General features: G+C 44.9%; 2 protein-coding genes across 4 annotated transcripts in view; both read right to left on the reverse strand.

The window, feature by feature from the left end:
- Positions 1–23,465: 23,465 nt before the first annotated feature.
- Positions 23,466–98,423, reverse strand: rbm44 (RNA binding motif protein 44). 3 transcript variants are annotated; one of them, XM_067986891.1, is made up of 16 exons: positions 98,368–98,423; positions 91,733–91,863; positions 78,566–80,427; positions 71,813–71,892; positions 61,469–61,669; positions 59,595–59,775; positions 58,537–58,586; positions 55,777–55,864; positions 54,268–54,343; positions 43,867–43,971; positions 38,129–38,214; positions 37,749–37,822; positions 34,593–34,872; positions 29,149–29,294; positions 28,125–28,263; positions 23,466–23,769 (listed from the first exon to the last, which is right to left on the reverse strand). In XM_067986891.1, the coding sequence occupies exons 1-15, from the start codon at positions 98,409–98,411 to the stop codon at positions 28,128–28,130; spliced, it is 3,540 nt and encodes a 1,179-aa protein (XP_067842992.1). In that variant the 5' UTR covers positions 98,412–98,423; the 3' UTR covers positions 23,466–23,769; positions 28,125–28,127. The 3 variants fall into 3 exon arrangements, 2 of the variants coding, with proteins under 2 accessions (XP_067842992.1, XP_067842991.1); XM_067986890.1 differs by having other exon boundaries at positions 43,867–44,010; XR_010963371.1 differs by lacking the exons at positions 23,466–23,769; positions 28,125–28,263 and adding an exon at positions 31,404–31,698 and having other exon boundaries at positions 29,231–29,294; positions 43,867–44,010.
- Positions 98,424–131,098: 32,675 nt separating this feature from the next.
- The window catches only part of LOC137324065 (leucine-rich repeat flightless-interacting protein 2-like), a gene marked incomplete at its 5' end in the record, with an annotated part of 177,387 nt that continues 164,306 nt past the window's right edge, over positions 131,099–144,179 (reverse strand). Inside the window, one exon of the mRNA XM_067988233.1 lies at positions 131,099–134,337. Coding sequence (XP_067844334.1) covers positions 134,227–134,337 — 111 coding nt within the window. The remainder of the gene's footprint in view (positions 134,338–144,179) is intronic.

Below are 144,179 nucleotides of genomic sequence, written 5' to 3' on the forward strand. Positions count from 1 at the left end.
GTGATAGACAGTAACAGAGAGGGACAGAATGTGATAAACAGTAGCAGAGTGGGACAGAATGTGATAGACGGACAGAATGTGATAGACAGTAGCAGAGAGAGACAGAATGTGATAGACAGTAGCAGAGAGAGACAGAATGTGATAGACAGTAACAGAGAGGGACAGAATGCAATAGACGGTAGCAGAGAGGGACAGAATGTGATAGACGGTAGCAGAAAGAGACAGAATGTGATAGACAGTAGCAGAGAGAGACAGAATGTGATAGACAGTAGCAGAGAGAGACAGAATGTGATAGACACTAGCAGAGAGAGACAGAATGTGATAGACAGTAGCAGAAAGAGACAGAATGTGATAGAGGGACAGAATGTGATAGACAGTAGCAGAGAGGGACAGAATGTGATAGACAGTAACAGAGAGGGACAGAATGTGATAAACAGTAGCAGAGTGGGACAGAATGTGATAGACAGTAACAGAGAGGGACAGAATGTGATAAACAGTAGCAGAGTGGGACAGAATGTGATAGACGGACAGAATGTGATAGACAGTAACAGAGAGGGACAGAATGTGATAAACAGTAGCAGAGTGGGACAGAATGTGATAGACGGACAGAATGTGATAGACAGTAGCAGAGAGAGACAGAATGTGATAGACAGTAGCAGAGAGAGACAGAATGTGATAGACAGTAGCAGAGAGGGACAGAATGCAATAGACGGTAGCAGAGAGGGACAGAATGTGATAGACGGTAGCAGAAAGAGACAGAATGTGATAGACAGTAGCAGAGAGAGACAGAATGTGATAGACAGTAGCAGAGAGAGACAGAATGTGATAGACACTAGCAGAGAGAGACAGAATGTGATAGACAGTAGCAGAAAGAGACAGAATGTGATAGAGGGACAGAATGTGATAGACAGTAGCAGAGAGAGACAGAATGTGATAGACAGTAGCAGAAAGAGACAGAATGTGATAGAGGGACAGAATGTGATAGACGGTAGCAGAGAGAGACAGAATGTGATAGACAGTAGCAGAGAGAGACAGAATGTGATAGACAGTAGCAGAGAGAGACAGAATGTGATAGTAGCAGAGAGAGACAGAATGTGATAGACAGTAGCAGAGAGGGACAGAATGTGATAGACAGTGGCAGAGAGAGACGGAATGTGATAAACAGTAGTAGAGAGGGACAGAATGCAATAGAGGGACAGAATGTGATAGACAGTAGCAGCGAGAGACAGAATGGGATAGACAGTAGCAGAGAGAGACAGAATGTGATAAACAGTAGCAGAGAGGGACAGAATGCAATAGACGGTAGCAGAGAGTGACAGAATGTGATAGACAGTAGCAGAGAGAGACAGAATGTGATAGACAGTAGCAGAGAGAGACAGAATGTGATAGACAGTAGCAGAGGGAGACAGAATGTGATAGAGGGGGAGAATGTGATGGACAGTAGCAGAGAGAGACGGAATGTGATAGACGGACAGAATGTGACAGACAGTAGCAGAGAGGGACAGAATGTGATAGACAGTAACAGAGAGGGACAGAATGTGAAAGACAGTAGCAGAGAGACAGAGAGTGTGATAGAGAGATAGTAGCAGAGAGAGAGAATGTGATAGAGAGACAGTAGCAGAGAGAACAGAAGTGATAGTCAGTAGCAGACAGAATGTGATAGAGACAGTAGCAGAGACAGAATGTGATAGACGGACAGAATGTGATAGACAGTAGCAGAGACAGAATGTGATAGACAGTAACAGAGAGGGACAGAATGTGATAGACAGTAGCAGAGAGACAGAGAGTGTGATAGAGAGATAGTAGCAGAGAGAGAGAATGTGATAGAGAGACAGTAGCAGAGAGAACAGAAGTGATAGTCAGTAGCAGACAGAATGTGATAGAGACAGTAGCAGAGACAGAATGTGATAGACAGTAGCAGAGGCAGAATGCAATAGACAGTAGCAGAGGCAGAATGCGATAGAGAGACAGTAGCAGAGAGAACAGAATGCGATAGTAGCAGAGAGACAGAATGTGTTAGACAGTAGCAGAGAGAGACATAATGTGAGAGAGAGACAGTAGCAGAGAGACAGAATGTGTTAGACAGTAGCAGAGAGAGACATAATGTGAGAGAGAGACAGTAGCAGAGAGACAGAATTTGACAGACAGTAGCAGAAAAGCAGAGAGAAACAAAGAGTATGACGAGACAGAGACAAGGAGGGAGACCATGACAGAAAGGAGAGCATCAGAGAAAGAAATGGAGAAAATGAGAGAAATAAACAGACAGAAAGAGCGTGTGAGAGGGAAACAAAAAAAGCATGACAGAGTGGGAGGCTGAGGAAGAAATACCGAGAAAGAGAGAGATGGAGAAAGAAACCAGAGACAAAGATTAAAGAGACGGAAACTAGATGGAGAATGAGAAACAGAGACAGGGGGAAATGGAGCAGTATTTATTTGCATGGTGCGGTTCTGCAGTTAAAAATAAACTGACAGCATGGAAAAATACAAGAAGCTTGTCACACGCCTGGACAGTGCACCACCTAGTGCTCGTACAGTGGCACTTTCCAAATCCCAACAGTCGAGTCCGAGGCCCTCCATTCACCATGACACTTATGCATCTACCGATCTGCTCAATCACATCCTTACCTCGTCCCCAGTAAAACCCTCACTCTCTCCCATCCTGGTCGTTCCCCTGGGTACAGCCCCCATCTTCGTTCACTTGAACGCTGATGACACCCAACTCTGCCTCACCACCACCCCTCTCGACCCCTCCACTGCCTTTGATTTTCACGCTGCTTGTCTGACATCTAGTGCTGGTTGAGCCAAAATTTCCTCCAATTAAACGTAGGGAAGACCAAAATCATTGTCGTTGGTCCCAGTCACAAACTCTGTTCATTAGCCATCAATTCCATCACCCATCTTGGCCACTGTCTCAGGTTGAACCAGACTGTTCACAACCTTTCATAAATTTGAGCTCATCCCAAAACTCTGCTGCCCGTATCCTAACTCGTGCCAAGTCCTGTTCGCCCATCACCCCAGTGCTCGCTGACCTACATTGGCTCCCGGTCCAGCAACGCCTTGATTTTAAAATTCTCATCCTTATTTTCACGTCCCTCCATGGCCTCGCCCCTCCCTATCTCTGTCACCCCCTCCAGCCCTACAACCCTCCGAGATCTCTGTGCTCCTCCAATTCTGACCTCTTCTGCATCCCCCACGTCCTTCGCCTCACCATTGGAGGCTATGCTTTCAGCTATCTAGGCCCTAAGCTCTGGAATTCCCTCCCTAAATCTCTCTCCTCCTTTAAGACCCTCCTTAAAACCTACTTCTTTGACCAAGCTTTTGGTCACATGTCCTAATATTTCCTTATGTGGCTCGGTGTCAAATTTATTTTGATAATCGCTCCTGCAAAGCGCCTTGGGATGATTTACTAGGCTAAAGGTGCGATATAAATGCAAGTTGTTGTTGTAGTGGGTAAAATGTTCAATCACTGCTTTCTTTCCTCTTCTCTCAAAACATACTGCATAGCAGCAAATATTTTTACTTCAGCGTCATGTAGAATGGGAAGCTTGCCGTGTGTGATCGAGCTGTTAAAGCGGAGCAGGAAGCTGATTTTTTTCAATGTATACAGTGCCTTTTTAGTGGTGATTTTCTTCAAAATTTTAGAAATTTATATGAATATTTTTGTGAGCAAACTTTTGGGGGTCATTCTTTTTCCTTCTTAAAGTAAATGTGTTTCCAAAGTGCCTCAAATACAGAATTTCATGGTTGAGATTGTACAAGATAAAAAATGCTATGCCAGGGAGACCAGTGGACACCAGATTATAGGGGAGATTTTCCATCTCAGCGCACCTGGCAAACATTGGAGCATAGTGAGAAATTTCTAACTGATGGTTTCTCATCCATTAAAACTAATGAATGGAAAATCACAGGTGGGAGTTTGCATTTCTAAATAACCAGCATGCGACAGGAGCACCAGAGTGGAAAACCTCCCCACACATCTGCTGATCTCAGAATACCTACCTGCCAGTGATCAAGGGCAAATGCCTCAGCTTGATCAGGGAGTCAGGTGCTGACTTTGCTATTTGTAATAAGATCACCTGCAGCCAAATTGCAACTTAGCATCAACACCGCTCTCAACTGTTACACCCGTACCTCACGTCTAGCTAGCACTGTTAGCCTTGGCTCAGTGGTAGCACTCAGTCCTCTGAGTTGGAAGGTTGTGGGTTCAAGCCTCAATCAAGTGACTTGAGCATGTAATCTAGGTTACTTAGGGAGCGCTGTACTGTCAGAGGTGCTGCCTTTCGGATGAGACATTAAAATCCCGTAACTCCCTACCTAACAGCACTGTGGGAGAACCTTCAGCACACGGACTGCAGCGGTTCAAGAAGGCGGCTCACCACCACCTTCTCAAGGGCAATTAGGGATGGGCAATAAATGCCGGCCTTGCCAGCGATGCCCACATCCCATGAACAAATAAAAAAAAATAAACTGAGGCCCGGTCTGTCCTCTTGGGTGGATGCAAAAGATCCCATGGCACTATTTGAAGAAGTGCAGGGGAGTTCTCCCTGGTGTCTTGGCAATATTTATCCCTCAACCAACATCACTAAAAAAGATTATTTGGTCATTATCACATTGCTGTTTGTGGGATCTTGCTGTGCGGAAATTGGCTGCCACGTTTCCCTACATTACAACGGTGACTACACTTAAAAAAAGTACTTCATTAGCCATAAAGAGCTTTAGGATATCCTAAAGTTGTGAAAGGCGTGATATAAATGTAAGTTCTTTCTTTCATTGCATTATCAGCTAATGTGTTGTGCATACACATTAAAATGGTATTGATGTGTCAGTCAGCATGATCTACATTTGCATCTTCTTTCCTAATGAATAAAGTGAATCTGCTGCAGAATGCAATTCGCACAGCTGCATTTTTCAAAGTGAAAGGTCAGTGATAGTTCCCATATGACAAACCTGAAGTCCCCCCCCCACCCCCACCCCCCGAGTGTCAATAACTGACCACATTTGCATTACGATGGCATTGTGTGTGAAGCTCTTGGAAGATGTAATTGTAATTTGCAGCTTGAATATGTGCTCTGCTTCAGTATGGGCAGGCATGGCACACTTTGAGAGAGTTATATGAGGGTGTGATTTGAGTCAGAAGTACGTGTGGGATTGGTTGGCAGGCAATATTTTGTTACAATCTTGGGCCATCTGTCTTGGCCTTGGTGGGTAGCTAGTCTTAGCTTATCGAATTTCTTAAAGTGCGCTGTCTTGCACGCCTGTTGTTGGGTACTGCAGGTAGAGACAGCGTTGAGCCTGGCTCATATATCTCCTGCTCGCCCAGGTGCACTGCTGCTTTGTGGGGATGGTGCTTGCAGTGCCAAACAGGGCAAATCCCTCCTTCTCCATCGCTCTTGCAGTAGTACCGTCGTTTCGCCAGCCTTCAGAGGAAGTTGGAAGTTACACTGCTTACACCACTTATCGACAAACTCCTTTTTGTATCCCCACATTGGGTTTTCCCAAACTATGTTTTTGCCTGTATCTTATTCTCTCCGGCCTTATAAAGGCTACTAAATTAAACAATTATTTTTAGACCTAAAGGCTAGAGGATTTGATCCCCCTTTACATCACATTCCTTTACATTTTCTCAACACACTATTTCATGTCTCCTTAAATCTGGTTCCTGGTCTACCATGTCCACATAAGTTGACCATCTAACCTCTGACTGCCTCCTCCCTGAGCCCCCGATCTTCGACTGTCTCCTCCCTGAGCCCCTGATCTTCGACTGTCTCCTCCCTGAGCCCCCTGATCTTTGACCGTCTCCTCCCTGAGCCCCTGATCTTCGACCGTCTCCTCCCTGAGCCCCCGATCTTTGACCGTCTCCTCCCTGAGCCCCTGATCTTCGACCGTCTCCTCCCTGAGCCCCCGATCTTCGACTGTCTCCTCCCTGAGCCCCCGATCTTCGACCGTCTCCTCCCTGAGCCCCCCAATCTTTGACCGTCTCCTCCCTGAGCCCCTGATCTTCGACCGTCTCCTCCCTGAGCCCCCGATCTTCGACTGTCTCCTCCCTGAGCCCCCGATCTTCGACCGTCTCCTCCCTGAGCCCCCTGATCTTTGACCGTCTCCTCCCTGAGCCCCTGATCTTCGACCGTCTCCTCCCTGAGCCCCCGATCTTTGACCGTCTCCTCCCTGAGCCCCCGATCTTTGACCGTCTCCTCCCTGAGCCCCTGATCTTCGACCGTCTCCTCCCTGAGCCCCCGATCTTCGACTGTCTCCTCCCTGAGCCCCCGATCTTCGACCGTCTCCTCCCTGAGCCCCCCGATCTTTGACCGTCTCCTCCCTGAGCCCCCGATCTTCGACCGTCTCCTCCAAGCCCCCGATCTTCGACCATCTCCTCCCTGAACCCCTGATCTTCAATTACCTCCTCCCTGAGCTCTTGATCTTCAACTGTTTCCTCCAAGCCCCTGATTTTCGACAGCTTCCTCCCTAATCTTCACCTGCTTTCTTCCTGAGCTCCTGATCTTCGACTGTCTCCTCCCTGAGACTCTGATCTTCGACTGTCTCCTCCGAGCCTCTGATCTTCGACTGTCTCCTCCCTGAGACTCTGATCTTCGACCGTCTCCTCCGAGCCTCTGATCTTCGACTGTCTCCCTGAGCCTCTGACCTTCGACTGTCTTCTCCCTGAGCCTCTGATCTTCGACTGTTGCCACCCTGAGCCTCTGATCTGCGACTGTCTCCTCCCTGAGCCTCTGATCTTCAACTGTCTCCTCCCTGAGCCTCTGATCTTCAACTGTCTCCTCCCTGAGCCTCTGATCTTCAACTGTCTCCTCCCTTAGCCTCTGATCTTTGACTGTCTCTGAGCCGCTGATCTTCGACTGTCTCCTTCGAGCATCTGATCTTCGACTGTCTCCCTGAGCCTCTGACTTTCGACGGACTCCCTGAGCCTCTGATCTTCGACTGTTGCCACCCTGAGCCTCTGATCTGCGACTGTCTCCTCCCTGAGCCTCTGATCTTCAACTGTCTCCTCCCTGAGCCTCTGATCTTCAACTGTCTCCTTCCTGAGCCTCTGATCTTCAACTGTCTCCTCCCTGAGCCTCTGATCTTCAACTGTCTCCTTCCTGAGCCTCTGATCTTCAACTGTCTCCTCCCTGAGCCTCTGATCTGCGACTGTCTCCTCCCTGAGCCTCTGATCTCCAACTGTTTTCTCCCTGATCTTCTACAGCTTCCTCCCTGAGCTTCTGATCTTGGACTGATTATTCTAATCTTCTGCTACCTGCCCACTCAGTCCTCAATCCTCTGCTCCGTCCACCTGAGGCCCTTATCCTGTGCTACCCGCCCCCACCCCTGATCCTCAGCTACTTGCCCCCCAGTCACTGATCCTCTGATACTTAACCCCGCAGTCCATTATCCTCTGCTACCTGCCACTCCTCCATACCCCCCCCCCCCCACCCCCACCGAGTCCCTTGTCCTCTGATACCTGTCCCCCAGTCCCTCATCCTCTGCTAGTATGCAAGGAAAGATGTCAAGGGTTTTTTTTGAGGGAACGATGACAGCAGATTTGAAAGGGAGCAGGACAGTACCTGAGGAGAGGGAACGGCCAGGAAGGAAAGTTGAATCGGCTGGTAGAGAGTTTAATGGCATACTGAGTCATCCACTATGCTCATAGGTTGAGCAATACCCCACGGTATTTATCTTCTGTCCACAGGAAAGTATCCATGGAACTACAACCTACCAGTTGAATTGCTACACTGATGCTGAGTGCATGATACAATAATCAGAGAGGCATGGTCTGAAAAGGGTATTGCGGGTCTCTAACATAATGATAAGGATAGATGCTCAGATAGAGGCGTGGCCTGTCAGGGTCGATAAAATCTACATTCGACCATCTAGGTCAACCAGAAAAGTTGGTATGTCTGCGGGGGTAAAGGGAAGGGCAAAGCGTGCTAGTGTTGCTGCCAGTGAGGCAGCAACCATTATTCAAGAAGGGGAGTAGGGAAAAACCGGGGAACTACAGGCCAGTGAGCCTAACATCAGTGGTAGGAAAATTATTGGAAAAAATTCTGAAGGACAAAATTAGTCTCCACTTGGAGAAGCAAGGATTAATCAGGGATAGTCAACATGGCTTTGTCAAGGGAAGATCATGTCTGACTAATTTGATTGAATTTTTTGAGGGGGTGACTAGGCGTGTGGATGAGGGTAACGCAGTGGATGTGGTATACATGGATTTCAGTAAGGCCTTCGATAAAGTCCCCCACAGGAGACTGGTCAAGAAGGTACGAGCCCATGGAATCCAGGGTGCCTTGGCACTTTGGATACAAAACTGGCTTAGTGGCAGAAGGCAGAGGGTGATGGTCGAAGGTTGTTTTTGTGACTGGAAGCCTGTGGCCAGTGGGGTACCACAGGGATCGGTGCTGGGTCCCTTGCTGTTTGTGGTCTACATTAATGACTTGGATATGAATGTAAAAGGTATGATCAGTAAGTTCGCTGATGATACAAAGATTGGTAGGGTGGTAAATAGCGAGGAGGATAGCCTCAGTCTGCAGGACGATATAGATGGGTTGGTCAGATGGGCGGAACAGTGGCAAATGGAATTTAACCCGGAAAAGTGCGAGGTGATGCACTTTGGAGGGACTAACAAGGCAAGGGAATACACAATGAATGGGAGGACCCTAGGCAAGACAGAGGGTCAGAGGGATCTTGGTGTGCAAGTTCACAGATCCCTGAAGGCGGCGGAACAGGTAGATAAGGTGGTAAAGAAGGCATATGGGATACTTGCCTTTATTAGCCGAGGCATAGAATATAAGAGCAAGGAGGTTATGATGGAGCTGTATAAAACACTGGTTAGGCCACAGCTGGAGTACTGTGTGCAGTTCTGGTCGCCACACTACAGGAAAGATGTGATCGCTTTGGAGAGGGTGCAGAGGAGATTCACCAGGATGTTACCAGGGCTGGAGCGCTTCAGCTATGAAGAGAGACTGGGAAGATTGGGTTTGTTTTCCTTGGAGCAGAGGAGGCTGAGGGGGGACATGATTGAGGTGTACAAAATTATATGGGGCACAGATAGGATGGATACTAAGGAGCTTTTTCCCTTCGTTGAGGGTTCTATAACAAGGGGACATAGATTCAAGGTAAAAGGTGGGAGGTTTAGAGGGGATTTGAGAGAGAACTTTTTCACCCAGAGGGTGGTTGGAGTCTGGAACTCACTGCCTGAAAGGGTTGTGGAGGCAGGAACCCTCACAACATTCAAGAAGCATTTGGATGAGCACTTGAAATGCCATAGCATACAAGGCTACGGACCAAATGCTGGAATATGGGATTAGAGTAGACAGGGCTTGATGGCCGGCGCGGACACGATGGGCCGAAGGGCCTCTATCCGTGCTGTATAACTCTATGACTCTCTATGACTCTAAAGGTAACAGGCCCATACAGTGATGGAAAGGCATAGTGAGGTAATTATGGCACCAGTTGACCACATAAGAGCTGTGGATCTACCATGTGAACCATATATCACCCACAAGGAAGTGGCTCTGTGTCTTGTCACCGATGCAGAGAGAGCATGGTGAGATGATAGACCTCTGTGGGTTAAATGAGTTCCTTGGTCATTCTATCAGCTCAGTCATCTCCCACACACAAACAGCAGAATAGAAAGTTGTTGCTAGGTTCATGGCCAAACCAAGATAGGCAAAGCAGTTGGTTCAGGAGGTAAACGCAAGCAGCTCAATCCCAATGCACCAACACATATCACCCTTGTGTCTGTGTAAGGGGCCACATAGCTGGAGATGGGTAGATGTTGGATCTTGAAAGCAATTCAGTCTGTGGACATCACCAGTGGTACTAGGCCCTAAGACAGAAGCTGATGCCTACACAATGTCTCAGGCAGAGCACATCCTGAAGGAGCCTGTATCTGAAGATTATAAAAGTGAATATATTGGCAGCTACGCGAAACACAGGATGGTCCAGTCGCACCCTAAATTTGTTGCACCATCAGGGTTGTTTGGACTTGAGGAATGAAGACCATATCAGGCATCTTTCAGCATCTGATGGATTCTGTTCAGTGGATGAATATTGGAATTGCTGATTGGGCTATAGCGAGACTCAGTGACTATTTGCATACAATGTCACCACCAGTTAGGTGTGATAGCAGGTAAGTCAGCCGCCTTCTTTTTCATTATAAAAGCCCCAACAATCCATTACTGGATTGTTTTTCCTACCAACGAAAAAAGCATCCACCCCGATCAGACCTGCACTGTACCCGGCAGGAAGATCTCTGATAGCCTGGTGCTACTCAGGGATACGATCGCCTATGTGCAGGACAGGGGGGTGAGCATCTGCCTGGACCAGAAGGCCTTTGACAGAATATCTCACACGTACATATGAACATAAGAAATAGGAGCAGGAGTAGGCCAATCGGCCCCTTGAGCCTGCTCCGCCATTCAATAAGATCATGGCTGATCTGATCCTAATCTCAAATCTAAATTCATGTCCAATTTCCTGCCCGCTCCCCGTAACCCCTAATTCCCTTTACTTCTAGGAAACTGTCGATTTCTGTTTTAAATTTATTTAATGATGTAGCTTCCACAGCTTCCTGGGGCAGCAAATTCCACAGACCTACTACCCTCTGAGTGAAGAAGTTTCTCCTCATCTCAGTTTTGAAAGAGCAGCCCCTTATTCTAAGATTATGCCCCCTAGTTCTAGTTTCACCCATCCTTGGGAACATCCTTACCGCATCCACCCGATCAAGCCCCTTCACAATCTTATATGTTTCAATAAGATCGCCTCTCATTCTTCTGAACTCCAATGAGTAGAGTCCCAATCTACTCAACCTCTCCTCATATGTCCGCCCCCTCATCCCCGGGATTAACCGAGTGAACCTTCTTTGTACTGCCTCGAGAGCAAGTATGTCTTTTCTTAAGTATGGACACCAAAACTGTATGCAGTATTCCAGGTGCGGTCTCACCAATACCTTATATAACTGCAGCAATACCTCCCTGTTTTTATATTCTATCCCCCTAGCAATAAAAGCCAACATTCCGTTGGCCTTCTTGATCACCTGCTGCACCTGCATACTAACTTTTTGATCTTCTTGCACTAGGACCCCCAGATCCCTTTGTACTGCAGTACTTTCCAGTTTCTCGCCTTTAAGATAATTACTTGCTCTCTGATTTTTCCTGCCAAAGTGCATAACCTCACATTTTCCAATATTGTATTGCATCTGCCAAATCTCCGCCCACTCACCCAGCATGTCTATATCCCCCTGTAGGTTTTTTATGTCCTCCTCACTCTCCACTTTCCCTCCCATCTTTGTATCAACTGCAAACTTTGATACGTTACACTCGGTCCCTCCTCCAAATCGTTAATATAGATTGTAAAGAGTTGGGGACCCAGCACCGACCCCTGCAGAACACCACTGTCTACTGGTTGCCAGTCCAAGAATGAACCATTTATCCCAACTCTCTGCTTCCTGTTAGATAACCAATCCTCCACCCATGCCAGAATATTTTTTTTTTTATTCGTTCACGGGATGTGGGCGTCGCTGGCAAGGCCGGCATTTATTGCCCATCCCTAATTGCCCTCGAGAAGGTGGTGGTGAGCCGCCTTCTTGAACCGCTGCAGTCCGTGTGGTGACGGTTCTCCCACAGTGCTGTTAGGAAGGGAGTTCCAGGATTTTGACCCAGCGACAACGAAGGAACGGCGATATATTTCCAAGTCGGGATGGTGTGTGACTTGGAGGGGAATGTGCAGGTGGTGTTGTTCCCATGCGCCTGCTGCTCTTGTCCTTCTAGGTGGTAGAGGTCGCGGGTTTGGGAGGTGCTGTCGAAGAAGCCTTGGCGAGTTGCTGCAGTGCATCCTGTGGATGGTGCACACTGCAGCCACAGTGCGCCGGTGGTGAAGGGAGTGAATGTTTAGGGTGGTGGATGGGGTGCCAATCAAGCGGGCTGCTTTATCTTGGATGGTGTCGAGCTTCTTGAGTGTTGTTGGAGCTGCACTCATCCAGGCAAGTGGAGAGTATTCCATCACACTCCTGACTTGTGCCTTGTAGATGGTGGAAAGGCTTTGGGGAGTCAGGAGGTGAGTCACTCGCCGCAGAATACCCAGCCTCTGACCTGCTCTCGTAGCCACAGTATTTATATGGCTGGTCCAGTTAAGTTTCTGGTCAATGGTGACCCCCAGGATGTTGATGGTGGGGGATTCGGCGATGGTAATGCCGTTGAATGTCAAGGGGAGGTGGTTAGACTCTCTCTTGTTGGAGATGGTCATTGCCTGGCACTTATCTGGCGCGAATGTTACTTGCCACTTATGAGCCCAAGCCTGGATGTTGTCCAGGTCTTGCTGCATGCAGGCTCGGACTGCTTCATTATCTGAGGGGTTGCGAATGGAACTGAACACTGTGCAGTCATCAGCGAACATCCCCATTTCTGACCTTATGATGGAGGGAAGGTCATTGATGAAGCAGCTGAAGATGGTTGGGCCTAGGACACTGCCCTGAGGAACTCCTGCAGCAATGCCCTGGGGCTGAGATGATTGGCCTCCAACAACCACTACCATCTTCCTTTGTGCTAGGTATGACTCCCATATTACCCCCAATCCAGTGATTCTTTATCTTGAGCAATAATCTTTTATGTGGGACCTTGTCGAATGCCTTCTGGAAGTCTAAATACACTACGTCCACTGGTTCCCCTTTATCCACCCTGTACGTTATGTCCTCAAAGAACTCAAGCAAATTTGTCAGACATGACTTCCCCTTCGTACAGCCATGCTGACTTTGTCCCATTAAATTATGTTTATCCAAATGTTCCGCTACTGTCTCCTTAATAATAGATTCCAAAATTTTACCCACCACAGATGTTAGGCTAACTGGTCTATAATTTCCAGCCTTCTGCCTACTACCCTTTTTAAATAAGGGTGTTACATTAGCAGTTTTCCAATCTGCCGGGACCTTTGCCGAGTCCAGAGAATTTTGGAAAATTATTACCAAAGCATCCACAATCCCTACTGCCACTTCCCTCAAGACCCTCGGATGTAAGCCATCAGGTCCAGGGGATTTATCCGTCTTGAGTCCCATTATTTTACTGAGTACCAATTTCTTAGTGATTTTAATCATATTTAGCTCCTCCCCCCCAGAGCCCCCTGTTTGTCCAGTGTTGGGATATTCTTAGTGTCCTCTACCGTAAAGACTGAAACAAAATATTTGTTCAGCATTTTTGCCATTTCCATGTTTCCCACCATTAATTTCCCGGTCTCATCCTCTAAGGGACCTACGTTTGCCTTAGCCACCCTTTTTCTTTTTATATAACTGTAGAAACTCTTGCTATCTGTTTTTATATTTTTTGCTAATTTATTTTCATAATCTATCTTCCCTTTCTTAATCAATCCTTTTGTTACTTTTTGCTGTCTTTTGAAGACTTCCCAATCTTCTATCCTCCCACTAAGTTTGGCTACCTTATATGTCCTTGTTTTTAGTCGGATACTGTCCTTAATTTCTTTACTTAGCCACGGATGGCTGTCATTTCTTTTACACCCTTTCTTCCTCAGTGGAATATTTTTTTTTTGAAAGTTGTAAAATAACTCCTTAAATGAGCACCACTGCTCATGTACCGACTTACCCTTTAATCTATTTTCCCACTCCACTTTAATCAATTCCGCTCTCATACCATCATAGTCTCCTTTAATCAAGCTCAGTACGTTTGTTTGAGAACCAACCTTCTCACCCTCCAATTGGATATGGAATGTAACCATGTTATGGTCACTCATTCCAAGGGGATCCTTAACTAGAACATTATTAATTAATCCTGGCTCATTACACAGGACCAGGTCCAAGGTTGCCTGCCCCCTTGTAGGATCAGTTACATACTGCTCAAGAAATCCATCCCTAATACACTCAATAAACTCTTCCTCAAGGCTGCCCTGCCCAATTTGATTTGTCCAGTTAATATGATAGTTAAAATCCCCCATAATTATAGCTGTTCCCTTATTACATGCCCCGACTATTTCCTGATTAATACTTCTTCCAGCAGAGTTGCAACTATTAGGAGGCCTATATACTACGCCCACTAGTGTTTTTTTCCCCTTTTTATTCCTTATCTCTACCCAAACTGTTTCATTGTCCCAATATAATTTTTCTGTATTACAGTGATTCCTTCCTGATTGTTAAATACCCTGGCATATTTAATTCTCAGTCGTTGTCACCCTGCAGCCATGTTTCTGTAATGGCCACAAGATCATACCCATACGTAGTTATTTGTGCCGTTAACTCGTCCATTTTGTTACGAATGCTACGTGCATTCAGATAAAGAAGTTTCAAATATGTTTCGTGACACTTCGTTCCTGCTTTTTCCTTTTTTAACACTTTACCTTTTACTCCATACCTTCTGTCCCTTCCTGACACGCTTTCCTCTGTCTCCCTGCTCAGGTTCCCAACCCCCTGCCACAGCTTTGATGCTGGGTTAATCGCCTTACGCCTTCTAGTTTTTATTTTTTCTGTTGTGCCTAAAGTACACTTTCTTTCCGCTGCTCTACGCTTTTCCCTTTCACTTGTTCTTGAACAACTGTTTGTACTATTTGTATTGTAGATTTCCCCTGGGTCTTCCCCTCTCTTGCTGCTCTCAATTTTATTCCCTTCTGACTCCCCGCTCAGGTTCCCATCCCCCTGCCACTCTAGTTTAAACCTTCCCGAACAGCACTAGCAAACACCCCCGCAAGGACACTGGTCCCAGTCCTGCTCGGGTGTAACCCGTCCCGCTTGTACAGGTCCCACCTTCCCCAGAACCGGTCCCAATGTCTCAGGAATCTAAATCCCTCCCTCCTACACCATCCCTGCAGCCACGCATTCATCCTGTCTATTCTCCTGTTCCTATACTCACTAGCACGTGGCACCGGTAGTAATCCTGAGATCACTACCTTTGAAGTCCTGCTTTTTAATTTATCTCCTAACTCCTTAAATTCGCCTTGCAGGACCTCATCCCTTTTTTTACCTATGTCGTTGGTACCAATATGGACGACTACTGGCTGTTCACCCTCCCCCTCCAGAATGCCCTGCAGCCGCTCCGTGACATCCTTGACCCTAGCACCAGGGAGGCAACATACCATCCTGGAGTCACGTTTAAGGCCGCAGAAACGCCTATCTGTTCCCCTTACAATTGAATTCCCCATCACTATAGCCCTGCCACTCTTCTTCCTCCCCTCCTGTGCAGCAGAGCCACCCGTGGTGCCCCGAACCTGGCTCTTGCTGCATTCCCCTGATAAGCCATCTCCCCCAACAGTATCTAAAGCAGAATATCTGTTTGAGAGGGAGATGGTCCCAGGGGACTCCTGCTCTACCTGCCTAGTCCTTTTACTCTGCCTGGCGGTCACCCATTTCCTTTCTGCCTGCGTAATCTTTACCTGTGGCGTGACCACCTCACTGAACGTGCTATCCACAATAGTCTCAGCATCGCGGATGCTCCACAGTGAGTCCACCCGCAGCTCCAGCTCCGAAAGACGGTTAGCCAGTAGCTGCAGCTGGACACACTTCCTGCACACATGGTCGCCAGGGACACTGGTAGTGTCCATGACTTCCCACATAGTGCAGGAGGAGCATATCACGGGTGCGAGGTCTGCTGCCATGACTTGCCTTAGACTCTCAGACTCTCCTCCTGCTCTAGGTCTCTCCTTTTATACTGTGCTCACCTCTCGGACTCTCCTGCCTCACCTGTGACGTCACACAGTAGTTGTCTCTTGTTGCAGGTCTGCTGCTGCTTTTTATTCCCCAATCTCAGTCTTCTACTCTCAGGTTCACTGCCGCTCTGGGGAAAAAGTTAGGAAAAGCAAGGCAAAGCAGCACCTCCTTCCCCCACTTCACCGAACTCCCACACGTACCAAACTCTCAGTTCACACTGTGTATCTGCACACCGTGCTGTTCGCACTGACAGGCCCCTGTATTTCTACAGTTTGAGACTCAGATGAGTCAGGCCTGCCCCACCTTCAGGTACCAGTTTAATCTAGCTAACCAATTAACTTGCTACAGCAGCTCTCTCTGCTGAAGCCTGACAGAAACTTAAAAATTTAAACTTTCGTTCGTGTGTTGCATTGAACCCTTTGTCGAGTCCATCAGGAGGGTTGCGGGCATAAGAGGGGTGATGGTCCCAGGCAGCGGAGGCACTCAGGTCAAGGCCTCCCTGTACATGGACGCGTCGCCGTCTTTTGCTCGGATCAGCTGTCGGTCCGCAGATTGATGAGCATCTGCAACCAGTTTGAAGTGGCCTCGGGGGCCAGGGTAAATCGTACCAAGAGCGAGGCCATGTTCTTTGGGAACTGAACCAACCGATCCTTTGTCCCCTTCACCGTCAGGTCGGATTACCTGAAGGTGCTGGGGATCTGGTTCGGGTGAGCTGGGGCATACACCAAGAACTGGGAGGAGCGGATTGCCAAGGTGAAGCAGAAACTGGGACTGTAGGATCGATGATCCTTCTCGATCGTGGGCAAGAACCTGGTCATCAGGTGCGAGGTGCTCTCGGTGTTGCTGTACGTGGCGCAGGTCTGGCCCATACCTCGCTCCTACGCGCAACAGTCACGCGAGCCATCTTCCACTTTATCTGGAGATCAAAAATGGACTGTGTCCACAGGGACACGATGTACAAATCTCCAAAGAGGGGAAAGGTGTGCCCAACGTGGCCCTCATCCTGATGGCCACCTTTGTGTGCGGCTGCATCAAGCTGTGCGTAGACCCCTCTGTACGCAAACACAAAATGTCACTATGTGCTGAGGTTCTACCTGTCCCCGGTGTTGCAAAGGATGGGCCTGGCCACGCTGCCATGAAAAGCTCCATCCAGTTGGACCGTTCCAGTCCACCTGTCCTTTGTGGAAAAGTTGTGCAGAAAAACACCTTTGACCACAAGGCAATCAGCAAGTGGCCCACACATAACGTGCTCGAGACCCTGCAGAAAAAGGAGATGGTGGATCCTGTTGGTTGGTTCCCCGAGCAGAGCGTCAATGTCATTTAGCAGAACGCCTCATCGCCAGAGCTTTCAAACAGGTTCTTGCCCACGATCGAGAGGGATCGTCGATCCCACAGTCCCAGTTTCTGCTTCACCTTGGCAATCCGCTCCTCCCAGTTCTTGGTGCATGCCCCGGCTCACCTGAACCAGATCCCCAGCACCAAGACATAGCTTGGCTGGTGGTGAGAAGGGCCCTTCCCATCAGATCCTTCAAGCACTCCCCCCCCTCCCCCCGTGTAGATAAGGATAATATAATGAGAATACAGCTTCTTGAGAGGCTATGTAGCCTTGATTCTGACTTCAGCCTTACTGATTAACCAGCTTAGTGTTCTCTCATGCCTGTAAAGCCTACGTGCCAAAGCAAGAATGAGCTATGGATGTCAGAGGGGGGGTTCCCTATTTTTGATTGACTAACCACTTGACCACTGAGAGTGTACATATACGCCCATATTCAATGATAGACAGACATTACTGAATTAAGTGTATAAAAGATAACCGTTCCTTTGTTCGAATTGAAGGCGTAGTCTCAACCGTTGCTTGAGCTACTTTCCAACTTGTACAAGTTTCTTAATAAATTCTTACTTGTCTGAAAATAAGTGTTTGGAGTTAATGCATTGTGTATAGTAGGTAATTAAGTTTTCGACACTACAATCAGGGAAAAACCCCTTCGGGCAGAATGTAAAATTCAAATTGATGTAATGTACCTGTAATGAATCTGTAATCAATAATCTGTAATGAGTGTAATGCAATGAGGCACCCTAGAGTGTCATAACTGTAATTATGTACAATGTGTTCATTGAACTGTACTTGATCTAACCTGCAAATTGTATAATCTGTATTGTGTATGTTTGGAATGTGATATGACAACTGCATTGCATGTATTGCTGCAAATTTTATAAAGTATACTTTTTGGAAAAAAAGCAACAACCTTCAAGCGAGGGGCAGTAATGGTCAAAAAGGGAGTCAGTATTTATTCCTGTTATTATTGACCTGAGCTCTATAGTTGAGTTTTTGTAATAAGTAAATCTACAAACTGTGGGGAGTATTCAAAGAAATAGTTGGTACGATACAAAACTAGAACATATCCCTAAACAGCAAAGGCTCCACTTGTATAGTTAAGAAACCATGGTCAATATATGAGGCAAAGGACAGTATCAAGCTAAAAGAAAAGGCTTATACAAATGCAAGAAAAAGTAGAAATCCAGCAGACCGGGAGCTGTAAAAAGCAACAAAAAGGAAGGATACAAAGAAAGTAATAAGATGCAAAAAGGGAATATATAAAAAAAACTTGCAAGGGGTATCAAAGTCAACAGTAAAAGTTTTTGTAAATATATTGAGAAAATGAGTGGTAAATGGGGATGTGGGTCCATTAAAGCAGATGCAGGGGAGACTATAATGGACAATAAGGAAATGGTAGACTTGTTAAACGAGTACTTTGCATCCATTTTCACAGTGGAAGAGGACTGAATACCAGTGGTACAAGGGAACTTAAAAATAAGCCACGGCGAGGAGTTTATTAGATTTAATCTCTGTGGAAAGTGTGTATTGGTATCTTGCAGCCACTTGTTAAGATTTGCAGGCACTAGATCCCAGGGTGGCACATGGGCTCTCATTCCCTTCCACAACTTTCTTGTAGCAGTGGATCACTTTTCTGAATGTGTTTTTTTAAAATCACCATGAGTTGAGCCCAAACCCTGTTAGACAGAATTCCTAGTTTAAAGCTGGGCACTAACATATAAATCGTAATGTAGCTCAACACATTACATAATTATCAGAATTTACACAACCAACTGCAAATCCTATACGGTTTTAATAAGTTTCATAGAGTAGAATCACACTGGACAAACTTTGGTCGTTGAATGGCTGAATACCACTCTGGTGGGTATCGGGAAAGAGCAGATCACATTACTTGAATAAAATGTCTCAAAGACCTGTCCCTCAAAAAGCCCGTTCTGTAGCATTTCCTACCTCATTATAGTGACTGGTTTCTAAAAAAAGGGGTGTGAATAGGGCGGAGGTGATACTAGAACTTCACTACATTTCAGGAAATAAGAGGTTGCAGACTTGGTCAACCAGCCTCAGAGAAACTGCTTTTATATTGTCCTTTTAATTTGGATTCCTGGAACCCTGTCTGGCTTTACCCGAGTCTACCTGTTTAACCAAGTTTTTAATCAAGAAAAAGTAGAAATCCAGCAGACTGGGAGCTGTAAAATGTTGCTTTTTGCAGCAAGTGTCCTAATGACTACTTTAGCTCTGTGTCAACATGCCCGAGTAAGTTCCTGTGAACATTTTACTACATTAAAAGGCACTACATGAAGTTTCCCAGCAACCTACAGCAATCAGATTAAATATATTTGCCAAGAATCAGTTCACGACATACAAGCAGTTAAAAGAAGAAAAGGTTGGAGGTTAAACCCTTAGAAGGGGGAGCAGTTGAATCCATTGTGAAACATACAAGGCAGATAAGCTGCTGAAACTTTGTGAACTCACATTAAGGCCACCAAACTCCAGATTGGAGACATCAGCCACTGGGTTTCAGTGCTCAAAGAAAAACAAATTGAATTGGGAAAAATGATCCCAAAATATTAATAAAAATCCTAAAATCCAATGTAATAAAAAGGAATTCAACTTATTCAGTCGCCATGAAGTAGTGACCTTGGTCATTGGTGTTTATCCAGGGCTGTTGCTCAGCTATACATTGTTTTTTGAGCAGTCAACTTCTTTTGAGTCTGCCATCAGTGTTTCTTTTAAGCTGTTTGTCAGTTCTCTCCCAGTTTTGCAGGTTTGCCTGTACGAAATAGGACTGGTGTGTATATATACATTGAACAACAGTGGACAACCAACATTTGCATTATTCAGAGAAATGCAGCCTGCAAAATGCATAATTATGTTGGTACGAAGTTTGCAGCACACCTCCCCCAAAATGCTATTTGGCCACAATAATCATCATCCCTTCAGTAGTGACGTTCTGCAGGCTGGTGGGGTGAAGGAGAGAGAGAGTGAGTGGGAGGTTTGTTTCATTATTAGTATTTCTGACCAGTAGCCATTTTTCTTAAAATCATAGAACGGTTACAGCACGGAAGGAGGCCATTCGGCCCAGAGTCCGTACCGGCTCCACGCAAAAGCAATCCAGCTAGTCCCACTCCACTGCCCTTTCTCTGTAGCCCTGCAAGTTTTTTTCCTTTCAAGTACTTATCCAGTTCCCTTTTGAAAGCCACAACTAAATCTGCCTCAACCACATCCTCTGGCAGTGCATTCCAGATCCTAACTGTTCGCTGCATAAAAAAGTTTTTCCTCATGTCACCTTTGGTTCTTTTGCCAATCACCTTAAATCTATGTCCTCTGGTTCTTGTCTCTTCCACCAATGTGAACAGTTTCTCTCTATCTACTCTGTCTAGACCCTTCATAATTTTAAATATCTCTATCAAATCTCTCAATCGTCTCTGTTCCAAGGAGAACAATCCCAGCTTCTCCAGTCTACTCACTTAACAAAAGACCCTCATCCCTGGAATCATTCTAGTAAATCTCTTCTGTACCCTCTCTAAGGCCGCCTTCTTTCCTACAGTGCAGTGCCCAGAACTGGACACAATACTCCAGTCGTGGTCAAACCAGTGTTTTATAAAGGTTCATCATGACTCCATTACTTTTGTACTCTATGCCTCTATTTATAAAGCCCAATATCCCGTATGCTTTTTTAACCGCTTTTTCAACCTGCCCAGCCACGTTCAACGATTTGTGCACATATACCCCCAGATCTTTCTGTTCCTGCATACCCTTTTAGAATTCTGCCCTTTAGTTTATATTGCCTCTCCTCGTTCTTCCTACTGAATTGTACCACTTCACATTTTTCTGCGTTAAATTTCATCAGCCCGTTTCACCAGCCTGTCTATATCCTCCTGAAGTCTATCACTATCCTCCTCACTGTTCACTACACTTCCAAGTTTTGTGTCATCTGCAAATTTGGAAATTGTGCCCTGTACACCCAAGTCCAAGTCATTAATGTATATCAAGAAAAGCAGAGGTCCCAGTGCCAATCCCTGGGGAACACCAATGTATACCTTCCTCCACTCCGAAAAACAACCGTTCACCAGTACTCTCTGCTTCCTGTTACTTAGCCAATTTTGTATCCATGCTGCTACTGCTCCCTTTATTTCATGGGTTTCAATCTTGATGACAAGCCTATTATGCAGCACTTTATCAAAAAAGTCCATATACACCACATCAACTGCATTGTCCTCATCAAAAAACTCTATCCAGTTAGTTAAACACGATTTGCCTTTAACAAATATGTGCTGGCTTTCCCTAATCAATCCACACTCATCCAAGTAACTGTTAATACTGTCCCGGATTATCGTTTCTAAAAGTTTCCCCACCACCGAGGTTAAGCTGACCGGCCTGCAGTTGCTGGGTTGATCCTTACACCCTTTTTTGAACAAGGGTAACATTTGCAATTCTCCAGTCCTCTGGCACGACCCCCGTATCTAAGAATGTTTGGAAGATTATGGCCAGTACTTCCACAATTTCCACCCTTACTTCCCTCAGCAACCCAGGATGCATCCCATCCGGACCGGGTGACTTATCTTCCTTAAGTACAACTAGCCTTTCTAGTACCCCCTCTATCAACTATTAGCCCATCCAGTATCTCAACTACATCTTCCTTTACTGAGACTCTGGTAGCATCTCCTTCCTTGGTAAAGACAAATGCAAAGTACTCATTTAGTGCCTCGGCCATGCCCTCTGCTTCCATGAGTAGATCTCCTTTTTGGTCCCTGATCGGCCCCACCCCTCCTTTTACAACCCGTTTGCTGTTTACATGCCTATAGAAAACACTTGGATTCCCATTTATGTTTACCACCAGTCTATTCTCATACTCACTTTTTGCCCATCTTATTTCCTTTTTCACTTCCCCTCTGAACGTTCTAGATTCAGCCTGGTTCTCACTTGTGTTATTAACCTGACATCTCTCATATGCCCCTTTTTTCTGCTTCATCTTACTCTCTATCTCTTTTGTCATCCAGGGAGCTCTGGCTTTAATTGCCCTACCTTTCTCCCTCACGGGAACGTACCTAGGCTGCACCTGAACAATCTCCTCCTTAAAGGCCGCCCATTGTTCAATGACAGTTTTGCCTGCCAATCTTTGATTCCAATTCACCCGGACCAGGTCTGTTCTCATTCCACTCTGAAATTGGCCCTCCTCCAATTGAATATTTTTACTTTAGAGTGGTCCATGTCCTTTTCCAAAGCTATTCTAAACCTTATGATACTATGATCGCTGTTCCCTAAATTTTTCCCCACTGACACTTGCTCCACTTGGCCCGCCTCATTCCCCAGAACCAAGTCCGGCAATGCTTCCTTCCTCATTGGGCCAGAATCGTACTGGTCATGAAATTTCTCCTGAACACGAGTCAAAAATTCCTCCCCCTCTTTGCCCCTTACATTATTACTATCCGAGACTATATTAGGATAGTTGAAGTCCCCTGTTATCACTACTCTGGCTTTTGTATCTCTGATTTCCCTGCAAATTTGCTCCTCTATCTCCTTCCCACTAGTTGGTGACCTACAGAATACACCCAGTATTGTAATGGCACCTCTAATGTTTGTTAACTCTAACCAAATAGATTCTGTCCTTGACCCCTCCAGGACATCCTCTCTCTCCAGCACTGCAATATTCTCCTTAGTCAATATTGCCACCCTCCTCCTTCTTTCCTGAACACCTTGTATCCAGGGATATTTAGTACCCAATCCTGCCCTTTTTTGTCCGTTTGCGCCACAACATCATATTCCCATGTGGCTATTTGCGCCTGCAGCTCTCCAACCTTGTTTAACACGCTTCGTGCATTTACGCACATGCACTATAAACCAACCTTAGACTTTCTTGTACTCTCTCTTATTCTGGTCCCATCTACTACTGTCCTATTTCTTGCTCTGGTGCTATCTTTCTCTCCCAATCCATCTACTACTGTACTATTTCTTGCTCTGGTGCTATCTTTCTCTCCCAATCCTTTGTGCACCTTGTTTCTCCTTTCCAATGCTACATTCTGGTGCCCATCCCCCATGCCAAATTAGTTTAAACACCAATCCCCCCACCCACAGCACTAGCGAACCTCCCCGCAAGAACATCGGTCCCAGCTCCGTTGAGAATGTCAGCAATAGTAAGATGGCACTGTATACTGGTAATTGTATAATAACTGCACTGTTATAATTTCCTATTACAATTACCTATGATTTATATTAATGTACATTATTGAAGACTAACACTTACTGACTAAAGGCGTTTTGTCACACTCATTTCTCCCCCTCCCCCCATCTCTCCTGATGGGGCTGATTCTTGCTAGGCACCCTGAGGTACCTTACGCAAGCAACATTCATGTGGGAGCCATGGTGATACTGAGGGTCGATTGTACAATTTTAGATACTTGTTAACACATTTCAATTGAATGCAAGTTGAAGCACAAAATATCATGCAGAACACCAATTCAAAGCCCCACCCCCCACACACACTTCCGAAGACATATCTTAGAAAGGAACTGCTTCTTATCAATTTATTCAACTTTCTCACACAACAGAAGAGGAGTTCAAAAAAGTGTAACAAATGCAATAAATCAACAGAACTGGCACATCAGGATGAAAGAGCCTTATGTCATAAGCTCAGCATTGTACAAACTGAATCCTTGTCATTACTCAACAAGTCTGGACATTTGGTCCAAGTAACACTGGATCTGATGCAAATTGAAATGCAAAACAGCAAACATCTGATGTTGACAGAGGTCTGGAATGGGTTTTCAGTGGGATTTCTGCAGTTCTTCTATTTCTCCAAACACTGAAAAGAAATTAAAAGACATTCAACCACAATTAACTAACTTTTGTTCCAAACATTCAACTTTTCATAAAAATCAAGAAACACATTACTGAGCTTCCCTGGTGACCCACTGGGCTGTGGTAACTGGAAGGTACTTCGACCTATGCTAGCTCAGCCATCCAGGTCAATCCCTGGTCTATGCTGAGTTCGCTTACTTCAGCCAGAGCAGTGGTAGGGGTATTGCAATTGGCCTCAGCACCACTGGGCTAGGCAGGGGAAACATTCAGCCCGACTGTTAGAGTGGACATGATCAAGCACAGCTGGGATGCTCTCATCCAGGCTGACTCATCCAGTTGGCCAACTGGGCGAGGTGCTGGAAAGCACCTGTTGCCCATGGAACCTGTACTCTGAGGCAGCACCTTTGGGGTAGATGGGGAGAAAACTAGTGAAATTAGAAACATATGCATCAGAAGTACAATGAATTGTGTTATCAAGCTTACCTGAAAACTGTAACAGCAGCTGGTGTGTACATCATTCACAGCAGAGACATTTCTATTTTTTGTATTCATCCTCGGGATATGGGCATCACTAGCAAGGTCGGCATTTATTGCCTATCCCTAGTTGCCCTTGAGAAGGTGGCACTGAGCCTTCTTGAACCATTGCAGTCAATGTGGCGACAGTGCTCCCACAATACTGTTAGGTAGGGAGTCCCAGTGACTATGAAGGAACGACGCTAGATGTCGAAGTCGGAATGGTGTGTGATTTGGAGGGGAACTTAGAGGTGATGGTGTTCCCATGTGCCTGTTGCCCTTGTCCTTGTGGATGGTAAAGTCACTTGTTTGGGAAATGCTGCTGAAGCAGCCTTGGTGAGTTGCTGCATTACATCCTGTAGATAGTACACACTGCCGCCATGGTGTGCCGATGGTGGAGGGAGTGGATGTTTAAGCTTGTGGATGGCGGTCCAATGAAGCAGACTATTTCATCCTGGATGGTGTGGAGCTTCTTGAGTGCTGTTGCAGCTGCCCCCATCCAGGCAAGTAGAGTGTATTCCATCACACTCCTGACTTGTGCCTTGTAGGTGGTAGAGAGGCTATGGGAAGTCAGGAGGTGAACCACTCGCTGCAGAATACCCAGCCTCTGACCTGTTGTAGTAGCCACGGCATTTATATGGTTGGTCCAGTTGAGTCTCCAATCAATGGCGGCCCCCAGGACGTTGACTGGGAGTTTTGGGGGGGGGGGGGGGGGGGGGAAAACGGGTGTGTGGGAGATCAGCAGTGGTAATGACATAAATTTTCAAGGGGAGGTAGTTAGGCTCTCTCTTGTTGGAGCTAGTCATTGCTTGGCATTGTGGTGTCAATGTTACTTGGCACTCATCATCCCAAGCCTGAATGTTGTCCAGGTCTTGCTGTATGCGGGCATGGACTGCTGCATTACCTGAGGAATTGCAAATGGAGCTGAACACTGTGGAATCAGTGAACAGCCCCACTTCTGACATTAAGAGGAAAGGTCCTTGAGGAACTCCTCCCCCCTTGTCGGCCTCGCGTCAGTGCAGCCTCTCCCTCTCTTTGACCTCGAATTCGTGGCATTACAGCTCTTGAACCACTCTCTCTCTACTGATATTCTTGCTCATTTAGCTGAAATTCTCTCTCCACCGTTGCTAGTCTCACTGTCAATTTCTGCCTCTTTTGATCTAATCGACATTTTTAAAATTAAGTACACTTTTAAATTCTAAAAATTTTAAGTCGCTGTTATAACCAGAGTAAATTAGTAACACCTCACTGCCGCCAATTTTTACAAATCTAGTCCTGCCATAGATCCTTTCTGGAGTAGTGGTGTCAGTTGCTCTTGTAAGCGGATCACAAGGTTAACTCAATAATTGCATTTTAACTTCTATTACACCAACGTCCCCAATCAGCCTACTTAGAAATCCCAAAACGCGCAAGGGTTTACCCAAACTGAATGCTGCCTGCACCATCATACAGATAGTATCATAGTATGTCACAGCACAAAAGGCGGCCATTTGGCCCATCGCGCCCGTGCCAACTTTGAAAGAGCTATCCAATTAGTCCCACTCCCCTGTTCTTTCCCCATAGCCCTCTGAACTTTTTCCATTCACTTATTTCTCCAATTCCACTTTGAAAGTTATTATTGAATCTGCTTCCACCACTCTTTCAGGCAGTGCATTCTAGATCACAACAATTAGCTGCGTAAAACAATGTTTCCTCATGTCATCTCTGGTTCTTTTGCCAATCACCTTAAATCTGTCTCCCACTGGGAAGTTGACAGGCATTGGCTTGGTGCCTTTCCTCAGTAATTGCTGACTGGAACATACCACTCCAATGCAGTCAGTATCCAGAGCCAGGCATGCTGGTCTTAGTTCTCCAGGTGATGGCCTGGATACGAGGCCATGTGGATCTCATGCCTGGATTGTGGCCATCCTGAGAATCCTGGGTACAGGTTACCAATGGTCCTCCTGAAGTGATGAGGATTTCAACAGTAGCCTTGTAGAGTATATTGAAGCTGACCAATTAGTGCTCAAAAAAGCTCAGATTCTTTGCTAATTAAGTACTGTACCATAACCAATGGGCAGTCCCCAAGCAGTTGCTTAAGTGTCCAGGGCTTCCATATTGCTGATGTCAGGGAGTGGCCATTGAATTCTGTCCCATACTTGTAGGTATGGGTTGAGTGTTCATTTTCCCTGTTGCTATTGATGGAGCTCTCAAGCTTCTGGCTAAGCTGCACAGCCATCTTTGTGGCTCCATAATCCCTGTGTCAAATAGGGTACAGTCTTGGATGCCCTTATTGCTTCTACATGGGCGCTGTCTCTCAATACACTGCAGATCTTAGGACATGGAGCCGTTCCCACTGTTATTTTGGGGTCATGTGACAGATGTTTCTGCATCCTCCTTACCACTAGTTCCAAGTAAGTACCACCTGGGTATGGGTTTGAATGCCTTGCCCTTCTGCAGAGTGCAAACCCATTTGTCTGTGGACTTAGTGGACAGCTGTTGGTGTTCTCCTGACTGTCTCCCTTGAAGAGTTTTACACTGACCGGTGCGGTTACAAGGGCAACGACTGTGGGGAATTTAGTTTAAAGCAGTGTGTCGGTCCTTCCCAGGACTAGTCAAGTCCAGTTTGTGTGTGCTTTGTCTAGTCTGTTGGGCAAACTGGGCACCCAGACAGTTTGTCTTCTGGAGTCCTTGATGCATAGGAGTGTTGTCAGCCCAGAAATCCTCAGTGGATGGGAATCAAAAATTGGTAGGCAAAACAGAATTTGAACAATGGGAGGCCTTCAAGGCGGAGGTGGCTCAGGTACAGAGTAGACAAATTCCCACAATGGGGAAAGGAAGGATATCCAAAGCTACAGCTCCCTGTATGACTAAATATACATAGAGATACAATAGAGAACCAAGCTAAATACAGATACTACAGAGATTTTAAAAAAGGAAATAAGAGGGGCAAAGAGAGTATGAGAATAGAGTAGCGGCTAACATGAAAGGGAACCTGAAAGTCTTTTATAAACATATAAATAGTAAAAGGGTAGTCAAAGGAAGGGTGAGGCCGATTAGGGAGAAAAAGATCTTCTTGTGGAGGCAGAGGGCATGGCTGAGATATTAAATGAGTCCTTCACATCCGTCTTCATTAAAGAGGATGCTGCCATTGTAGCAGTAAAAGAGGAGGTAGTAGCGATATTGGATAGGATGAAAATAGATTAACAGGAGGTACTTAAAAGAATGGCAGTACTCAAAGTAGAAAAGTCACCCAGTCCAGATGGGATGCATGCTAGGTTACTGAGGGAAGTAAGGGTAGAAATTGCAGAGGCTCTGGCCACAATCTTCCAATCCTTCTTCGATATAGGGGCAGTACTAGAGGATTGCAAATGTTACACCGCTGTCCAAAAAAGGGAGAGGGATAAGCCCTGCAATTACAGTCCAGTCAGCCTAATGTCAATGGTGGGGAAACTTTGAGACAATAATCTGGGACAAAATGAATTGGCACTTGGAAAAGTATGGGTTCAAACGAAAACAAGCAGCCCGAAATCAGCTCATGGCAAATTGGTAGCCAGTTTTACACTGCGCCTGATTTTCTTTTCCACTGAAGTCCTCCACTGAGCCCGTTTCACGCATCTGACGTAGACCGATTTCATCCCCAGCCTCACGTTTTAAAAGGCTTGATACGTTTGACAGCTGTGTTTCTTTGTCTCAGTCTGTGCCTCATCTTATCGCGATCTGATGCAACCCAGTCTGAGGAAAAAGCCTGCACCACACATCTGGATATATATTTAAAAATCCACTTGAAACACAGCCCAGTTACGAGACACTATTTCAGTTTAACATCGGTAGCAAGATAGAATGATGGACACTGTAAACACATACCCTTTATTCTTTGCCATTTGTAGTCAAGTGCCTTTTCAAGATATCAGATGCCAGTTGTACAATCGTGTTTAGAGCCAAGCCACTCAGAAAACCCTTGTTATTTGCTTTCACTTCCTTCAATGCTTGAATGATATCATCCCTAAAAATAATTATAAGCACAAATTACATCATCAATGGAGTAATGTGGGAATATTGATAGAAAGTTAAAGTATATCCTCATAAGGATGCACTGCTGAAAACATGCATTATGTTCCATCCTGTAAAGCATGCCGTAGCCTAATCTCCCTTAAATGCTCAGTTGGTAAGGCAAATGTGTAAGTGAGCTAGACGAATCAGAAAGTCACTGGTCAATCCCCAAGCTTGGGTCTAGTTAGCTGACCTCGGCTGCAACAGTAGTAGTGTTGCAATTGGCCTCAGTACCCTCAAGCTAGGGAGGGGAGAATAAGCCAGGGTTCCCACCTCTGGCCACTATCTTGTGATTCTTTTGGAAAGTCTGCATGTGGACATCAGTCAAGAACAGGACTGGGTTTGGCTGTGATGCCCCCATGGTTAAATAGCCTGCCAAGACTCTCTTTCTAGGTTCGCGTGTGAAGAATGGCGAGATACTGGCATACTGCCAGCACTGTGGAACCATAACATATGGAAGTCGGTACCATCAAGGGAGGAGGAGGGGGAAAAAATTGGAAGGAGAAGTCATGTTTACCTTGTAAAAGTGCTGTTGAGCACTCATTTTGTCTGCTAATACTAATTACAAGATAGGATACCAACTGGTATCTGAAAGTCCAGACTGATAAAAGTACCATCATTTACCTATACAGATTAAATATACTTTAATAATTCAATGACAAGTTAAAAGTACTAATTAAAAGTAGCAATATTAAATAAACACTTAAAAAAAAAAATTAAGAGCTTTGCAGAGGAAATGCATTTTCAGAACAGCAGGTTTTGAAATGTTAAAGAATGTACTGGAGACAGTTTATTCTAGATTAGGTATGTACTGTAAAAACTCGACTCATTTTCTGACCTGTTTGCTTCAGGATGCATTTCCATGAGAGTCTTCATTAGTTTGTTGAAACTACTTAAATTAGCAGAGTTTGGGGGAATGAACGTCCCTGTTGCTGTGGGGGTGTCCTGTAGGCACTGCATCTGTTTATATTTCCTTCTGTTCATCTGGTAACATATATGAAAACCAGTTTAGGAAATTCAAGGATTTTCTGTGATGGCTACATATGTTATTACCACCGAATTACACACCACGAGGCAGTTTTTAAAAGGTAACTTGGCACGCCTAATATTGAACACACTAAGGGACACTCGATCTTGAAATACCAAGGGACGCAATCTCAATACACCAAGGGACACAATATCCGATACATTAAGGGACACTCGATATGCCCAGACAATCTCAATGTACTGATAATACAGTGGTACATAGATAGGCCAAAGCCTGCTCTATAGACCAAGATATAATTAATTGAGCACGGGGTGCTTGATGGATCAAGCCGTTTCTGATGTACTGAAGTGTCATGGACGGACAAAGGAATAATCAATGTACCAAGAGATATACAACTCACCACATAATAGCTGAACAAGATATAATAAATTGAACAAGGATGCCTAATGTAACAAGGTGTAATTGCAATTACCAAAGGGCACTGGGTTGACCAAGTTCCAATCAAACGAATAAGATATAATTGATGGACCAAGGGATAATCAATGGACCACAGTATAATTGATGCACCGAGGGGTACTCAATATACGAAATATTCATGTAACAAGAGGTTCTTTGTGGACCCAGGCATTTAATGATTAAAAACAGAGATATCAAGTATCAAGAGAGAAAAAAATACTATATATTTTTTTAAATATGGCTTTAGATCCACAGGATGAATGTGTTTTAGAAATTATTAGACTTAAGATGGAACTTACTTTATTAAACTAGAAGATGGAACCTGCAGCCTACCTGTCTGCAAGCCAGATCCAATCTTATAAACCAGTGTTATCCAACAGAAATTGCTGACTAGCCATAAGTGCGGCTACAGCAACACTATTTTAGTCACATGCATTAATTTTAGTAGAAAACTCCTTACATTTACCTGTATTGTGTGAGCGTATGTATTTCACGTGTATATTTACTGAAAATCTACCACCATTCAGTAACCAAGTAAAGCACTCTCAGCAATCAAAAAACACACTACCTTTTGTCTTACTATGTTAACAAACACACAAAAAGATTAAATGCACATGTGTACACCATGTGAATGAGCATAGATATCAAACGGTGTCGATTATTCATTTTTATTTACAAATCAGAAATGCAATTAGCCACATCTGGATTCCTAATTAGCCACCTGTGGCTAGTGGCGAACATATTGGACAACAGTATTATCATAAAGTCGGGATGTGGAAAACTATCCTCTGTGCTCATTTCATAATATTTGTTCAAAGCATCAATAAATATGTATGGTAATGTATGGAGTTGCGATCAGAGAGCACATACTGGGAAATCACAGGCACTATTACGTGTGTGATTTCCATACATGTGAATGGAAAATCATGAGAACTCATTGCTATTAACCAATAGGCACTCCTAGTAGATGTGGTTCAAATTTAGAAAATTAGCTCTCAGGTGTGAACTGTTACTGCACAGTGACTTTGTCTTTGAACTTGATTGAGTAAAAGCTCTTAATCCAGAGTTGCAGACTGCTCAGTATTTTTTAGTTTAAGGGGAAGTTAGAAGAAATTTTTCACAACGGAGGGTTATTAGAACATGGAATGCTTTACTCTTGAGGCATTATATAAAAGGATCTGGGGAAAAGCATTGGAGTGGTCAGCTCCAGTTGAAGAGCTAGCGTCACTCGTTATGCAAGGTTCACGTGATATATGCAATCACTCAATATACCATGGTAAATCAATTAGTCTGAGAATCAAAAATAGATAATTATAGGCACACGTCCGTTGATGAGACTCCTGAGACAGAACCATGTGACTGCCATTTTACAAGCGAATCATACTTCCAGAAAGTCATGTTCACTTCCTCTTTACACTTCTAATTGCTAGGCATTGTTTTGAAGATTTATGCTCAGTTCCAGGATGATCACTGGTAAGCAGCATTGGCCAATCAACCCCACTACACATTACCTGGTACGGTCTGTTCCAGCATATGTAGAGGTGTTACACTTTTCTTCAGTTAAGGTAACTCTGGTGACCTGTTACTTTTTTTGGGCGGGCGAAGAAGGCAGAGAAGAGATCAAGACAATATTGATTTTGGACACTCACCCCCTGGGCAGTACTCTTGACGAGTTCAACGATCAAAAATCTCCTGTTTTAAATATGTTCTTGCTGGCCATCCATGAAGCATTGTCTCCTGACTTAATCATTGGTATTTCCTGGATTTCTCCTTTCATTTCCTTTATGGTCTTACCACAGATTAGGTTTGGGGGATCCAAATCATCAACTCTACCCAGGATGGATAAACTTAGTGGAAGTCACAGTGACTGATAAAACTCTTTTTTCACTTTAGCTAGAGTCTGGACTGCTCAGTGATATTCCAAATATAAAGATGTGAAGTCCTCTATAAAAGAAAAGAACCCAGCACATGCTTCGAAGAAATCCAAGAAACTCTGCGCTTGGAGCACAAGCATATAATTCCAGGGCACTTAAATAAGAGCAGATTTATCAGTTGAACAGGGTAAAACTTGTCCAAATTTCAGACTGGTGCCAAAACACACAACACACTTTCACCCATGGTTAATGTGATTTAGACTGCAAAGAATCCTACTGATACTTTTGCTGCCCAGGGCACCCTGTTCTGTTAACATGCCTGGATCACATCCACGTCGTCCTGGAAGTGAAGCAATTGGAAATCCGAATAAGGAGCTGTCTGAGGTAATAGCACCAGAAAAGGCAATCCCAGAAATGACCCCAAAGGGTGGCCAGATCCAGAAGTGGCTTTAATCTATCTGCTAAGGACATTTCTTCGGGGGGGCTTTCAGGACCGACTCTTTAATGCATCTCTTCGTGCAGTACGGGTTTGTGAAGTAGGAGCCCTATACACTGACTTAATATTCAAGTTTAAAATTCTTCCCCTAGATGTGTATCTCCTCTTAGTTTAAGCAAGATAACCTTAAGTTTCCTTGTCTGCAAGATCTGCTCCAACTTTCACAAGATCACTGGAACTTTTGCAGTCAACATTTGAAACTCAAAGCATTTTACATAAGTCTACCAAAATCTAAACACAAGAGAAGCAAATCTAAGGGTGTTATGAAATCATGGAACTGAAATTCTTCTTCAATGGAACAACAGGAGAATGGCTGTTTTTCTCTAAGACTAACAAGGCACCAGTAAAATCAGTCAGAAACTGCATGTCCATCAACAAGAGTGGCTCAGTAGTACCACCACCGACCAAGCTCATTGAGTCCTGAAGGACATAGCTGCCAGACTGGGCTTGCGGCAAATGGTGAGAGAACCGACACGATGGAATAACGTATCAAGCGGCACGTAATCACCAATAACCTGCTCACCGATGCTCAGTTTGCGTTCTGCCAGGACTACCCGGCTCCAGATCTCATTACAGCCTTGGTCCAAACATGGACAAAATAGATGAATTCCAGAGTGGAAGCGAGAGCGATGACCCTCAACATTGAAGCAGCATTCGTCAGAGTGTGGCACAAAGAAGCCCTAATGAAACTGAAGTCAATGGGGATCAGGGGAAAACTCAAGCGGCTGGAGTCATACCGAGAACAAAGGAAGATAGTTGTGGTTGTTGAAGGCCCCAGGACATCGCCGCAGGAGTTCCTCCGGGCAGTGTCCGAGGCCCAACTGTCTTCAGCTGTTTCATCAACCGCCCTCCCCCCATTATACGGTCAGAAGTGGAGCTGTTCAGTTACATTTTTTAATCCCTCAGATAATGAAGCAGTCCGTATCTGCACGCAAGACCTGGACAACATTCAGGCTTGGGCTGCTAAGTGGCAGTTAACATTCACATCATACAAATGCCAGGCAATGACCTTTCAACAAGAGTGTAACCACATTCCCTTAACATACAACAGCATTACCATCACCGAACCCTCCACCATCATCATCATCCTGGGGGTCACCATTGACCAGAAACTGAACTGGACCAGCCACATAAATGCCGTGGCTACTAGAGCAGGTCAGAGGCTAGGTATTCTGTGGCCAGTGGCTCACCTCCTGACGCCCCAAAGCCTCTCCATACCTGCAAGTCACAATTCAGGAGTGTGATGGAATACTCTCCACTTGCCTGAATGGCAGCAGCTGCAACAACACTCAAGAAGCCAGGCACCATCCAGGACAAAGCAGCCCGCTTGATCGGCAGCCCATCCACCACCTTAAATATCCACTCCCTCCATCACCGGCGCACTGTGGGTGCAGTGTGTGCTGTCCACAGGATCCATTACTGCAACTCGCCAAGGCTTCTTCGACAGCACCTCCCAAACCCATAACCTCCACCACCTGGAGGACAAGGGCAGCAGGTGTATGGGAACAACACCACCTGCATGTAACATATAATTCCGACTTGGACATATATCATGGTCGCTGGGTCAAAACCCTTGAACTTCGTACCCAACGGCACTGTGGGAGTACCATCACCACACGGTCTGCAGCAATTCAAGAAGGTGGCTCAGCACCACCTTCTCAAGGGGCAACTAGGAATGGGCAATAAATGCTGGCCTTGCTAGCGATGCCCCATCCCCAGAATTATTTTTTTAAAATTCCATACCCCTTAATCTTCTCCAATAGTCTTCTCTGTGGTACCTTGTCAAAGGCATTTATTGCCCATCCCCAGTTGCTCTGAGAAGATAGTGGGCCTTCTATTTAACTCAGTGCAGTCCTTGTACTGTCTGTGCTCCCTTGTATTGTTAGGAAGAAAATTCCATGATACTGACCCAGTGAAGATGAAGGAATGGTGACACAAGTCCAAGTCCTGATAGTGGTAAAATCATGGGAAGAGAGGTGCTGTTGAAGTAACCTTGGTGAGTTGCTGCAGTATGTCCTGTTTTGAATTTGCTGATACAATCAGCCCCCATGCCTCCCTGGACAATCTATTCCATACGTTCACCACCCTCGGTGTAAAGTAGTTAAATCTTTTTATCCTCTCTCTTCCAAGAGATTACGCCCTCTTGTTGTAGAATCTGTGACTATGTTAAGCATTTTGACATTTACCTCATCAATAGCCTTTAGAATTTGAATCCTTTTATAAGATCACTCCTGAGCTTTCTCTTCTCTTGTAAACATACCCAGCTTCCACAGCCGGTTCTTAATCCCAGATATAAGTTTACTTGCCCTGTGGCACCCTTTCTAATGCCTAGAGGTCTTTCTCTATACAACAATGTACATACATACAAATAAAATGATTGCCTCTAATCTTAAACAAAATTTCCCTCACCCAACAGACATACATAGCAGCAAATAATGCAACATTTTAGTTCTTTCTGCCTTCAATACCTTATGAGAAGCTGCATTAAGAACTCTTGTTGTCAGTGGTACAGAACAAGACTCCCACTGACTGTCCGCTTTGGAGTTAGTGTCCTTGGCAGCATGGTCCTGCATCAGACGGTGCACCTTTAGTGGAGGCTGTGAATTATTTTTAAGCACAGATAACATGTGATCTCCTGAGATTTTTGCCAGATGGACTTTAATAGGCTTCCCATGATATTCTCTTCCATTCATTTCCTCCATTGCCAACTTGGCAAAATTGGGAGAGGCAACTCTTAGAACGCCACACCTGGCAGAGCAGAAACAAAACTTTTACACTGGGAAATGGTTTGAATAAGATGTTTAAGTTTAGGCACAAAAGAACTTCAACCTGGCTTACAACTCGACACCAATAAAATAATGGAACCTATTCTAAAGGATAGATTGCAGCAAGCTATTAAACAAGCAGCATGGATTTAAAATGGGAAGATCCTCCATGAGACAGCTCCTTTGCTTGTTTAAGGATGTTACAGATAAAAAAATACATTGGGCCATATTTTGCTGTAGCAGGGCATCGAACAGCATCTGCTGTTAGATTTGCCCCTGCATCCTTCAGCTCAAAAAATTTTTGTCCTCTAAGTTGCTGGAAGTGTGAGCTGATAACGGCACAGCAAGGGAAACAGGGCATCTGGGACCTGAATGAACAGAGCAAGCAGCTGGGTATCTCCTTAACCAATCAGATTTAAGTTTGGGAAATAAACAGCGGAAGGACTGAGGGTGAATTAAAGGGGGTGAATTCAACGTCAAATCACATACAGAAAGGGAAATAAAGAGGGAAAGAAAGATTGGATTGAGAAAAAAAAAAGAAATTTTTTTCTTTTTAACTCTAACATTTTTAAAATCTCCTAAGACAATTCATAACCTGAAGGAATGAGACTTCACACTTACAATAGTTAATTTTAGATGCCAGAGGTCATTAACACTTATCATTTAGCCCTAAATATCTGTAATGAGTTTAGTTCATGTCTAACACCCAAATACAGCAACTTCACGACATTCAATGCATGTCAATGGTGAGGCAGACAGCGAAATGCCATTTTCCCGCAACTAATGGTGGAGTGGCGCAACTCGGACAGCAACTTTTGGATATTCGCATTTAACCGTGTATCTATGCCTCGCCTAAAGTTGTTTTGCCATTTATACATAAATAATTAGCCTCACCATTATTTTGGCATCAAAATCTGGCCAAATTCTCTACCATATAGTTTATGAGGGCTTTCAGAAGGTTTTGACAAATAAAATGCTAGAATAGCCAGAACAGCAGAGAGCAAATTTAGAGATTTTGCTGAGGCTCTACAATGTGTTGCTTGGACCAGTTAGAATACTGAATTCAATTCTCCACAAAAAGATACAAACATAAAGAGGGTGCAGAGAGAGAGCAACAAGACTGTTAGAGTGTAAAAGGAATGAACTATGAGGAAGAATTAGAGAATCAAAAGCTCTATAATTTAAAGAGATGGTGCTAATATCTCCTTCTTTGGCTTAGTATCAACTTTTGTCTGATTACACTCCTGTGAAGCTCACTAGGACGTTTTTCTCTGTTAAAAGGCGCTATAAGCAGGCAAGTTGTTGTTAAGGTGGGACCTCACTGATGTTTTGAAAAAATTTAGTACAGATAAGGTAAACTCAGGATATTACTTCAAAAATAAGCTAAGTAGGACCACAGGAAATACATGTGAAACCAGTGAAAAGTAAAATTAAAACAGAATTAGAAATAAATTCTTTACTCAAATGGTTATTTGGAATAATCTGCCAGGCAGGGTAATAGGAACAAAAACATCAGGGATGATCAAAATACAGCTGGATGATAAAATGGGAGATGTAAGTACCAAAGGGGAGAGCTTTGATGGGCTGAATGGCCTTTTCTCATCCTTATCTTTAAAATGGAAAAAGGCCATTAAGGCACAAACAAGCCCCTCACTTTTTGATAGATTAGCCCCACCTTTACACCATATCCCTCAATCATTACTCCCTCCAGAAATATAAGTAATTGAAGGGTACAGTACAAATAGGCTCCTTCCCTGGTTATTTCACAACCTTTGGTGGAAAAAGTTCCCTCCTAGCTCTCATTTTAATTCACTCTCCAAGTATAACAAAAAACTGTTTTCAAATTCCAATTTTAGTTGAGATTGTGTGTTTTTGAATTCAAATTCCTGCTCAGCTGAATCTCTTAACTGCTAGAAATGAGCTAAATTACTAATGCATGCAACAGCTCCCAATTTAATAATGCAGACAAAACTAATATGGACTGGCTCCAAAAGGAGGATACAGACACGTTTCCAGGGTGATCCTGTAAGGAAGACAAGAAACTGAATATTGCAACAAACTGTTTACTGGTAGGTGTTGCTGCTTAAAAGAAAAGAACGGCATTTATATAGCAGCTTTCATGGTCAAACATCTCGAAGCACTTCACAGCAACGAAGTACTTTTGAAGTGTAGTCACTGTTATAATGTAGGCAAATGCAGCAGCCAGTATGCACACAGCAAGGTGCCAATCAGCAATGAGGTGAATTAACAGATAATGTGTTTTTGATGTTGTTGGTTCTTTATCGTAGTGTCATTAACAGATATCACTGACCAGCCCAAAACATGCACTGACCATCTGCAGAGTTAATGTATAGTAATGGTCACAAAGCTCTAGTATGGTTGGAGGGAACTAGAATAGCTTCCCATATCTGACTTGTTTATTGTCAAGATTAAATATGGAAAGAGCAAGGATAAAATTTGAGACTGAAACCACAAGCAACTTGAAATAGTAATCTGGGGTAAGGACAAACCAACTCGAGGAAACAGAAGAAACCTGAAGCATTCAGCGTCAAGTTGGAGTGTGGGTTGGAAGCATTATAGGGAAAATTTTGAAAATGGCGACGGAGTTCTTAGTTTACAGTATTATACAAAGTAAACAGGCCAATGTCAAGTGAAGACCTTCCCAAGTGATCCAGACAGACAAGTGCCCTGTATTTGGGGAATCCCAACTTGAAATGTAGTTCTACTGTGGCAACCCCCAACCTAAGTAAAGGTCCTGACAGAACTTCACAGAGCGGGCAACCACTTTGTCATCCCCCAATCTGATCCAACAACAAACAACAGTGATGCGTCCAGAAGCAAATCTTTCAGATAGATTACCTGTATTCACTATGCAAACTGCAAAGCCAAATTCCAGATACCTGGTACTTCTGAAAAAGCCTTCTTAATTCCGTCTAGGAAAAGCAGAAGAGAAATTCTTACTGTTACATGAATACTGTGATCACCCACAGGACAGAAATGGTCACTGGCGATGCTCTCATGCCAGCATTGAACATATGCCAGATTCCTCTCTACACTGTTTTTAATATGAGTACTTAATTTATTTTAAATGGGTCACTACCTATGCTAAAACAATGCAGAAGAATTTGGTATTAGTGCGTTAAACTCGAGAACAAGATCATAATTTCCAGCCTTACATCTTTACAGAGGAAATGAGATTAAGCTGCATTTACAATTAAAGCCATTATAGCATCCATTACCTCTGTTACTGTTCTGGGTAACCCATCTATGTAAATGTAACATGTTTGAGCAGTCTCCTTTTCCACAGATTTATTGATAGGAACAGCTGTGAAAAAAATATTTTTTAAAAAACAATCCATTAAAACATTTAACAAATGAACAGACATGGCTTGCATCTTACACAAATCACTGCAGCATTACAAAAAGTGGTGTGGTCTTGTGGTCAATCAGAACTGAGCTCAACTGTGATACTCCCCAGGAACCAAATAGCCATCCAAGTTCACAAGTGAAGAATGACCACCTGACTGACATACAACCAACACCTGTGGAAAAGGATCCCAGAATTAGTACTTACAGGAGAGGGGAGAAACTGGCAGTGGGGGAGAAAGTAAAGTGCTGAAATTTCAAGTCCTGCGATCCATCACCCAAATTGCAGGGCGTGGGAGTCCAGCCCGCGCAACCGGCCCAACTCTGACTTGGCCCTTTCCTAAATTCCCAGGAGGTCTGGGAAATTCTAGGCGGGTGGCGTGGGAAGAACAGTGGAGGAAGTGGAAGTGCTGCACTTAAAGCTATACCAGCATTTAGCAATTTCAATCCATGAATCAAAAAGGAAGCAGGAAGAGAGCCTGGAACTTCTGAGAATTATTTAAGTATGATTCTGCCTGCGATCGTTGGGGTGGGGGTGGATAGAATAGGGCGAGTGGATGGAGAGAGACCTGCCAACATAGCAGATAAAATATCAAGTTACATGGAAACTACAGCACAGAAACAGGCCATTCGGCCCAACTAGTCTACGCCACCGGTGATGTTCCACACGAGCCTCCTCCCACCCCTCTTCACCTAACCCTATCAGCATACCCTTCCATTCCTGTCTCCCTCATGATTATCTAGTTTGTCCTTAAATGCATCAATGCTATTTGCCTCAACTACTCCTTATGGTAGGTAGCACGTTCCCCACTCTTAGGGTAAAAAAGTTTCCCCTGAATTTCCGACTGGATTTATTAGCAACCATTTTATATTTATGACCTCCCCACAAGTGGAAACATTTTCTCTACGTCTACCCTATCAAACCCTTTCATGATCTTAAAGACCTCTATCAGGTCACCCCTCAGCCTTCTCTTTTCTAGAGAACAGCCCCAGCCTGTTCAGCCTTTTCTGATAAGTATATCCTCTCAGTTCTGGTATCATCCTTGTGAATCTTTTTTACACCCTCACCAATGCCTCTATATCCTTTCTATAAAATGGAGACCAGAACTGTGCACAATACTCCAAGTGTGGTCTAACCAAGGTTCTGCACAAGTTGAACATAACTTCTCTCCTTTTCAATTCTATCCCTCTAGAAATGAACCCAGTGCTTGATTTGCCTTTTTTTATGGCCTTATTAACCTGTATTGTTACTTTTAGTGATTAATGTATCTGTACCTCTAGATCCCTTTGCTCCTCTATCCCATTTAGACTCTTATTTTCCAAGAGTACATGGCCTCCTTATTCTTCCTAACAAAATGCACCACCTCACACTCATTTATTGAAATTCACTTGCCAATTACACACCTATGGGGAAGGGAGTGGTAACTCCCGAACCCCCAGGGCCCCTGTCCAATGCAGGACGAGGTTTAATGACCTCAAGGTCAGCAAAAGTCCGTGTGAAATCTGCAAGCTGCTGTTAATGTATATTTCAGGCAGAAGATCTATATTTAGCCTTAAAGTGCATTCACAAATCTAAGGATATCAGGCTGTGCACTAAATGATCTATAGTGACACCTGCACATGGAAGATTTCAGTTAAATGGATACAGCATCCTGCAACGCACGCAATGGCCATTGAAGCCTGGAGTTGCCAACCACCCCCCATTGCTGACTGTCCTGGAATTAAACAATCACCCAGACACAGCTGCTCGAAGAATATCCTCACTCTGTCCCTATAATGCCTCTGATTCTACTCCCAAGTTGAGGATATTCTTCGAGCAGCACGAGTTAGAAGCCATGACCGCCTCCACTCCTCTCCCCCAATCTGATTGATAGCCACATCCTTCAATCACACCCTTCTGCCTGGCTCCACGCTCATCAACAGCCAATCAGATTGTGGAGTGGGGTCTGAGTGACAGGTGGGGGCGGAGAGAGGTGAACCTCAACCAGATGTTGTGGAGACAGGATTATCATGGACACTGGAAGTGAAGCAAAATGAGGCTGCTGCCCGACTGGATAACGGTAGCCGCATCTAATCAGTCAACGTACCTACTTTGGTTAACTAACCGATCAGGCAGGAGCGGGAGGCAGGGCAGTTGGAGGCTGGAGGTCATTTGATGAAACCTCCTGGAATACGTCCAACTTGAGTTGGCAACCTTACTGAAACCTCAATATCTCTGTGGGAATTCCATAGGAGAACTGATGAGAATTCTAAAATAGTTGTCAAGTTCAACTATCTGTGACTGACAATAACTAGCATTCTTTTGTCCTGCAGGAAAAGATTGCGCACAATTCCTGAGAAGGAAGGATAGGCTACAGGAGGACGAGGCAATGCAAATCCTAGGATCTCTCTCAGTTAAACGCTGTGGAGACAGAGCCGTGCGGGGTCATACACCCAGATAGTTTCTGCTAATGGTGAACGATCAGAAATTGTTTCTCCTTTTCAAGGCTCGTACTCAGAGAACCCTTACATGAAACTGACAGGAAAGAAAAACTGGAAGCACAAAACTTAATACATCTCATTTGTACAGAAGGGGGGGGGGGGATAGCAGCAGCTCCAGAGCGAGCGGAGGGGGGGGGGGGAGGGGGAAAGAGAGAAAGACAGAGAAAACAAACCAATGCCAGGATCTTCACTATCTGGCACTGCCAGCAGACAATGGCCCACTCTGTCACGAACCCTGTCACTTGTATTCATCAGCCCAGAAAGGTTAACTTGGGGTGAAAGAAAATCTAGATGACGAATTGACATAAGATGATTCACAACTCACAAGGAATCCAGAGGATGAGGTATTGGAGCATATCTGAGTAGAGACTTAGGAGATGTCAAACGCTGGTTGTTGAGCACTCGGGCGATGACCTCAGGGGTCTTGCCATGAAAAGCCAAATGCTTGTAGTTTCTGAACCATATGAAGGTAAGGACTCTGAAGATATGCGACATATGGCAGGAATGATGGTAGAGTCCAGTGGCATTTATTGCAGCACTATCACAGAGGACTTCTTTACAAGGCAGAGCATCGTGGAACAAGGGGCAGCTTCAGAACTTCTGCACCCGTTCCACAGAACAGAGATCTCTGACACATAACACCATGGATATACTGAGGAATTCTGGATTTATACACCCTGGTGGTTAGGTATCGGCAAGAGGCTCTGGTTCCACACGTGCTGCTCATTAAGCCCAGTTTCCTGGATAGCCTGCTGTATTGGATAGAACCATAGAATCATAGAAGGTTACAGCTCGGAAGGAGGCCATTTAAATTCGAGTCCACGCTAGCTCTATGCATGAGCAATCCAGCTAGCCCCACTGCCCTGCCCTATCCCCGTAGCCCTGCACATTTTTTCGTTTCAAGTACCTATCCAGTTCCCTTTCAAAGGCCATGATTGAATCTGCCTCCACCACCCCCTCGGGCAGTGCGCTCCAGATCCTAACTACTCGCTGTGTAAAAATGTTTTTCCTCATATCACCTTTGGTTCTTTAGCTAATCATCTTAAATCGATGCCATCTGGTTCTTAACCCTTCCGCCAATGGGAACAGTTTCTCTCTATCCACTGTGTCTAGACCCTGCATGATTTTGAACACCTCTATCAAATCTTCTCTCAAACTTCTCTGTTCCAAGGATGAGCAAAAATTTCCTCCAACTAAATATTGGGAAGACCGAAGCCATTATCTTCGGTCCCTGCCACAAACTCTGCTCCCTAGTCAACGACCCAATCCCCCTCCCTGGCCACTGTGAGGCTGAATCAGACCATTCGCAATCTTGGCGTCCTATTTGACCCTGAGCTAAGCTTCCGATCCCATACCCTCTCCATCACCAAGATCGCCAACTTCAACCTACGTAATATCGCCTGTCTCTGCCCCTGCTTCAGCTCACCAGCTGCTGAAATCCTCATCCATGCCTTTGTTACCTCTAGACTCGATTATTCCAATAGTCTCCTTGCCGGTCTCCCGCCGGCCTCCCATGTTCCACCCTCCGTAAACTTGAGCTCATCCAAAGCTCTGCTGCCCATATACTAACTCGCAGCAAGTCCCGTTCACCCATCACCCGTGTTCGCTGACCTACATTGGCTCCCAGATCGGGCAGCCTTGATTTTAAAATGCTCATCGTTGTTTCAAACCCCTCCATGGCCTCGCCCCTCCCTAACTCTGAATCTCCTCCAACCTTACAACCCTCTAAGATCTCTACGTTCCTCCAATTCTAGCCTCTTGCACATCCCCGATGTTCAGTGCTCCACCAATGGCGGCTGTGCCTTCAGCTGCCTAGGCCCTAAGCTCTGGAATTCCCCCCCTAAACCTCTCCGTCTCGCTTACTCCTTAAAATCTCCCTCTTTGAACAAGCTTTTAGTCACCTGTCCTAATATCTCTATGTGGCTTGGTGTCAAATTTTGTTTGATAACCTGTGCAGCACCTTGGGACGTTTTACTAATTAAAGTTGCTATATAAATGCAAATTGTTGCTGTTCCTCTTTCTCCAAATAAGAGGGGAATCCCTATGGGGAAGATGTTTTGCAGCCTTCCCTTTCATTTTAGAGAAACTCCCCAAAGAAAGTCTCAAGGGGGACATCCAAACGAAGCCAGAAGCCGCCAAAATAAAGTGCAAAAAAATGTGACATTGGATCAATCCAATATAAAGTATGAGCATCTATCTACAGCACAATGAAACACAGCAATTCATCTTTTAAGATCCTTCCTCGACTGCTGTTTTAAGTTTCAAGGCTTACTGTGGCTTAAGTTAGAATAGCAGATCCTAGTGCGCAAATGTCAGAGTTTAGAACTGATAATGTCACCCAGATCTCACTCCATCATTTCCATAGCTGCACCTATTCTCCAGCAGCAGAATGCTCCTTCACAAGGCGGCAATCAGGCCCCTTCAGTGCCAACCTGTCCTAAGCTGGTCTAGGGAAATACTGCACAAGTGGCATGAGTCTGGCTTCCTCCCAGCCCAATTCTCTCACATGGTCAACTTTCTTGGTAAATGGCTGGTATGCAAAGTGATCCAGTTCAGCACCAGGTGCCATGGTATGAATGACCTCCACACCTTGGACTTTCCATTGCTGAAAAAGAACACAAATTTTTTGCAACTTCCTCCCATCTTTAAACCAGTCATTAAGTTCCAGTGAGGAAACATGGCAAATATTTTAACATTGCATTTGGTTATGTTGGGGTGGGGGGGCGGGGAAGAAAAGAAAATTAAAAATAAAAATGTTTATATTAGAACACATTATCTTGCTTACAGCTACATTCAAACATTCATCACACTTTACCCAAGTTTCAAGCCATGCCAGAGCTACGTGCAATTCTCCCCAGTTTTGCTAGTTGAGCTTTATCCAGCCCTTAACCAAGTCAATAGGTAGCGTGCCCTACCGAGAAGAACCTAGACTAATACCACCAACAATTTGTTCTACCAGCTGGAGGAGTAGTGAGGAGCAGCTTATTAGGGGCAGCTGTAACTTCTTAAAAGTTAAGTAACACTATGTACTCAATAGACAATAATGTCTTGTTTGAACAGTTTACAGGGCTAAATCTACTGGCAATTTGCTCCCTATTGAGGTATTTTGGTTATGATCCTTTTCTCTTACATGCATCACTTCTTGTCCCATCTTCTTCTGCGGTCATGGTTCCATCTTTATTGTTCACCTTCCCTTGCAGAGAGTTGGAGCCACTAGAAGCAGTGAAATTCTCTTCTGCATCAAACCAATCATCAGTTACTTCAGGATCCTTGGCTACATATACAGAATAGAGAGCAAAACTCAGAGATTAAACATATAAAAGAAATTCAAAGCAATTCAAAATTTAAATACTTCACGAGAGCTGTACAGTGATTTTGTCTAAATTACCAAAATACCAAACATTTATTAGCAGAAAGAGTTCAATGTAAAAGGTTACTCCACAAATTAAAATAAAACCTTAATATATCAAAATATGTCAAAGCTAGTTGGATTTTCAGAAGGCGTTCGATAAAGGATTTTGAGAAAAGTTCAGGTGTTGGTAGAAGAGGAACAGTAGCAGGATAGCAAGTTGGTTAACAGACAGAAAATAAAGAGTTAGGATCAACAGTTGTTGCTGAGTCGACTTGTAGGAACAGTGCACTGTAAATTGCCTGAAGAATGCCTTTGAAGGGAAAATGACCTAAAGTATGCCTAAAATGGAGTTTTGGCTTGAAAGCTAACCACACAAATGGAGTTCAGCTATTGAATTTAATGCTGCGAAAAGGTTTTTGGTATAAAAAGGGAAGCTAACCATCACCCAGGCTTTTAGCCATGGAGTTTCCCAGATAATTTGGCCATAAAATCTAAGCTAAAGACCATAAAACAATTAAAACCATAAGAGGTCCTAATAATGACTCCAGAAAGGACCATGTTTATACTAGAGGCATCCTTTACTAGTATGAGAAGCCATTACCCCTAACTCAAACCACTTAAGTAACACCTAATGGAACAAAGATTCACCTCTCCCCATTTGTGTGAAAAAAATTCAAGAAATACAAGATCAGTAGAGGGGGGTGGTAAAAACTGTAGATATAAAGTCTGTGGTGCTGGGGGGAAATTTATGTTCTAGCGAGTCAATGACAGCCACAGGACTCCACATTTATCAGGTTTGATTGCCAGAAGACCTTCTGGCACCATCATCTTGATTGGTTACATATCTTTAAAGGGAAGTCCTCCCTTTAAAGATATCAAAATAGAGTGTTCTGCACCCCTCAGGTTTGTCAGTGTTAGATAATCAATAGTAGGAGCAGTAGTATACAGTATATAGTAATCTTCTTCTAAAGAGAGCAAGCTGACTCATTCTGTCTTTGTAGAAGTAGCAGTATCTACCCCTCTCTGTTATTTCACTTAGTTTCTTTGTTCTGTAAGAATCTTTACCTAGCAGACACAAAGGTGCCTTTACTGGGACTGCATACTAGGACAAGGGAGTAAAATAGCAGCCAATTACAAGTGAAAAAAATGTCACTTAACTTTACCAGTGCCTGAGGTCAGAGAAAGGAAAGAGTGAAGCCAGCTCGGATATCGCCGCTCTTGCATAAGGTGGATTCAGTCGTAACTGAAGATCCAAGTGAAACAGATAACCCCATTGCCGAAAGGGGGTTCAGCGGCTCAATGCTCCAGAAGCCAATGTCTGCATCGAGGAAGGACGGACATTAACCCAACTATGTCGCTCGTGAGGATGGGGCCGTGTGAGCTCTGAACGTTGTTAATCACGTAGCCTTCAGCTATTTCATAGACTGGCTATTCAAAGCTGTTAACTTGTCAGCTATCCAAGGAATTACAAAGTAAACTCACCAATATAAATGATGCCCAGCATCCAATAATGCTGACTTAGTGATACACTGAATTGCCTGTGTAATCTTTGGTACTCGTTTTGTTAAGTAACACTGTCCATTAACGGTTTGCTACTTAACATTACATTGATGCACGTCTATTAAGCATTCATTTATCCAACTTTTAAGTTGTGATTTGTGCATGACTTGTGGTCTGACTTCTTCCTTGATGGTTCACTTACTCAGCAGCTTACGGGTAACCTCATCGAGGGTTAGTAAATTAAACTGGGTTAAATGCAAGACAGTTCAGGAGAAAAGTCAGGCATCGTTCATCCCTAGACCTACATTAGCACGTAAAACGCCAGACGGTTCTTTGGTGAGGAGTTAAAAGAAAAATATTATGGACTTGTCTGGTTCTTCAGTATATATTCATCAGATGACAGCTGTAGAGAAGGTTCTAACGATGTTGGTTCTCAGGACATCTTTGATGTTCAACAACCTGGTTCTCAAAACAAAGGAGCTCGTAAATGCACCTGGATTCACACGCAGAAGATACAGTGGATTCACATGGTTCGAGTGGTCCAATCAACCATCCACCATTAATGCAACGATGAGTGAGTGGCCAAACTGGGCCTTCTCATAACTTTGAGCATACAGTCAGCTAAAAACCATATAAAGATAGGATATCATAGAAGCTTCAATGGTCAACATTACAGGAGCAACAGTTGCACAACTTCGGCAATGAGTTCCTCCAACAATGAGCACTTCGATACTTTGCTTCTAAACTGACAAAAAGACATGGTTTTTGCACTTTGATGAGAAGACAAACCTTGATGAGAAGAACCTCAACACATCATTCAACGCATTCCTCAATGACGCACCTGTTACTGCAGCCACTGACACCCTACTTCTAGGCCTAGTGTGGGTATCTCAGCCAAACGCGGTCCTTCACCCGAGGCTCAATGGTTAGTGTAGAAGGGCATGCCTAAAGCAGCACCAGCCATACTTTGGAATGACACCCCAACCTTTTGAAGCTACTACACAAGACTATGTGCATGCTAAACACTGAAAGCAGCAGGCTACAGATACAGTGAAGTGGTTCTGCAATCAATGGATCAGAGGAAAGCTCTATTTTTTTTTATTCGTTCACGGGATGTGGGCATCGCTGGCGAGGCCAGCATTTATTGCCCATCCCTAATTGCCCTCGAGAAGGTGGTGGTGAGCCGCCTTCTTGAACCGCTGCAGTCCGTGTGGTGACGGTTCTCCCACAGTGCTGTTAGGAAGGGAGTTCCAGGATTTTGACCCAGCGACAATGAAGGAACGGCGATATATTTCCAAGTCGGGGTGGTGTGTGACTTGGAGGGGAACGTGCAGGTGGTGTTGTTCCCATGCGCCTGCTGCTCTTGTCCTTCTAGGTGGTAGAGATCGCTGGTTTGGGAGGTGCTGTCGAAGAAGCCTTGGCGAGTTGCTGCAGTGCAGCCTGTGGATGGTACACACTGCAGCCACAGTGGCCCTATCACAACCAGTCAAGAATGATGGACAATCAGGCAGCTAACAGAATGCCACTTCATGAATAGCCCATCCTCAGCCATGGTGGAGCCCAGCATGTGAGTGAAAAAGACAAGGCTGAAGTGTCTTCAGTCAAAAGTGCTGAGTGGATGATCCTACTTGGCCTTACCCCAGTGTTCACAAATTTGGGTTACTCTACGTGACATTAATATGTGGCTAAATGCACTGGACACAGCAAAAACTACAGAAGCTATGGCCCTGACGCTATGCCAGCTGTAGTGTGATTATCTGTGCAGCAGAGCTAGCCACTCCTAACCAAGCTATTCCAGTACAGCAGTGACACTGGTATTTACCAGACAGACAATATGGAAGACTGTCCAGGTATGTCCTATTCACAAAAGTTGGATAAATATAACATGATCAATTGCACCCCATCAACCACCTCCCACATGCCAGTGAAGTGGTGGCACTATTTATGACTACTTCCATCATGCAACACCTACTCACACACTCAGTTCCAGACCTCATACAAATCTGACACAGCCATGGACACTAGAGTTGAATGCCAGTGGAGAGGCGAGAGTATCTGCCTAGACGTCATGGAAGCAATCCACCAAGTAGGTACCAAGGCACCCTAGCAAAATTGAGGCCAGTGGGGTTAAAGGGAAAACCTTCTAGTGGCTAGAGTCATACCTGACACAAGGGAAGATTGTTGTTGGAGGCTAATCATCAAAGCCCAAGATATCTAAGTGGATAGAATAATGGTAGATGAAATTTAACAGAGGACTGTAAAGTACTACACATAGCGAAAAACAAAAATGGTCCACATAAGTACTCCCTAAATGGTGTCAAAATTGCAAGGGGCAAGATTGAAAAAGATTTAGGTAGAGTATTTTTGACTTTAATACCTGTTTTTAAGGAAAACAAAGTCTGAACAGCAAATGGTGGATAATTCATGTGCAGTTAATCACAATCGAGGCAAAATTACAGGCAGGCTGGTTTGGGATCAACAGCCTACCGAGGAACGGATCGTTTGTATCGAAACACCACTAGAGCAAAGAACTATGGAACTTAACCAAAGTCAGACAGCATGCTGGGAAACGATCAAGTTCAAACGGTATCATGCATGTTATTGTTGCTTCAGAGAAAAAGATATGCTGTACTTTCGAAGGACACTGGCTTCTAACAATTTAGAGATAAGACAGCTGTCTGGCTGGACCTTGGAAACTGAGAAACCGTCCAACACCAGCAAGCTGTTCTGCCAGCTGCAGAAGGGTAAAGAAACAGCCATTTTATAGTGATTTCTAGGATACAGAAGCAATTCAAAGAAGAATGAACCCCTCAGTCTCCCAAGGAAGATTTGATCAACCTTGCTTCTGAGTTGTACTCCCAGATAAGGTTATAAGCATCTTTCTATAAAACTATCATGTCTTAATGTCAATTAAACCAAATATTTAAAAGTATTTCAGTCTTAGTTGATTCTTACCTCTTGTACCCTAAAGAGTTATAAAACCCTACATGGGGATTTTAGTGGACTTGGCACTAAACACGCTCAGTCATTACAAACAATCAAAAACTGAATACTTAACTATACAGCCAAAGCAGTGTATAAGACACAGGAAGTCATGCTCAACCACGGTACTCTGGTTAGATCACACCTTGAGTGCAGTGATCTATTCTGGTCACAGAGACACAAGAGAGACATCCAGCCCTGGAGGAAATGCAGAGAAGAACTGAGGGGCTAATCCCTAGTGTCAAACAACTGAGCTCCAGCAGAGGCTTTTGATCCTTGAAAAGGAAGTAACTGAGAGAACCTTATACAAATAATGTTGTAAATGACATGCAAAAGACCTAGAAAATTATTTAAAACTAAATCATACAAGTAGGACAAGGGGACATGGGTTCATACCAGCAAAAGGTAAATTTTGGACTGTTACCAGGAAATTTTTCACACAAGATTTATCAACACATGAAATGGACTTGCATCTATGATAGTAGGTGCAAAAAGCCTGGAAATATCTACAAAACAATGGTTACGATGGGAGGGCTGTAGGGCTTTTCTAGATGGATCAGGTAAGATGGGCTGAATGGTCTTCCTCATTCATATTTATCTTGTGATTGTGAAATATCAATTTCAGGAGTTTTCCTCCAACTCAAACTCCTTACTGTGGACTAACAACTTGCACTTATACAGTATCTTTAAAGTAGTAAAATGTCCCAAGGCGCTTAATACAAGCATTATCAAACAAATTTTGACACCGAGTCACATAAGGAGATATTAGGACAGGTGACCAAAAGCTTGGTCAAAGAGGTAGGTTTTAAGGAGTGTCTTAAAGGAGGAGAGAGGTGTAGAGAGGCAGAGAGGTTTAGGGAAGGAATTCCAGAGATTAAGGCCTAAGCAACTGAAGGCACAGCCGCCAATGATGGAGCGATTAAAATCGGGGACGTGCAAGAGGCTAGAATTGTAGGAGCGCAGAGATCTCGGAGGTTTGTAGGGCTGGAGAAGGTTACAGAGATAAGGAGGGGTGAGGCCATGGATGAATTTGAATACAAGGATGAGAATTTTAAAAATGGAGGCACTGCCAGACTGGGAGCCAATGCAGGTCAGCAAGCACAGGGGTGATGGGTGAACAGGACTTGGTGCGAGTTTTGGATGAGCTCAAGTCTACAGGAGGTCGGGAGGGTGCAAGGAGGGCGCCTCAGACAGTGGGCCAGGGAGAGGGATAGAGTCACAGGCTAGGAACGGAATTAGTAGCGGGGACTGAAGACGATAGCTTCAGTCTTCTTAATTGGAGGAAATTTTGGTGGTGGTGGTGAGGTCGAGCTGGATGGCATCAGCATACATGTGGAACCTGACATTGTGTTTTTGGGTGATGTCGCTGAGGGACAGCATGTAGATGAGAAATAGAAGGGGGCCAAAGTCAGATCCTTGGGGAATTCCAGAGGTAACGGTGTGAGAGCAGGAAGAGAAGCCATTGCAGGTGATTCTCTGGCTACAACTGGATTCAGAAATGGATCCAGGCGAGGGCAGTCCCACCCAGCTGGACAAGAGAAGTGGCGTTGGAGAAGGATGGTGTGGTTAACCATGTCAAAGGCTGAAGATAGGTCGAGAAGGATGAGGAGGAAGAGAAGGATAAGCCAAAAGAGATAGTAGGAGTGACCAAATGCTTGGTCAGAGGCAGGTTTTAAGGAAGGTGGAGAGGCAGAGGGTTTAGGAAGGCAATTCCAGAGTGTAGGCCCTAGGTGGCTCAAGGCAATGCCACCAATCGTGGGGTGAAGGAGTGGAGAAAGCACAAGAGGCTATTGACAGAGGAAGGGAGAGTTATTGGAGGTTTAGAAACAGGGAGTGGTGATGAATGAGAATTTTAAATTTGAGGCAACAGAGGACCAGGTCCTGTAGGTCAGCGAGATCAGATGGGTGAACTGGACTTGGTACAGGACAAGAAATGGGCAGCAGAGTTTTGGATGAACTGCAGTTTACAGAGGGTGGAGGATGGGAGGCCCAGGAGTGTATTAGAATAGTTGAGTCTGGAGGCGACAAAGGCGTGGACCAAGGTTTCAGCAGCAGATTGACTGTCACGGAGGCAGAAATGGGCAAGGTTATAGAGATGGAAATAGGCAGTCTTTGCTACGGAGTCAATATGGGGTCATAAGCTTAGCTCAGGGTTGAATAGGATGCCGAGGTTCATCAAATTGAACAACCACATTGTATCAGTATAGGAAGCAAGTTACAATCACAGATCTTTAGAACATACATTTCCTTAGCTAAAACTGCTTAGCATTTTCAAATTTTCTGTTATAACCAATAGGACAGGATAGACCAATAACAGCCCAAGTCAGTTGCTGGCACCTACACCCGAGTCAGAAGGTTGTGGCTTCAACCCACACGCCAGGACTTGAGCAGATAATCTGGGCTGACAATTCAATGCAGTACTGAGGGAGTGCTATAGTGTCAGAGGTGTCATCTTTTACATAAAATTTAGACCCATCTAACTGTTCCTGTGGTTCAGGGGGATATTAAAGATCCCGGGTCACTATTTGAAGAGCTACTATCACCACCAAAAGCAGATTAACTAAGGTCATTCATCTCATTACTATTTGCAGGACCTTGCTCCATGCAGAATGGCTGCTACGTTTGCCATCTTAACAATGGGAACTGCACAATGTAATTTAACTGTGTGAAGCATTGTCAAGGGACCAGGAGCTGGCCATTCAGCCCCTCGAGCTGGTTCTACCATTCAATTAAATCATGGCTGATCTGTCTCTTAACTCCATTTATCATCTTGGTACCATATCCCTTACCTAACAAAAATTGATCAATCTCAGTTTTGAAATTTTCAATTGAGCGAGCCTCAACAACCTTTTGGGGAAAGTATTCCAGATTTCCATTGAAAATTGGTCCCACTGGAGAAGTGCTTTGTGACATCACCCCTCAACAGCCTAGCTCTAATTTTCATATTATGCCCCTTTGTTCTAGATTCTTCCACCAGAGGAAATAGTTTCTCTCTATCTACCCTATCAAATCTTTTAATCATCTTAAACACTTGAATTATATCACCCCTTAATCTTCTATAGTCAAAGGAATACAATTGTAATAAGATACTATATAACTGCAAGTCTTTCTTTCACCAAATAGAATAATTTGTAGTCGCCCTTTCAGGAGAAAAGTGGAGTGTTTTTTTTTAACGTTCCACTGTAGGTATGTGCTGGAGCCCAGTCTACATTAGATATTTTGCCACAGTGGTGAGCTGCTGAGAGTTAGATGAAAAGCAGCAAGTCAGGCATTTCTATTCTGCTGCAGCACTAGTGTACAATCCTATAATTCCCCCAATGTGTACAATCTATTAATCGCACAATGTGATGTGTACAATCCTATAATCCACCAATGTAAAGCTATGGGCCCGATGTTAGCAGGGCTGTGGGTTCTCGGCGGGGGGGGGCTATCGGGTGCGTGGGTAACGCGCCCAGTGAAATTAGTCAGTTTCCCGCGCGATTGTAGCATCCAATCCACTAATTGGATCCACTTACCTGCTCCTCCGGGTTCCCCACTGCTGATCTGCGCATGCGCAGTACGATCTGTCAGCTGGAGGCGCTCTATTTAAAGGGGCAGTCCTCCACTGACAGATGCTGCAACAAATAGCAAAAATTACAGCATGAAGCAGCCCAGGGGGAAGGCTGCTCCCAGTTTAATGATGCCTCACTCCAGGTAGCAATACATGGGGTGAGGAGGAGGGGGAGGACAGAGATCTTCCTCCCGGTGTGCGGGAGGAAGCGGCCTGCCTCTGCCACCAGGAAGGCCTGGCTCGAGGTGGCAGAGGAGGTCACCAGCACAACCAACATATCGCCCACCTGCATACAGTGCAGGAGGCGCTCCAATGACCTCAGTAGGTCAGCCCTCATACCCACTCAAACCTCATCCTCATCTTACCTGCACCTACTCACCTCGCCAGTACTCATCCCGCCACTACCACTCAACCCAATCCTCATACAATCTCATGGCTCTCTCTCATACTCACCCTCTCGTGCATCTCTTTCACGGCCAGCCTCACTCAACCTGCCACTACCTGTGCTGCAGCCACAGGGCATGCATCACATATGTGCAGTAGGCAGCGTAAGGCAAACGTGTCATGAGCATGAAGGGGATGCACAAGGGTGTTTGAGGGTTTGTCATGGGTGTTACTTATATTGAATTTCTGACCAACTCACATTACATATTATATTGGCACCACTACTGCCATGTCTTCGCGAATCCTGTCTGGTTTGTGCAATAATGCACTCTCCTGAGGATCACTATGAGGACCCACAACTGATGCCACCCATTGTGTCACTGCAGAGTGGGTGTAGGTGTATTTGCAGGGCTCTTTTGCGCAGACGACTGAGAGACATCGGCGATGTCCCCGGTTGCACCCTGGAAGGATGCGGAGAAGTTGTTGAGGGCAGTGGTGACTTTGACAGTGATGGGTAAGAAGATTGTGCTGGGCCAGCCGGGAGCAGCTCGGCATGAAAGAGGCTGCAGATGTCCACGACTACATGTCGAGTGACTCAGAGCCTCCGTGTGCACTGCTGCTCAGAGAGGTCCAGGAGGCTGAGCCTCGGTCTGTGGACCCTGTGGCGAGGGTAGTGCCCTCTGCGACGCATCTCTCTGCGGCAGCCCTCCCTCCTGTTGTACAGGTGGATGCGTCACAGCACACTGTTGTGGAGGTCCACGTGTCAGAGGTGGACGGTGTGGATGGCGAGGCTGGTGAGGCTGTTCGCCCTCCGAGGAGGTCATGACTGCAGCTACGGCGGCCCCCATCCGCAAGATGTACATCTGAGGGGGTCCGCAAGGTGGGTACATGTCTCTGGACCCTGGGGTAAGTGTGCAGGTTGGTGACTTTGACTGTCAGGAGGAGGGTGGTGGAGGCCAAACTTTGTCCCAAGTGACAAGAGTGGCCTCCTGCAATGGGTGAGGGTCTCTTCCCCCACCCCCCACCACCTGTCAAATGGACCTTTGCAGCTGGCTCAGGCTGACAGCTGCAACACATCCATTTGACCTGGGAGTGTTTCCCCCAGTGTGGGAAACAGTCCCAGTTTGCTCTAAAATCCCACATCATCCCTTAATCAGGTCAGTTAATAACCTGAAATACCTAAATAAATACCTTCAAGTGGAACCCCGCTGGCTTTAATTGCCTGCGGGATTCCCACCAGCGGGGGCTGCGCGTGCACGCCGGCGCGTCAGCTGGGAACCCGGAAGTGCACGGGCTCCGGTCCCGCGCCAGGATTCTCCGATTTTCGGAGCCCCCCCCCCGCCAGGAACGCACCCGATAGCAGGTGCTAAAATGACGCCCTATGTACCTAGAGAGGAATTAGGATCACTTGAGGGAACAATGATAGTTTCCCTCCATTTCCTGCCAATTTTCCTCCCACCTCTTCTCATGAAGGCACTTAAGTCTGATACCTCCACTACCTCATCAAGTAGCCACTCTTCATGTGTGACAAATGAAGCCTTTAATCAGGGTTTAAGCAGTGGAATAATGTAGAAACACAGGTATTAGAGTTTTGCTTGGTTACTTCTGGGAATCAGATAACGCTACACAGAACTTTCCACTAAAAGGGCAGTTCACAGGGGGAACAGGTTTGATTGAAAAAGCTCTTTCAGGTTTCATGCTTCTGGGTTAAACATTTTTTCCCACACATGCTTTATGCAAATTAAAAAATTCTCACGACTTACCTTGTTTTTCAATATTTACACAATCACTCTCTGCTTTAACTTTATCGGCTCCATGCCGATTATAATCGCTCTGTGACTGTAACACAAAACAAGTTTATAAAAAAATACTTCTTTCAAAGTTAATGTCGTGTTTTCAAACATGGAGCACCGCTAGGGTAAAAAAAAATGGACTTTTGCCTGTACTGAATTTTTACTTGTATATTTCTTATTACTGAAAGCAGCACACGAGACTTTCCGAACATGTCTCATAGGGTTACGGTCGGTTGTGGCTAGCTATTTTCTGCAAGATAGGGGAAATCTACATTACAGTGCGGCATACAAATGGTTTCCTTCAGACGCATTGTTTTTAAGAAGCTTGTGACACCTTGCCACCTAAGTGTCATTCTATTCAATATTTTTAAGACACTGGTTACAGTCAGGTTATGAGATGTCTCCACACTTTACTGGAAATTAAAATTACATTTGAGTAAACAAACAATCCAATTAATTGATAACCTGTGAATGGCTGTTGTTGCAATGCAATTATATGAAACAAGTTGTTTATTATCTTTTGTTTCAGTAAAACTTCAAAAGGATGTAGAATGTTGTATCTGGACTGACTGTCAGAAAACAGTTAGTTTGTTTCAGCTTTCCAATCAGCAGAAACATTCTGAGTTTAAGATTGGATCAGCCAGCAGAGAAACTGGGCTAGTTTGAAACACAGCATGTTTCACAGCTGAAGGTGTAAGCTTCTGTTTTAAAGTCTAAGTTTAGGGAGAAAGTGAGTGGCATTTTATTATTTTATGTTTGAGGAGACTAGTGACCTGTTTGATTCATTGTTTTATAACCAAATCTTGGTCATATTCAATCCACCTTTTAAAGAGAGGACAATCACATGGTGGCATAATACATTCCAGTAGCTGGTGTACAGAACAAGGGTTCTCTGGCTCTCACTAATCGCTCCCTGGATATTGGGCAGGTTAAGGCACGCCTGGGATTGCAAAGGATGTGAGGTCCACTTATGGAAGTGGCCAGTGATGCTGAATCGAGGAAAAATCTAACACAAAAACCTAAAAACTTATTTTCCAATTTTCTCACCTCCTCTCCTGAAAGTGTCAATTTGCTGGGATATGGTTATACAGGCACCAGAATCCAAGTGATTACCTCACTCAAGTGGACAAAATTCACAAGAGCCTAGAAAGGGTTGGCAGGATATTCTGTCGTGTAAAGCATCACAGCCAGGCCATATCCTGCTCTCCCCCAGTGCTCAGAAACACAATTTCCAGCAGGGGTCAAAGGAAACAATCAGAAGCAGGAACCCTGGCTATTTTTTCCCCTCCCTAGCCCAAGTTCACTGAGGCTAGTCGTAGCATACCAAATGCTGCTCCTGAGATCAGCTCAGGGATCCTACTGTCTGTACGTCTCAGTGCTGCACCAGATCATGCCTTTACAGACTCGGCCATCAAGGAAGCTACAAAATTCTGCTTTATAATCACTATCAATAAAACATTATATAATTGTAATATTTACCTCTTCAGATGGTGCTTTATCTTCATCTTCAAGATGTTTTCTAGCAGGAACTTCCCAAGATGGTACCTCTATAACAGCAATCTCAGCTCTATATAGAACAAGAAAATCCAGCTGAATTCCTGTGACAAGTCAAAGGTTCAAACTTCACTTCTGTAAAACTCAAGTATTTCAGATTTCTGGAAAAAAAGTCTGTTTCAGCATTTGGTTTAAAATAAGTTAAAATTTGCACATAGCAAAATAGAGCAAGGGGTAACTTTCCTAAATCTGTTTCTCAACTTTAAAAGTCAAACCTTTTTTTTTGGAAAAAGAGCCAACACTGAAAATGTGAGAAAATTGGAAAATAAATGCCTGGGTTTTTAGATTAGATTCTCAGGTTCTGCATCACCGGCCACTTCCATAAGTGGACCTCACATCCCCTATAATCCATGGTGTACCTTAATCTGCCCAACATTAAGTAGAATCCAGCTAAACAGTATATTCCAATGTATTCTGCAATCCTCCCCGAGCCATCTTTTCCTCTTTGCTAATTTTAGCAAAAGAAGTAGACATGAATAAACAGTAACATGATCCAGGTTTTGGTTTGAGTTCATTTCTAGAATAGATAGTGTGATGGTTTGGTTTGAGTTTAATTTCTAGAGTAGCTACTGTGATGGTTTTAGTTTGAGTTAATTTCTAAAGAAAATACTGTGAAGGTTTAGCTTGATAATTTATTATGGAACATAGGAACAGGAGTAGGCCATTCAGCCCCTTGAGCCTGTTCTGCCATTCAATTAGATCCTGGCTGATCTGTACCTCAACTCTATTTACCTACCTTTAATCCATGTCTCTGGATTGCTGTACCTAATAAAAATGTCCCCCATAGAGTCAGTGTCTTCTACAGATCTCAGTCTTGAAAATTTCAATTGACCCAGCATCCAGTCTTTTCAAAAGGAGAGAATTCCACATTTCCACTACCCTTTGTGTAAAAAAGTACTTCCTGGATTTCATTCCTAAATGGCCTAGCTCTAATTTGATTATATCCCCTTGTTCCGATTCCCACCAGAGGGAATAGTTTTTCTGTGACGACTTTTCGAATCCTTTTATCATTTTAAACACCTCACTTAGACCACCCCTCAACCTTCTAACCGCAAGGATATGCAACCCAAGTTATGTAACGTGCCCTCGTAATTTAACCCTTTAAGGTCTGGTATCATTTCGGTAAATCTGCACTGTACCACCTTCAAGGCTAATATATCCTTCCTGATGTGCGGTGCCCGGAACTAAACACAGTACTCCAGATGGGGTCTGACCAAGGCTCTGTACAATTGAAGCATAACTTCCTCCCCTTTGTATTCCAACCCTCTTACGATAAAGGTCAACATTCCATTGGCCTTTTTGATTCCTTTTTGAACCTGTACATTAGCTTTTAGTGATTTATGTACCTAGACACCCAAATCCCTTTGCTCTTCCACAGTTTTTAATCTCTCGCTATTAAGAAAATATTCTGATTTGTCTTTCTTGGATCCAAAGTGGATTATCTTACACTTCTTCACATTGAACTACATTTATCATTGTTTTGCCCAATCATTTAACCTGTGTTTGTCCATTTGTAACATTCTGCTCTCATCTACACAACTTACTGTTCCTCCTAACGTAGTGTCATCTGCAAAATTGGATACACAACTCCTTTGTCCAAGTCACGGATATATGAAAACATGGAAAGCTGAGACCCCCAGTACAGATCCCTGGGGATCACCACTTGTCATTCTGCCAGAGAACATTGCCTTGATCCCTACGCTGGTTGGGAGGTAGGAAACAATTATCAACCATGTCCTAAGCTTACCTCCAATTCCATGCGCTCTCATTTTTGCCAATAATCTCTTGTGTGTAACCTTATCGAATGCCTTCTGAAAGTACATATAGACAACATCCATAGACACCCCTCTGTCCATCATGTTAGTGACCTCCTCAACTAGATTAGTCAAATGCGATTTTTCCTTCACAAATCCACGCTGACTATCAGCTGATACTTGTCCAACCGCTCAGTCACTCTGTCCCCAATGGTAGTAATTTTCCTATAACTGACCTTAAACTGACAGATCTGTAGTTTCCTGGTTTTTCTCTCCCTTCAGTCTTAAATAATGAAGTGACATTTGCAATTTTCCAATCTAAGGGCATAATTCCCAAATCTAGAGAGTTTTGAAAAATTATGACAAACGCATCTGCAATTTGTCCATCCATTTCTTTTAATACCCTAGGGTGGACACCATCAGGTGCTGGAGATTTGGCTATCTTAAGTCCCATTATTTTCTCCATTACCATTTTTAAAAAAAACTTCTATTAAATTTACTATTTTCCTCCCCTTGACTTATTTATAGGTTCCCTTCTATCCCTGGCATTTTGTCCTCTTCCTCTACTATGAAAACGGATACGGAGTACTCATTTACAGGTCTGCTATTTCCTTATTACCCATTATATTCTCACCTGTCTAACCCATTAGTACTAAACCCGTACTAATTGGTTTCCCAAACTCAATTTGACCTGCCTGCCCCCTTCCCAGCTCTGTTTTAAAATCACCCCCTCAATGTCTAGGATGACACATGAAGAATGGCTGCTTGGGCAAAGTACCAGAGGGCAGCAGGTGCCTCTGGGATTGTCCCCCATAGAGTCAGTGTCTTCTACAGAAAATTTTTAAAAATATATAAAATTAGAAAGTTAAAATTCAACTAAGGAGAGTTTAGGCCTTGAACTAGCCAGAATGGAAGTTAAGTGCTTGTTTACCTATCATTTGAATTTTTCGGATATTGAGGCTTCAGCGGTTGCTCTCCCAACTGGAACAGAAAAAAGGGGGAAAAAAAGTTACAGAAACTATCCAAAATAATGAAAAGGGCTCACTTGTTCCACTTAAATCTTTCACAATTTAAATGGTCCTGCTGCCTCCATTGCAGCTTTGTCCACATTGCTAAGCTCAGTTAAATGGCTGATATTCCTCTTCCTTGTTCAGGACTGTAGAAACTATCATTACCTCAGCTAAGATCAGCTAACTCAGCAAAGCCTAGGGATTGAACCTGGAATCTTTTTGGCCTGTGGGGATCAGTGGTTCACTACCGTAACCAGCTGGGCTACCATTCACATTTTATGGTGAATGTGTCTCTCACTGTGCTACTTGTGAGGTGATCCTGGTTCATGCTGTTGGCTGAGGACTCTTATACTTTGATCTAGTGACTATTCGCCTTGGGGTGCAGGAACTAAGCAGTGTCTTTGGGTTAAGGTTAAGGTCAATAATGACTTATCTACTAATGGAAGTTCAGATCCAAGTCAGCCCGCTGCAGCAGATTCAGTAAATCTGATACTTCAGCCGGGTAGATCCGCAGTACTCCTGGGCACAGAACTTGGAGGTATAGATTGGTCACTGGGGGTTGAGATCCTACCCGCTCAGCTCTAGATAACCCTGTATACCAATGCCCAGCAGCTAGGGTGGCCCTGGCTAGGCAAGCAGCAAGAAGCTTACCAACGCTCCATAACTTTAAGCTGGTTAAATTCAGAGTAACTTTGCGCATACTTGGGGATCACTAAGCCTGGCCCCTGCCAGCCTGCACCTAAGCTCTCTGAACTTAAGTGCAATGCAACTCTAAGGGAAGGGGTGTGCATTCCAGATCAAGCAAACAGAAATGTGGGGATTTCACAGTAACCTGGTCTGGAGATTTTTAAAGATGGTTATGGGTTTCCAGTCAAATTAGACATCTGGCCGACAAAAAAAAAGGGAGAATTATACATATTTTTACTTATGGTCTAGGCTGGTATCAAGTATACAAACAATTGTTTATGTTGAGTCATACCGTAGCAGGAACAAATGCAGCACATGAAAGTCCTTTTAACTCAACAGACAACAGAGGGAGACGGTCCAAAGACATTCCTTCCAGCACTTTCTGCCTTATACTCTGGTAGTTAGTTTTAAGCTCTTGCAAAGCAGATGATACAGCTGCGCCATACTCGGTGCCAACCTCCAAAAACGGCCACCTTTTCAATTTAAAAAAAGATTAAATCTGGGCCAAAACAGGGTTTGTCACAAATAGAATGAAAAATAGCGAATGCTGAGAACTTGAAATATAACAGGAAATACTGAAAACACAAAGCAGTTTAGTCAGCGCCTGAATGAGAAGCATAACATTTTGGACAAGAACCTTCATCAGAGGGAATTTGGCAGCAAGTGACAGTGGGATGTCCTACTGAGAACTAATGCTCCTTAATGAATACCTCTGCACTGACCCACTGGTATAAAAACAGAGCCAAAATGCCCCACCTGATTAGTTGAGACAACTACTCTTGAATCTGTTGAGCCAGGGAGATCATCGAGGCATGGAGGCAGTCAGCCAATGTCTGGACAATTGCCGCTTCCACCCAAGGCAGTGAAGAAACAATATTCAAAAAAAAACATATGCAATTGTGATTATCTCAATATTGTGTTTTTCATTTCTTTTTGGCGAGTCCTTGAATATTTTGTGAATTTCTGATGACATGTTTGAGGGAATACAGCATGAGATGAGATATCATGGTGTTTCAGACAAGCCGATGGGCCTACATGTTGAAAACGTGGAGTCTGAGCTTTACTTATGCAGTAGTTTTACAGAATCGGCAGAGAGTTTCTGCTGCACAGACACAGCTGCTTCCCTCTATGCATGCAGGAACGTATGCAAGAGACTGTAGGCAATTGAGTTGCTCCATTTTTCATTTCCCCACTCCCACAATTCAATAACACTGCTTTAGATAATACAGCCCAAAGACACAATGAAGGTTGGTATAATTGAATAGATCTGGATAGAAGCGAAAAAGGAGGACGGGTTAACAGAAACAAAGCAAAAGATGTTAAAGATCAAACTAGGGGACTTCTTTGCAGGTTTCTGTTCCTGATCACCATCCCGTGACTCCTCCTGGAAAGTGCGTGTGCATGGATTGAGATTGCCAATGTTCCACACTGGAAGAGCTTGCCAATACACACAAAAAAAGGCCAGTTAGGCCGGATACTAGAGAGCTGCTGGTGTCTGTGCAATCATTCCCCAGTAAGAAGCAGTGCCTTCAGGAGGAGAAAGTGGACTAAGTTAATTTTACTGTTAACGAACGTTTAGATAGTACGTTCAGTATGAATCTGTCATTTTAATCTGTTACTTGTACATCTTCCATAGTGTTGCCAAAACACTCCATTTACATAGATGGTTTCCATTATAAATGTAGATATAGGAATTTGTAATGGAAAATTTGACATAAAAGTGACAAACATGATAAGCGCACACAGACTTAAGATTTTTAAAAATATGGATAATGTTACTCAGGAGTTCAATGTACGGCTCTGTGAACCTATGTGGTGAGTGCAGAACCCATCCGTTGCTACAATCAGAACAGTCTGAAGCCTCCCCCTTCCCTTCTTTTTTGGGTGGAGGTTGTGTAGCAATAGACCAAATAAAACTACTTCTCTTCTGTCTGCTCCCCGTGCTGCAAATTTTGGTATATGGACTCAGCTGTCAATATCAAGAAAATATTAAGTGAGACTGATTATCAAAAAGAGACAAGTTGTAAAGCTATGGAGCTTCATTTACTTTTAAAAGTGAGCTCCATTAGATAGAAAGTAATTTTAAACCAAATTGATTAAGACTAGACATATGTACACTTGCAATGAAAAGTACACAATTCCACATTGTTAGCATAAAACACTTACTCCAGGTCTCCAAAACCACTCTCCTCGATAGCCATGCTGTAAACTCTCCAGCAATGCTGCTGACACATCCAATATTGCATTTTCAATAGTTGTAACTCTGCTTTTATTGCTCTCTGCTTCATACTACCGCAGCAATCTGATGAATGACTTCCATCCTCGGTGACAGATAAGTAAAGAGAACTCTGCTGCTGCAACTCTGTACTTTAAATACATTGTAAAAGATGATTAGACAGGAAGAGATGGCATTTATAAACTCATTTCATGTCTTCAGAATACCAAGGGCTTCATAGCCAATTGATTTACTTTTGAAGTGTAGTTACTGTTATTATGTAGGGATTAAAGCCATAATCTCCTGCCTCAGATGTAAGAGCTATCAACTGAGCCAAACAGATTCCCCCCTCACTTTTAAAGCAGTCTTTTCTTCTTGCTTTCCTTCCTCCCCCACCCTCCTCTAAAACATATAGTTATGTAAAATGCATACCAAGAGAATGTAAGTAGCTCATGAGCCGACATTCTCTTGGTATGCATTTTACATAACGATGCTGATCAACATACTATTTCCTCATCTCATTGTGGGAAAGTTTCACTCACTCCCATTAGGTGGCTCCTGAAGCTGAATCTAAGCTCACAACATGGGATCAAAATGGCAGTTTGCTTCACTTTAGAGATATAATAATCAGTATGCATGGTTAAGATACATGCTGCATATCAGTAAAACTGATTAAGCAGAAGCAATTACAGGAATGGTTATCTATTTAGAAAAACTTCCACATAGAAACTAAATGTGGCCCTTGCTGCACTATTGGTTACTTCCAATCACCTCCCTCAGTTTATCTTCAACTGCTCATGCTGAATACCATTTAATACCGGGGGAACGGTAGCATAGTGGTTATGTTACTGGACCAATAATCCAGAGTCATGAGTTCAAATCCCGCCACGGCAGCTGGGGAATTTAAATTGAATTAATTAAATGTAATTAAATAAAATCTGGAATTAAAATACTAGAATCAGTAATGGTAGTCATGAAACTACCGGATTGTCGTAAAAACCCATCTGGTTCACTAGTGTCCTTCAGGGAAGGAAACCTGCCGTCCTTACCCGGTCTGGCCGAAATGTGACTCCAGACCCACAGCAGTGTGGTTGATTCTTAATTGCCCTCTGAAATGGCCGAGCAAGCCACTCAGTTGTAAAATCTCGCTAAAAAAAGTCACAATAAGAATAAAACCGGACGGACCACCTGGCATCGGACACGACAAAGGCAAACCAAGCCCAGTCGACCCTGCAAAGTCCTCCTCACTAACATCTGGGGACTTGTGCCAAAATTGGGAGAGCTGTCCCACAGACTAGTCAAGCAACAGCCTGACATAGCCATACACTCAGAATCGTACCTTTCAGCCAACGTCCCAGACTCTTCCATCACCATCGCTGGGTATGTCCTGTCCCACCGGCAGGACAGACCGACCGTACAGTGATATACGGTCAGGAGGGAGTGGCCCTGGGAGTCCTCAACATTAACTCCGGACCCCATGGCATCAGTCAAACATGGGCAAGGAAACCTGCTGCTGATTACCACCTACCGCCTTCCCTCAGCTAATGAATCAGGCCTCCTCCATATTGAACATCACTTGGAGGAAGCACTGAGGGTAGCAAGGGCACAGAATATACTCTGGGTGGGGGACTTCAATGTCCATCACCAAGACTGACTCGGTAGCACCACTGCTGGCCGAGTCCTGAAGGACATAGCTGCCAGACTGGGCTTGCGGCAGGTGGTGAGCGAACCAACACGCGGGAAAAACTTACTTGACCTCGTCCTCACCAATCTACCACGACAGTATTGGTAGGAGTGACCACTGCACGGTCCTCGTGGAGATGAAGTACCGTCTTCGCACTGAGGACACCATCCAACGTGTTGTGTGGTACTATCACCGTGCTAAATGGGATAGATTCAGAACAGATCTGGCAGCTCAAAACTGGGCATCCATGAGGCGCTGTGGGCCATCAGCAGCAGCAGAATTGTATTCCAGCACAATCTGTAACCTCATGGCCCGGCATATTCCTCACTCTACCATTACCAACAAGTCAGGGGATCAACCCTGGTTCAATGAGGAGTGTAGAAGAGCATACCAGGAGCAGCACCAGGTATACCTAAAAATGAGGTGCCAACCTGATGAAGCTACAACTCAGGACTACATGCATGCTAAACAGCAGAAGCAACATGCTATCAACAGAGCTAAGCGATTCCACAACAAACGGATCAGATCAAAGCTCTGCAGTCCTGCCACATCCAGTCGTGAATGGTGGTGGACAATTAAACAACTAACGGGAGGAGGAGGCTCTGCAAACATCCCCATCCTCAATGATGGCGGAGTCCAGCATGTGAGCGCAAAAGACAAGGCTGAAGCGTTCGCAACCATCTTCAGTCAGAAATGCCGAGTGGACGATCCATCTCGGCCTCCTCCCGATATCCCCACCGTCACAGAAGCCAGTCTTCAGCCAATTCGATTCACTCCATGTGATATCAAGAAACGGCTGAGTGCACTGGATACAGCAATGGCTATGGGCCCAGACAATATCCCGGCTGTAGTGCTGAAGGCTTGTGCTCCAGAACTAGCTGCGCCTCTAGCCAAGCTGTTCCAGTGCAGCTACAACACTGGCATCTACCCGACAATGTGGAAAATTGCCCAGGTATGTCCTGTCCACAAAAAGCAGGACAAATCCAATCCAGCCAATTACCGCCCCATCAGTCTACTCTCAATCATCAAAGTGATGGAAGGTGTCGTCGACAGCGCTATCAAGCGGCACTTACTCACCAATAACCTGCTCACCGATGCTCAGTTTGGGTTCTGCCAGGACCACTCAGCTCCAGAACTCATTACAGCCTTGGTCCAAACATGGACAAAGAGCTGAATTCAGAGGTGAGGGGAGAGTGACTGCCCTTGACAACAAGGCAGCATTTGACCGAGTGTAGCACCAAGGAGCCCTAGTAAAATTGAAGTCAATGGGAATCAGGGGGAAAACTCTCCAGTGGCTGGAGTCATACCTAGCACAAAGAAAGATGGTAGTGGTTGTTGGAGGCCAACCATCTCAGTCCCAGGGCACTGCTGCAGGAGTTCCTCAGGGCAGTGTCGTAGGCCCAACCATTTCAGCTGCTTCATCAATGACCTTCCCTCCATCATAAGGTCAGAAATGGGGATGTTCGCTGATGATTGCACAGTGTTCAGTTCCATTCGCAACCCCTTAAATAATGAAGCAGTCCGAGCCCGCATGCAACAAGACCTGGACAACATCCAGGCTTGGGCTGATAAGTGGCAAGTAACATTCGCGCCAGACAAGTGCCAGGCAATGACCATCTCCAACAAGAGAGTGTCTAAACACCTCCCCTTGACATTCAACGGCATTACCATCGCCGAATCCCCCACCATCAACATCCTGGGGGTCACCATTGACCAGAAACTTAACTGGACCAGCCATATAAATACTGTGGCTGTAAGAGCAGGTCAGAGGCTGGGTATTCTGCGGCAAGTGACTCACCACCTGACTCCCTAAAGCCTTTCCGCCATCTACAAAGCACAAGTCAGGAGCGTGATGGAATACTCTCCACTTGCCTCAATGAGTGCAGCTCCAACAACACTCAAGAAGCTCAACACCATCCAGGACAAAGCAGCCCGCTTGATTGGCACCCCATCCACCACCATGAACATTCACTCCCTTCACCACCGGCTCACTGTGGCTGCAGTGTGTACCATCCACAGGATGCACTGCAGCAACTCGCCAAGGCTTCTTCGACAGCACCTCCCAAACCCGCGACCTCTACCACCTAGAAGGACAAGAGCAGCAGGTACATGGGAACACCACCACCTGCACGTTCCCCTCCAAACACATATCATCCCGACTTGGAAATAAATCGCCGTTCCTTCATCGTCACTGGGTCAAAATCCTGGAACTCCCTTCCTAACAGCACTGTGGGAGAACCTTCACCACACGGACTGCAGCGGTTCAAGAAGGCGGCTCACCACCACCTTCTCCAGGGCAATTAGGGATGGGCAATAAATGCTGGCCTCGCCGGCGACGCCCACATCCCATGAACGAATAAAAAAAGAGCAACATGAATTAACGTGGTCAATTATCTAAGTTATTTCCTTATCAAAGTAGGGGTGATTACTGAATTGTTTGCATTAATTGGTATGATAATATGTAATTAGTCCAATGTTTACATAAAATATAGTCCAAGCAACACTACCTTAGGATGCCGTTAAACACGCAGATATAAATGGTAAATGAAGTTTAATACTGACAAATGTATAGTGCATTCCAGAAGCAACATAGGAATATAATGAGGGGAAGAATTAACGCAGGAGACTTTGAAAGGGATGCTGCAGTGAAAGCAGACCCATTACCATCAATGTCAAGAGAATGCGGAGCAGTTAAAAAGTAAATACAACGGCCCCGAAATTTGCTGAAAACTTGCGCCGTAGCAATGGCACATCTGTGGCATACGCCATTACTACGGCACAGATTTTCCAGGAAATTATGGCGCGCGTGATTCAGGCCATTATTTACTCCACACCAATATGTCCTGGGACACACTACGCTGACCTGCCGTGAAGCCCACCAAGACAGCGAGAATTCCATTTTCATAGCTCCGCCACCCCCCCCACCCCCGAAAATCAATGGCAATGTCCAATTTGCTGGATTAAAACTGCTTTGATCACTGCTGCCATTTCATAGAATCATAGAATCATAGAAGTTACAACATGGAAACAGGCCCTTCGGCCCAACATGTCCATGTCGCCCAGTTTATACCACTAAGCTAGTCCCAATTGCCTGCACTTGGCCCATATCCCTCGATACCCATCTTCCCCATGTAACTGTCCAAATGCTTTTTAAAAGACAAAATTGTACCCGCCTCCACTACTGCCTCTGGCAGCTCGTTCCAGACACTCACCACCCTTTGAGTGAAAAAATTGCCCCTCTGGATCCTTTTGTATCTCTCCCCTCTCACCTTAAATCTGTGCCCCCTCGTTATAGACTCCCCTACCTTTGGGAAAAGATTTTGACTATCGACCTTATCTATGCCCCTCATTATTTTATAGACTTCTATAAGATCACCCCTTAACCTCCTACTCTCCAGGGAATAAAGTCCCAGTCTGTCTAACCTCTCCCTGTAAGTCAAACCATCAAGTCCCGGTAGCATCCTAGTAAATCTTTTCTGCACTCTTTCTAGTTTAATAATATCCTTTCTATAATAGGGTGACCAGAACTGTACACAGTACTCCAAGTGTGGCCTCACCAATGCCCTGTACAACTTCAACAAGACATCCCAACTCCTGCATTCAATGTTCTGACCAATGAAACCAAGCATGCTGAATGCCTTCTTCACCACCCTATCCACCTGTGACTCCACTTTCAAGGAGCTATGAATCTGTACTCCTAGATCTCTTTGTTCGATAACTCTCCCCAACGCCCTACCATTAACGGAGTAGGTCCTGGCCCGATTCGATCTACCAAAATGCATCACCTCACATTTATCTAAATTAAACTCCATCTGCCATTCATCGGCCCACTGGCCCAATTTATCAAGATCCCGTTGCAATCCTAGATAACCTTCTTCACTGTCCACAATGCCACCAATCTTGGTGTCATCTGCAAACTTACTAACCATGCCTCCTAAATTCTCATCCAAATCATTAATATAAATAACAAATAACAGCGGACCCAGCACCGATCCCTGAGGCACACCGCTGGACACAGGCATCCAGTTTGAAAAACAACCCTCGACAACCACCCTCTGTCTTCTGTCGTCAAGCCAATTTTGTATCCAATTGGCTACCTCACCTTGGATCCCATGAGATTTAACCTTATGTAACAACCTACCATGCGGTACCTTGTCAAATGCTTTGCTGAAGTCCATGTAGACCACGTCTACTGCACAGCCCTCATCTATCTTCTTGGTTACCCCTTCAAAAAACTCAATCAAATTCGTGAGACATGATTTTCCTCTCACAAAACCATGCTGACTGTTCCTAATTAGTCCCTGCCTCTCCAAATGCCTGTAGATCCTGTCCCTCAGAATACCCTCTAACAACTTACCCACTACAGATGTCAGGCTCACTGGTCTGTAGTTCCCAGGCTTTTCCCTGCCGCCCTTCTTAAACAAAGGCACAACATTTGCTACCCTCCAATCTTCAGGCACCTCACCTGTAGCGGTGGATGATTCAAATTAGACTGAACCAGAACAGCACTGGTGACCTGGCAGCGGCACGATTTATTGCTCCAAGATCACTTTCCCTTAAACGTACTTGTCTTTTTTATTGAGCTTTGCCTATTTATTTAGCTAATGCAAACATAATTGGCTGTGGATTAGGATTACAAAATTGCCAATGCCCTTCATTATTTAAGGGTAGGAGAGATAAACTAGGAAATTAGTCGAATGTTTGTTGTGGGGAAGTTACTAGAATCTGTTACTCGGGACAGAGTGACTAAGCACTCGGACAAATGTAAACTGATCAGAGAGCCAACATGGATTTGTAATAGGTAAATCATGTCTAACCATAGGACCATAGAAAAGATACAGCACAGAAAGGGGCCATTTGGCCCATCGTATCCGCACCGGCTCAAACAACCAGCACCCGTAGCCCTGCAGCTCACAGCACTTTAGGTGCAGGTCCAGGTACTTTTTAAAAAAAGAGTTGAGGGTCCCTGCCTCTACCACCAATTCGAGCAGCGAATTCCATACACCCACCACCCTCCAGGTAAAAAAGCTTTTCCTCATGTCCCCTCTAATCCTTCTGCCAATCAGCTTAAATCTATGTCCTCCAGTTCTTGAACTCTCCGCTAGGGGAAACAGATACTTCCTGTCTTCTCTATCTAGGCCCCTCATAATTTTGTACACCTCAATCAAGTCACCCCTCAGCCTCCTCTGATCCAAGGAAAACAACCCCAGCCTATCCAATCTCTCCTCATAGCTGCAATTTTCAAGCCCTGGCAACATTCTTGTAAATCTTCTCTGCACTCTCTCCAGAGCACTCCTTCCTGTAATGCGGTGACCAGAACTGCGCACAATACTCCACCTGTGGCCTTACCAGCGTTTTATACAGTTTCATCATTACATCCCTGATTTTGTATTCTATACCTCGGCTAACGAACTTAGATGAATTTTTTGAGGAGGTAACTAAAGTGGTAAATAAGGGAGTGACAATGGATGTTATTTATATGGACTTCCAGAAGGCATTCGATAAGGTTCCACGTAAGAGATTGTTAACAAAAATGAGAGCGCATGGAATTGAAGGTAACCTATTGACGTAGTTAGGAAGTTGGTTAAGAGGTAGGAGACAGAGAGTGGGGATAATCAGTATGTACTGAATTTGATGCGACCAGTGGTACCCCCCAGGGATCTGTACTGGGACCTCAGCTTTTCACTATATTTATAAATGACTTAGACGAAGGGAGAGCCGTATATCCAAGTTTGTTGACGATACTCGAATTAGGTGGCACAGTAAAAGGTGTAGAGGGGAGCAGAAAATTGCAAAGGGACATTGATAGATTAAGTGAGTGGGCAAAACTGTGGTAAATGGAGTTTAATGTGAGAAAATGAGGGGTCATCCACTTTGGACCTAAAAGATAGATCAGAGTATTTTCTAAATGGTAAGGAGGAGAGAGATTTAGTGGTCCACATACAGAAATCACCAAAAGCATAGTGGATAGGTACAAAAAAAATAAAAAGGCTAATGGAATGATGGCCTTTATCTCAAGGAGGCTGGAATACAAAGGGGTAGAAGTTATGCGACAGTTATATAAAGGTCTGGTTAGACCCCATCTGGAGTACTGTGTGCAGTTCTGGGCATCGCACCTCAGGAAGGAGGGGATGCAGCACAGATTCACCAGAATGATACCGAGGCTAAAAGGATTACATTGTGAGGACAGGTTGCATAGACTGGGCTTGTATTCCCTTGAATATTGAAGATTAAGAGGTGATCTAAATCGAGGTGTTTAAGATGATTAAAGGAATTGATAGGGTAGATAGAGAGAAACTATTTCCTCCGGTGGGGGAGTCCTGAACAAGGGGGCACAACCTTAAAATTAGAGCTAGGCCGTTCCAGGGTGATGTCAGGAAGCTCTTTTTCACACAAAAGATAGTGGAAATCTGGAACTCTCTTCCCCCAAAAAGCTGTTGAAGCTAGATCAATTGAAAATTTCAAAATTGAGATTGATAGGTTTTTGTTAGGCAAGGGTATTAAGGGTTACGGATCCAAGGCAGGTAGATAAGAGTTAAGATACAGATGAGTCATGATCTAATTGAATGGCGGAACAGGCTCGAGGTGCTGAATGACCTATTCCTGTTCCTATGGACATACTAGCTGGCTGAAATGTTTCCTGTTGAATGGAACTGAACTTTTTACAGCCATTTATTGTTTGTATCCATTCACGGATCTTTAGTTGCTTAACAATGTCAATCAGTAACAAGAGTTGAGACAACTATTAGAGGCCATGCAGCTGCAGCGGCTCTGAATTTAAAGGCAGTGATATCTGAGAAATGAATTATTGAATAACTACTTCCTATAGATCTTGCATTGAGTTCTTAATATATTTCCCCTGCAAAACACAGAACACATGCTTTGAAATGAATTTGCCCACCATCATCTGAAAACAATTACAAGTTAGAAGCCTTCAATTAGCTCAGATACCTGCAGCCACTCGTGCTGTCCATATTACACCCAGGAATTATATTTTCACAACTTTAGAAAACAAAATAAATAACATGACCAACAGATTTATGGTAAACTAGACTCAGGTCAAACACGCGTTTTTATAAACCGGAAATAGAAGTGGGTGAATACTGTGGTACCACTCGTGATCAAAATTCATAATTGGCAAACATTTCTCAATGGTACAGGTTTTGAATCGCCACTATTCTCGCTGTGGCTTATCCTAATGCATTCTTCAGCAAATTTTAGCATAAATTTGCAACTGGAAGATCAGGGCACTCAACGATCTAATTAACACCGTTCAAGGCTAAAGGCACCATTCCAGTAATTCTGGGCCTCTTGTTGAGAGTATAAATCTAGAGTTTACGCTGAGTCTATATGGTGTACCGGTCAGATCTCACTTGGAATATTTAGTGTCGAAAGGAACATACAAATGTTAGAAAGGACTCAGGAACAAGAATATAAATGGGATAAGTTACAGAAAGATTAGAGAAATTTATGGTCTATAGAGGAGGGGTAGAAAGAGTCAAATAGAGTACTAAATGGATTGATTTGGTGGAACTAGAACATTATTGTACGGTTCGAAGAGGATATTTGTAAAAATTTGTAAAAAAAAATAAATTTAGAATAGATCTTAGAACAGTTAGGGTTAGGGTTAGGGAAAGGGTATTAAATGGTTGGAATGTTCTACCAGGATTAAAGACATTTTGTGGAATCAAAGACATTGGGGAAGTTCAAGATGCCAGTGATTGCTGGGCTGGGAGAGCTAAAATACTTTAGGGACGAGCGCGATGAGTGAATGGGCCTATTCTGATCTTTGACTTTTTTCCCCCCTTGTTCTTTTTAAAGCGGTGGAGGGAGAATATATGCAAAGGATTAGGGCAGTGTCCATTCAAAACGTTATTTATTTTACTTAAAATGTGTTTTTTTCACTCACGGTAAGACAGTCTGTAATATTTCATTCTTTCTATACAGCATTACCATCAAGCACTCCTGGGTCAGATGAATGTTAAAGGTCTTTTCTATACTCCAAATAAAGTGCCTCAACCCTAATGTCCACTGCCAAAAAGTACCAATGTGACATTTCTATTTCCCACACCACCATCCCTAACATCACAGCAAAACTGATGATTTAATGCCAAATCATTTGGGAAATGCCCGTCAACTGGGAAAATGACAGATTCTCACTCATTTTACTTACAAGTCTTTGGGCCAGCAGAAAAGAGATATTTCCCCCACTTTCATCTTTGTTCGATTTGAATGCAGGTTCCCAGAGGTGTATCGGCAGCGCCCTGTGCCTTTGCACCATCCAGTCCCCGAAGAGCCACTGGATGAAATATTCTTCCCATAAGATTTAATGTAAATACAACCTGTATCTTTCCTGGATTCAAGGCATCTCAGCATGAGCTTGGGAGTTCAATAACCCTTCTAGTCTTAACACATTGCTTGTAAGTTAGCTGAAGTGGGAAATACGATAGGAGATGGTCTACTAACAGTGTTAACACAAATATTTCTGTTGTTCAATATGTCTGAATTTGCTAAATTTGTTGTTCATTTGCACTTCAAAACATGTTATGTAGTGAAGCACATTTAAATTTTGGCTTCATTTACAGCTTTCTAATTACAGATTTAATTATACCTTTTACACTTTCTCTTCAGCTCTTCAAGTTCACCAAGAACTTTCCTCAATTTGGTTTTGCATCGGTTAGTACCCAATTCCTGCAAAAAAAGGGTATAGTTAATTACCTTTAGCAATAGTGAGCATTCTTCAAATATTGGGATACTGCAATGACAAGAGTCAGGTACTACTTAATGTAGATAATTGCAAGGTGGTGAGATTGAGGAAGGGGAATAAGCAATGGGAATATAAACTGAATTGTGGGAGACACAGGGAAGGGATCTGGGGTACTGGTGAATAGCTCGTTAATTGCACAGTGCGTGACAGCAGTGAGAATGGCAAACATCTTCGGATGTATCATCAAAGGGATGGAAGAGAGTCCCAGGGGTAATGGTAAGCTTGTATGGCCCCACTGCTCTAGCCTCACCCAGGGTACTGTGTGCAATACCGGCCTGGACTAGATAGACTGGGAACATCCTGACTTTTGTGGTGGGGGGGGGGGGGGGGGGGGGGGGAGGGAGATAGAAACTGATAGCTGCGATTAGGCACCTGAGTTATGAGGACAGACTAAGGAAGCTGGGAATGATTATGCCGGAGAATAGGCGGCTCAGGAGATCTCATCAAGGGCTACAGATAAACTGAGCCCTTTTTTAAAAAAAAACATTACCAGATTCTCTAACCAGGGAACATGGTCTCAAGATGCATATAAATGCAAGCAGGTGATTCCATTTGGGCTGAGAGTACAGAGTAGAGGACAGGAATATAAAATTAGTAAGCATTTAACAGAATATAAGTTAGGAGGATTTCTCCCTTAATAATAGTGGATATGTTAAATAGACTTCCAGATAAAGCAGTTAATGCTGCACCAAGTAATACCTTAAAAACAGAAAAATGTCTAGTTAGAATGGAACTGACTGTTATGAGAATAATTACGGATCTTTGAGATAGTTGAACAATGTGTCAAACATGATGGTTCCTACTTTGTGAGATCATGGATATATGCTATGGAAGCCAATGGCTCAAGAATGAATGACTTCAAAAGACCAACAGATTTTGTGGAAATACAAGTGATTTGCCAGGAAGGAAGAGAAAATCTGGAGAACCTTGCCATGGAGATTTGGGTAGGTAAAAGAATGGATTGTATATAGTACGAAGGCTTGATGGACCAAATGGCCTATCTCATTCTGTATTTCTTAAACAGTCAAAGAATAAAATATGATTCCCCATGAAGAAACTCTGGAAAGTCCCATGCCTCTTAGGAAAGGGAATAAGGAATGTGTACAAGCACAAGTGAATAATATTCTGGATAAAAATCATGAGCCTGCACAAGCTCAATGGGCCAAATGGCCTCCTTTTGTGCTGTAATCATTCTATGATTCTATGACAGCAGCCACTGATAACAGAAGCTCTGGGGATGGTGAACACCATGTGATTCGATTTAACATTATCTGACAATCAGCACTAGGAAGAACCAGGACAGAAGGCAAAGTTCAAAGGAACGAGAGAAGAACTGAACTGGGAATAATACTGATAGGCAACAATCAGAATCATAGAAAGGTTTCAGCACGGAAGGAGGCCATTCGGCCCATCGAATCCACACCGGCTCTATGCAAGAGCAATCGGCTAGTCCCACTCCCCCGCCTTTTCAATGTAGTCTTACATTTTTTTTCCTTTCAAGTACTTATCCAGTTCCCTTTTCATGATCAAATTGGCCTCCACCACCCCCTTGGACAGTACATTCCAGATCATAACCACTCGCTGTGTAAAAAAGATTTTCCTCATGTCACCTTTGGTTCTTTTGCCAATCACCTTAAATCTATGTCCTCTGGTCCTTGACCCTTATCTACTCTGTCTAGACCAGTCATGATTTTGAATACCTCTATCAAATCTCCTCACAACCGTCTATGTTCCAAGGAGAACAACCCCAGCTTCTCCAGTCTATCCACGTAACTAAAGTCCCTCATCCCTGGAATCATTCTGGTAAATCTCTTCTGCACCGTCTAAGGCCTTTCAGATCTTTCCTGAAGTGCGGTGCCCAGAACTGGACACAATACTCCAGTTGCGGCCGAACCAGTGTTTTATAAAGGTTCCTCGTGACTTTAATACTTTTGTACTCTATGCCTCTATTTATAAAGCCCAGGACCCCGTATGCTTTTTTTAAACACTTTCGCAACATGCCCTGCCACCTTCAACGATTTCTGCACCTGTACACCTTTTACAGTTGTGCCCTTTAGTTTATATTGCCTCTCCTCATTCTTCCTATTGAAATGTATCACTTTGCATTCTTCTGCATTAAATTTCATCTGCCACGTGTCTGCCCATGCCACCAGCCTGTCTATATCCTCTTGAAGTCTATCACTATCCTCCTCACTGTTCACTACACTTCCAAGTTTTGTGTCATCTGCAAATTTTGAAATTGTGCCCTGTACACCCAAGTCCAAGTCATTAATATATATCAAGAAAAGCAGTGGTCCCAGCATCGACGCCTGGGGACCACTATACACCTCCCTCCAGTCCGAAAAACAACCCTTCACCGCTCTGTTTCCTGTCACTTAGCCAATTCTGTATCCATGTTGCTTCTGCCCCCTTTATTCCATGGGCCGCAATCTTGATAAGCCTTCCCTGCGGCACTTTATCAAACGCCTTTTGAAAGTCCATATACACATCGACTGCATTGCCTTCATCTACCCTCTCTGTTACCTCATCAAAAAACTCTATCCAGTGAGTTAAACACGATTTGCCTTTAATAAATCCGTGCTGGCTTTCCCTAATCAATCCACCTTCGTCAAAGTGACTTCATTCTGTCCCAGATTATTGTTTCTAAACATTTCCCCACCACTGAGGTTAAACTGACTGGCCTATAGTTGCTGGGTTTATCCTTACACTTTTTTGAACAAGGGTGTAACATTTGCAATTCTCAAGTCCTCTGGCAACGCCCCTGCATCTACGGATGTTTGGAAGATTATGGACAGTACCTCCACAATTTCCACCCTTACTTCCCTCAGCAACCTTTAAGTACAGCTAGCCTTTCTAGTACCTCTTCCTTATCAATTTTTAGCCCATCCAGTATCTCAACTATATCTTCCTTTACTGAGACTCTGGCAGCATCTTCTTCCTTGGTAAAAACAGTTTCAAAGTACTCATTTAGTACCTCAGCCATCCCCTTTGGCTCCATGAGTAGATCTCCTTTATGGTCGCTAATCGGCCCCACCCCTCCTCTTACTACCCGTTTACGTTTACATGCCCGTAGAAGACTTTTGGATTCCCTTTTATGTTGGCCACCAGTCTATTCTCATACTCTCTCTTTGCCCCTCTTACTTCCTTTTTCACTTCTCCTCTGAACTTTCTATATTCTGCCTGGTTCTCACTTGTGTTATCAACCTGACATCTGCCATACGTGGAAAATCAATGTTAGTTTGAAACCATAACGTTGAAAAATATATGACCAAGGAAAATAGATAGATCAATAAGAAAATTAAAATAATTTTTAAAAAAGCCTAGAAGGAAAAAATAGGGGGTAAAACACAAGGGAAATAGAGCAAAATGCTGGAGCCGCTTCAAAGTTCTTCCAATATCATAATAGTGATTAAAAGATTAAGTTATGATTCCAAAAGATAGACATGATAGTGAAATTAAAGATAAAAGAGTCATGTATTTTCTAGCAGCATTCACTAGAGAGGATAATACAAACTTCCTTCTGATTTCTGTAATATCCAATATCCCAGGGGATATTGAAGCCAGCATTGCAGAGCTACCCATCTTTCTCCGCCACAATCCTGGGCCACGGGAGCCTTCTCCCCTTAGCCAGATTTTCCATGCTTTCCTCCCCCTTCTGCTATTCTGCAGTAACCATTTAAACCTCCTTGGGACCCATCTTTTATTTCTTTACTTGTCCCATTACCATCCCCTTTTGCCTTGCACCATCATCCCTTGTCATTTAATTATTCCTGACCTCCACCCCATCACAGACCTTTCCGTTGCTCCATACTATCTAACATCTTTCAGTTCTGATGAAGCTCATCGATCTGAAACATTAACTCTTTCTTTCTCCACAGATGCTGCCCGACTTTTTTTTAAAAATTCGTTCATGGGATGTGGGCATCGCTGGCGAGGCCGGCATTTATTGCCCATCCCTAATTGCCCTGGAGAAGATGGTGGTGAGCCGCCTTCTTGAACCGCTGCAGTCCGTGTGGTGAAGGTTCTCCCACAGTGCTGTTAGGAAGGGAGTTCCAGGATTTTGACCCAGCGACGATGAAGGAACGGCGATATATTTCCAAGTCGGGATGGTGTGTGACTTGGAGGGGAACGTGCAGGTGGTGTTGTTCCCATGTGTCTGCTGCTTTTGTCCTTCTAGGTGGTAGAGGTCGTGGGTTTGGGAGGTGCTGTCGAAGAAGCCTTGGCGAGTTGCTGCAGTGCATCCTGTGGATGGTACACACTGCAGCCACTATGCGCCGGTGAAGGGAGTGAATGTTTATGGTGGTGGATGGGGTGCCAATCAAGCGGGCTGCTTTGTCCTGGATGGTGTCGAGCTTCTTGAGTGTTGTTGGAGCTGTACTCATCCAGGCAAGCGGACAGTATTCCATCACACTACTGACTTTTGCCTTGTAGATGGTGGAAAGGCTTTGGGGAGTCAGGAGGTGAGTCACTGACCTCCTGAGGTGAGACCTGCTGAGCGTGTTCCAGCATTTTCTGTTTTTGTTGCAGAGGTACTACATAAGTTAGGAGGACAAGAAAAATATAACCCCTTGGTCCCAAGTTTTGAGGGAAGATGGAGCACTGGTTATCACGAAAGAATTTCTAAGAACTGGGGAGGTTCCAAAGGACAGTAATTGTAGTGGCCAGAAAGGTTCTAGAAGGGCATAACACATTCTGCCAAAGAACTGATAGGATAGCTGGCCATTTATGTAGCATCCCACACAGTTCGTAGTCTCCAATGAGCTATGCTCCTCCAGGGAGGGAAGCAAAAATCAAAGGTATTTCGGACTACTTTCACACAGTACAGACAGAGGCCTGGAAGCACGTAGCTCACCCTTGAAGCTTGAAATGCTGTGTGGCATGATCTGGCAGACAAAGGACAAGAAAAATATAAATACCATGTCCAGGAGAACATGCCTTCAAATAAAATAACGTCTAAAATGTGAGCACTTATTTTTCTTCATAATATTTCACTCTATAGGTGGTTGCGCCTCAGAAATGCCTTCCAAGTGAAAGATCCAGTTTACCCAGCAATGAACGTGAAATAAAACTGCCATGTTGAACGGGTCTTTCCTGGCAACATTTTCAAGGCGATAATGCTTGAAAAGATAGTTTTTGGATTGCGCCATTTGGTTAAGCAGCAAGCATGAACCCACGATAACAAGTAACCCAGAAGAATGTGAAAACTTTTCATTCCTGGAAAATCAGACTACATTCCCATCTCGTTCCGGATCCCTTCCCACCACCTCAGATTTTGAGTACTTCTGCCATTACTAGCCATTTCCTTACCAATTGGTCCACAGACAGATTAATCCATGCTCTAGTCCATTACATGCCAGGCACTATGGGGCTCAATGATAATAAAGATAATCCGCCCAACTCGGAGAATGTTTTGGTTATGAAGGCACAATCTGCAAAAACTAAATCCACCCATCACCGTCTGGTGCAAAGGATAGTGCCTGGGAAGTTCTAGCAGCAGGGGTTACAGGAATGGCACCTCCTTACAAAGATGCCACTTACCATCATCCAGAATGCTGAGAGATACATTCTGCCTGCGACACTGATAACCAGTTGATTATACATATTCTGGAATCCTTCTTCTGATAAAAACAGCCTTCCAGGCCCAAACATGGGAGTGGCTCCAGTTCCAGCCTCTCAAGATAAGCTGCACCAAAGCACTGCCTTGTGGTTCACAAGGGTCTGGATTTTCCTCCACACTTCCACCCAAAATTGGGCAGAATAGTGGCAAAGGATTAAAAATTGTGTATCGAGGCCCATCACTCCCTCCTTACAGTCCCAGGTCCTATCATTTCTAGGGACCACGTGAAAGGTGGCAGTATGCCCAGGGTAGTAGCCCAGTGGTCAGGCAACAGAACCCTCCCTCTCAACTAGGCTCCCCATCACTGCGCCAGCTCTCCATCACTGCTGAACCACAGAATAAATTGACTGAAGTACTGGGTTTTTTTCATTACTTTGCCAGCCTTCACCTGGTTTCCAAGGGTGACTTTAGCCATTTAAAATTGGATGTTACTGCATCTTTGTCGAGACTGCAGAAGGGCAAAATGAAAAAAAAAGTTTAAATTTTGAAAGCTACAAATTCACAGATTAGTTGGTAGCAGATCTCAGTACAGGATGCAAGTGTTTAGCTTCACACTAATGCTACAGTTATAGCGTAAATTCAGCCTAAATCACTGTTTCTGAAGAGGAACATTGATGCTCCCTGTACGGAATCTAGACCCACTTTACTTGAGTCACATCAGGCCTCAATGTCAGATTTACACTGTACAAGTTTAGGAAATCACTTCACACTGAGACTAATTGCACCCTTAGAAAAACAAGAAATTAGATTACACAGAAAACATTGCAACAATGACTAAATTTCAAAAGTTTCTCATTGGCTGTGAAGTGCTTGGGGACATGTAAGGCACTATAAAAATGCAAATTTGTTCTCTTTCTTACATGGCTTCCAGCTGAAGGCTCTCAAAAGGAGCACGCATTTCAATTTCACCAGTTACATCTTGAACTTTACTTATGCAGCATAACCCAAATGCAAACATCTAGTTGATTAAAACACCGTACCTTTGTATGTGAAGTAAAATCAGTTGTCTGCAAGATAGTATTGATGCATTTCTCCTCTGTGCTGACCATAGCTGTCTGGGTGCTTTGTTGTTTCACAGTAGATCCAACAATGGACCACTTAGTATTACAAGCAACATTTCCATATGTTCTACTTTGACCTAGAGTTGGTCTATTTTTGCTCATCAAAGTTATATCCGTGTTGTCAGCTCGGTCAATGACAGGGATCACAGCTGTAGTGGCTTTGTCTATGGTGAAATCAGCCCTGAAATCAGTACAAGCATCAACACTCTGGTCCACCTTCATAATGAAACCATTAGTGCCTTCGTTGAAACAGCAGTCACGTTTCACCTGGGTATCAATGCAAGTTCCTCCAATCAAAGTACCACCTCCAGAAGCTGTCAAGTCTGATGTCTGGTACACACAGCTGATAGATTTATTATTGCCTTCAGTTTTATTATTGCCCTCAGTTATCTTTAATGGTCCAAAGGCATCATTCACTTGGTCAGTTACATCACAGTAACGTTCTGCCACTGTCACACTTGCAATGATGCTATCACCAGCAGCTGACACAAATGAATCATCATAGAACTTCAGCTGATCTGAATCTTCCGAAAGTTCACAGCTAACTGCAGTTAGCTCACAGGACATCCCCATTCCCGGGCGATCTGGACTTTCACACGCGGACACTGCACTGTTGTTTTGCTTACAGTCACCTTGGATGTGTGATGAGTCCTCAGCTTTTGAAACTGTATTAGCAGGAATTATAGTCCCCATCAAATGAAGTGGTACTTGATTTTCATTTTCAATGTCTGTTGATGTACTACAGGCAGATTGGTCATTAGCAAATTCTTCTATTTGACAAGGGAAGCAGTGTTCACTTAGATCAGTCTGAAGGTCACTGTTATGTGCACCATCTACTTGTTCTAACTTGTTCCCATTAGGACCTATAGTGTTGCTGTCATTGAATACTCTCTCAACACTATCCTCTGGGCTCCCAATAAATTTACATTCTACAGGGTGTGCTCCAGCTAGTCTTTCTGCACGTTCGCAAACAGATATCCCATCACCCTCATGTACAAACGACCTCTGTGTTGAAGTGACAGCAGAAACAAATGAGGCCTCATCTATTTCTTCAGCTGGAGCAGAGCAGTGTGAAAAGTGATCTGATTCTGCAGGATTCTGAGTGCTTGGATATGCTGCTGGAGTCTGCGTTTCAGGGCAAATCGCTCCACAGACCAAATAATCAGCAAAGTCAGCAAAACTGTGGCTTTCAGTGCTGTTCATGCTGTAATAATCAGGAAACGGTTCCCGATCCAAAGTCCCAGAATCCTTATATTCAGGAATGTACTGATGTAAAGTTTCCCTTTTACTCTCCTGAAAACAGTCACCAGCAGCTTGCTGTAAGGACATTTCATTCAATTTTCTGTACATCTCAAACTCTGTGTCCAAGGACAGATTCGCTTCATTTCCATACTCTTTCACCAACGCCATTTTGTGCCTGTATTTTTCTTGCTCAAGGGCTGACAGTATACAATTTGCCTCTGTCAGATCAGCAGACAGATCCTTAATACCTGAACTTCCACGAGGGGACCTGGTTTCATATACTGACTCCAAAGTATTTGAAAGCTGACATTTTGCCTCAATGATTTCTTCACCACACTGAGTCCTTAATCCACTATCAAGGGTGTGAGGTTTCATTCCAGAGTCAAATAGTTGTTTAACAGTTTTATCATGAGTATCGTCTCCATTTGTTTTCCCGCTTACAGGATTAGGACTTTCAGCAGCTCTGGAGCTCGGATACCCTTTTCTAGCACTTGAAAATGCAAGGATTCTCTGGTTGTGCGCAAGAAGCATATTCTTATCTATAAAATTTGTAACAATTAGTGTAATCAATACTAAATAACACCATAAAATGCTCCCTCAGTGGTCTACTGGGCAATGGTAGTACTCAGTACCTGTACAGACCATAAGGTCCCCGCATTAATCCCCAGTCTATACTAAGTGAGTTGATCTGAACCGGGATAGCAGTTGAAGCACTACAATGGGTCCCAGTGTCCAAGGCTTGGGCAGGGGAAAAAAAATTCCCAGGATTGTAGCTCCTTATCATTGCTGGAAAGTGCACGTGTGGATGTGCAGCGAGGACAGGTGCAGGCTTGGCTGTGATACCTCACTCTCTGCCAGTCGAACAGCCTGTTTACACTGTCTAGATTCACACAATAAGAATAGCAACTTTGGTGAGATACCAAAGCACCTGTGGAACTGTAGCCCAGGATGAATCAGCACCTTTAGGTGAGCAGGGAAGAAAAAATGAACTAAAGACTCAACAGGGTCAATGCTGTTGGCTGATTCCCATTTGTAAAGTTACTCTTCCTAGGTTCAAAAAGATGCAAAAACTCTATCGGCCTCATTATCTTTCCACTGTACCAGAAACCTAACTCCTGGATACTTTTATTACATTCAGCAGTTTCAGGGGGCAAAGATAAAAATCAAATCAGAGAAAAACTGACGAGAGAAAATAAAGCTTAAAATATTCAAACATCTTTATTAGCTGAGGAGAGGAGACCAGCAAATTAGATTATTAGTGGTTCACCTGACTGAAGTTCAAGGAATCTGCCCATCACGCTCATTAAAAAGTTACTAATTACAAAAATTTGAGATTTTACTTCCTGCTTGTTTTGGTTAATGTTTTGGGTATTTGTTAGGTCACTGGGAACAAACTATATGGAAGGAGTTATCAATCCCCAACGGGTGAGAACAAATAAGCTAAGCTGAATTAATAAGTCACTCAAACACAGCCGGTTAATGATTAGCAACAAATCATTTAAGAGTTAAAAGAAAACTATAATTAGCTTTTAAACTGTTTTAAAAGCGTCCCAATGGTGAGACTCTCAATCACCGAGCTTCAGCCAAGGCAAAGCTCTTTAGAGAAAAAACAGGGCTTGAGAGTCTGCAGCCAGCAACATTTAACAGTTACCTAATCCCGCTAAAATCATAATCTAGCATCAGAATATTTAAAGAACCCGCATCCTATCATCTGACGTACAGTTAAACAGAGCACTCATGATAATTGTGGTCAACAACAATTTGCATTTATATAGCATGTACAATGTAGTAAATGTCAAAGTGCTTTACACAGGAGAAATGGGCATCATGCAGTAATGGGAGAGGTACGGAAAAGTGAACAATGGTTTAAGGAGACATTTGAAGGCAGAGAGTTAGCAAGGTGCAGCAGTTTAGGGAAAGAGTTCGAGGGTAGAGACAAGAGGGCTGATGCCTTTGCCACTAATGGTGGAGTGAAGGGACTGAGTGAAGAAGCTGGTGTCAGGACAGGTGGGCACAGGCTGGGATACACAGCTGGAGGATACTGCAGCAGGATTCGTAAACAAGGATGAGGATACTAAATTCAAACAAAATTAGTAAACTGGAGGCCCTGTCTGTAAATTCAGTGATCATATATTAGCCCAGGACACTACCTGACCAGCAGGGAGTTCTGGCCCAACATTGGTCCCTCAACAAACACCGCCACTAAAAACAGATTAACTGGTCATTCGTCTGATTTGCTGTTTGTGGGACCTTGTTGTGAGTTGCTCCTGAGGGTGTAATAAGGCACTATATAAATGCAAGCTCTGAATATTTCTTCATGAAAGCTGAAAAAATCTTTACACATCATTAGAAGTAGGTCTGGCATTTTTGTATCTCACACTGCGTGCAGGCGACATGCAGACTTCACAATTTGCAATCATTCAAACTCTTTGCAATGTTTTCATTGTTTGAGCAAATAAACGATGAATAACTGAAGTTTTAAAAATTACACCATCTTTATATTGTCTTAAAATTATAAGATTTTAAACAGTCTGTGTCAAAGGCCATTTTAAGAACCATAGTTTGCAGCATTTCTAAAAATGCCTAAAGTACAGATCATATAAATCACCTGAGTTCTAATATGTTAAATGTAAAATAACTGGGTCAGTGATGCTACTTTTGGTCAAGGGTCACAATCTCAAGCAGTGGATTACTTACAGTTCGCCAGTGAAATAAAACAAAAAGAAAACCATGACAGCAGCACATGCACCAGTAGCAGGTAAGCTGAGAAGAAAATTAGAAAGGGAAGAGAGAACCAGGAGTGAAAAAGTAAAAACATGCCAAAGCCATGATATACCGACACAGTGCAGGTAGGCAGGTCGCATTATCTCTCAGGAGAGCGAGTTGGCCATCATGTGGGGCTGGATTCTATCTAGAGGCTCACAATGGCTGTAGTTTACCCGAGGATTGTGTATGAGAATCTCGGCCTTCGGGTGATTGTCCAGTTCTGGTGGTAGTTACCCAATAATGATGAGGAAGGAAAAACAGTGAAGGTCTATTTTTTTTTTTTTTGAGGTCACGTGCTGTGTTAGTGGGTTTATTTCACATTTGTGCATGTACAACTGGACTTACTTTGAACATGCACACAGCCTTTCAGGTTATAAAAGCTCTGTTCTCATTCATCCAGTTTAATACTGGGTAAAAATGGCCACTGAGTGGACTTAGAACAGATTTCATTCACAGCCATCATTTCAAAAGATAAGACTTCCTAACTGGTAGCACCTTCATTACTCATACGATAACAGTCCTCTACACACAAGGGGAGTGGATCATAGCTTGACATCGCAGAGAAGCAATGCTGCATATGGTCTGCCACACATGGGCCCTGATACTAACGAGGACCCGGGACCGGAGCGGGGCCGATAGCAGGCAACAAACGTGCGACATCATGGGAATGTCTGATTTCAAAGGGGATGCCTCATTTTCGTTTTATTTCTGGGTTTCCCGTCTCCAATGCGCATGAGCAGCCGTGATGCGGACCCCAATGACGCAATTTCATCCCGACTATTTAAAGGCCCAGTTCACAGATGAAACTGAGGAGGTAGTTTTCAGGGTCTGGCATTTAGAGAGCAAAGAGGAATTTGGAGATGACTACTAGAAGAGGCAAGGGCTGCACCCAGATTTTCAAATGTGTCTCTTGATGTGTTGCTGGGTGCCTTAAGGAGCAGGAGGGAGGTACTGCTCCCAGCGTGTGATAAAAAGCCTACTGTCATCACCAAGGAGGCCTGATTGGATAGGTGAGCAGGAGTGTAATCTCAAGGACATGGATTCAGTGCTGCAAGCACTGACCTGACCTGATCAGGAAACATGACACAGGCTATATTCTTCCATGTCCTGCACTGTACACCCTCTCACTTTCTTGTCAGACCTACTCCATTCATACCAATCCTCAGCCCCACATAGCTCTCATCACAACCAATCCACCAGAGTAAATGCACCTGTCACCCTCACTCTCTTGGCCTGCTCAGATCCCATTTTCTCCCTCCACCACTGCCAGTGACCGCAATCCTCATATCATCTCGTACGACCTCACTCACCTCCAACCATTCATCACACATCCTTAAATGGCATTATTAGCACAATCCTCAAAGGCATGTCACTCATGCATATACCTGATTCTCACCGTCACCATTTGCACTGCATCCATCCGATGTGAACATTCCTCAGAGCCACTTATAGGTATGTCGAGCCGCACTTGCAGGAGAGAATGCAAAATGCCTGGGAGACTGAGGGGACTGGTGGGAGAACCCAAGAGATTAGAGAGATTTCATTCGCCGAGGAGGCTCAAGATCAGCGGAATAGCAAGCTGCCTCATTGCCAGCAAGGCTGGAGGTCCAACGGAGAAGGGTGACAGCATTAATGCTTCATACCCGCATCTGCCACAAAGCAACTTCACTTTCAGTGGATCACAGAACATTGACAACTCTTAAGAGTTTAATTTGCAGATCAAAACTCTCAAAGTGCCATTACTTAATAATATCCCTTCCTTCTCTCCTCCAGTGCCAAGATTTTAAGCCAATGCTCGGAGAGGACGATGACTCCTCAAAGGACCTGATACCCTCTGCGGGTGCACCGTCACATGACAAGTGTAGCAGGCACCAGCATAGATACCAGCACCTCAGTTGGTCCACCTAGACAGGCAGATAGGACTGCACTTGGTGACTCACATACACAAGTGAGCAAGAACAGAAAATGGTGGAAGGGACTGCTGATGAGATGTGCTGGAGGGTGGCGTTATCTCCGAGCTCTGTTGATCAGGACAGAGATGCAGAACCCCTGGGGCCAGTACTGAAAAGGAGAATACTGGAGGCATAGCAGCAACTCCCTGGAGGTATTGACAGGCCTGCCAGGCACACCGCCCGCAGTGGCAGCTGGGATGGTGGCATCCAACTCTGTGGAGCGATGACGCAGGGCTTTTCAACTCTGCAATCTACCATTAAGCGTATGGCAAGTTCCATGGAAATTGTAGCCAGCTGTTCACAAGTCAATGCTGCAGCCGTCGCGTCCTGCATGCAGGCTCTGACGGCGGCTATGCAGACTCTGGCCACAAGCATCTCCGCCAGTTCTGACAAGATCGAAGAGAGACTAGATCAGGACTTCCAAGGCATCATTGATTTCCTCCACACTGCTCTCCCGCAGATAGGAGTAGCTGATGAGTTGCTGCCTTGGGGAGAGAGGATGGCGGAACAGGTAAGGCAAGTACAGACATTTCTCAGAACATCTGCATGTCTCATCAGTTTCCACCCTCTCAAACAATCTCCAAGATGGTGCCTCCACTCCAGCTGGCCCACACTGCCCCTGCACAAGTGCAGGAGGAGCAGTCAGTGGCAAGGCCCTCATGGGCTCAAAAATCTAGAGGTTGTCGGCCAAGAGCAACTTAGGACAATGTGAAAGACGAATAGCAGTCTTCCACCATCTCTGCTAAAGCCACAGGGGCAGCACTACGTAGAAATGGTAGGCACAGGAAGAGAAAGAATATATAGGGTTAACACATGGGTGACACATCTATTTGTGAAGCCATTTATTTTGATCACAATTAAATATTTGCCAGGGTGAGGGACATCTCGAACCAGGTGAAAGGATATTGGAGAGGGGGAGGAGCCAGTCGTTGTGGTCCATGTTGGGACCAACAACACAGGGAAGATTAGGCAAGAGGTCCTGTTCAGAGAGTACCAGGAGCTTGGAGCTCAAGAGTTATAATCGCTGGATTATTACCCAAGCCATGTGCAAATTGGCGTAGGGATAAGCAGATTAGGGAGGTGAACTTGTAGCTGAAGGAGCGGTGTGGGAAAGAGGGGGTTCCATTTCATGGGACAATGGCGTCATTACTGGGACAGGAAGGAACTGTACCGTTCAGACAGGCTCCACCTGAACTGGGCTGGGCCAAGGTCATAGCAGAAAGGATAAACAGGGAGGTCACAAGGACTTTAAACCAGTAAATTGTGGTGGGGGGGGCACAATTGGAAAAGATAGTATAAATAATAATTCTAAAACAAAAAGGAAGAGAGTAGAATAATAGTCAGAAATTATGCTTTAGGCACTACAGGTAAAGTGAAAACTATAAAGATATAAAGTAATTAAATCAAGAGAGATAAATAAGAAACGTAAGAGGAAAAACATTAGAGCAGGACAGGTTAGGTGTGTGGCCCAAATATGCGTTCTTTATACAAAAGCAGAGAGTATAAGGAACAAATTGAATGAATTGTAGGCGCAAATTCAACTTACGGCATAGTAGCCATTACTGAGTCATGGTTGCAAGACAGTCAGGACTGGGAACTGAATATACCAGGTTATAAGGTCCACAAGAAGGATAGGGAAACTGGTAGAGGGGGAGGAGTAGCCTTAGTGATTAAGGATGCAATTACTTCATAGAATGGTTACAGCACAGGAGGAGGCCATTCGCCCATCAAGCCTATACCAGCTCTTTGTAAGAGCAATCCAGTTAGTCCCATTCCTCTACTCTTTCCCAGAGCCCTGCAATCTTTTTTCCTTCAAGTATTTATCCAATTCCTTTTTCAAAGCCACGACTGAATCTGCTTCCACCACCCTTTCAAGCAGCAAACTTTAATGATGAGAGGACATAACAAGAGATAAGCAGGTGGTAGAGACTCTGAGTAGAATTAAGAAATAGAAGAGGATTTAAGACAGTAGTAGGAGTCAGCTATAGGCCCCCAGTAGCAGCTATGAAGTGGCAGTATGTATAAATTCAGAGATTAGACAAGCATTAGCAAAGGCTGAGTAGTTTTAATGGGGAATTTTAACTTTCATATAGATTGGGATAAGGAAATGAGCTCATGTCAGAAAGAGTGTGAATTTCTTGAGTGTGTTCAGGACAGCTTTTTGCAACAATATGTTCTAGAACCAAGGGGGCAGGCCATATTAGATTTAATAATGAGTAATGAGCCAGATTTAGTTAACAGCCTAACGATGCGTGAACATTTAGGTACTAGCAATCATAATATGATCAAATTTAACGTTGTGTTTGAAAGAGAGAAACCCTACTGCTACCAGCTACTAAGAGTCTAAATTTAGGTAAGGCCGACTTCAACGGGATTTAACAGAGATTGTCCACAGTAAACTGAGCAAATCGGGTAAAACGACAGAAGATCAACGGGAGGTGTTCAAAAAAGAATTTAAACGCGATACAGAACCAATTTATACCCCTAAGGGGCAAGAGCTCAAAAAAAAAGCCATGTTTTATAAAGGAGGTAAGGGACAACATAAAACTAAAAAGAAAAAGCATACAAAAATGCAAAAAACAGCAGAGATCCCAGTGACAGGGAGATACACAAAGAACAGCAAAGGGTGACAAAACAGATAGTAAGAGCTACAAAAACAGAATATGAAAGGAAACTTGCAAGGGATATCAAGGTTTACACAAAAAATTTGGGTTGTCAAGAACAAGAGCAATGTGGGTCCCTTAGAATCTGATAATGGTGGTATTGTAAATGAAAATAAGGAAATGGCAGACATGTTAAATAATTATTTTGCATCAGTATTTACAGTAGAGAAAGAGGATAGCGTGCCAGACACTCCAAGGAAACTAACTTTGAATCGGGGATGGGGACTCACCATAATTAACATAAGCAAATTAAAGTAATGAAGAAGAAAATGGCACTGAAGAGTGACAAATCCCCAGGACCAGGTGATTTCCCTCCCAGAGTTTTAAAGGAAGTAGGTGAGAACATTGCAGAAGCCCTAACGATAATCTTCCAGAGTTCTCTCTATTCAGGGACCATTCCTTTAGATTGGAAAGTTGCACATCACTCTGCTATTTAAGAAAGGTGAGAGGGAAAACCGGGGAATTATAGACTAGTCAGCCTAACATCTGCTGTCAGGAAATTACTAGTCTATAATTAAGGATAGAGTGACTGAACACCTTGAAAATTTTCAGCTGATCAGAGAGAACCAGCATGGATTTGTAAAGGGTAGATCATGCCTGACAAACCTGATTGAATTTTTTTTTAAAGAGGTGACTAAAGTAGTGGACAGGGGAATGTCTTTGGATGTTGTTTATATGGACTTCCAGAAGGCATTCAATAAGTCCCTCATAAGAGACTGTTAGCTTAAGATGAAGCTCATGGAATTGAGGGCAAATTATTGACCTGGTTAAGAAATGGCTGAGTGGCAGGAGACAGAGAGTAGGGATAAAGGGCAGGTACTCAATTGGTAGGATGTGATTAGTGGTGTCCCACAGGGATGTGTTGGGGCCTCAACTATTTACTGTATTTATTAACGACTTGGATGACTGGATAGAGTCACATGTCCAAGTGCCAATGACACAAAGATAGGCAGCATTATAAACAGTGCAGATGGAATTAGAGGGATATTAATAGATTAAGTGAAAAGGCAAAACTGTGGCAAATGGATTTCAATGTAGGCAAGTGTGAGGTCATCCACTTTGGACCTAAAAAGGATAGATCAGAGTACTTTCTGAATGGTGAAAAGCTCGGAAATGGAGGTACAAAGAGACTTTGGGGGTCCATGCACATAAATCATTAAAATGTCATGTACAGAAAAATAATCAAAAAGGCTAATGGAATACTGGCCTTTATATCTAGAGAGCTAGAATACAAGGGGTTAGAAGTTATGCTACAACTATACAAAGCCCTGGTTAAACCACACCTGGAGTACTGTGTTCAGTTCTGGGCACCACACCTTAGGAAAGATATATTTGCCTTGAAGAGAGTGCAGCGTAGATTTACTAGAATGATACCTAGGACTCCAAGGGTTAAATTACACGTAGAGATTACACAAACTAGGGTTGTATTCCCTGGAATTTAGATGATCAAGGGTGATTTGATCGAAGCTTTCAAGATATTAAGGGGAAGTGATAGGATAGAGAGAAACTATTTCTGCTGGTTGGGGACTCCAGGTTTAGGGAACATAGCCTAAAAATTAGAGCCAGAACTTTCAGGAGTGAAGTTAGGAAACACTTTTACATGCAAAGGGTGGTAGAAGTTTGGAACTCTTTTCTGCAAATGGCAGCTGATGCTAGCTCAATTGTTATTTTAAATCTGAGATTGATACATTTTTGCTAACCAAAAAGTATTAAGGGATATGGGGGTATGGCGGGTATATGGAGTTAGGTCACAGATCAGCCATGATCTTATTGAATGGTGGTATAGGCCCAATGGGCGAAGTGGCCAATTCCTGTTCCTATTTGTCACTCTCACCATTCCACTGTTTGATTATTGAATGCAGATTGGAACATGGGATTTTAATGTAATGGGTGTGGAGGGTAAGAGATTATTTGAATCTCACATGTTGGGGGATGATGAACGAGTGCATTGAGGGTTACATGACTGCTTGTGCGAGGGGGTTATGGTGGATGGGGCAACAATGGTGCAGTTGACATTGGTCTAACTGAACCTACATGCTATTGAAGCATTCCTTGCGTCACGGGCAGCACTGTTCGGTCGGCCATGCGTCCGGGTCCCCATACGATGAAGAGTCACGAGCATCTTCTTCACCCTGAACCTCCAGACCTCTTTGCTGCCATATGTTGTATAGGACGCAGCAGGCAACAAAGATCCACAACACCCTGGCTGGCGAATACTGTAGTGAACCTCCAGACACATCAAGGCACCTGGACCTTAACTTCAGCATTCCTATGGCTTGCTCGATAATGCACCATGTAGTGATGTGTCTGGCGTTGTATCTCTCCTGCGGTTGAATGGAGGGGTTCCTCAGAGATGTCATTAGTCACGGCTGAAGGGGGTATTCCCTTGTCTTCAAGCAACCATCCTGTCAGGTTGGTCCCAGGTAGAAACATTGTAAGGTTATTCGACTGCTACAGTATAAAGGCATCATGGCAGGTCCCAAGGAATCGTGCGCAGACGTGCAGGAACCTCTTCTTATCGTTGCAGACGAGCTGAACATTGATTGAGTGGGAGCCCATGCGGTTCAGAAATGATCCTGGCAGGTCGGGGGGGGGGGGGGGGGGGGGGTTTCTCTGATTGTCATGTGTGCGCAATCTATGGCACCTTGCACCTGTGGGAAGCCTGCCAGAGATGCAAACCCCATTGCTCGCTCTGTCTGACAGTCTTCATCACACAGAAACGTTATATATCTGTTGGCTCTGGCAAATAATCCATCTGTCACCTGCCTGATGCATTTGTGTGTTGCCGACTGCGACACCCTCTATATATCTCCAGTCGCATCCTGGAAGGAGTCGGAAGCAAAGAAATTCAGTGTGGTGGTTACAATTCTAGAGTCTCCAAATGACCATCTGAAGCCATGGACTGTAACTCCACAATGAACTGAGGAAGCATCTGTGAGTGCAGCAGCTTTCTCATGGAGAGTTAAGGATCTAAATAACCATCCTGCCAACCCCGCCTCCGTTGCCCTGGTGACCTGCGGCAAATCCAGTAGTTAAATTCAATTCGGGGTCCTTACGGTGTCCCACCTCTCCAGAACGGGACACTCATCAGACCTGCTGTGAAAATTGCAGCAGCAGTGTTGGCACCAAGTTGGGAGTGGGCCAGCCAATTTTAAATATTAACTGCCTGCCCGTCGCCGGGGGTGGGGGGTGGGGAAGAGAGGAGATGTTGATATCGAGGCCATGGTCTCCCAACTCCGGTGGGATATGAAACCCTAACATCTGCATCACACCACTTCATTTTGACTTAAAGCTAAACTCGAACTGACTAATAGCTCACTCATTGTACCTAAATAACTAAACCTATACAGGCCCTCTGTGAATGGAGACATGGGCAGGCTGAAGGGATATTCCAATAATATCTATACAATAATTAACATGGGTTTAGAAGGGGAAAATCCTGCCAGACCAACCTCGACTTCAAGGAAGTGACAACTCAAGCGGACAATGCAAAATATTACAATGTGTACCTAGACTGTTGAACGTTCAACGTTCCACACAAAAGGCCATTAATCGTACTTAAAGCTGTGGGGATTCAGGATAAATCTTGGGAATGGGTAGGAAATTGGCTAAGAATAGAAAACAGCAGGTACTTGTTAAAGGATGTGTGTCATGATGGGGAAGAGAGCACTAAATGGGTGTCCAAGGGCTCAGTTTTGGGACAGATTCAGAAACTCTATTGGTCAAATTTTCAGATCACCAAACTAGGAGGTGCAGTGGAATCAGAGGAGGCAGCTCAGAAATTACAGAATCAGTTGGACAAAATATATATGGGCAAAACAATGGCCGATGAAATTCAATGCAGACAAGTGTACTGTACATTGGAAAGAAAAGTAGCCAACACTAATACTCCCTTCTATGCAATCAAAACTAGTCCAGGAGATCACAACAACCAAGACTTATATTATTTCATACCTGCCTCTTGTATGATGCAATCTCTGCCTCAGGCAGGAATTGGTTCAGCTTGCTCTTGAAAGCACTCACTGCACAAGTCTGCAACTTGTTCCAAACATCTACTATTCACTGGGAAAAGAAGAATCGACTAACATCTAACCTATTGTGTAATTTATACACATGACTCCCGATCCTCCCCAGCCTATCTAATTGAAATAATGTCAGTGTGCACACAATCTAGACCCTTCATTACTTTACAAACCGCAATCAAATCACCAAGTCTGCCCTTCTCTAGAGTATATAGACCCAGCCTATCTAGGTAGCTAAGGTGTTTTAAACCAGGAATCAATCTTGAGGCTCTCCTCTGAACATTTTCCAAAGCCTCAATATCACCCACTATGTGAGGGGACCAAAACTGGACACAGCATTCTAATTGAGGCCTAATCAAGGTCTTGTAATCAAGTCGTGTGAATGCAGGTCAGTATCCTATTTGCTTTAACTATAAGCTTTGGAGAATCCAACACACATACCTTCCAAATACAGAGGCTGCTCTGCATCTCTCATTGGTTCACTGCAGTTCCTGCATTTTCGTGCACCTAAGGTATTGCAGTAACTGCACTTTTCACAAGGCCAAATGCAGTAAAACGTAGGCATTCTTGATCTAGATAGAAAGTTGATATGCAATTAACTAAAAGCAGCTGACATTCTCAGTCATGGAAACAGTGAAAAATAAACAAACACTCACATCTCTTGCTCTTGAAAGGTCCTAAATACATTTTAAACACCTGCACAGAGCACTTTCAAACAAAGATTTGCACTTATATAGTGCCTTATTATCATGTCTCAGAAACACCCAAAGTGCTTCTCAATGAATTACATTGAAATGCAGGCTGTTGTGGAGGCAAACAATTTCAGAATACAGTGGTCCAGTAGTTATCCCCATCTGTTGAATGTCTTTAGTTAGGTTTATTATTCCCTGGAAAGAACTATTGGAACAGTAATCGTCTAAATACTCGCAGAAGTCATGCACCATTCTCATACTGCACAGAAGGCCCATCCATTGATCAGACTTCAGTTCCTTGACAGAAGCAGCCTGCAGTGTAAGTTATTCATGCACAATAAAAAGCTGTGCCAAAATTAAAGGCTCCTTGGGTGGGGGAGGAGACACCAAAATTAGGGGCCAGAAATATAAGATAGTCACTAATAAATTTAATATGGAATTCTGGAGAAACTTCTTTACCCAGAGAGTAGTTAGAATGTGGAAATCACTACCACAAGGAGTAGATGAGGCGAACAGCATAGATGCATTTAAGGGGAAGCTAGATAAACACATGAGGGAGAAAGGAATTGAAGGTGGGAGGAGACGTACCTGGAGCATAAACACCAGCATGAACCAGTTGGGCAGAATGGCATGTTTCTGTATTCTACATTCTAGTAAATAATGTCCAAAGCACTCCAATATCAAAATATGTGTTGGATTGGACCTGGACCATTGGGCCCAAAACAGCAGTCGATGCATCAGGCATAATTAAAAACTGCAGGTGGAGGACCCTGCACTCGCTGGTCACTCAGAGTTGACAGCAGATAGTACCAGACTGGAGTTCCAAACCTGCAGGTGGGACCAGTATGTGACCAACTAACAGATCTCCTGTAGGGTTGTTAATGATAAGTCAGAGGATAATCTTGTTTACACAGACAGGACAATTATACCATGCACTGTTCTTCTGCTAATCTGGAGTTGCATTTAACCTGCTTGTCCTTATACTGAATTGTCTGAAGGTACAATTTTTTTTTTAAAAAGAACGTTCAGTTATTTGTTGGGTGTTTAACATAGGGGTGTCAATCAGATCACCCCTTAACCTTCTAACTCGAGAGAATACAACCCCAATTTGTGTAATCTCTCCTCGTAACTTAACCCTTGAAGTCCGGGTATCATTCTAGTAAACCTACGCTGCACTCCCTCCAAGGCCAATATGTCCTTCCGAAGGTGCGGTGCCCAGAACTGCTCACAGTACTCCAGGTGCAGTCTAACCAGGGTTTTGTATTGCTACAGCATAACTTTTGCCCCCTTGTACTCTAGTCATCTAGATATAAAGGCCAGCATTCCATTAGCCTTCTTGATTATTTTCTGCACCTGTTCATGACACTTCAATGATTTATGTACCTGAACCCCTAAGTCCCTTTGGACATCCACAGTTTTTAACTTTTTACCATTTAGAAAGTACCCTGTTCTAGCCTTTCTTGATCCAAAGTGGATGACCTCATATTTGTCTACACTGAATTCCATTTACCACAATTTTGCCCATTCACCTAATCTATCAATATCGCTTTGTAATTTTATGTTCTCATCTACACTGCTTACAATGCCACCAATCTTTGTGTCATCGGCAAACTTAGATATGAGACTTTCTATGCCTTCATCTAAGTCGTTAATAAATAGTGAATAATTGAGGCCCCAAGACAGATCCCTGCAGGACTCCACTAGTCACATCCTGCCAATGTGAATACTTACCCATTATCCCTACTCTCTGTCGCCTTTTGCTCAGCCAACTTCCTAACCAAGTCCGTACTTTTCCCTCGATTCCATGGGCTTCTAACTTAGCTAACAGTCTCTTATGTGGGACCTTATCAAATGCCTTCTGGAAGAGCATATAAATAACATCCATTGACATTCCCCTGTCCACTACTTTAGTCATCTCTTCAAAAAATTCAATCAGGTTTGTCAGGCACGACCTACCTTTCACAAATCCATGCTGGCTCTCCCTGATTAACTGAAAATTCTCGAGGTGTTCAGTCACCCTATCCTTAATTAAAGACTCCAGCAATTTCCCCACAACAGATGTCAGGCTAACTGGTCTATAATTCCCCGGTTTCCCTCTCTCTCCTTTCCTAAAAAGCGGAGTGACACGTGCAATTTTCCAATCTAGAGGGACAGTTCCTGAATCTAGAGAACTTTGAAAGATTATACTTAGGGCATCCGCAATCTGCTCACCAACTTCCTTTAAAACCCTGGGATGGAAACCATCTGGTCCTGGGGATTTGTCACTCTTTAGTGCTGTTATTTTCTTCATTACTGTTGCTTTACTTATGTTAATTTTATCGAGTCCCTGTCCCCGATTCAATATTAGTTTTGTTGGGATTTCCGGCATGCTATCCTCTTTTTCTACTGTAAATACTGACGCAAAGTAATTATCCTTTTGAAGTCTATCAATATCCTTCTCACTGTTTACTAACCTTCCAAGTTTTGTGTCATCTGCAAATTTTGAAATTGTGCCCTGTACACCCAAGTCCAAGTCATTAATATATATCAAGAAAAGCAGTGGTCCCAGCATCGACCTCTGGGGAACACCACTGTGCACCTCCCTCCAGTGCAAAAAACAACCCTTCACCACTACTCTCTGTTGCCTGTTACTTAGCCAATTCTGTATCCATGTTGCTACTGCCCCCTTTATTCCATGGGCCACAATCTTGATAAGCCGACCATGCGGTACTTTCTCAAACGCCTTTTAAAAGTCCATATACACAATAACTGCATTGCCCACATCTACCCTCTTTGTTACCTCATCAAAAAACTCTATCAGGTTACTTAAACACGCTTTGCCTTTAACAAATCCGTGCTAACTTTCCCAAATCAATCCACGCTCGTTCAAGTGACTGTTAATTCTGTCCCAGGTTATCGTTTCTAAAGGCTTCTCCACCACCGAGGTTAAACTGACTGGCTTGTAGTTGCTTGTTTTTTGAACAAGGGTGCAACATTTGCAATTCTCCAGTCTTCTGGCTCCACCCCCGTATCCAAGGATGTTTGGAAGATTATGGCTAGTACCTCCATCCTTACTTCCCTCAGCAACCTAGGCTGCATCCCATCCAGACCGGGTGACTTATCTACTTTAAGTACAGCTAGCCTTTCTAGTACCTCTATCAATTTTTAGCCCGTCCAGTATCTCAACTACATCTTCCTTTACTGAGACTCTGGTAGCATCTTCTTCCTTGGCAAAGACAGATATAAAGTACTCACTTAGTACCTCGGCCATGCCCTCTGCTTCCAGGAGTAGATCTCCTTTATGGTCCCTAATCGGCCCTGCTCCTCCTCTTACTACCCGTTTATTATTTATATGCCTGTAGAAGACTTTTAGATTCCCTTTTATGTTCACCGCCAGTCTATTCTCATACTCTCTCTTTGCCCCTCTTATTTCCTTTTTCACTTCCCCTCTGAACTTTCTACATTCAGCCTGGTTCTCACTTGTGTTATCAAACTGACGTCTGTCATACGCCCCTTTTTTCCACTTCATCTTACTCTCTCTCTCTCTCTCTCGTCATCTAGGGAGCTCTGACTTTAGTTGCCCGACCTTTCTCCCTCGTGGGAGTGTACCTAGACTGTACCTGAACCATCTCCTCCTTAAAGGCCACCCACTGTTCAATTACAGTTTTGCCTGCCAATCTTTGATTCCAATTTACTCGGGCCAGATCTGTTCTCATCCCACTGAAATTGGCCCTCCTCCAATTGAGTATTTTTACTTTAGAGTGGTCCATGTCCTTTTCCATAGCTAGTCTAAACCTTATGATACTATGATCACTGTTCCCTAAATGTTCCCCCACTGACACTTGCTCCACTTGGCCCGCCTCATTCCCTAGAACCAAGTCCAGCAATGTCTCCTTCCTCGTTGGGACGGAAACATACTGATCAAGAAAGGTATCGAACACACTTCAAAAGTTCCTCCCCCTCTTTGCCCCTTATATTATCCCAGTCCATATTAGGATAGTTGAAGTCCACTGTTATCACTACTCTACAGCTTTTGCACCTCTGTAATTTCCTTGCAAATTTGCTCCTCTATTTCCTTCCCACTAGTTGGTGGTCTATTGAATTCACCCAGTAGTGTAATGGCACCTCTATTGTTTCTTAACTCTAACCAAATAGATCCTGTCCTTGACCCCTCCAGGACATCCTCTCTCTCCAGCACTGCAATATTCTCCTTAATCAATAATGCCACCCTCCTCCTTTCTTTCCTGAACACCTTGTATCCAGGAATATTTAGTACCCAATCCTGCCCTTTTGAGGCAGGTCTCAGTTATCGCCACAACATCGTATTCCCATGTTGCTATCTGCACCTGCAGCTCACCAACCTTGTTTACTACACTTCATGCGTTTACACACATGCCCTGCAAACCAGTTTTAGACTTTCTTGTACTCTCTCTTAGTCTGATCCCACCTAATACCGTACTATTTCTTGCTCTAATGCTATCTTTCTCTCCCGATCCTTTGTGCACCTTATTTCTCCTTTCCAATGCTACATCCTGGTGCCCATCTCCCTGCCAAATTAGTTTCCCCCCCCCACCCCAGCCACATCACTAGCGAACCTCCCAACGAGGGCATTGGTCCCAGCTGTTGAGCTGCAATCCGTCCGGCCAGTACTGGTCCCACCTTCCCCAGAAATCTAAAGCCCTCCCTCCTGCACCATCTCTCCAGCCACGCAATCATCTGCTCTATCCGCCTATTTCTATACTCACTAGCATGTGGCACCAGGAGTAATCCAGAGATTACCACCTTTGAGGTCCTGTTGGTTATTCTCTTTCCTAACTCCTTAAAATCTGCCTGCAGGAACTCATCCCTCTTTCTACCTATGTCATTGGTACCAATATGGACCACGACCTCTGGCTGTTCACCCTCCCCCTCCAGAATGCTCTACAGCCGCTCAGTGACATCCTTGACCCTGGCACCAGGGAGGCAACATACCATCCTGGAATTACGTCTGTGGTCGCAGAAACGCCTGTCTGCTCCCCTAACTATAGAATCCCCTCCCACTATTGCTCTCCTTGAACCACTGTAGTCCTTGTGGTGATGGTGCTCCCACAATGGTGTTAGGTAAGGAATTTCAGGTTATGAGTGGTCAAGCGTGGCTCAGTGGTAGCACACTCATCTTTGAATCAGAAGATCATGGGCTCAAGTCTCACCTCCGAGATCCCATTGCACTATTCGAAGGAGAGTTCTCTCAGTGTTCTGGCCAAATTTATCCATCAACCAACATCCCTTAAACAGATTATCTGGTCATTTTCTCATGCTGTTTGTCGAACCTTGCTGTGCGCAAATTGGCTGCCGTGATTGCCTACATTGTTATTTATTATCTTATATTTCTCTACGATCTCCTCGGTCACCTTTATTCAAGGCTGAAAAGCTCAAATTTCTTCAAACTTTCTTCATAACTAAGCCCCAGGACACTAGGGACAAGCTTCAGTTTTTCTCTGAACTGCCTCACCCTTGACGTGGATTTGTTCCACACCAAACACAGTTTCATCCATTACTGAACAACTTTATCACTAACATGCAGCGTTATTCTTTCTGGGTTTGGACTGAAGACGCAATTCCAAAGACAGAATCCTAGTGAACAGAAGAATATCAAGGAAAGCCAGCCTGTCCCCAGTCCCCAAAGTAATCCCCGAAGACAGAACGTATGTTATTTGTTGCTTAGTGCAAGCATGCACCAGAGCATCTTCAATTTGAACACAGTCAACCAAGTTGAAGGATGACACTAAAACTTCAGAACCTAGAATCAGCCAACTGCCAAGGAGGAAGAACAGGTTTGACATCTCCATGCTGGGAAAGAAAGATCATGTGGATGAGGAACAGCAGGACCAGAAAAAAAGAATTGAAGACTTGACTCCTGGCAGGGCTTTTATGAGAACAGGGGTGTGTAGTGGGAAGAATCATATGAGTGGACTGTAGAAAACTCCTGAAGGGACACTGTCCAGATGATGTAGACAACAAACCTACCATAATATATGTGAAGAATTAACAAGTGAGAAAAGCACATCAACATTTCAGCAGTGTAACGTTTCAGCGTGTTGTGCCACTGTGATAGGATACAGGTTTGCAGCAGTAATTTCTCAAATAAAGCTCCTAATGACAGAACAATCAGGAACTGGGAATCCTATCAAAATGCTCCTATGTAGCTTTAAACACCTTCCTGGACATGTCAAAAACTAAATGCTGTCTAAAGTATGAAAAGATTGCAAGTGTGGTGCCATTTTATTAAATACTAATCACTGTTTCATAGCTAGCAGTTATTCACATTTAATTTATCATCTGGACTGTATGCAGTCACTGGTCCTAAGTTGGTTACACAAGATCTACCCATTGGTTTAGACGAAGGCATGCTCATTTAATACCTACTTGTTTAACTCTGAAGACATCCCGGGCTCCTGTAAATCTTCCATGGGTTCAGACTGAATTCTGTTGTTAGAAAGAGTTACATTTGCAAATCAAAAACAATGCAGAACTTGTTTAAACTTTAAAATCAATAGTTTACCAGCGACTTTGTTTACATAGAATTTGAGAATTAATATATGCAAGTCTACATAAATGAGCTGGACGCTACAAATAAAAGCAAGCTTATCAATTTTGCTGCCACAAAAAGAGAGGACTGGAGATAGAAGATGTAGTGAAAGATTAGAACATAAGAAATAGGAGTAGGCCATGCGGCCCCTCGAGCCTGCTCTGCCATTCAATCAGATCATGGCTGATCTTCAACTTCAACTCCACTTTCCTGCCCAATCCCCGTATCCCTTGATTCCCCTAGAGTTCAAAAATCTTATCTATCTCAGCCTTGAATATATTCAACAATTCAGCATCCACAGCCCTCTGGGGTAGAGAATTCCAAAGATTCACAACCGTCTGAGTGAAGAAATTCCTCCTCATCTCAGTCTTAAATGGCTGACCCCTTATCCTGCAACTATGCCCCCTAGATCTAGACTGTCGAGCCAGAGGGAAACAACCTCTCAGCATCTACCCTGTCAAGCCCCCTCAGAATCTTATATGTTTTATTGAGATCACCTCTCATTCTTCTGAACTTGAGAGTATAGGCCGATTCTACCCTCTCATCCCAGGAATTAATCTAGTGAATCTTCATTGCACTGCCTCTAAGGCAAGTATATCTTTCCTTAGATAAGGAGATTAAAAATGTACGCAGTACTCCAGATGAGGTCTCACCAAAGCCCTGTACAATTGTAGTAAAACTTCCTTACTCTTGTACTCCAACCCTCTTGCAAAAAGGACAACATGCCATTTGCCTTCCTAATTGCTTGCTGTACCTGTATACTAACTTATTGTGTTTCTCGTACCAGGACACCCAAGTCTCTCTGGACACCAACATTTAATAGTTTCTCACCATTTAAAAAATATTCTGTTTTTCTATTCTTCCTACCAAAGTGAATGACCTCACATTTTCCCACATTACACTCTATCTGCCACCTTCATGCCCACTCACCTAATCTGTCTATATCCCTTTGCAGGCTCTCTGTGTCCTCCTCACAGCTTACTTTCCCAGCAGTATCTTCAGCAAACGTGGATACATTACACTCGATCCCTTCACCTAAATCATTATTATAGATTGTAAATAGCTGAGGCCCAAGCACATTCCTTGCGGTACCCCACTAGTTACAGCCTACCAACCTGAAAATGACCCATTTATCCCTACCCTCTGTTTTCTGTCCGTTAACCAATCCTCTTTCAATGCTAATATGTTACCCCCAATCCCATGAGCCCTTATTGGAATTTAGGTCTGTACGTATGAATCAATATTCAACTATTACTGCAGATATGGTCTTCCCCAATGTACATGTAAAATACTTTTATTTTTCTCTTTTCAAAAAAAAAGATTTTCCTCAGCAGCGATAACGTGATGGGAAATCAGGTGTGACCTGTACTGCAGAATATCTGCCTATTTTAAAGCCAAAAGAATTTCTGATGGAAGTGGTGCCTGACTTTGGAATGCAGACACCCAAAAAATGGGCAGATGCATTCAAATTAGGTGATAATAACTGAGTGACATCACGTGGCATTTGCCATCAATATCACCCTAAACGCAGGGTTCTAGAAACACCTGTATGCAATGGTATCCAGTACTGCTGGGAGAGGCGCAATGGGATCAAACATTTAAATTCCCAAGGGGGCCATCAATGCATTTGTTCACTGTGGCAGGTTCAAACAGCAGCAACAAGCGCCCAAGCGCAAGTAGTAATCCCATGAAAAATATTTAAGTGAGGCTGGCCCTGGGTCGATGGGTCTAAAACTCATCCTGCCAAGTAAATGCCAGTGATCCCTGGGTGAGGAAAATCTAGGCTTAATTATTCACCTGCACCTATTAAGGATGGGCTTCTCCTCCCTACTAGGCCACACTGGACAGCACAAATAGGAATGCGTCCCAGGATATCTCCACTGAAAACAATGGAGGCAATGTCTTCAGATTGGCTCAAGAGCCAATAGAGCCACTCAAACCCATAAAGCTGCTGGCTGGGAATCCTGGAAGCTTGATATCCTGGGGTCTGCCTTCATCATTATGTCCCATCATCTCACCACATCACAGAGCGGCCTAGCAGCGATGAGCAGACCTGGCCTGTCAGATTTCCATGGAGTAAACGTGTTTTTTTTTATTATTAAAAGTACAGAGCTTCCTTTCATCCTTTAATTTTTACATGATAAATCGTAATAAGGTGAAAAATGACCATTTGTGTGAGGTGCCAGATAGCTGTCAGCACCCATGGAACTGACACTTAGCAGAAGCCTGCACTTTCAGGAAAAGGGGGCAGCAAACTGGGAAAATGATTAACATTCATGCAAAGAGAAGACCAGTTTTTAAATTCTCTTTTCTCGCCAAGGCTGGTAGTCAACGCAAGTGGGACTAAAACAAAAATATGCACTCGAGTTCTCCTCCCACAAGTATACGACATTCCTGGACTGGCATATTTATCCTACCATTAAAAAAAAATTAAACATAAATGGCATAGCCCAGGCAACATTTGGAGTGTTGAGTGTAACTGGCTGGACTAACAACCGGGGGAAAAACATCAACTAGGGTACCTACTTGCGATTGCTATCCAGTGACCCCTGCTGTACGTGAAGACAGGATCAGGTCCACTGTAATGCTTTTCACTGATGAATAGCCTTGGCTCACAGATAAAGAAAGGCAAAGTAGCAATGAGTGACTGATATACAAAACCATATTGCAGCTGAGGTCTGTGGGGGTTAAATTGGTTAACCCCCCCAAAACGGGCACTGGGATCGCATTCGTGCTGCCTGATGATTTCAATGATTGCTGCATAAAGCCAGCGCTACCTGTGCTTTTGAGTGGCTGCATGCATCAGCAGGGGGCCCCCGATATCAGGAGTGACTAGCACCACTTAAAAGGCAGCCTGCACCTCTTAAAGGGGAGGTGCACCGTGGCTGCAAGAAGTGGTGGAAGTCAATTGTGAAGTGAATCTGTGCTGCAAAACAGTGATGAATGGTGATGATGAGAACTCTGGAATTTTTAAATGAGCAACAACATGGCAGCTCAAAGTTTGCTGGACTCTTATATTTTCAAAATATAAGATACAGGTCTGAACCGAGATCAAAAACCGTACAAGTAAAACACAGATCGTATCCTTATGTTTAAAAAGTTATTGAATATTTTAAAATGTAATAATAGTTTCTCAAAACTACATCCCACATCCTCCAATCTGGACGCCAGACCCAGCCAATCTGCCGAGCTGAGTTTGTACCAGGTCTGCGAGAGAGCGTGCACCAAGGTTCTCGGATTATGCACTAGAGGCCTTGGTGCAAGAGGGGGACAGAAGAAGGGCATCCTCTATCTGTGGCGGGAGGGGGGGGGGGGGGGAAGGGGGGCAAGAGGCCCGCCAGAGGCTCCTGAGGCAGTAGTGGACGAGGTCAATGCCAGGCACAAAGCACCACGAGCATGGATGCAGTGCAGGAAGAAGTTCAATGATTTGACACGAGTGGTCAAGGTGAGTGAGTTCAACTGTCAAGTAGCATCTCCTACCAACTGCACCGCTAGCATCATCCATTGCTCCACGCACTACACCCCATCACCCACCTACCAACAAATTCTTTCAATCAGTACGCACCTTTTCCAATCAGATGCTTCATCTCACCCTAACACCTTACCACTGTTGCAAACTGCACACCCACAACTCACAGGCAGCTATTCAATCATGGCAGTCACATCACCTAAACATCTTGTGGACATACACCAGCACACTGCCACTTTTTTGCAGGCGAAGGTGGCACATAATAGGATGCAGCAAATGGCAGTGGCTCCATGGAACATGAACCTGCTGTCCTCTCTCAGGATTGTAAACAATTTTACAACACCAAGTTATAGTCCAGCAATTTTATTTTAAATTCACAAGCTTTCGGAGGCTACCTCCTTCCTCAGGTGAACGATGTGTCTCTCTCAGGATGACAGCATTCCTGTGCCACCCCTGTCACTCCGCCAGTGCCCTTGCTGTTGCCTGTCAGCTAGCCAGCCCACTCCCTGTAGAGTATTGCAACTTTATTCAAGTATGGGAAACCTCCAAAAACAGGTACAAATGCATCAACAGCCAGAACAAATAATCCAGCAACTAACCAGTACTCCCGCATGATCCCTTTAAATAGCGCTGGTGGGGGGGGGGTCCTCCTGCCATTTAAGACCTGTTGAGCAGTACAAGGTTAAGACAGTGCACTGGCTGGAGCGTGGAGTTCCAAAATTGCAGCAGTCCCTTTAAATCAGCATTGCACACTGATTAATGTCATAATCTCCCTATTCTACAAGCTGCTGCCGTTAGTTAGATGTGCATGCGCAAACACCTTTACCAAGATGGCGTCCTGCGCATGTCACGTCGCAAGTGCGAGTTTGCATCTCGTACGCCATTTTCGGGGCTTAGGTGTCCATATAGCGTCTACAGGGCAGGCGCTACATGACCCAATTTCATCCCGTGTGTTCAGAAAGAAAAGAGGAAAAGGTACGAAAAAACTCAAATAGCAATATTTTCTGTTGTCACTGAGAATAAACATGCCAATGCCAAAATCAAAAAGTGCCACTACACTAAATATTATAGGCACTGTTGTCCGGTGAAGATTCTTTACCTTGTATTTTGCATTTTAACTCTAGCCACAATACAGTCATTCTCAAGAGCACAAAAGTTGAAAATGAAATAAATTTTGTCCAAACCAATATGAGGTTTAAAAAAGAATGTGCATTTTTATAGCACTTTGCACAACCTCAGGACGTCCTGAAATGCTTTACAAACAACCATGTACCTTTGAGGTATACTCACTGTTACAATGTAGGAATGCAGCAATCAATTTGTGCACAGCAAGGTCCCACAAACAACATGAGATAAATGACCAAATAATCTGTTTTAGTGGTGTTAGTTGAGGGATAAATATTGGCCAGGACACCAAGAGAACTCCCCAGCTCTTCTTTGAACAGTGCCATGGATTCTTTGACATCCACCCAAGGGGGCTGATGGAGTTACGGTTTAACATCTCAGCCAAAAGACAGCACCTCCGACAGTGCAGCACTCCCTCAGTACTGCAGTGAAGTGTCAGCCTAGATTATGTGCTCATGTCTCTGGGATAAGGCTTGAATCCATGACCTTCTGATTCAGAGGGGAGAGTGTTACCACTGTGCCAATGCTCACACTTGCAAAACCTCATTCTAACTGAGGGTACGGTAGCATAGTGGTTATGGTACTGGACTAATAATCCAGAGTCCTGGACTAATAATCCGGAGTCATGAGTTCAAATCCAGCAGCTGGGGAATTTAAATTCAATTAATTAAATAAAATCTGGGATTAAAATACTAGTATCAGTAATAGTGGCTATGAAACTACCTGATTGTCATAAAAACACATCTGGTAATGCCCTTTAGGGAAGGAAACCTGTCGTCCACTTTGGACCAAAAAAGGATAGAACAGGGTACTTTCTAAATGGTAAAAAGTTAAAAACTGTGGATGTCCAAAGGGACTTAGGGGTTCAGGTACATAGATCATTGAAGTGTCATGAACAGGTGCAGAAAATAAGTTATGCTGCAGCTATACAAAACCCTGGTTAGACCGCACCTGGAGTACTGTGAGCAGTTCTGGGCACCGCACCTTCGGAAGGACATATTGGCCTTGGGGGGAGTGCAGCATAGGTTTACTAGAATGATATCCGGACTTCAAGGGTTAAGTTATGAGGAGAGATTACACAAATTGGGGTTGTATTCTCTAGAGTTTCGAAGGTTAAGGGGTGATCTGATCGAAGTTTATAAGATTTTAAGGGGAACAGATAGGGTGGATAGAGAGAAACTATTTCCGCTGGTTGGGGATTTTAGGAGTAGGGGGCACAGTCTAAAAATTAGAGCCAGACCTTTCAGGAGCGAGATTAGAAAACATTTCTACACACAAAGGGTGGTAGAAGTTTGGAACACTCTTCTGCAAACGGCAATTGATACTAGCTCAATTGCTAAATTTAAATGTGAGATAGATAGCTTTTTGGCAACCAAAGGTATTAAGGGATATGGGCCAAAGGCAGGTATATGGAGTTAGATCACAGATCAGCCATGATCTTATCAAATGGCGGAGCAGGCACGAGGTGCTGAATGGCCTTCTCCTGTTCCTATGTCCTTACCCGGTCTGGCCAAAATGTGACTCCAGACCCACAGCAATGTGGTTGATTCTTAATTGCTCTCTGAAATGGCCGAGCAAGCCACTCAGTTGTAAAATCTCGCTAAAAAGTCACAATAAGAATAAAGCCAGACGGACCACTAGGCACCAGACACAACAAAGGCAAACCAAGCCCAGTCAACCCTGCAAAGTCCTCCTCACTAACATCTGGGGACTTGTGCTAAAATTGGGAGAGCTGTCCTACAGACTAGTCAAGCAACAGCCTGACAAAGCCACACTCAGAATCATACCTTTCAGCCAACATCCCAGACTCTTCCATCACCATCCCTGGGTATGAACTGTCCCACCGGCAGGACAGACCCACCAGAGGTGGCGGTAGTGATATACAGTCAGGAGGGAGTGGCCCTCGGAATACTCAACATTGACTCTGGACCCCATGAAATCTCATGGCATCAGGTCAAACATGGGCAAGGAAACCTCCTGCTGATTACCACCTACCACCCTCCCTCAGCTGATGAATCAGGCTTCCTCCATGTTGAGCAGCACTTGGAGGAAGCACTGAGGGTAGCAAGGGCACACAATGTACTCTGGGTGGGGGACTTCAATATCCATCACCAAGAGTGGCTCGGTAGCACCACTATTGACCGAGCTGGCCGAGTCCTGAAGGACAGAGCTGCCAGACTGGGCCGCGGCAGGTGGTGAGCGAACCAACACGAGGGAAAAACTTACTTGACCTTGTCCTCACCAATCTACCTGTCGCAGATGCATCTCTCCATGACAGTATTGGTAAGAGTGACCACTGCACAGTCCTTGTGGAGACAAAGTCCCGTCTTCGCACTGAGGACACCATCCAACGTGTTGTGTGGCTCTACCACCGTGCTAAACAGGATAGATTCAGGACAGATCTGGCAGCTCAAAACTGGGCATCCATGAGGTACTGTGGGCCATCGGCAGCAGCAGCAGCAGAACTGTATTCCAGCACAATCTGTAACCTCATGGCCCAGCATATTCCTCACTCTATCATTACCACCAAGCCAGGGGATCAACCCTGGTTCAATGAGGAGTGTAGAAGAGCATGCCAGGAACAGCACCAGGCGTACCTAAAAATGAGGTGCCAACCTAGTGAAGCTACAACTCAGGACTACATGCATGGTAAACAGCGGAGCAACATGCTATAGACAGAGCTAAGCGACTCCACAACCAACGGATCAGATCAAAGCTCTGCAGTCCTGCCACATCCAGTCGTGAATGGCGGTGGACAATTAAACAACGAACGGGAGGAGGAGGCTCTGCAAACATCCCCATCCTCAATGATGGCGGAGTCCAGCACGTGAGTGCAAAAGACAAGGCTGAAGCGTTTGCAACCATCTTCAGCCAGAAGTGCTGAGTGGATGATCCATCTCGGCCTCCTCCCGATATCCCCACCGTCACAGAAGCCAGTCTTCAGCCAATTCGATTCACTCCACATGAGATCAAGACATGGCTGAGTGCACTGGATACAGCAAAGCCCGATAACATCCCGGCTGTAATGCTGAAAACTCGTGCTCCAGAACTAGCTGCGCCTCTAGCCAAGCTGTTCCAGTACAGCTACAACACTGGCATCTACCCAACAATGTGGAAAATTGCCCAGTTATGTCCTGTCCACAAAAAGCAGGACAAATCCAATCCGGCCAATTACCACCCCATCAGTCTACTCTCAATCATCAGCAAAGTGATGGAAGGTGTCGTCGACAGTGCTATCAAGCGGCACTTACTCACCAATAGCCTGCTCACCGATGCTCAGTTTGGGTTCCGCCAGGACCACTCGGCTCTAGACCTCCTTACAGCCTTGGTCCAAACATGGACAAAAGAGCTGAATTCCAGAGGTGAGGTGAGAGTGACTGCCCTTGACCAAGTGTGGCACCAAGGAGCCCTAGTAAAACTGAAGTCAATGGGAATCAGGGGGAAAACTCTCCAGTGGCTGGAGTCATACCTAGCACAAAGGAAGATGGTAGTGGTTGTTGGAGCCAATCATCTCAGCCCCAGCACATTGCTGCAGGAGTTCCTCAGGGCAGTGTCCTAGGCCCAACCATCTTCAGCTGCTTCATCAATGACCTTCCCTCCATCATAAGGTCAGAAATGGGGATGTTCGCTGATGATTGCACAGTGTTTAGTTCCATTCGCAACCCCTCAAACAATGAAGCAGTCCGAGCCCGCGTGCAGCAAGACCTGGACAACATCCAGGCTTGGGCTGATAAGTGGCAAGTAACATTCGCGCCAGACAAGTGCCAGGCAATTACCATCTCCAACAAGTAAGAGTCTAACCACCTCCCCTTGACATTCAACGGCATTACCATCGCCGAATCCCCCATCAACATCCTGAGGGTCACCATTGACCAGAAACTTAACTGGACCAGCCATATAAATACTGTGGCTACAAGAGCAGGTCAGAGGCTGGGTATTCTGCGGCGAGTGATTCACCTCCTGACTCCCCAAAGCCTTTCCACCATCTACAAGGCGCAAGTCAGGAGTGTGATGGAACACTCTCCACTTGCCTGGATGAGTGCAGCTCCAACAACACTCAAGAAGCTCGACACCATCCAGGACAAAGCAGCCCGCTTGATTGGCACCCCATCCACCACCCTAAACATTCACTCCCTTCACCATCGGCGCACAGTGGCTGCAGTATGTACCATCCACAGGATACACTGCAGCAACTCGCCAAGGCTTCTTCGACAGCACCTCCCAAACCCGCGACCTCTACCACCTAGAAGGACAAGGGCAGCAGGTACATGGGAACGACACCACCTGCATGTTCCCCTCCAAGTCACACACCATCCCGACTTGGAAATATATCGCCGTTCCTTCATCGTCACTGGGTGACGATCCTGGAACTCCCTTCCTAACAGCACTGTGGCAGAACCTTCACCACACGGACTGCAGTGTTTCAAGAAGGCGGCTCACCACCACCTTCTCAAGGGCAATCAGGATGGGCAATAAATGCCGGCCTCGCCAGCGACGCCCATCTCTCATGAACGAATAAAAAAAAGCCCAGTGATTGGGACCTTAAGAGTCTGCTTACAAAAAAAGATTGGTATCTGAGCACAATCATCTTACAGAGACATTTTGAGGTGATCAAAAGCATTCTGCAAGGTCTGGTGACTAGCTGCATCTATACATTCGCAAAGGAACACTTGTTGGCCCTGGAAAATGCGGTGACTGCACAGGCATCTTCAGCAGAACCCCTACTGTTAGTTCCACTATAGGCCCTCGATCTCTCTTGAATGCTTACACTGCTGCTACGAAGGCCTTGGACTCAAATAGACTCTCTTGTCCAGCTTCAATATTATGGAAGATCAGATAGAGAGCAATGACGCAGGGGATCACTAATCTCACCACTACGCTCAGGTCTATTCCCATACAGATAATGGGCATGTTAACAGCAGTAGGCACATGGCTACAATAGACATGAATGAGGTTTCCCCTCAGGTCAATGCCACATCCAGCCCAATTAGTCTCAACCCACTTGCTCAAATAACAGTACGTGTGTCAGAAATCAGGCAGGACCATCCAGTCACTGCAGCAGTGGAAATGGTAGCACTGAGTGAAGGGCCATCTTATGACCCAGTACAAGGTAGTATTATGCCATCTCAATCCCAAGCAGCTCTCACTAGACCAGACAACAAACTACCTCAGTTCCCCTCCTTCCACTCGGAAGCATCTAGGATTATTAGAAAAGGTTGAAGCCTTGTACCATACACTGTCACCAACTGGATGCACCATGTTAATAAAAAAGTAGTAAATGCTCAACCATAGGTCACCAGTAGAGAAATAAATTGGTTGCAATTTATTTCATTTTTTAATTTCAGAATTGACTTCTGACGATACAGAATAAGGTGGCAGATCAAAGGATGGGCACCCATAGTAGTTCATGTAGCAGAGAACCATGTTATTGCTGCTATTTTGGGCCAATTATTAACAGACAGGATGGCTTCCTCAGGCACTTAATGAATGTCTACTCTAGAAGAGCCTGGCATATCACTTTCCAGGCTGCGGTGGTATTTCAACAATTACATAATCTGGGTCACTGTCAGTATCCTGATCTAGCCTTGCCCCCGGATGAGCCCCCTGCTCCATTATTATACATCACTGGGTGGCAAAGCTGTGCACAATGCTGCAGAGAACAATGATCCTGGAGACGCTGGTAGGACTGTATTGCAAGGCACCCACGATCTGTCCAGACAGCTGAACTGCTGCTTCAAAATGCCAATAACATGTTCTATCATCCTGCTTAAGTACATGAGCCTAATAGTTTCTCTGAGACCAAACTATCTTTCAAGTCAGTCTCCTTTAAAGAAACCAGACACAAAGGATTGCTTTAAGATAAAAGCAATTTGCTTTTGCTATTGATATCTTGAATATCCACCCTTCCGATTGCTCAGCTAGGCCAGTCCCTAATATTGGGAATATGACTGAAAACCCATTACAACCAAAAAGCACAATAATATGTAAAACAAATGTATGGAACTTGAATGGATTCAGTGTTAAGTTCAGTACATCTTTTAAACAAAGTGCAATAAAAGCAAGTACTAAATTGTGCAAAGTGAATGCAAGTTGTCGGAGTCCCCTATCACTTAAAGTATCAACTGCAAGAAGAATTGTAAAACATGTGGTTCTTTCAATGGCAAACTGGGTAAAAGCACTACTTAGTGAAGTACTGACATTACCCAGTGACTCCTGCTAGAAGGTGTGTGGATTCAGGGGTGGTTAGAATCAGGGTGCCTGTGATGATATCCATGATCAAAGAGCATGCCTGTCTAGGGTGATACCTGAGGACTAGGTACTTCAACAAGGGCCACTGGTGCCTGTGGAACTGGAGCTCAGCCAGAGTCTGCATCTTCAGGGGAAGAGGAGAACAGGATAAAAGGTGAGAAAAACTGAAACAAGCTTCCAGTTGAGCAATTTATCAGAATGCATCATCCTTTTACTGAAACTGTGCACAGGTCTGGTATTTAGATATTACACATCACCATATGAAGAACTTGAGAAGCAATACTCAATGGAGAATCACCTCGACAGGGTCCCTTCAAGAACCGAATGGCACATCAGTCACTTAGTGGGCTACATGGAGGACTGAATGGTGACAAATACAGAGGATCACTGCTGGAGTTTCCCCAGTGTATGCTTCACATTGAAAAGTCAGATGATTTGATGTGACAACTGGTCACCACGATATTGCAAAACATTCTGCAATGCGTTTATGTACCTACGCATTTGGTTGAACTCACATTGCACATCAAGTCTCTGACGAACAGGGCAATATGCCCCATTATAAAGTGCTCTGCAATGAACGGACACGATCTGTAGCAGGTAATGGTACTCCTTTTACACCGGATCATCCTGTGGAGGATACTTCTATATGAGGTTGCATAATCAAGCATTCACTCCTCACAAACACTCCGCTGCACATCCCCTTCCAAGCTTCCTCTAGTCACCCAAGCTCCTTGCGCTAGAAAGTAACCACCCTTAGCGATGCTCCAATCCAACGGGTAACAACTTGAAATGTTTTGTTTCATTCACAATGGACTATATGAGAAACAAAAAGAAACTTGTGCAGACACCTGGACCATCAAAAAAAGTGTGCTAAATTTACAGCTAAGAAGCAACAAATTTAATTATACTTTGAAGGGTTTGGGCAATATATTATTGGCAATCCACCAGAACAGGGTCTCTGTCCACAACCTGGATGGGTGCAGTCCGTGTCTCCACACACTGAAAAACAGCAGTGATTACACGAATCAGCAAACCAATCATCTCAATACACGGAATGAGCCAGTGATCAAAGTCTTCACTATATCCATAATGTGTACTGTTTGCAGACAGACATTGAGAGGCAAGAGTGTGGGACACATTTCTTGGAACCAATGGGATTGTAATCCCTCTTTCATGCAGGCAGGGGGTGGAGACGGGCATGCGGGGGGAGGGAGAGGCGGGGAGAGAGAGAGACGGGGGGAGAGGGGGAGAAAGAGAGAGACGGGGGAAGAGGGAGAGAGAGAGAGACGGGGGGAGACGACGATAGTGCGAGTCGAGGGGGGAACGGGGCATTGCCACGAATCAGCGCCCATTGAACCTCCAGCAGTGAAGCAAATCCTTGATAAAACTATCAACGCCTTCCGAGGCCGCCCCCGACCCCACCTTACCTCACCCTTCCCCCCCGGCCCCTCCTCACCTCACCCGTCCCCCCCGACCCCTCCTTACCTCACCCGTCCCCCCCGGCCCCTCCTCACCTCACCCGTCCCCCCCGACCCCTCCTTACCTCACCCGTCCCCCCCGACCCCTCCTTACCTCACCCGTCCCCCCCGACCCCTCCTCACCTCACCCGTCCCCCCCCGGCCCCTCCTCACCTCACCCGTCCCCCCCGGCCCCTCCTCACCTCACCCGTCCCCCCCGACCCCTCCTTACCTCACCCGTCCCCCCCGGCCCCTCCTTACCTCACCCTTCCCTCCGGCCCCTCCTTACCTCACCCGTCCCCCCCGGCCCCTCCTCACCTCACCCGTCCCCCCCGGCCCCTCCTCACCTCACCCGTCCCCCCCGGCCCCTCCTCACCTCACCCGTCCCTCCGGCCCCTCCTCACCTCACCCGTCCCCCCCGGCCCCTCCTTACCTCACCCGTCCCCCCCGGCCCCACCTCACCTCACCCGTCCCCCCCGGCCCCTCCTCACCTCACCCGTCCCTCCGGCCCCTCCTCACCTCACCCGTCCCCCCCGGCCCCTCCTTACCTCACCCGTCCCCCCCGGCCCCTCCTCACCTCACCCTTCCCCCCCGGCCCCTCCTCACCTCACCCGGCCCCTCCTTACCTCACCCTTCCCTCCGGCCCCTCCTTACCTCACCCTTCCCCCCCGGCCCCTCCTCACCTCACCCTTCCCCCCCGGCCCCTCCTTACCTCACCCTTCCCTCCGGCCCCTCCTCAGCCCCTCACACCCAATCTCAGTCCAACCGCCGCCATTCCTCGCCGACCGTTAACAGCCGCCCGCGCGCCCCACGCGCTCACTAAATGGGGGGGGGGCGGGGCGGGACACAACTCCCGCCCACTCTCACCGCCCATTGGCTCCGCCCGACACAGCGAGCAGGCAGACCGCGCTCTCTATGGTCGGTGAAGGCGTCACTCAAATCACGTCGCCCAATGTTCCCGCCGCCCGCACGCGGAGCAAGGCACGTGCTCCTGATTCGTGGGCTGCAGGCGGGAAAGGAAGAAGTAGGATTGGAGTGGGGAATGGGAGCGGGAGTGGGTGTACAACGGGCAAAGGGGAATGGGAGCGGGAGTGGGTGCACAACGGGCAAAGGGGAATGGGAGCGGGAGCGGGTGTACAACGGGCAAAGGGGAATGGGAGCGGGAGTGGGTGTACAACGGGCAAAGGGGAATGGGAGCGGGAGTGGGTGTACAACGGGCAAAGGGGAATGGGAGCGGGAGCGGGTGTACAACGGGCAAAGGGGAATGGGAGCGGGAGCGGGTGTACAACGGGCAAAGGGGAATGGGAGTGGGTGCACAACGGGCAAAGGGGAATGGGAGTGGGAGTGGGTGTACAACGGGCAAAGGGGAATGGGAGCGGGAGTGGGTGCACAACGGGCAAAGGGGAATGGGAGCGGGAATGGGTGTACAACGGGCAAAGGGGAATGGGAGCGGGAGTGGGTGTACAACGGGCAAAGGGGAATGGGAGCGGGAGTGGGTGTACAACGGGCAAAGGGGAATGGGAGCGGGAGTGGGTGTACAACGGGCAAAGGGGAATGGGAGCGGGAATGGGTGTACAACGGGCAAAGGGGAATGGGAGCGGGAGTGGGTGTACAACGGGCAAAGGGGAATGGGAGCGGGAGTGGGTGTACAACGGGCAAAGGGGAATGGGAGCGGGAGTGGGTGTACAACGGGCAAAGGGGAATGGGAGCGGGTGTACAACGGGCAAAGGGGAATGGGAGCGGGAGCGGGTGTACAACGGGCAAAGGGGAATGGGAGCGGGCGTACAACGGGCAAAGGGGAATGGGAGCGGGAGTGGGTGTACAACGGGCAAAGGGGAATGGGAGCGGGCGTACAACGGGCAAAGGGGAATGGGAGCGGGAGTGGGTGCACAACGGGCAAAGGGGAATGGGAGCGGGAGTGGGTGCACAACGGGCAAAGGGGAATGGGAGCGGGTGCACAACGGGCAAAGGGGAATGGGAGCGTGAGTGGGCGTACAACGGGCAAAGGGGAATGGGAGCGGGCGTACAACGGGCAAAGGGTAATGGGAGTGGGCATACAACGGGCAAAGGGTAATGGGAGTGGGCGTACAATGGGCAAAGGGGAATGGGAGCGGGAGTGGGTGTACAACGGGCAAAGGGGAATGGGAGCGGGCGTACAACGGGCAAAGGGGAATGGGAGCGGGAGTGGGTGCACAACGGGCAAAGGGGAATGGGAGCGGGAGGGGGTGCACAACGGGCAAAGGGGAATGGGAGCGGGTGCACAACGGGCAAAGGGGAATGGGAGCGTGAGTGGGCGTACAACGGGCAAAGGGGAATGGGAGCGGGAGTGGGTGTACAACGGGCAAAGGGGAATGGGAGCGGGAGTGGGTGTACAACGGGCAAAGGGGAATGGGAGCGGGTGTACAACGGGCAAAGGGGAATGGGAGCGGGAGCGGGTGTACAACGGGCAAAGGGGAATGGGAGCGGGCGTACAACGGGCAAAGGGGAATGGGAGCGGGAGTGGGTGTACAACGGGCAAAGGGGAATGGGAGCGGGCGTACAACGGGCAAAGGGGAATGGGAGCGGGAGTGGGTGCACAACGGGCAAAGGGGAATGGGAGCGGGAGTGGGTGCACAACGGGCAAAGGGGAATGGGAGCGGGTGCACAACGGGCAAAGGGGAATGGGAGCGTGAGTGGGCGTACAACGGGCAAAGGGGAATGGGAGCGGGCGTACAACGGGCAAAGGGTAATGGGAGTGGGCATACAACGGGCAAAGGGTAATGGGAGTGGGCGTACAATGGGCAAAGGGGAATGGGAGCGGGAGTGGGTGTACAACGGGCAAAGGGGAATGGGAGCGGGCGTACAACGGGCAAAGGGGAATGGGAGCGGGAGTGGGTGCACAACGGGCAAAGGGGAATGGGAGCGGGAGGGGGTGCACAACGGGCAAAGGGGAATGGGAGCGGGTGCACAACGGGCAAAGGGGAATGGGAGCGTGAGTGGGCGTACAACGGGCAAAGGGGAATGGGAGCGGGCGTACAACGGGCAAAGGGTAATGGGAGTGGGCATACAACGGGCAAAGGGTAATGGGAGTGGGCGTACAATGGGCAAAGGGGAATGGGAGCGGGCGTACAATGGGCAAAGGGGAATGGGAGCGGGCGTACAATGGGCAAAGGGGAATGGGAGCGGGCGTACAACGGGCAAAGGGGAATGGGAGCGGGCGTACAACGGGCAAAGGGGAATGGGAGCGGGAGCGGGCGTACAACGGGCAAAGGGGAATGGGAGCGGGTGTACAACGGGCAAAGGGTAATGGGAGTGGGCGTACAACGGGCAAAGGGTAATGGGAGTGGGCGTACAACGGGCAAAGGGGAATGGGAGCGGGCGTACAACGGGCAAAGGGGAATGGGAGCGGGCGTACAACGGGCAAAGGGGAATGGGAGCGGGCGTACAATGGGTAAAGGGGAATGGGCGGGCGTACAACGGGCAAAGGGGAATGGGAACGGGAGCGGGCGTACAACGGGCAAAGGGGAATGGGAGCGGGCGTACAACGGGCAAATGGGAATGGGGGGGCGTACAACGGGCAAAGGGGAATGGGGGGGCGTACAACGGGCAAAGGGGAATGGGCGGGCGTACAACAGGCAAAGGGGAATGGGAGTGGGCGTACAACAGGCAAAGGGGAATGGGAGCGGGTGTACAACGGGTAAAGTGGAATGGGGGGGTGTACAACGGGCAAAGGGGAATGGGGGGGTGTACAACGGGCAAAGGGGAATGGGAGCGGGCGTACAACAGGCAAAGGGGAATGGGAGCGGGTGTACAACGGGTAAAGTGGAATGGGAGCGGGTGTACAACGGTCAAAGTGGAATGGGGGGGTGTACAACGGGCAAAGGGGAATGGGGGGGTGTACAACGGGCAAAGGGGAATGGGAGCGGGCGTACAATGGGCATAGGGGAATGGGAGCGGGCGTACAACGGGCAAATGGGAATGGGAGCGGGCGTACAACGGGCAAAGGGGAATGGGAGCGGGCGTACAACGGGCAAAGGGGAATGGGAGCGGGCGTACAACGGGTAAAGGGGAATGGGCGGGCGTACAACGGGCAAAGGGGAATGGGAACGGGAGCGGGCGTACAACGGGCAAAGGGGAATGGGAGCGGGCGTACAACGGGCAAAGAGGAATGGGAGCGGGCGTACAACGGGTAAAGGGGAATGGGCGGGCGTACAACGGGCAAAGGGGAATGGGAACGGGAGCGGGCGTACAACGGGCAAAGGGGAATGGGAGCGGGCGTACAACGGGCAAAGGGGAATGGGAGCGGGTGTACAACGGGCAAAGTGGAATGGGGGGGTGTACAACGGGCAAAGGGGAATGGGGGGGTGTACAACGGGCAAAGGGGAATGGGAGCGGGCGTACAATGGGCATAGGGGAATGGGAGCGGGCGTACAACGGGCAAATGGGAATGGGAGCGGGCGTACAACGGGCAAAGGGGAATGGGGGGGTGTACAATGGGCAAAGGGGAATGGGAGCGGGCGTACAACGGGTAAAGGGGAATGGGAGCGGGCGTACAACAGGCAAAGGGGAATGGGAGCGGGCGTACAACGGGCAAATGGGAATGGGAGCGGGCGTACAATGGGCAAAGGGGAATGGGAGCGGGCGTACAACGGGCAAAGGGGAATGGGAGCGGGCGTACAACGGGCAAAGGGGAATGGGAGCGGGCGTACAACGGGTAAAGGGGAATGGGCGGGCGTACAACGGGCAAAGGGGAATGGGAACGGGAGCGGGCGTACAACGGGCAAAGGGGAATGGGAGCGGGCGTACAACGGGCAAAGGGGAATGGGAGCGGGCGTACAACGGGTAAAGGGGAATGGGCGGGCGTACAACGGGCAAAGGGGAATGGGAACGGGAGCGGGCGTACAACGGGCAAAGGGGAATGGGAGCGGGAGTACAACGGGCAAAGGGGAATGGGAGCGGGTGTACAACGGGCAAAGTGGAATGGGGGGGTGTACAACGGGCAAAGGGGAATGGGGGGGTGTACAACGGGCAAAGGGGAATGGGAGCGGGCGTACAATGGGCATAGGGGAATGGGAGCGGGCGTACAACGGGCAAATGGGAATGGGAGCGGGCGTACAACGGGCAAAGGGGAATGGGGGGGTGTACAATGGGCAAAGGGGAATGGGAGCGGGCGTACAACGGGTAAAGGGGAATGGGAGCGGGCGTACAACGGGCAAAGGGGAATGGGAGCGGGCGTACAACGGGCAAAGGAGAATGGGAGCGGGCGTACAACGGGCAAAGGAGAATGGCAGCGGGTGTACAATGGGCAAAGGGGAATGGGAGCGGGTGTACAACGGGCAAAGGAGAAAGGGAGCGGGTGTACAACGGGCAAAGGAGAAAGGGAGCGGGCGTACAACATGCAAAGGGGAATGAGAGCGGGTGTACAACGGGGAAAGGGGAATGGGAGCGGGCGTACAACGGGGAAAGGGAGCAGGTATGCAACGGGCAAAGGGGAATGGGAGCGGGCGTACAATGGGCAAAGGGGAATGGGAGCGGGCGTACAATGGGCAAAGGGGAAGGGAGCGGGCGTACAACATGCAAAGGGGAATGGGAGCGGGTGTACAACGGGCAGAGGGGAATGGGAGCGGGTGTACAATGGGGAAAGGGAGCGGGCGTACAACGGGCAAAGGGGAATGGGCGGGTGTACAACGGGCAAAGGGGAATGGGAGCGGGCGTACAACGGGCAAAGGGGAATGGGAGAGGGTGTACAACGGGCAAAGGGGAATGGGAGCGGGTGTACAACGGGCAAAGGGGAATGGGAGCGGGCGTACAATGGGCAAAGGGGAATGGGAGAGGGTGTACAACGGGCAAAGGGGAACGGGAGCGGGTGTACAATGGGCAAAGAGGAATGTCCCATCAAATACTCCAGGGAAGGACAGCACAGGTTAGATACAGAGTAAAGCTCCCTCTACACTGTCCCATCAAACGCTCCCAGGGCAGGTACAGCACGGGTTAGATGCAGAGTAAAGCTCCCTCTACACTGTCCCATCAAACACTCCCAGGGCAGGTACAGCACGGGTTAGATACAGAGTAAAGCTCCGTCTACACTGTCCCATCAAACACTCCCAGGGCAGGTACAGCTCGGGTTAGATACAGAGTAAAGCTCCCTCTACACTGTCCCATCAAATGCTCCCAGAGCAGGTACAGCACGGGTTAGATACAGAGTAAAGCTCCCTCTACACTGTCCCATCAAACACTCCCAGGGCAGGTACAGCACGGGTTAGATACAGAGTAAAGCTCCCTCTACACTGTCCCATCAAACATTTTCCCAGAAGAACAGATTTAAATTGAAAATGGAGTGATGACAGTAAATTAGATTTGGAATAAAAGTCGAATCATGAGATGGACTTGCTTTATTTTATACACGTGTGTTTAATATATGGAGACTAGTAGATTCTGAATTGAAGCACTGTGTGCAGTCACTCTTGAATTGTAGCTGCCCTCACAGCACTAGCATTCTAATTAACCCTTTGATATAAACACTCCTGTAACTAACATGACATGTTGCAAAGGATAGTGGTAAGCCTGAACATTGGGAGAGTTTTAGAAACCAGCAAAGGATGACCAAGAAATTGATAAAGAGGGAGAAAATAGAATATGAGAGTAAACTTGCAAAAATTATAAAAACGGATTGAAAGAGCTTCTATAAGTATGTAAAAAGGAAGAGAGTAGCACAAGTAAATGTTGGTCCCTTATAGGCTGAGACAGGAGAAAGTATAATGAGGAATAAGGAAATGGCAGAGATATTAAACAAATATTTTGTGTCTGTCTTCACAGTAGAAGACACAAGAAACATACCAGAAATAGTGGGGAACCAAGGGGCTAATGAGAGTGAGGAACTTAAAGTAATTAATATCAGTAGAGAAAAAGTACTGGAGAAATTAATGGGATTAAAAGCCGATAAATCCCCTGGACCTGATGGCCTACATCCTAGGGTTCTAAAAGAGGTGGCTGCAGAGATAGTGGATGCATTGGTTTTGATCTTCCAAAATTCCCTAGATTCTAGAACGGTCCCTGAACGGAGATCAGACATCGCACACTTAAAACACAGATGCAGGTCCCGTCCCTATGTTTACACACTGATGAGTTATGTTAAATCATGAATAAAGGTTGCTCAACTACTAAATCCACACCCTCCAATCTGCATGCCAGATCTCACCAATCTGCCGATCTGAGTTGGTGCCAGGCCTGCGAGAGAGCATGCACCAAGGTTCTCAGATGATGCACGAGAGGCCTTGGTGCAAGAGGTGGACAGAAGGAGGATATCCTATATCCGCCGGGGATTGTGGCGGGGAGCGGTGTTGGTGGTACAAGAGGCCCTCCAGGCATATGGCCAAAAGGCAGCGGGGGACGAAGTCAATGCCAGGCGCACAGCACCACAAACATGGATGCAGTTCAATGCTTTGATGTGAGTGGTCAAGGTGAGTGAGGTCAACTGTCAAGTGGCATCTCCTACCAACTACTCCACTAGCACGGTGTGAGGACAACACAGTGTGCTGAGAGTTCGGTAAGTGTGGGAGTTTGGTGAAGTGGGGGAAGGAGGTGCTGCTTTGCCTTGCTTTTCCTGCAGAGCGGTAGTGGACCTGAGAGTAGAAGACTGAGATTGTGGAATAAAAGCAGCAGCAGACCTGCACCAAGAGACAACTACTGTGCGACATCACAGGGACTTAACTCCTGGACCTAAGATAAATAAGAAGCGAAAAGTAATCCAAGTGGGACGTCACCAAGGAAGAGGTAAGTGATTGGCTGGTGAGTATTTTCCTGCTGAATTTGTCTAAGGTTAGAGTTTGTGGATTCTCTGGTCTCTGTTGTGTAGTGGGGGACTGCTGTTCAGCAAGGGCCCTTGAGTATACCTTTTTAATTGAAGTGAAATTGGTGGGATTCATTTAATTTGAATTAATTAGTTAAAGGGTAAGTCATGTCAGGACAGCCCAGCCCCGTGTTATGCTCTTCCTGCTCTATGTGGGAAATCAGGGACCCTTCCGGTGTCCCTGACGACCATGTGTGCGGGAAATGTATCCAGCTGCAGCTACTGACAAACCGCATTGCGGCACTGGAGCTGCGGATGGATTCATTAAGGAGCATTCGCGATGCTGAGAACGTCGTGGATAGCACGTTTAGTGAGATGGTCACACCGCAGGTAAAGGTTGTACAGGCAGGAAGTAATTGGGTGACCACCAGGCAGAGTAAGAAGAGCAGGCAGGCAGTGCAGGGGTCCCCTGTGGCCGTCCCCCTCTCAAACAAATATACCGCTTTGGATATTGTTGAGGGGGATGACTTATCAGGGGAAGGCAGCAGCAGCCAACTTCCTGGCACCAGGGGTAGCTCTGCTGCACAGGCTGGGAGGAAAAAGAGTGGAAGAGCTATAGTGGTAGGGGATTCTATCGTAAGGGGAACAGACAGGCGTTTCTGTGGCCGTAAACGTGACTCCAGGATGGTTTGTTGCCTCCCTGGTGCCAGGGTCATGGATGTCACTGAGCGGCTATAGGGCATTCTCAAGGGGGAGGGTGAGCAGGCAGAGGTCGTGGTCCACATTGGGACCAACGACATAGGTAGGAAGGGAGATGAGGTCCTGCATCAAGAATTTAGGGAGCTAGGTAGCAGATTAAAGAGCAGGACCTCTAAGGTTGTAATCTCTGGATTACTCCCAGTGCCACGGGCTAGTGAGTATAGAAATAGGAGGATAGAACAGATGAATGCATGGCTAAAGAGTTGGTGCAGGAGGGAGGGTTTCAGTTTCCTGGATCACTGGGCCTGCTTCTGGGGAAGGTGGGACTTGTACAAGTCGGACGGGTTGCACCTGAACCAGAGCGGGACAAATATCCTTGCGGGGAGGTTTGCTAGCACTGTTGGGGGGGGGTTTAAACTAACTTGGCAGGGGGATGGGATACAGAGTGGAGCTACAATAGGGGGTGATGTGCAGCCAAATATAGAGAAAAAAACAAGTCAGCTTGGAAGACAGGGCAAATATGTAAGGGCAAGGCTGGATGGCATCTATTTTAATGCAAGGAGTCTTGCGAATAAGGTGGATGAACTGAAGGTGTTGATAAACACATGGGAGTATGATATTGTTGCTGTCACAGAGACATGGTTGAGGGAGGGGCAAGACTGGCAGCTCAATATTCCGGGGTACAGAATCTTCAGGCGAGACAGAGGGGGAGGTATAAGAGGAGGAGGGGTCGCAATATTAATTAAAGAATCAATTACTGCCATAAGGAGGGATGATATATTAGCAGGTTCCTCTAATGAGGCCATATGGGTGGAGCTTAAAAACAAAAAGGGGGCAAGCACTTTGATGGGAGTGTACTATAGGCCCCCAAACAGTCAGGGGGAGATCGAGGAACAGATATGTAGGCAAATCTCAGAAAATTGTGCAAATAATAGGGTAATAATAGTGGGGGATTTCAACTTCCCCAATATTAACTGGGATACTCAGAGTGTAAAAGGCTTAGAGGGTACAAAATTCTTAACGTGCATCCAGGAGAGCTTTTTGAGCCAGCATGTAGAAAGTCCTACAAGAGAGGGGGCGGTACTGGACCTAATTCTAGGGAATGTGGCCGGCCAAGTGGAAGAAGTGCTAGTAGGTGAGCACTTTGGTGACAGTGACCATAATTCGGTGAGATTTAAGGTGGTCATGGAAAAGGACAGGGAGGGGCCGGAAATAAAGGTTCTAAATTGGGGGAAGGCCGATTTTAATAGGATAAGGCAGGATCTGGCCAAAATGGACTGGGATCAGCTGCTTGTAGGAAAATCCGCATCGGAGCAATGGGAGTCTTTCAGAAGGGAGATTGAGACCATACAATGGCAACATGTTCCCGTAAAGGTCAAGGGTGGTTCCAAGAACTCCAGGGAACCTTGGATGTCAGGGGATATACGAGAATGGATTAGGAAAAAAAGGAGGGCTTTTGGCAGATACAAAAGGCTAAAGACGGAGGAAGCCCTAGAGGAGTACAAAAAGTGCAGGGGGATACTTAAAAAAGAAATTAGGAGATCAAGGAGGGGCCATGAAATAACACTGGCGAGCAAAATAAAGGAAAATCCTAAGATGTTTTATAAGTATATTAAGGGTAAGAGGATGACTAGGGAAAAAATAGGGCCCATTAGGGACAAAAATGGCAATCTGTGTGTGGAGCCGGCAGATGTAGGAGGGGTTCTAAATGAATTTTTTGCATCTGTTTTCACTATGGAGAAGGACGATGTAGACATAGAAATACGGCAGGGGGACTGTGATATACTCGAACATATTAACATCGAGCGGGAGGAGGTATTGGCGGTTTTAGCAGGCCTAAAAATGGATAAATCCCCAGGCCCGGACGAAATGTATCCCAGGCTACTGTGTGAGGCAAAGGAGGAGATTGCGGGGGCTCTGACACATATATTCAGAACCTCTCTGGCCACAGGGGATGTGCCAGAGGACTGGAGAACCGCTAATGTAATACCATTATTCAAGAAGGGGAGTAGGGAAAAACCGTGGAACTACAGGCCAGTGAGCCTAACATCAGTGGTAGGAAAATTATTGGAAAAAATTCTGAAGGACAAAATTAGTCTCCACTTGGAGAAGCAAGGATTAATCAGGGATAGTCAACATGGCTTTGTCAAGGGAAGATCATGTCTGACTAATTTGATTGAATTTTTTGAGGGGGTGACTAGGCGTGTGGATGAGGGTAACGCAGTGGATGTGGTATACATGGATTTCAGTAAGGCCTTCGATAAAGTCCCCCACAGGAGACTGGTCAAGAAGGTACGAGCCCATGGAATCCAGGGTGCCTTGGCACTTTGGATACAAAACTGGCTTAGTGGCAGAAGGCAGAGGGTGATGGTCGAAGGTTGTTTTTGTGACTGGAAGCCTGTGGCCAGTGGGGTACCACAGGGATCGGTGCTGGGTCCCTTGCTGTTTGTGGTCTACATTAATGACTTGGATATGAATGTAAAAGGTATGATCAGTAAGTTCGCTGATGATACAAAGATTGGTAGGGTGGTAAATAGCGAGGAGGATAGCCTCAGTCTGCAGGACGATATAGATGGGTTGGTCAGATGGGCGGAACAGTGGCAAATGGAATTTAACCCGGAAAAGTGCGAGGTGATGCACTTTGGAGGGACTGACAAGGCAAGGGAATACACAATGAATGGGAGGACCCTAGGCAAGACAGAGGGTCAGAGGGATCTTGGTGTGCAAGTTCACAGATCCCTGAAGGCGGCGGAACAGGTAGATAAGGTGGTAAAGAAGGCATATGGGATACTTGCCTTTATTAGCCGAGGCATAGAATATAAGAGCAAGGAGGTTATGATGGAGCTGTATAAAACACTGGTTAGGCCACAGCTGGAGTACTGTGTGCAGTTCTGGTCGCCACACTACAGGAAGGATGTGATCGCTTTGGAGAGGGTGCAGAGGAGATTCACCAGGATGTTACCAGGGCTGGAGCGCTTCAGCTATGAAGAGAGACTGGGAAGATTGGGTTTGTTTTCCTTGGAGCAGAGGAGGCTGAGGGGGGACATGATTGAGGTGTACAAAATTATGAGGGGCACAGATAGGATGGATACTAAGGGGCTTTTTCCCTTCGTTGAGGGTTCTATAACAAGGGGACATAGATTCAAGGTAAAAGGCGGGAGGTTTAGAGGGGATTTGAGAAAGAACTTTTTCACCCAGAGGGTGGTTGGAGTCTGGAACTCACTGCCTGAGAGGGTTGTGGAGGCAGGAACCCTCACAACATTCAAGAAGCATTTGGATGAGCACTTGAAATGCCATAGCATACAAGGCTACAGACCAAATGCTGGAATATGGGATTAGAGTAGACAGGGCTGATGGCCGGCGCGGACACGATGGGCCGAAGGGCCTCTATCCGTGCTGTATGACTCTATGACTCTATGACTCTAGCCGCATCCACTGCACCCGTACTGCATCCCCCATCACCCACATACCAACAAACTCTATCAGTTCTCAACTCTTCCAATCAGATGCTTCCTCTCATCCTTACACATTACCACTGTTGCAAGCCGCCCACCCACAACTTACAGGCCACACACACTGGCAGCTATTCAACCATGACAGGCACATCACCTGTACACAAGTCCCGCTTTCTTGTAGGAGAAGGTGATGCATATCAGGAGGCAGCAAGTAGGAGTGGCATTTAGCCCCTCGAGCCTGTTCCACCATTCAATGAGATCATGGTGGACCTGTGACCTAACTCCATTAATACCCTTGGTTCACAAAAATCTATCAATCTCAGATTTAACATTCACGAGTGAGCTAGCATCAGCTGCCATTTGCAGAAGAGAGTTCCAAACTTCTACCCTTTGCGTGTAGAAGCATTTCCTAACTTCACTCCTGCACATCCTGGCTCTAAATGTTAGATTATGTCCCCACGTCCTAGTATTCAAGTATAGGAGACCTCCAAAAACAGTTATAAATGTCTCGGCAGCCAGAAGCAATAATCCAGCTATTAACCTGTAAACCCTGCATGGTCCCTTAGCGTAAGTTGGGGTCCTCCAGGCACTCTAAGACACGTTCAGATGGTCGTAGTTAAGACTGTGCATTGAGTTCAGCGTTAAGTCCCAAAATGATGTCTATCACTTTAAATCAGCGTTGCACACTGATTGTATCCATTTTCTCCTTACTTTATATGCTTCCAGTGTTCGGTATTTGCACATGCGCTAATACCAATACCAAGATGGCGTCCGGTGCACGTCATGCTCGAAACGTGTGTGCACAGCCAAGACGCCATCTTGGATGTTCAGGAGGCCGGGTAGCACCGAAACAATGGGTACGACATGGCCCAATTTATAGCCCAATATTTTTTAAATGATGAGAAACTATTAAATGTTGGTGTTCAGAAAGATTTGGGTGTCCTCGTACAAGGAACACTTCAGCCTTGTCTTTTGTACTCACATGCTGGACTCCGCCACCATTGAGGATGGGGATGTTTGCAGAGCCTCCTCCTCCCGTTAGTTGTTTAATTGTCCACCACCATTCATGACTGGATGTGGCAGGACTGCAGAGCTTTGATCTGATCCGTTGGTTGTGGAATTGCTTAGCTCTGTCTATAGCATGTGGCTTCCACTGTTTAGCATGCATGTAGTCCTGAGTTGTAGCTTCACCAGGTTGGCACCTCATTTTTAGGTGCGCCTGGTGCTGCTCCTGGCATGCTCTTCTACACTCCTCATTGAACCAGGGTTGATCCCCTGGCTTGTTGGTAATGGTAGAGTGAGGAATATGCCGGGCCATGAGGTTACAGATTGTGCTGGAATACAATTCTGCTGCTGCTGATGGCCCACAGCGCCTCATGGATGCCCAGTTTTGTGCTGCTAGATCTGTTCTGAATCTATCCCAGTTAGCACGGTGATAGTACCACAGAACACGTTGGATGGTGTCCTTAGTGTGAAGATGGGACTTTGTCTCCACAAGGACTGTGCGGTGGTCACTCCTACCAATACTGTCATGGACAGATGCATTTGCGACAGGTAGATTGGTGAGGACGAGGTCAAGTAAGTTTTTGCCTCGTGTTGGTTTGCTCACCACATGCTGCAGGCCCCGTCTGGCAGCTATGTCCTTCAGGACTCAGCCAGCTCAGTCAGTAGTGGTGCTACCGAGCCACTCTTGGTGATGGACATTGAAGTCCCCCATCCAGAGTACATTCTGTGCCCTGCTACCCTCAGTGCTCAACATGGAGGAGGACTGATTCATCAGCTGAGGGAGGACGGTAGGTGGTAATCAGCAGGATGTTTCCTTGCTCATGTTTGACCTGATGCCATGAGATTTCATGGGGTCCAGAGTCAATGTTGAGGACTCCCAGTGCCTCTCCCTCTTGACTGTATTTCACTGTACCGCCACCTCTGGTGGGTCTGTCCTGCCGGTGGGACAGGACATACCCAGGGATGGTGATGGAAGAGTCTGGGACATTGGCTGAAAGATATGATTCTGTGAGTATGGCTATGTCAGGCTGTTGCTTGACTAGTCTGTGGGACAGCTCTCCCAATTTTGGCACAAGTCCCCAGATGTTAGTGAGGAGGACTTTGCAGGGTCGACTGGGCTTGGTGTTTTGCCTTTGTTGTGTCCGGTGCCTAGTGGTCCGATGCCGGGTGGTTCGTCCGGTTTTATTCTTATTATGACTTCTCGTAGTGAGATTGTACAACTGAGTGGCTTGCTCGGCCATTTCAGAGGACGATTAAGAATCAACCACATTGCTGTGGGTCTGGAGTTACAAATAGGCCAGACCGGGTAAGGACGGCAGGTTTCCTTCCCTAAAGGACATCATACTTGCTCTCGAGGCAGTACAAAGAAGGTTCACTCGGTTAATCCCGGGGATGAGGGGGCGGACATATGAGGAGAGGTTGAGTAGATTGGGACTCTACTCATTGGAGTTCAGAAGAATGAGAGGCGATCTTATTGAAACATATAAGATTGTGAAGGGGCTTGATCGGGTGGATGCGGTAAGGATGTTCCCAAGGATGGGTGAAACTAGAACTAGGGGGCATAATCTTAGAATAAGGGGCTGCTCTTTCAAAACTGAGATGAGGAGAAACTTCTTCACTCAGAGGGTAGTAGGTCTGTGGAATTTGCTGCCCCAGGAAGCTATGGAAGCTACATCATTAAATAAATTTAAAACAGAAATAGACAGTTTCCTAGAAGTAAAGGGAATTAGGGGTTACAGGGAGCGGGCAGGAAATTGGACATGAATTTAGATTTGAGGTTAGGATCAGATCAGCCATGATCTTATTGAATGGCGGAGCAGGCTCGAGGGGCCGATTGGCCTACTCCTGCTCCTATTTCTTATGTTCTTATGTTAGTGAACCAGATTGGTTTTTACGACAATCCGGTAGTTTCATGGCCACCATGACTGATCCCAGTTTTTTTTTATTCCAGATTTTTTTATTTAATTAATTGAATTTAAATTCCCCAGCTGCCGTGGTGGGATTTGAACTCATGACTCCGGATTATTAGTCCAGGCCTCTGGATTACTAGTCCAGTAACATAACCATAGTTGAGGTTGAAATTCAGCCACGATCCGATTGAATGGCGGAGCAGGCTCGAGGGGCCGAATGGCCTACTCTGCACCTATTTCTTGTGTAAGGAGTCGCACAACACCAGGTTATAGTCCAACAGCTTTATTTGAAATCACAAGCTTTCGGAGCTTTGCTCCTTCATCAGGTGAGTGAAGGGTTGCATAAAGGCACAGCATATATAGTCAGAGAACAATGCCTGGTGATTACAGATAATCTTTCTAACTGCCCTTTATCACACCTCGGCAGAGAGATAATCACAGCAATCAAAGGAGTGAATGGTGTTCAGACAGGTTAGTCAGGGAAACATTACATCCAAGAATACTGAGGTGGGGTCACAAGGGGTCAAATCAGAAAGACAGAGAGAGAGAGAGAGACCAGAAAGACAGAGAGAGAGAGAGAATGACCAGTTGTATTAAAAACAGATAACGTTTTTTCGCTGGAAATCGCAGCAGATCCGGCCGCATCTGTGTATGGAGAACAAGCCAACTACGACTTGAGTCTGGATGACTCTACATCAGGTGGGGTTACGTGTAGCGTGACATGAACCCAAGATCCCGGTTGAGGCCGTCCTCATGGGTGCGGAACTTGGCTATCAATTTCTGCTCGACGATTTTGCGTTGTCGTGTGTCTCGAAGGCCGCCTTGGAGTACGCTTACCCGAAGATTGAAGGCTGAATGTCCTTGACTGCTGAAGTGTTCCCCGACTGGGAGGGAACCCTCCTGTCTGGCGATTGTTGCGCGGTGTCCGTTCATCCGTTGTCGCAGTGTCTGCATGGTCTCGCCAATGTACCATGCTCCAGGGCATCCTTTCCTGCAACGTATGAGGTAGACAACGTTGGCCGAGTCACAGGAGTATGAACCATGGACCTGGTGGGTGGTGTCCTCTCGTGTGATGGTGGTATCTGTGTCGATGATCTGGCATGTCTTGCAGAGGTTACCGCGGCAGGGTTGTGTGGTGTCGTGGACACTTTTCTCCTGAAAGCTGGGTAATTTGCTGCGAACGATGGTCTGTTTGAGGTTGGGTGGCTGTTTGAAGGCGAGTAGTGGAGGCGTGGGGATGGCCTTAGCGAGGTGTTTGTCGTCATCGATGACATGTTGAAGGCTGCGAAGAACATGGTGTAGTTTCTCCGCTCCGGGGAAGTACTGGACGACGAAGGGTACTCTGTTGGTTGTGTCCCGTGTTTGTCTTCTGAGGAGGTCTATGTGATTTTTCGCTGTGGCCCGTTGGAACTGTCGATCGACGGGTCGAGCGTCATATCCCGTTCTTACGAGGGCGTCTTTCAGCGTCTGTAGATGTCCATCGTGTTCCTCCTTGTCTGAGCAGATCCTGTGTATTCGCAGGGCCTGTCCATAGGGGATGGCCTCTTTGACGTGGTTAGGGTGGAAGCTGGAAAAGTGGAGCATCGTGAGGTTGTCCGTGGGCTTGCGGTAGAGTGAGGTGCTGAGGTGCCCACTCACTCAACTTGTCTAAATCGCCTTGAAGCCTCTTTGCATCCACCTCACAACTCACAATCCCACCTAGTTTTGTGTCGTCAGCAAACTTGGAAATATTACATTTGGTTCCCTCATTCAAATTATTGATATATATTGTGAATAGCAGGGGCCCAAGTACTGATCCCTGCGGTACCCCACTAGTCACTGCCTGCCATCTCAAAAAAGACCTATTTATTCCTACTCTCTGTTTCCTGTCTGTTAACCAATTTTCAATCCATGCCAATATATTATTCCCAATCCCATGTGCTTTAATTTTGCACACTAAATTCTTAAGTGGGACTTTATCAAAAGCCTTCTGAAAATCCAAATAAACCACATCCACTGGTTCTCCCTTATCTATTCTACCAGTTACATCCTCAAAAAAATCCAGTAGGTTTGTCAAACATGATTTCCCTTTCATAAATCCATGCTGACTTTGTCTAATCCCGTTGATATTTTCTAAGTGTTCTGTTATCACATCCTTTATAATAGACTCCAGCATTTTCCCTACTACTGATGTTAGGCTAACCGATCTGTAGTTCCCTATTTTCTCTCTCCCTCCTTTTTTAAATAGTGGGGTTACATTTGCCACCCTCCAATCTGCAGGAACTGTTCCATAATCTATAGAATTTTCGAAGATGACAACTAATGCATCCACTATTTCTTTGGCTACCTCTTTTAGTACTCTGGGATGCAGATTATCAGGCCTTGGGGATTTATCAGCTTTCAGTCCCATTAATTTCTCCAGCACTATTTTTTACCAATATTAATTTCCTTTAATTCCTCCTTCTCACTAGACCCTTGGTTCCCTAGCATTTCTGGGAAGTTATTTGTGTCCTCTTCCATGAAGACAGAACCAAAGTATTTGTTTAATTGCTCTGCCATTTCCTTGTTCCCCATTATAAATTCTCCCGTTTCTGACTGTAAGGGACCTACATTTGTCTTCACTAATCTTTTTCTTTTTACATACTTGTAGAAGCTTTTACAGTCCACTTTTATGTTCCTTGCAAGTTTACTCTCATACTCTATTTTCCCCTCTTAATCAATCTCTTGGTCCTTTTTTGCTGAATTCTAAACTGTCCCCAATCCTCAGGCTTGCTACTTTTTCTGGCAACTTTATACAACTCCTCTTTGGATCTAATGCTATCCTTAATTTCTTTTGTTAGCCATGGTTGGGCCGCTTTTCCTTTTGTGTTTTTGCTTAATGAAGAATCCTATCATGTTACGGTCACTCTTCCCTGAAGGACCCCACACAAGATTATTAATTAAACCCTCCTCATTGCACAATACCCAATCTAGGATAGCCTGTTCCCTGGTTGACTCCTCAACGTACTGGTCTAAAAATTCATCCCGTACACACTCCAGGAATTCATCCTCCACAGTATTATTGCTAATTTGGTTTGGTCAGTCTATATGTAGATTAAAGTCGCCCATGATTACTGTCGTACCCTTGTTACATGCATCTCTAATTTCCTGTTTGATCCCATCCCCTACATTACTACTACTGTTTGGAGGCCTATAGACAACTCCCACCAGTGTTTTCTGCCCCTTGGTGCTTCTTAACTCCACCCAGACTGATTCGACATCTTTATTTTCTGAGCCAATATCCTTTCTCATTATTGCTCTGATTTCATCCTTTACTAACAATGCCACCCCACCTCCTTTTCCTTTTTGCCTGTCCTTGCTAAATATCGAATACCCTTGGATATTCAGCACCCAGCCTTGGTCACCCTGCATCCATGTCTCCGTAATCGCAATTATATTGTATCCGTTTACATCTATTTACGCTGTTAATTTGTCTACCTTATTACAAATGCTTCGTGCATTCAGATACAGTGCCTTTAGATTTGTCTTTTTAACATTTTTAGACATCTTAACATTTTTTTGTACTATGGCCCTATTTGTCTTATTACCATTTTTTCTTACCCGGACCCTATTAGTGCACTCTTCTGTTTGTACGCTCTGTCCCTTCCTGACACAATCTGGTTATCCTTACCCCAGTCACTTTCCTGCACTGCTTCCTTGTCTTTTCTCTTTAGTATTCTAGATTTCTCTCCACCAGGACCCTCCCCCCCACCCCACTTATTTACTTTAAAGCCCTATCTACCTCCCTAGTTATTCGATTCGCTCGAACTCTGCTCCCAGCATGGTTCAGGTATAGAACATCCCAACGGAACAGCTCTCTCTTTCCCCAGTACTGGTGCCAGTGTCCCACGAATCAAAACCCACTTCTCCCACACCAATCTTTGAGCCACGCATTCATCTCCCTGATCCTATTGACCCTATGCTAATTTGCTCGTGGCTCAGGTAATAATCCAGAGATTATTACCTTTGTGGTTCTGCTTTTTAATTTAGTCCCTAGCTGCTCAAACTCTCTCAGCAGAACCTTTTTCTTAGTCTTACCTATATTGTTGGTACCTACGTGGACCATAACAACTGGATCCTCTCCCTCCCACTCCAAGTTCTTCTCCAGCCCGGTAGGCAACATAGCCTTCGGGACTCATGCTCCTGGCTGCAGAGAACAGTGTCTAGCCCCCTAACTATACTGTCGCCTACTACAATCACCATCCTTTTCACTCCCCCCACTTGAACGGCGTCCTGTACCATGGTGCCGTGGTCAGTTTGCTCGTTCTCCCCGCAGTCCCCGCATTTGTCCACAAGGGTTGCAAGAACCTCAAATCTATTGGACAAGTGCAGGGACTGAGGCTCCTGCAATACTACCTCCTGGATCCCCGTCTAACCAAGGTTCTATACAAGTTTAACATAACTTCTCTGCTTTTCAATTCTATCCCTCTAGAAATGAACCCAGTGCTTGATTTGCCTTTTTTTTATGGCCTTATTAACCTGTATTGTTACTTTTAGTGATTAATGTATCTGTACCTCTAGACCCCTTTGCTCCTCTATCCCATTTAGACTCTTATTTTCCAAGAGTACATGGCCTCCTTATTCTTCCTAACAAAATGCACCACCTCACACTTTTCTATATTGAATTTCATTTGCCCATTCTGCAAGTTTATTAATGTCCTCCTGCATTTTGACGCATTCTTCCTCAGTATTTACTACACCCCCAATTTGGTGTCGGCGCAAATTTTGAGATTGTACTTCTGATTCCTGAATCCAAATCGTGATGTAAATTGTGAACAACAGTGTTCCCAGCACTGATCCTTGTGGAACACCACTTCCCACCCTTTGCCAGTCTGAGTATCTACCCTTAACCCCTACTCTCTGTTTTCTGTTTTGTAGCCAGCTTGCTATCCATTCTGCTCCCTGACTCCACATGCTCTGATCTTAGCCATGAGTCTACAGTGCAGCACCTTGTCAAAGGCCTTTTGGAAATCCTTGTCTTAAACTTGTCCTAATACCTCTTTATGTGGCTCAGTGTCAAATTTGTTTGATAATGCTCCAGTTTGGGATGTTTTACTGCGTTAAAGGCTCTATATAAATGCAAGCTGTTGTTGTTGAGGGGTAAATATTGGCCAGTACACCCGGTAGAACTCTTCCTCCAATAGCGAGTTAGGATATTTTACATCCACCTGAGGGGCAGACAGAGCCTCGGTTTAACGTCTCATCCAAAAGACAGTGCAGAACTCGCTCAATACTGCACTGAAGTGCCAGCTTGGATTATGTGTTCAAGTCTTGCAGCCAGAAGACAGAGGAGACTCATCCCACTGAATCTGAACCCACGTCTCGGGATGAAAAGCCTGACTGTACTTTCACATTGTATCGATCGTCACAATTAACAACATCAACTGACTGACCATTGAAGAGTGACACCATCTGAAAGTCTCTCTAAAAGGTTTTATTAGCTTGAGAATGTAGTGTCACCATTAATACATCGGTGTCGTGGTAACTGCTGCTCAGCAGATCACAGCAAATGTCCCGATTCTAAAAAAAAACAAACAGAATCCTATGCAACAGCTTCAATCCCCCAACAGAAAACTCTCTCCACCCATCCTCTTACCGGTGAGACCTCAACACGTTCAAAAAAAGACAAAGCCCATCTCGCTGCCCGAGCTAGTACCTGTTCAGGAAAGCAGGAGAGCAAAAAATATCGGTCATGTACGACGTGTGAAAAAGTAATTTTAAAAGCTACAGTATGTACATTTATCTTCAAATCATTCCCTGAACTGGTTTCTGGATTTCCTGATTAAACTTTATCTTACTATTGCCATTTCCCGTTGTGGAGAAACACACTTCATTCATCAATGGTGCGAGCACTTCCCATCGCTTAATACTTCCAAAATAATTTAGTTCCTTGGGCCCAAACACATTCCAATCGTGTGTGTCAGGCAAGAAGTGCTCACACCGTTTAAAAAAAACACAGCTGAAAGCTTTTTCGAAAGAAGATCATCTCCATCTCGAGTAGTTAGGAACAGGCCTGGTGTGAGGAGAGAGATAGAGAGAGCCAAGCTGTTTGGGGGAAGAAAAAGAACCCGTTCCCCAGGCCTCAAAGCCGAGCAGGCCCCGCTATCCCACGAAAGCAGTGGGTCCGTCGCAGATGCGTTGTGGTCAAGCCCCCCTCCCTCTCCCGTGTCCCGCTTTGAGAGACATTCAGCGCTGGATAAACTGAGGCCAACATACTGAAAATGGCACAAAGACAGTCCATCCTTGAAGGCAGGATTGTTGCCTCTTCCTTAACGCCATCTTTCCCCTTTCATCTCCCTGTCACCCCTGACAGCCGACTTCCGTTACCTTGTTACAAAAGCAAACCCCAATCATTGCCCAGAACATCATCTCCCCTGTTCTGTGCGAGTCCGACTAACCGTTAAGAACCTTAAACCATTTTGTTTCATGAGACATAAAATCCAAAGCACCCATCCGGCAGAATTAAAAAAAAAACGTGATCAATAAAGGCTGGAGCTTGGTCTGAATTCATCGCTCCTCAATTAGTGCATTTATTTAAAGTAGGCTTCAATACTGTTACGGTGCATTCAGAGTCCAGGAGGCTCGAGTTAACCCAGCAACCCTCTCTCCCTGCCTCCCCCCAGTCTGGGCTGTGCTCACAAGATTTGATTCAATTGTTCTTTGAAAAGAGTGGGATTTACTCTCTGCACCGTTTGCAAAACCCCTTCCCTCCCTCCCTCCCCTTAACTCTGAGTTCTGCAGTGGTCTCGAGACCGGGACCTTTGGCAAAGTACGGCAGGAATATTAAAATATGAAAATAAAGACCGTGGGGACTGTGCTGTTGCCACAGCCCCTCGGTGTGTTGGCACCTGTTTGACCTTTTACTGCTCCCAACCAATAAATACGCTATACTCAGAGTGACAACTGCACCAGTGCTGAACAAGGAAACTCAATGCAATGGGTCACCTATCCATTTTGTTTTTAATTCATTCTCCAGATGCTGACAAGGCCGGCATTTATTGCCCATCCTTAGTTGCCTTAAGAAGGTGGTGACAACTGAGTGGCTTACTCGGCCACTTCAGAGGGCAGTTAAGAGTCAACCATGTGTGGGACAGATTTCACATATCGGCTCAGATTGGGTAAGGACAGTAGGTTTCCTTCCCTGAAGGACATTAATGAATCAGTTGGGTTTTTACCACAATCCAACAGCTACATGGTCGTTTTTACCGATACCAGCTTTTTATTTCCAAATGTTTGAAACTGAATTCAAAGTCTCAAACTGCCAAGGTGGGATGTGAACTCACGTTCTCTGGATTACCAGTCCAGTAACATAACCACCACACTATCCATTACCCTTCTCTGCAATGACTAACACACAATTTAAAACCAAATCCCTTGTTAAAGCTAAGCTATTGCTTGCTGATGGAAGTGTCGACTTTGAAACCTTCTAAAGAAAATAGTGAAAGTGGTGAGTCAGAAAAATGTGCGATTTTTTTCTCAGCAGTGTGTGAGACTGTGTGTGTGTGAGACTGTGTGTGAGACTGTGTGTGTGTGTGTGAGACTGTGTGTGAGACTGTGTGTGTGTGTGTGTGAGACTGTGTGTGTGTGAGACTGTGTGTGTGTGTGTGTGAGACTGTGTGTGAGACTGTGTGTGTGTGTGTGTGAGACTGTGTGTGTGTGAGACTGTGTGTGTGTGTGTGTGAGACTGTGTGTGTGTGTGAGACTGTGTGTGTGTGTGAGACTGTGTGTGTGTGTGTGTGAGACTGTGTGTGTGTGTGAGACTGTGTGTGTGTGTGAGACTGTGTGTGTGTGTGAGACTGTGTGTGTGTGTGTGTGAGACTGTGTGTGTGTGTGAGACTGTGTGTGTGTGTGTGTGAGACTGTGTGTGTGTGTGAGACTGTGTGTGTGTGTGTGAGACTGTGTGTGTGTGAGACTGTGTGTGTGTGTGTGTGAGACTGTGTGTGTGTGTGAGACTGTGTGTGTGTGAGACTGTGTGTGTGTGTGAGACTGTGTGTGTGTGTGAGACTGTGTGTGTGTGTGTGAGACTGTGTGTGAGACTGTGTGTGTGTGTGAGACTGTGTGTGTGTGTGAGACTGTGTGTGTGTATGTGCATGAGACTCTGTGTGTGTGTGAGACTGTGTGTATGTGCGTGTGAGACTGTGTGTATGTGTGTGTGAGAGAGACTGTGTGTGTGTAAGACTGTGTGTTTGTGTGTGTGTGTGAGAGACTGTGTGTGTGTATGTGCATGAGACTCTGTGTGTGTGTGTGTGTGTGTGAGACTGTGTGTATGTGCGTGTGAGAGAGACTGTGTCTGTGTGTTTGTGACTGTGTGTGTGAGACCGTATGTGTGTGTGAGACTGTGTGTGTGTGTGTGTGTGTGTATGTGAGACTGTGTGTGTGACTGTGCGTGTATGCGTGACTGTGCGTGTATGCGTGTCTGTGTGACTGTATGTGTGCGTGTGTGTGGTAACAGTGAAGCGTCTCAATAATAACTTTTTTTAAAAAGCAAGTTCCCGTGACAGTCAGCCGGGCCCATGTCTCGGCCTGTTGGGAGTGGACCCCTTACTGCTGGGATAGCAGGGCGCTCCGGTTAGCTTTCATCTTCTCCAGCCTCTTCGATAGGTGGCTGTTGCTCATCTCAACCTCCTCAATTTTGTCGAGTGCCGAGCGGACCTATCAGGAGACAAAAGGTCACAGGATGGCCTCAGTTTGGTACATGAGCAGCTCTCTTAGTTACACCCGTAACCACGAAACAGCTAGTGAAGATAGCAGCACGAAAGCAGGCCAAATCTTACATCTCGGCCTAGTAAAGGCTTTTCAAACACCACACATAGAATTACGTAGAATTTACGGCATAGAAACAGGCCATTCGGTCCAACTGGTCTGTGCTGGTGTTTATGCTCCACACGAGCCTCCTCCCTCCCTACTTCCTCTCACCCTATCACCATATCCTTCTATTCCTTTCTCCCTCATGTGTTTATCGAGCTTCCCCTTAAATGCATCTATTCTATTCACCTCAGCTACTCCATGTGGGAGCGAGTTCCACATTCCAACCACTCTCTGGGTAAAGACGTTTCTCCTGAATTCCCTATTGGATTTATTAGTGACTATCTTATATTTATGGGCCCGAGTTCTGGTCTCCCCTGCAAGTGGAAACATCTTCTCTACATCTACTCCATCAAACCCTTTCATTATCTTAAAGACCTCCATCAGTTCACCTCTCAACCTTCTTTATTCTAGAGAAAAAAGAGCCCCAGCCTCTTCCATCTTTCCTGAAATGTATAACCTCTCAGTTCTGATATCACCCTAGTAAATCCTTTTTGTATCTTCTCCAGTGCCTCTATATCCTTTTTATAGTGTGGAGAACAGAACTGTTCACAGCACTCCAAGTGAGGTCTAACCAAGGTTCTATACAAGTTGAACATAACTTCTCTGCTTTTCAATTCCATCCCTCCAGAAATGAACCCCAGTGCTTGATTTGCCTTTTTTTATGCCTTATTAACCTGCATCGCTACTTTCAGTGATTAGTGTATCTGTACCCGCAGGTCCCTCTGCTCCTCGAACCCATTTAAACTCTTATGATCCAAGCAGGATGTGGCCTCCTTATTCTTCCTACCAGGATGTAATAACTCACACTTATCTGGACATACAGCAGTGATCAACACGTTACTTTGCGTTTAACGGAAGCATGATCATTTTCTGCAAAACTGCCACCGTTTCCAGGTCTCTCCCCGACTTGCCTCAATCAAAAATTGTTACAATACAGAAACAAACTATCGAATCACAGCCTGTTACAGTCCAGAAACAAACCATCAATTCACAGTCTGTTACAGTACAGAAACAGACTATCGAATCACAGTCTGTTACAATACAGAAACAAACCATCGAATCACAGTCTGTTACAGTACAGAAACAAACCATCGAATCAGTCTGTTACAATACAGAAACAAACCATCGAATCAGTCTGTTACAGTACAGAAACAGACGATCGAATCACAGTCTGTTACCATACAGAAATAAACTATCGAATCACAGTCTGTGACAGTACAGAAACAAACCACTGAATCACAGTCTGTTACAGTACAGAAACAAACCATTGAATCAGTCTGTTACAGTTCAGAAACAAACTATCGAATCACAGTCTGTTACTATACAGAAACAGACCATCGATCACAGTCTGTTACAATACAGAAACAAGCCATCGAATCACAGTCTGTTACAGTACAGAAACTATCAAATCACAGGTCTGTTACAGTACAGAAACAAACCATCGAATCACAGTCTGTTACTACACAGAAACAGACTATCGAATCACAGACTGTTACAGGACAGAAACAGACCATCGATCACAGTCTGTTACAGCACAGAAACAAACCATTAAATCACAGTCTGTTACAGTACAGAAACAAACTATCGAATCACAGTCTGTTACAGTACAGAAACAAACCATCGAATCACAGTCTGTTACTATACAGAAACAAACGACTGAATCACAGTCTGTTACAGTACAGAAACAAACTATCGAATCACAGTCTGTTACAGTACAGAAACAAACCATCAATTCACAGTCTGTTATAGTACAGAAACTATCGAATCATAGGTCTGTTACAGTACAGAAACAAACCATCGAATCACAGTCTGTTACAGTACAGAACCAAACCATCAATTCACAGTCTGTTACAGTACAGAAACAAACTATTGAATTACAGTCTGTTACAGTCCAGAAACAAACCATCAATTCACAGTCTGTTACAGGACAGAAACAAGCCATCGAATCAAAGTCTGTTACCATACAGAAACAAACTATCGAATCACAGTCTGTTACAGTACAGAAACAAACCATCGAATCACAGTCTGTTACTATACAGAAACAAACTACTGAATCACAGTCTGTTACAGTACAGAAGCAAACTATCGAATCACAGTCTGTTACAGTAAAGAAACAAACCATCAATTCACAGTCTGTTACAATACAGAAACTATCGAATCACAGTCTGTTACAGGACAGAAACAAACTAACGAATCACAGTCTGTTACAGTACAGAAACAAACCATGCAATCACAAGTCTGTTACAGTGGAGAAACAAACTATCGAATCAATCTGATACTATACAGAAACAAACCATCGAATCACAGTCTGTTACAGTCCAGAAACAAACCATCAATTCACAGTCTGTTACAGTACAGAAACAAACCATCGAATCACAGTCTGTTACAGTCCAGAAACAAACCATCAATTCACAGTCTGTTACAGTACAGAAACAGACCATCGATCACAGTCTGTTACAATACAGAAACAAACTACTGAATCACAGTCTGTTACAGTACAGAAACAGACTATCGAATCACAGTCGGTTACAGTACAGAAACAAGCCATCGAATCACAGTCTGTTACAGTACAGAAACTATCAAATCACAGGTCTGTTACAGTACAGAAACAAACCATCGAATCACAGTCTGTTACAAAATACAGAAACAAACTACTGAATCACAGTCTGTTACAGTACAGAAACAAACTATCGAATCACAGTCTGTTACAGGACAGAAACAAACCATCAATTCAGAGTCTGTTACAGTACAGAAACAAACCATCAATTCACAGTCTGTTACAGTACAGAAACAAACCATTGAATCACAGTCTGTTACAGTTCAGAAACAAACCATCGAATCACAGTCTGTTACAATACAGAAACAGACTATCGAATCACAGTCTGTTACAATACAGAAACAAACCATCGAATCACAGTCTGTTACCACAGAGAAACAAACGACTGAATCACAGCCTGTTACAGTCCAGAAACAAACCATCAATTCACAGTCTGTTACAGTACAGAAACAGACTATCGAATCACAGTCTGTTACAATACAGAAACAAACCATCGAATCACAGTCTGTTACCACAGAGAAACAAATGACTGAATCACAGCCTGTTACAGTCCAGAAACAAACCATTAATTCAAAGTCTGTTACAGTACAGAAACAAACCATCAATTCACAGTCTGTTACAGTACAGAAACAGACTATCGAATCACAGTCTGTTACAGCACAGAAACAAACCATCAAATCATAGTCTGTTACAATACAGAAACAAACTACTGAATCACAGTCTGTTACAGTACAGAATCAAACTATTGAATAACAGTCTGTTACAGTACAGAAACAAACCATCAATTCACAGTCTGTTACAGTACAGAAACTATCGAATCACAGGTCTGTTACAGTACAGAAACAAACCATCGACTCACAGTCTGTTACAGTACAGAAGCAAACTATCGAATCACAGTCTGTTACTGTACAGAAACAGACCATCAATTCACAGTCTGTTACAGTACAGTAACAAACCATCAATTCACAGTCTGTTACAGTCCAGAAACAAACCATCAATTCACGGTCTGTTACAATACAGAAACAGACGATCGAATCGCAATCTGTTACCATACAGAAACAAACTACTGAATCACAGTCTGTTACAAAATACAGAAACAAACTACTGAATCACAGTCTGTTACAGGACAGAAACAAACTATCGAATCACAGTCTGTTACAGGACAGAAACAAACCATCAATTCAGAGTCTGTTACAGTACAGAAACAAACCATCAATTCACAGTCTTTTACAGTACAGAAACAAACTACTGAATCACAGTCTGTTACAGTCCAGAAACAAACCATCAATTCACAGTCTGTTACAATGCAGGAACAAACCATTGAATCACAGTCTGTTACAGTTCAGAAACAAACCATCGAATCACAGTCTGTTACAATACAGAAACAGACTATCGAATCACAGTCTGTTACAATACCGAAACAAACCATCGAATCACAGTCTGTTACCACAGAGAAACAAACTACTGAATCACAGTCTGTTACAGTACAGAAACAAACTATCGAATCACAGTCTGTTACTATACAGAAACAGACCATCGATCACAGTCTGTTACAATACAGAAACAAGCCATCGAATCACAGTTTTTTACAGCACAGAAACAAACCATCGAATCACAGTCTGTTACAGTACAGAAACAAACCATCAATTCACAGTCTGTTACAGTACAGAAACTATCAAATCACAGGTCTGTTACAGGACAGAAACAAACCATGAATTCAGAGTCTGTTACAGTACAGAAACAAACCATCAATTCACAGTCTGTTACAGTACAGAAACAGACTATCGAATCACAGTCTGTTACAGCACAGAAACAAACCATCAAATCATAGTCTGTTACAATACAGAAACAAACTACTGAATCACAGTCTGTTACAGTACAGAAACAAACTATCGAATCACAGTCTGTTACTATACAGAAACAGACCATCGATCACAGTCTGTTACAATACAGAAACAAGCCATCGAATCACAGTCTTTTACAGCACAGAAACAAACCATCGAATCACAGTCTGTTACAGTACAGAAACAAACCATCAATTCACAGTCTGTTACAGCACAGAAACAAACCATCGAATCACAGTCTGTTACTACACAGAAACAGACTATCGAATCACAGACTGTTACAGGACAGAAACAGACCATCGATCACAGTCTGTTACAATACAGAAACAAACCATCGAATCACAGTCTGTTACAGTACAGAAACAAACCATCAATTCACAGTCTGTTACAGCACAGAAACAAACCATGAAATCACAGTCTGTTACAGTACAGAAACAAACTATCGAATCACAGTCTGTTACAGCACAGAAACAAACCATCGAATCACAGTCTGTTACAGTACAGAAACAAACCATAATTCACAGTCTGTTACAGCACAGAAACAAACCATTAAATCACAGTCTGTTACAGTACAGAAACAAACTATCGAATCACAGTCTGTGACAGTACAGAAACAAACCATCGAATCACAGTCTGTTATGATACAGAAACAAACTACTGAATCACAGCCTGTTACAGGACAGAAACAAACTATCGAATCACAGTCTGTTACAGTACAGAAACAAACCATCAATTCACAGTCTGTTACAGTACAGAAACAAACTATTGAATTACAGTCTGTTACAGTCCAGAAACAAACCATCAATTCACGGTCTGTTACAATACAGAAACAGACGATCGAATCGCAATCTGTTACCATACAGAAACAAATCTTCGAATCACAGTCTCTTACAGTACAGAAACAGACCATCGATCACAGTCTGTTACAATACAGAAACAAACCATCGAATCACAGTCTGTTACTATACAGAAACAAACCATCAATTCACAGTCTGTTACAGGACAGAAACAAGCCATCGAATCACAGTCTGTTACCATACAGAAACAAACTATCGAATCACAGTCTGTTACAGTACAGAAACAAACCATCGAATCACAGTCTGTTACTATACAGAAACAAACTACTGAATCACAGTCTGTTACAGTACAGAAGCAAACTATCGAATCACAGTCTGTTACAGCAAAGAAACAAACCATCAATTCACAGTCTGTTACAATACAGAAACTATCGAATCACAGTCTGTTACAGGACAGAAACAAACTAACGAATCACAGTCTGTTACAGTACAGAAACAAACCATGCAATCACAAGTCTGTTACAGTAGAGAAACAAACTATCGAATCAATCTGATACTATACAGAAACAAACCATCGAATCACAGTCTGTTACAGTCCAGAAACAAACCATCAATTCACAGTCTGTTACAGTACAGAAACAAACCATCGAATCACAGTCTGTTACAGTCCAGAAACAAACCATCAATTCACAGTCTGTTACAGTACAGAAACAGACCATCGATCACAGTCTGTTACAATACAGAAACAAACTACTGAATCACAGTCTGTTACAGTACAGAAACAGACTATCGAATCACAGTCGGTTACAGTACAGAAACAAGCCATCGAATCACAGTCTGTTACAGTACAGAAACTATCAAATCACAGGTCTGTTACAGTACAGAAACAAACCATCGAATCACAGTCTGTTACAAAATACAGAAACAAACTACTGAATCACAGTCTGTTACAGTACAGAAACAAACTATCGAATCACAGTCTGTTACAGGACAGAAACAAACCATCAATTCAGAGTCTGTTACAGTACAGAAACAAACCATCAATTCACAGTCTGTTACAGTACAGAAACAAACCATTGAATCACAGTCTGTTACAGTTCAGAAACAAACCATCGAATCACAGTCTGTTACAATACAGAAACAGACTATCGAATCACAGTCTGTTACAATACAGAAACAAACCATCGAATCACAGTCTGTTACCACAGAGAAACAAACGACTGAATCACAGCCTGTTACAGTCCAGAAACAAACCATCAATTCACAGTCTGTTACAGTACAGAAACAGACGATCGAATCACAGTCTGTTACTATACAGAAACAAACTATCGAATCACAGTCTGTTACCACAGAGAAACAAATGACTGAATCACAGCCTGTTACAGTCCAGAAACAAACCATTAATTCAAAGTCTGTTACAGTACAGAAACAAACCATCAATTCACAGTCTGTTAAAGTACAGAAACAGACTATCGAATCACAGTCTGTTACAGCACAGAAACAAACCATCAAATCATAGTCTGTTACAATACAGAAACAAACTACTGAATCACAGTCTGTTACAGTACAGAAACAAACTATTGAATAACAGTCTGTTACAGTACAGAAACAAACCATCAATTCACAGTCTGTTACAGTACAGAAACTATCGAATCACAGGTCTGTTACAGTACAGAAACAAACCATCGACTCACAGTCTGTTACAGTACAGAAGCAAACTATCGAATCACAGTCTGTTACTGTACAGAAACAGACCATCGATTCACAGTCTGTTACAGTACAGTAACAAACCATCAATTCACAGTCTGTTACAGTCCAGAAACAAACCATCAATTCACGGTCTGTTACAATACAGAAACAGACGATCGAATCGCAATCTGTTACCATACAGAAACAAATCTTCGAATCACAGTCTGTTACAATACAGAAAAAGACTATCGAATCACAGTCTGTTACAGTACATAAACAGACCATCGATCACAGTCTGTTACAATACAGAAACAAACCATCGAATCACAGTCTGTTACTATACAGAAACAAACCATCAATTCACAGTCTGTTACAGGACAGAAACAAGCCATCGAATCACAGTCTGTTACCATACAGAAACAAACTATCGAATCACAGTCTGTTGCAGTACAGAAACAAACCATCGAATCACAGTCTGTTACTATACAGAAACAAACTACTGAATCACAGTCTGTTACAGTACAGAAGCAAACTATCGAATCACAGTCTGTTACAGTAAAGAAACAAACCATCAATTCACAGTCTGTTACAATACAGAAACTATTGAATCACAGTCTGTTACAGGACAGAAACAAACTAACGAATCACAGTCTGTTACAGTACAGAAACAAACCATGCAATCACAAGTCTGTTACAGTAGAGAAACAAACTATCGAATCAATCTGATACTATACAGAAACAAACCATCGAATCACAGTCTGTTACAGTCCAGAAACAAACCATCAATTCACAGTCTGTTACAGTAAAGAAACAAACCATCGACTCACAGTCTGTTACAGTACAGAAGCAAACTATCGAATCACAGTCTGTTACTGTACAGAAACAGACCATCGATCACAGTCTGTTACAATACAGAAACAAACTACTGAATCACAGTCTGTTACAAAATACAGAAACAAACTACTGAATCACAGTCTGTTACAGTACAGAAACAAACTATCGAATCACAGTCTGTTACAGGACAGAAACAAACCATCAATTCAGAGTCTGTTACAGTACAGAAACAAACCATCAATTCACAGTCTTTCACAGCACAGAAACAAACTACTGAATCACAGTCTGTTACAGTCCAGAAACAAACCATCAATTCACAGTCTGTTACAATGCAGGAACAAACCATTGAATCACAGTCTGTTGCAGTTCAGAAACAAACCATCGAATCAGTCTGTTACAATACAGAAACAGACTATCGAATCACAGTCTGTTACAATACAGAAACAAACCATCGAATCACAGTCTGTTACCACAGAGAAACAAACGACTGAATCACAGCCTGTTACAGTCCAGAAACAAACCATCAATTCACAGTCTGTTACAGTACAGAAACAGACTATCGAATCACAGTCTGTGACGATACAGAAACAAACCATCGAATCACAGCCTGTTACCACAGAGAAACAAATGACTGAATCACAGCCTGTTGCAGTCCAGAAACAAACCATTAATTCAGAGTCTGATACAATACAGAAACAAACCATCAATTCACAGTCTGTTACAGTACAGAAACAAACTATTGAATAACAGTCTGTTACAGTACAGAAACAAACCATCAATTCACAGTCTGTTACAGTACAGAAACGATCGAATCACAGGTCTGTTGCAGTACAGAAACAAACCATCGAATCACAGTCTGTTACAGTACAGAAACAAACTATCGAAGCACAGTCTGTTACAGTACAGAAACAAACCATCAATTCACAGTCTGTTACAGTACAGTAACAAACCATCAATTCACAGTCTGTTACAGTACAGAAACAAACCATCCATTCACAGTCTGTTACAGTACAGAAAAAAGACATCGAATCACAGTCTGTTACAGTCCAGAAACAAACCATCGAATCACAGTCTGTTACAATACAGAAACAAACGACTGAATCACAGTCTGTTACAGAACAGAAACAAACCATCGAATCACAGTCTGTGACAGTGCAGAAACAGACCATCGAATCACAGTCTGTTACAGCACAGAAACAAACCATCGAATCACAGTCTGTTACAATACAGAAACAAACTATTGAATAACAGTCTGTTACAGTACAGAAACAAACCATCAATTCACAGTCTGTTACAGTGCAGAAACTATCGAATCACAGGTCTGTTACAGTACAGAAACAAACCATCGAATCACAGTCTGTTACAGTACAGAAACAAACTATCGAATCACAGTCTGTTACAGTACAGAAACGAACCATCAATTCACAGTCTGTTACAGTACAGAAACAAACCATCGAATCATAGTCTGTTACTATACAGAAACAAACTATCGAATCACAGTCTGTTACAGTACAGAAACAAACCATAATTCACAGTCTGTTACAGCACAGAAACAAACCATTAAATCACAGTCTGTTACAGTACAGAAACAAACTATCGAATCACAGTCTGTGACAGTACAGAAACAAACCATCGAATCACAGTCTGTTACGATACAGAAACAAACTACTGAATCACAGTCTGTTACAGGACAGAAACAAACTATCGAATCACAGTCTGTTACAGTACAGAAACAAACCATCAATTCACAGTCTGTTACAGTGCAGGAACTATCGAATCATAGGTCTGTTACAGTGCAGAAAGAATCCATCGAATCACAGTCTGTTACAGTACAGAAACAGACCATCGATCACAGTCTGTTACAATACAGAAACAAACCATCGAATCACTGTCTGTTACAGTACAGAAACAGACTATCGAATCACAGTCTGTTACAGTACAGAAACAAGCCATCGAATCACAGTC

This window comes from Heptranchias perlo, chromosome 7 (assembly GCF_035084215.1).
Source record: "Heptranchias perlo isolate sHepPer1 chromosome 7, sHepPer1.hap1, whole genome shotgun sequence".
Lineage (NCBI taxonomy): Eukaryota > Metazoa > Chordata > Chondrichthyes > Hexanchiformes > Hexanchidae > Heptranchias > Heptranchias perlo.

Coding starts and splice junctions, on each gene's coding strand:
- rbm44 (XM_067986890.1), bottom strand. CDS start 98,411: ATGGAAGATTTACAGGAGCCCGGGATGTCTTCAGAGTTAAACAA. Junction 44,011..54,267: donor TGTAAATATTGAAAAACAAG/GTAAGTCGTGAG, acceptor CTGTATATGTAG/CCAAGGATCCTGAAGTAACT. Junction 28,264..29,148: donor ATGCATCCTGAAGCAAACAG/GTCAGAAAATGA, acceptor AATTATTTTTAG/GGATGATATCATTCAAGCAT.